This window comes from Strongylocentrotus purpuratus, unplaced genomic scaffold (genome assembly GCF_000002235.5).
Source record: "Strongylocentrotus purpuratus isolate Spur 01 unplaced genomic scaffold, Spur_5.0 spur5_scaffold_13, whole genome shotgun sequence".
Taxonomy (NCBI): Eukaryota; Metazoa; Echinodermata; class Echinoidea; order Camarodonta; family Strongylocentrotidae; genus Strongylocentrotus; species Strongylocentrotus purpuratus.
In genome coordinates, this window is record NW_022145598.1 from 18105521 (window position 1) to 18218778 (window position 113258).

A 113258-nucleotide genomic window follows, 5' to 3' on the forward strand; every position below is an offset into this window, starting at 1 on the left:
AAGTGACGATTTTCGAATTTCCCCCAAATTTGCCTTAACGCCCTTTTTTGGATCAAACGGGGATCCATACAATTCTGAGACACTTTGGGACATTCCAGATGAGGAAACAAAGAAGATTGAAAATATTCATTTTTTGGCAAAAATGATGAGCTAACCCCTTGCCATTTTTCTCAAAAAGTGACGATTTTCGAATTTCCCCCAAATTTGCCTTAACACCCTTTTTGGATCAAACGGGGATCCATACAATTCTGAGACACTTTGGGACATTCCAGATGAGGAAACAAAGAAGATTGAAAATATTCATTTTTTGGCAAAAATGATGAGCTAACCCCTTGCCATTTTTCTCAAAAAGTGACGATTTTCGAATTTCCCCCAAATTTGCCTTAACAACCTTTTTGGGATCAAACGGGGATCCATACAATTCTGAGACACTTTGGGACATTCCAGATGAGGAAACAAAGAAGATTGAAAATATTCATTTTTTGGCAAAAATGATGAGCCATTGCCATTTTTCTCAAAAAGTGACGATTTTCGAATTTCCCCCAAATTTGCCTTAACAACCTTTTCGGGATCAAACGGGGATCCATACAATTCTGAGACACTTTGGGACATTCCAGATGAGGAAACAAAGAAGATTGAAAATATTCATTTTTTGGCAAAAATGATGAGCTAACCCCTTGCCATTTTTCTCAAAAAGTGACGATTTTCGAATTTACCCCAAATTTGCCTTAACACCCTTTTTGGGATCAAACGGGTTCCATACGATTCTGAGACACTTTGGGACATTCACGATGAGGAAACAAAGAAGATTGAAAATATTCATTTTTTGGCAAAAATGATGAGCTAACCCCTTGCCATTTTTCTCAAAAAGTGACGATTTTCGAATTTCCCCCAAATTTGCCTTAACAACCTTTTCGGGATCAAACGGGGATCCATACAATTCTGAGACACTTTGGGACATTCCAGATGAGGAAACAAAGAAGATTGAAAATATTCATTTTTTGGCAAAAATGATGAGCTAACCCCTTGCCATTTTTCTCAAAAAGTGACGATTTTCGAATTTCCCCCAAATTTGCCTTAACAACCTTTTTTGGATCAAACGGAGATCAATACAATTCTGAGACACTTTGGGACATTCCAGATGAGGAAATAAAGAAGATTGAAAATATTCATTTTTTGGCAAAAACGATGAGCTAACCCCTTGCCATTTTTGTCAAAAAGTGACGATTTTCGAATTTACCCCAAATTTGCCTTAACACCCTTTTTGGGATCAAACGGGGTCCATACAATTCTGAGACACTTTGGGACATTCACGATGAGGAAACAAAGAAGATTGAAAATATTCATTTTTTGGCAAAAATGATGAGCTAACCCCTTGCCATTTTTCTCAAAAAGTGACGATTTTCGAATTTCCCCCAAATTTGCCTTAACAACCTTTTTGGGATCAAACGGGGATCCATACAATTCTGAGACACTTTGGGACATTCCAGATGAGGAAACAAAGAAGATTGAAAATATTCATTTTTTGGCAAAAATGATGAGCCCCTTGCCATTTTTGTCAAAAAGTGACGATTTTCGAATTTACCCCAAATTTGCCTTAACACCCTTTTTGGGATCAAACGGGGTTCCATACGATTCTGAGACACTTTGGGACATTCACGATGAGGAAACAAAGAAGATTGAAAATATTCATTTTTTGGCAAAAATGATGAACCATTGCCATTTTTCTCAAAAAGTGACGATTTTCGAATTTCCCCCAAATTTGCCTTAACAACCTTTTCGGGATCAAACGGGGATCCATACAATTCTGAGACACTTTGGGACATTCCAGATGAGGAAACAAAGAAGATTGAAAATATTCATTTTTTGGCAAAAATGATGAGCTAACCCCTTGCCATTTTTCTCAAAAAGTGACGATTTTCGAATTTCCCCCAAATTTGCCTTAACGCCCTTTTTGGATCAAATGGAGATTAATACAATTCTGAGACACTTTGGGACATTCCAGATGAGGAAATAAAGAAGATTGAAAATATTCATTTTTTGGCAAAAACGATGAGCTAACCCCTAGCCATTTTTGTCAAAAAGTGACGATTTTCGAATTTCCCCCAAATTTGCCTTAACGCCCTTTTTTGGATCAAATGGAGATCAATACAATTCTGAGACACTTTGGGACATTCCAGATGAGGAAATAAAGAAGATTGAAAATATTCATTTTTGGCAAAAATGATGAGCTAACCCCTTGCCATTTTTCTCAAAAAGTGACGATTTTCGAATTTCCCCAAATTTGCCTTAACACCCTTTTTGGGATCAAACGGGGTTCCATACGATTCTGAGACACTTTGGGACATTCACAATGAGGAAACAAAGAAGATTGAAAATATTCATTTTTTGGCAAAAATGATGAGCTAACCCCTTGCCATTTTTCTCAAAAAGTGACGATTTTCGAATTTACCCCAAATTTGCCTTACACCCTTTTTGGGATCAAACGGGGTTCCATACGATTCTGAGACACTTTGGGACATTCACGATGAGGAAACAAAGAAGATTGAAAATATTCATTTTTTGGCAAAAATGATGAGCTAACCCCTTGCCATTTTTCTCAAAAAGTGACGATTTTCGAATTTCCCCCAAATTTGCCTTAACAACCTTTTCGGGATCAAACGGGGATCCATACAATTCTGAGACACTTTGGGACATTCCAGATGAGGAAACAAAGAAGATTGAAAATATTCATTTTTTGGCAAAAATGATGAGCTAACCCCTTGCCATTTTTCTCAAAAAGTGACGATTTTCGAATTTCCCCCAAATTTGCCTTAACAACCTTTTTTGGATCAAACGGGGATCCATACAATTCTGAGACACTTTGGGACATTCCAGATGAGGAAACAAAGAAGATTGAAAATATTCATTTTTTGGCAAAAATGATGAGCTAACCCCTTGCCATTTTTGTCAAAAAGTGACGATTTTCGAATTTCCCCAAATTTGCCTTAACACCCTTTTTGGGATCAAACGGGGATCCATACAATTCTGAGACACTTTGGGACATTCACGATGAGGAAACAAAGAAGATTGAAAATATTCATTTTTTGGCAAAAATGATGAGCTAACCCCTTGCCATTTTTGTCAAAAAGTGACGATTTTCGAATTTCCCCCAAATTTGCCTTAACACCCTTTTTGGGATCAAACGGGGTTCCATACAATTCTGAGACACTTTGGGACATTCCAGATGAGGAAACAAAGAAGATTGAAAATATTCATTTTTTGGCAAAATGATGAGCTATTGCCATTTTTCTCAAAAAGTGACGATTTTCGAATTTCCCCCAAATTTGCCTTAACACCCTTTTTGGGATCAAACGGAGATCCATACAATTCTGAGACACTTTGGGACATTCCAGATGAGGAAACAAAGAAGATTGAAAATATTCATTTTTTGGCAAAAATGATGAGCTAACCCCTTGCCATTTTTCTCAAAAAGTGACGATTTTCGAATTTCCCCCAAATTTGCCTTAACACCCTTTTTGGATCAAACGGAGATCCATACAATTCTGAGACACTTTGGGACATTCCAGATGAGGAAACAAAGAAGATTGAAAATATTCATTTTTTGGCAAAAATGATGAGCTAACCCTTGCCATTTTTCTCAAAAAGTGACGATTTTCGAATTTCCCCCAAATTTGCCTTAACAACCTTTTTGGGATCAAACGGGATCCATACAATTCTGAGACACTTTGGGACATTCCAGATGAGGAAACAAAGAAGATTGAAAATATTCATTTTTTGGCAAAAATGATGAGCCCTTGCCATTTTTCTCAAAAAGTGACGATTTTCGAATTTCCCCCAAATTTGCCTTAACAACCTTTTCGGGATCAAACGGGGATCCATACAATTCTGAGACACTTTGGGACATTCCAGATGAGGAAACAAAGAAGATTGAAAATATTCATTTTTTGGCAAAAATGATGAGCTAACCCCTTGCCATTTTTCTCAAAAAGTGACGATTTTCGAATTTCCCCCAAATTTGCCTTAACGCCCTTTTTGGATCAAACGGGGATTAATACAATTCTGAGACACTTTGGGACATTCCAGATGAGGAAACAAAGAAGATTGAAAATATTCATTTTTTGGCAAAAATGATGAGCTAACCCCTTGCCATTTTTCTCAAAAAGTGACGATTTTCGAATTTCCCCCAATTTGCCTTAACGCCCTTTTTTGGATCAAATGGAGATCATACAATTCTGAGACACTTTGGGACATTCCGATGAGGAAACAAAGAAGATTGAAAATATTCATTTTTTGGCAAAAATGATGAGCTAACCCCTTGCCATTTTTGTCAAAAAGTGACGATTTTCGAATTTACCCCAAATTTGCCTTAACACCCTTTTTGGGATCAAACGGGGTTCCATACGATTCTGAGACACTTTGGGACATTCCAGATGAGGAAACAAAGAAGATTGAAAATATTCATTTTTTGGCAAAAATGATGAGCCCTTGCCATTTTTCTCAAAAAGTGACGATTTTCGAATTTCCCCCAAATTTGCCTTAACACCCTTTTTTGGATCAAACGGGGATCCATACAATTCTGAGACACTTTGGGACATTCCAGATGAGGAAACAAAGAAGATTGAAAATATTCATTTTTTGGCAAAAATGATGAGCTAACCCCTTGCCATTTTTCTCAAAAAGTGACGATTTTCGAATTTCCCCCAAATTTGCCTTAACACCCTTTTTGGATCAAATGGAGATCCATACAATTCTGAGACACTTTGGGACATTCCAGATGAGGAAACAAAGAAGATTGAAAATATTCATTTTTTGGCAAAAATGATGAGCTAACCCCTTGCCATTTTTCTCAAAAAGTGACGATTTTCGAATTTCCCCAAATTTGCCTTAACAACCTTTTTGGGATCAAACGGGGATCCATACAATTCTGAGACACTTTGGGACATTCCAGATGAGGAAACAAAGAAGATTGAAAATATTCATTTTTTGGCAAAAATGATGAGCTAACCCCTTGCCATTTTTCTCAAAAAGTGACGATTTTCGAATTTCCCCCAAATTTGCCTTAACAACCTTTTTGGGATCAAACGGGGATCCATACAATTCTGAGACACTTTGGGACATTCCAGATGAGGAAACAAAGAAGATTGAAAATATTCATTTTTTGGCAAAAATGATGAGCTAACCCCTTGCCATTTTTTCAAAAAGTGACGATTTTCGAATTTCCCCCAAATTTGCCTTAACGCCCTCTTTTGGATCAAATGGAGATCAATACAATTCTGAGACACTTTGGGACATTCCAGATGAGGAAATAAAGAAGATTGAAAATATTCATTTTTTGGCAAAAATGATGAGCTAACCCCTAGCCATTTTTCTCAAAAAGTGACGATTTTCGAATTTCCCCCAAATTTGCCTTAACGCCCTTTTTTGGATCAAATGGAGATCATACAATTCTGAGACACTTTGGGACATTCCAGATGAGGAATAAAGAAGATTGAAAATATTCATTTTTGGGCAAAACGATGAGCTAACCCCTTGCCATTTTTGTCAAAAAGTGACGATTTTCGAATTTACCCCAAATTTGCCTGAACACCCTTTTTGGGATCAAACGGGGTTCCATACGATTCTGAGACACTTTGGGACATTCACAATGAGGAAACAAAGAAGATTGAAAATATTCATTTTTTGGCAAAAATGATGAGCTAACCCCTTGCCATTTTTCTCAAAAAGTGACGATTTTCGAATTTACCCCAAATTTGCCTTACACCCTTTTTGGGATCAAACGGGGTTCCATACGATTCTGAGACACTTTGGGACATTCACGATGAGGAAACAAAGAAGATTGAAAATATTCATTTTTTGGCAAAAATGATGAGCTAACCCCTTGCCATTTTTCTCAAAAAGTGACGATTTTCGAATTTCCCCCAAATTTGCCTTAACAACCTTTTCGGGATCAAACGGGGATCCATACAATTCTGAGACACTTTGGGACATTCCAGATGAGGAAACAAAGAAGATTGAAAATATTCATTTTTTGGCAAAAATGATGAGCCCCTTGCCATTTTTGTCAAAAAGTGACGATTTTCGAATTTACCCCAAATTTGCCTTAACACCCTTTTTGGGATCAAACGGGGTTCCATACGATTCTGAGACACTTTGGGACATTCACGATGAGGAAACAAAGAAGATTGAAAATATTCATTTTTTGGCAAAAATGATGAGCTATTGCCATTTTTCTCAAAAAGTGACGATTTTCGAATTTCCCCCAAATTTGCCTTAACAACCTTTTCGGGATCAAACGGGGATCCATACAATTCTGAGACACTTTGGGACATTCCAGATGAGGAAACAAAGAAGATTGAAAATATTCATTTTTTGGCAAAAATGATGAGCTAACCCTTGCCATTTTTCTCAAAAAGTGACGATTTTCGAATTTCCCCCAAATTTGCCTTAACGCCCTTTTTTGGATCAAATGGAGATTAATACAATTCTGAGACACTTTGGGACATTCCAGATGAGGAAATAAAGAAGATTGAAAATATTCATTTTTTGGCAAAAACGATGAGCTAACCCCTTGCCATTTTTCTCAAAAAGTGACGATTTTCGAATTTCCCCCAAATTTGCCTTAACACCCTTTTTTGGATCAAACGGGGATCCATACAATTCTGAGACACTTTGGGACATTCCAGATGAGGAAACAAAGAAGATTGAAAATATTCATTTTTGGGCAAAAATGATGAGCTAACCCCCTGCCATTTTGTCAAAAAGTGACGATTTTCGAATTTCCCCCAAATTTGCCTTAACACCCTTTTTGGGATCAAACGGGGTTCCATACGATTCTGAGACACTTTGGGACATTCACAATGAGGAAACAAAGAAGATTGAAAATATTCATTTTTTGGCAAAAATGATGAGCTAACCCCTTGCCATTTTTCTCAAAAAGTGACGATTTTCGAATTTACCCCAAATTTGCCTTTAACACCCTTTTTGGGATCAAACGGGGTTCCATACGATTCTGAGACACTTTGGGACATTCACGATGAGGAAACAAAGAAGATTGAAAATATTCATTTTTTGGCAAAAATGATGAGCTAACCCCTTGCCATTTTTCTCAAAAAGTGACGATTTTCGAATTTCCCCCAAATTTGCCTTAACAACCTTTTCGGGATCAAACGGGGATCCATACAATTCTGAGACACTTTGGGACATTCCAGATGAGGAAACAAAGAAGATTGAAAATATTCATTTTTTGGCAAAAATGATGAGCTAACCCCTTGCCATTTTTCTCAAAAAGTGACGATTTTCGAATTTCCCCCAAATTTGCCTTAACAACCTTTTTTGGATCAAATGGAGATCAATACAATTCTGAGACACTTTGGGACATTCCAGATGAGGAAATAAAGAAGATTGAAAATATTCATTTTTTGGCAAAAACGATGAGCTAACCCCTAGCCATTTTTGTCAAAAAGTGACGATTTTCGAATTTCCCCCAAATTTGCCTTAACACCCTTTTGGGATCAAACGGGGATCCATACAATTCTGAGACACTTTGGGACATTCCGATGAGGAAACAAAGAAGATTGAAAATATTCATTTTTTGGCAAAAATGATGAGCTAACCCCTTGCCATTTTTCTCAAAAAGTGACGATTTTCGAATTTCCCCCAAATTTGCCTTAACACCCTTTTTGGGATCAACGGGGATCCATACAATTCTGAGACACTTTGGGACATTCCAGATGAGGAAACAAAGAAGATTGAAAATATTCATTTTTTGGCAAAAATGATGAGCCCCTTGCCATTTTTGTCAAAAAGTGACGATTTTCGAATTTACCCCAAATTTGCCTTAACACCCTTTTTGGGATCAAACGGGGTTCCATACGATTCTGAGACACTTTGGGACATTCACGATGAGGAAACAAAGAAGATTGAAAATATTCATTTTTTGGCAAAAATGATGAGCCATTGCCATTTTTCTCAAAAAGTGACGATTTTCGAATTTCCCCCAAATTTGCCTTAACAACCTTTTTGGGATCAAACGGGGATCCATACAATTCTGAGACACTTTGGGACATTCCAGATGAGGAAACAAAGAAGATTGAAAATATTCATTTTTTGGCAAAAATGATGAGCTAACCCCTTGCCATTTTCTCAAAAAGTGACGATTTTCGAATTTCCCCCAAATTTGCCTTAACGCCCTTTTTGGATCAAACGGAGATTAATACAATTCTGAGACACTTTGGGACATTCCAGATGAGGAAACAAAGAAGATTGAAAATATTCATTTTTTGGCAAAAATGATGAGCTAACCCCTTGCCATTTTTGTCAAAAAGTGACGATTTTCGAATTTCCCCCAAATTTGCCTTAACGCCCTTTTTTGGATCAAATGGAGATCAATACAATTCTGAGACACTTTGGGACATTCCAGATGAGGAAACAAAGAAGATTGAAAATATTCATTTTTTGGCAAAAACGATGAGCTAACCCCTTGCCATTTTTTGTCAAAAAGTGACGATTTTCGAATTTACCCCAAATTTGCCTGAACACCCTTTTTGGGATCAAACGGGGTTCCATACGATTCTGAGACACTTTGGGACATTCACAATGAGGAAACAAAGAAGATTGAAAATATTCATTTTTTGGCAAAAATGATGAGCTAACCCCTTGCCATTTTTCTCAAAAAGTGACGATTTTCGAATTTACCCCAAATTTGCCTTTACACCCTTTTTGGGATCAAACGGGGTTCCATACGATTCTGAGACACTTTGGGACATTCACGATGAGGAAACAAAGAAGATTGAAAATATTCATTTTTTGGCAAAAATGATGAGCTAACCCCTTGCCATTTTTCTCAAAAAGTGACGATTTTCGAATTTCCCCCAAATTTGCCTTAACAACCTTTTTGGGATCAAACGGGGATCCATACAATTCTGAGACACTTTGGGACATTCCAGATGAGGAAACAAAGAAGATTGAAAATATTCATTTTTTGGCAAAAATGATGAGCTAACCCCTTGCCATTTTTCTCAAAAAGTGACGATTTTCGAATTTCCCCCAAATTTGCCTTAACAACCTTTTTTGGATCAAACGGAGATCCATACAATTCTGAGACACTTTGGGACATTCCAGATGAGGAAATAAAGAAGATTGAAAATATTCATTTTTTGGCAAAAATGATGAGCTAACCCCTTGCCATTTTTGTCAAAAAGTGACGATTTTCGAATTTCCCCCAAATTTGCCTTAACACCCTTTTTGGGATCAAACGGGGATCCATACAATTCTGAGACACTTTGGGACATTCACGATGAGGAAACAAAGAAGATTGAAAATATTCATTTTTTGGCAAAAATGATGAGCCCCTTGCCATTTTTGTCAAAAAGTGACGATTTTCGAATTTCCCCCAAATTTGCCTTAACACCCTTTTTGGGATCAAACGGGGTTCCATACGATTCTGAGACACTTTGGGACATTCACGATGAGGAAACAAAGAAGATTGAAAATATTCATTTTTGGCAAAAATGATGAGCTATTGCCATTTTTTCTCAAAAAGTGACGATTTTCGAATTTCCCCCAAATTTGCCTTAACAACCTTTTCGGGATCAAACGGGGATCCATACAATTCTGAGACACTTTGGGACATTCCAGATGAGGAAACAAAGAAGATTGAAAATATTCATTTTTTGGCAAAAATGATGAGCTAACCCCTTGCCATTTTTCTCAAAAAGTGACGATTTTCGAATTTCCCCCAAATTTGCCTTAACAACCTTTTTTGGATCAAATGGAGATCAATACAATTCTGAGACACTTTGGGACATTCCAGATGAGGAAATAAAGAAGATTGAAAATATTCATTTTTTGGCAAAAACGATGAGCTAACCCCTAGCCATTTTTGTCAAAAAGTGACGATTTTCGAATTTACCCCAAATTTGCCTTAACACCCTTTTTGGGATCAAACGGGGTTCCATACGATTCTGAGACACTTTGGACATTCACGATGAGGAAACAAAGAAGATTGAAAATATTCATTTTTTGGCAAAAATGATGAGCTAACCCCTTGCCATTTTTCTCAAAAAGTGACGATTTTCGAATTTCCCCCAAATTTGCCTTAACAACCTTTTCGGGATCAAACGGGGATCCATACAATTCTGAGACACTTTGGGACATTCCAGATGAGGAAACAAAGAAGATTGAAAATATTCATTTTTTGGCAAAAATGATGAGCCCCTTGCCATTTTTGTCAAAAAGTGACGATTTTTCGAATTTACCCCCAAATTTGCCTTGAACACCCTTTTTGGGATCAAACGGGGTTCCATACGATTCTGAGACACTTCGGGACATTCACGATGAGGAAACAAAGAAGATTGAAAATATTCATTTTTTGGCAAAAATGATGACCCTTGCCATTTTTCTCAAAAAGTGACGATTTTCGAATTTCCCCCAAATTTGCCTTAACAACCTTTTCGGGATCAAACGGGGATCCATACAATTCTGAGACACTTTGGGACATTCCAGATGAGGAAACAAAGAAGATTGAAAATATTCATTTTTTGGCAAAAATGATGAGCTAACCCCTTGCCATTTTTCTCAAAAAGTGACGATTTTCGAATTTCCCCCAAATTTGCCTTAACACCCTTTTTGGATCAAATGGAGATTAATACAATTCTGAGACACTTTGGGACATTCCAGATGAGGAAACAAAGAAGATTGAAAATATTCATTTTTTGGCAAAAACGATGAGCTAACCCCTAGCCATTTTTCTCAAAAAGTGACGATTTTCGAATTTCCCCCAAATTTGCCTTAACGCCCTTTTTTGGATCAAATGGAGATCAATACAATTCTGAGACACTTTGGGACATTCCAGATGAGGAAATAAAGAAGATTGAAAATATTCATTTTTGGGCAAAAACGATGAGCTAACCCCTAGCCATTTTTGTCAAAAAGTGACGATTTTCGAATTTACCCCAAATTTGCCTGAACACCCTTTTTGGGATCAAACGGGGTTCCATACGATTCTGAGACACTTTGGGACATTCACAATGAGGAAACAAAGAAGATTGAAAATATTCATTTTTTGGCAAAAATGATGAGCTAACCCCTTGCCATTTTTCTCAAAAAGTGACGATTTTCGAATTTACCCCAAATTTGCCTTTACACCCTTTTTGGGATCAAACGGGGTTCCATACGATTCTGAGACACTTTGGGACATTCACGATGAGGAAACAAAGAAGATTGAAAATATCCATTTTTTGGCAAAAATGATGAGCTAACCCCTTGCCATTTTTCTCAAAAAGTGACGATTTTCGAATTTCCCCCAAATTTGCCTTAACAACCTTTTCGGGATCAAACGGGATCCATACAATTCTGAGACACTTTGGGACATTCCAGATGAGGAAACAAAGAAGATTGAAAATATTCATTTTTTGGCAAAAATGATGAGCCCCTTGCCATTTTTGTCAAAAAGTGACGATTTTTCGAATTTACCCCAAATTTGCCTGAACACCCTTTTTGGGATCAAACGGGGTTCCATACGATTCTGAGACACTTTGGGACATTCACGATGAGGAAACAAAGAAGATTGAAAATATTCATTTTTTGGCAAAAATGATGAGCCATTGCCATTTTTCTCAAAAAGTGACGATTTTCGAATTTCCCCCAAATTTGCCTTAACAACCTTTTCGGGATCAAACGGGGATCCATACAATTCTGAGACACTTTGGGACATTCCAGATGAGGAAACAAAGAAGATTGAAAATATTCATTTTTTGGCAAAAATGATGAGCTAACCCCTTGCCATTTTCTCAAAAAGTGACGATTTTCGAATTTCCCCCAAATTTGCCTTAACGCCCTTTTTGGATCAAATGGAGATCAATACAATTCTGAGACACTTTGGGACATTCCAGATGAGGAAATAAAGAAGATTGAAAATATTCATTTTTTGGCAAAAACGATGAGCTAACCCCTAGCCATTTTTGTCAAAAAGTGACGATTTTCGAATTTCCCCCAAATTTGCCTTAACGCCCTTTTTTGGATCAAATGGAGATCAATACAATTCTGAGACACTTTGGGACATTCCAGATGAGGAAATAAAGAAGATTGAAAATATTCATTTTTGGGCAAAAACGATGAGCTAACCCCTTGCCATTTTTGTCAAAAAGTGACGATTTTCGAATTTACCCCAAATTTGCCTTAACACCCTTTTTGGATCAAACGGGGTTCCATACGATTCTGAGACACTTTGGGACATTCCACGATGAGGAAACAAAGAAGATTGAAAATATTCATTTTTTGGCAAAAATGATGAGCTAACCCCTTGCCATTTTTCTCAAAAAGTGACGATTTTTCGAATTTACCCCAAATTTGCCTTAACACCCTTTTTGGGATCAAACGGGGTTCCATACGATTCTGAGACACTTTGGGACATTCACGATGAGGAAACAAAGAAGATTGAAAATATTCATTTTTTGGCAAAAATGATGAGCCATTGCCATTTTTCTCAAAAAGTGACGATTTTCGAATTTCCCCCAAATTTGCCTTAACAACCTTTTCGGGATCAAACGGGGATCCATACAATTCTGAGACACTTTGGGACATTCCAGATGAGGAAACAAAGAAGATTGAAAATATTCATTTTTGGCAAAAATGATGAGCTAACCCTTGCCATTTTTCTCAAAAAGTGACGATTTTCGAATTTCCCCCAAATTTGCCTTAACACCCTTTTTGGATCAAATGGGATTAATACAATTCTGACACTTTGGGACATTCCAGATGAGGAAATAAAGAAGATTGAAAATATTCATTTTTTGGCAAAAACGATGAGCTAACCCCTTGCCATTTTTGTCAAAAAGTGACGATTTTCGAATTTCCCCCAAATTGCCTTAACAACCCTTTTTTGGATCAAATGGAGATCATACAATTCTGAGACACTTTGGGACATTCCAGATGAGGAAATAAAGAAGATTGAAAATATTCATTTTTTGGCAAACGATGAGCTAACCCCTAGCCATTTTTGTCAAAAAGTGACGATTTTCGAATTTACCCCCAAATTTGCCTTAACACCCTTTTTGGATCAACGGGTTCCATACGATTCTGAGACACTTTGGGACATTCACAATGAGGAAACAAAGAAGATTGAAAATATTCATTTTTTGGCAAAAATGATGAGCTAACCCTTGCCATTTTTCTCAAAAAGTGACGATTTTTCGAATTTACCCCAAATTTGCCTTTACACCCTTTTTGGGATCAAACGGGGTCCATACATTCTGAGACACTTTGGGACATTCACGATGAGGAAACAAAGAAGATTGAAAATATTCATTTTTTGGCAAAAATGATGAGCTAACCCCTTGCCATTTTTCTCAAAAAGTGACGATTTTCGAATTTCCCCCAAATTTGCCTTAACAACCTTTTCGGGATCAAACGAGGATCCATACAATTCTGAGACACTTTGGGACATTCCAGATGAGGAAACAAAGAAGATTGAAAATATTCATTTTTTGGCAAAAATGATGAGCCCCTTGCCATTTTTGTCAAAAAGTGACGATTTTTCGAATTTACCCCCAATTTGCCTTAACACCCTTTTTGGGATCAAACGGGGTTCCATACGATTCTGAGACACTTTGGGACATTCACGATGAGGAAACAAAGAAGATTGAAAATATTCATTTTTTGGCAAAAATGATGAGCTATTGCCATTTTTCTCAAAAAGTGACGATTTTCGAATTTCCCCCAATTTGCCTTAACAACCTTTTCGGGATCAAACGGGGATCCATACAATTCTGAGACACTTTGGGACATTCCAGATGAGGAAACAAAGAAGATTGAAAATATTCATTTTTTGGCAAAAATGATGAGCTAACCCTTGCCATTTTCTCAAAAAGTGACGATTTTCGAATTTCCCCCCAATTTGCCTTAACGCCCTTTTTGGATCAAATGGAGATCAATACAATTCTGAGACACTTTGGGACATTCCAGATGAGGAAATAAAGAAGATTGAAAATATTCATTTTTTGGCAAAAACGATGAGCTAACCCCTAGCCATTTTTGTCAAAAAGTGACGATTTTCGAATTTCCCCAAATTTGCCTTAACGCCCTTTTTGGGATCAAATGGAGATCCATACAATTCTGAGACACTTTGGGACATTCCAGATGAGGAAATAAAGAAGATTGAAAATATTCATTTTTTGGCAAAAATGATGAGCTAACCCCTTGCCATTTTTGTCAAAAAGTGACGATTTTCGAATTTCCCCCAAATTTGCCTTAACACCCTTTTTGGGATCAACGGGATCCATACAATTCTGAGACACTTTGGGACATTCCAGATGAGGAAACAAAGAAGATTGAAAATATTCATTTTTTGGCAAAAATGATGAGCTAACCCCTTGCCATTTTTCTCAAAAAGTGACGATTTTCGAATTTACCCCAAATTTGCCTGAACACCCTTTTTGGGATCAAACGGGGTTCCATACGATTCTGAGACACTTTGGGACATTCACGATGAGGAAACAAAGAAGATTGAAAATATTCATTTTTTGGCAAAAATGATGAGCCATTGCCATTTTTCTCAAAAAGTGACGATTTTCGAATTTCCCCCAAATTTGCCTTAACAACCTTTTCGGATCAAACGGGGATCCATACAATTCTGAGACACTTTGGGACATTCCAGATGAGGAAACAAAGAAGATTGAAAATATTCATTTTTTGGCAAAAATGATGAGCTAACCCCTTGCCATTTTTCTCAAAAAGTGACGATTTTCGAATTTCCCCCAATTTGCCTTAACGCCCTCTTTTGGATCAAATGGAGATTAATACAATTCTGAGACACTTTGGGACATTCCAGATGAGGAAATAAAGAAGATTGAAAATATTCATTTTTTGGCAAAAACGATGAGCTAACCCCTAGCCATTTTTGTCAAAAAGTGACGATTTTCGAATTTCCCCCAATTTGCCTTAACGCCCTTTTTGGGATCAAATGGAGATCCATACAATTCTGAGACACTTTGGGACATTCCAGATGAGGAAATAAAGAAGATTGAAAATATTCATTTTTGGGCAAAAACGATGAGCTAACCCCTAGCCATTTTTGTCAAAAAGTGACGATTTTCGAATTTCCCCCAAATTTGCCTGAACACCCTTTTTGGGATCAAACGGGGTTCCATACGATTCTGAGACACTTTGGGACATTCACAATGAGGAAACAAAGAAGATTGAAAATATTCATTTTTTGGCAAAAATGATGAGCTAACCCCTTGCCATTTTTCTCAAAAAGTGACGATTTTCGAATTTACCCCCAAATTTGCCTTAACACCCTTTTTGGGATCAAACGGGGTTCCATACGATTCTGAGACACTTTGGGACATTCACGATGAGGAACAAAGAAGATTGAAAATATTCATTTTTTGGCAAAATGATGAGCTAACCCCTTGCCATTTTTCTCAAAAAGTGACGATTTTCGAATTTCCCCCAAATTTGCCTTAACAACCTTTTCGGGATCAAACGGGGATCCATACAATTCTGAGACACTTTGGGACATTCCAGATGAGGAAACAAAGAAGATTGAAAATATTCATTTTTTGGCAAAAATGATGAGCTAACCCTTGCCATTTTTCTCAAAAAGTGACGATTTTCGAATTTCCCCCAAATTTGCCTTAACAACCTTTTTTGGATCAAATGGAGATCATACAATTCTGAGACACTTTGGGACATTCCAGATGAGGAAATAAAGAAGATTGAAAATATTCATTTTTTGGCAAAAACGATGAGCTAACCCCTAGCCATTTTTGTCAAAAGTGACGATTTTCGAATTTACCCCAAATTTGCCTGAACACCCCTTTTGGGATCAAACGGGGATCCATACAATTCTGAGACACTTTGGGACATTCACGATGAGGAAACAAAGAAGATTGAAAATATTCATTTTTTGGCAAAAATGATGAGCTAACCCCTTGCCATTTTTGTCAAAAAGTGACGATTTTCGAATTTCCCCAAAATTTGCCTTAACACCCTTTTTGGGATCAAACGGGGTTCCATACGATTCTGAGACACTTTGGGACATTCCAGATGAGGAAACAAAGAAGATTGAAAATATTCATTTTTTGGCAAAAATGATGAGCCATTGCCATTTTTCTCAAAAAGTGACGATTTTCGAATTTCCCCCAAATTTGCCTTAACGCCCTTTTTTGGATCAAATGGAGATCAATACAATTCTGAGACACTTTGGGACATTCCAGATGAGGAAACAAAGAAGATTGAAAATATTCATTTTTTGGCAAAAATGATGAGCTAACCCCTTGCCATTTTTCTCAAAAAGTGACGATTTTCGAATTTCCCCCAAATTTGCCTTAACACCCTTTTTTGGATCAAATGGGATCCATACAATTCTGAGACACTTTGGGACATTCCAGATGAGGAATAAAGAAGATTGAAAATATTCATTTTTTGGCAAAAATGATGAGCTAACCCCTTGCCATTTTTCTCAAAAAGTGACGATTTTCGAATTTCCCCCAAATTTGCCTTAACAACCTTTTCGGGATCAAACGGGGTCCATACAATTCTGAGACACTTTGGGACATTCCAGATGAGGAAACAAAGAAGATTGAAAATATTCATTTTTTGGCAAAATGATGAGCTAACCCCTTGCCATTTTTTTCAAAAAGTGACGATTTTCGAATTTCCCCCAAATTTGCCTTAACGCCCTTTTTGGATCAATGGAGATCCATACAATTCTGAGACACTTTGGGACATTCCAGATGAGGAAACAAAGAAGATTGAAAATATTCATTTTTTGGCAAAAACGATGAGCTAACCCCTTGCCATTTTTGTCAAAAAGTGACGATTTTCGAATTTCCCCAAATTTGCCTTAACACCCTTTTTGGGATCAAACGGGGTTCCATACGATTCTGAGACACTTTGGGACATTCACGATGAGGAAACAAAGAAGATTGAAAATATTCATTTTTGGCAAAAATGATGAGCTAACCCCTTGCCATTTTTCTCAAAAAGTGACGATTTTCGAATTTTCCCCAAATTTGCCTTAACAACCTTTTCGGGATCAAACGGGGATCCATACAATTCTGAGACACTTTGGGACATTCCAGATGAGGAAACAAAGAAGATTGAAAATATTCATTTTTTGGCAAAAATGATGAGCTAACCCCTTGCCATTTTTCTCAAAAAGTGACGATTTTCGAATTTCCCCCAAATTTGCCTTAACACCCTTTTTGGATCAAATGGAGATCAATACAATTCTGAGACACTTTGGGACATTCCAGATGAGGAAATAAAGAAGATTGAAAATATTCATTTTTTGGCAAAAAACGATGAGCTAACCCCTAGCCATTTTTGTCAAAAAGTGACGATTTTCGAATTTCCCCCAATTTGCCTTAACACCCTTTTTGGGATCAAACGGGGTTCCATACGATTCTGAGACACTTTGGGACATTCCGATGAGGAAACAAAGAAGATTGAAAATATTCATTTTTTGGCAAAAATGATGAGCTAACCCCTTGCCATTTTTCTCAAAAAGTGACGATTTTCGAATTTCCCCCAAATTTGCCTTAACACCCCTTTTTGGGATCAAACGGGATCCATACAATTCTGAGACACTTTGGGACATTCCAGATGAGGAAACAAAGAAGATTGAAAATATTCATTTTTTGGCAAAAATGATGAGCTAACCCCTTGCCATTTTTCTCAAAAGTGACGATTTTCGAATTTCCCCCCCAATTTTGCCTTAACAACCTTTTTGGGATCAAACGGGGTTCCATACAATTCTGAGACACTTTGGGACATTCACGATGAGGAAACAAAGAAGATTGAAAATATTCATTTTTTGGCAAAAATGATGAGCTAACCCCTTGCCATTTTTCTCAAAAAGTGACGATTTTCGAATTTCCCCCCAAATTTGCCTTAACACCCTTTTTTGGATCAAACGGGATTCAATACATTCTGAGACACTTTGGGACATTCCAGATGAGGAAACAAAGAAGATTGAAAATATTCATTTTTTGGCAAAATGATGAGCTAACCCCTTGCCATTTTTCTCAAAAAGTGACGATTTTCGAATTTACCCCAAATTTGCCTTAACACCCTTTTTTGGATCAAACGGGGTTCCATACGATTCTGAGACACTTTGGGACATTCACGATGAGGAAACAAAGAAGATTGAAAATATTCATTTTTTGGCAAAAATGATGAGCTAACCCCTTGCCATTTTTCTCAAAAAGTGACGATTTTCGAATTTCCCCCAAATTGCCTTAACAACCCTTTTTGGATCAAACGGGATCCATACAATTCTGAGACACTTTGGGACATTCCAGATGAGGAAACAAAGAAGATTGAAAATATTCATTTTTTGGCAAAAATGATGAGCTAACCCTTGCCATTTTTCTCAAAAAGTGACGATTTTCGAATTTACCCCCAAATTTGCCTGAACACCCTTTTTGGGATCAAACGGGTTCCATACGATTCTGAGACACTTTGGGACATTCACGATGAGGAAACAAAGAAGATTGAAAATATTCATTTTTTGGCAAAAATGATGAGCTAACCCTTGCCATTTTTCTCAAAAAGTGACGATTTTCGAATTTCCCCCAAATTTGCCTTACGCCCTTTTTTGATCAAACGGAGATCATACAATTCTGAGACACTTTGGGACATTCCAGATGAGGAAACAAAGAAGATTGAAAATATTCATTTTTTGGCAAAAATGATGAGCTAACCCCTTGCCATTTTTCTCAAAAAGTGACGATTTTCGAATTTCCCCCAAATTTGCCTTAACACCCTTTTTGGATCAAACGGAGATCCATACAATTCTGAGACACTTTGGGACATTCCAGATGAGGAAATAAAGAAGATTGAAAATATTCATTTTTTGGCAAAAACGATGAGCTAACCCCTTGCCATTTTTCTCAAAAAGTGACGATTTTCGAATTTCCCCCAAATTTGCCTTAACAACCTTTTCGGGATCAAACGGGGATCCATACAATTCTGAGACACTTTGGGACATTCCAGATGAGGAAACAAAGAAGATTGAAAATATTCATTTTTTGGCAAAAATGATGAGCTAACCCCTTGCCATTTTTCCAAAAAGTGACGATTTTCGAATTTCCCCCAAATTTGCCTTAACACCCTTTTTGGATCAAACGGAGATCATACAATTCTGAGACACTTTGGGACATTCCAGATGAGGAAATAAAGAAGATTGAAAATATTCATTTTTTGGCAAAAATGATGAGCTAACCCCTTGCCATTTTTCTCAAAAAGTGACGATTTTCGAATTTCCCCCAAATTTGCCTTAACAACCTTTTTGGGATCAAACGGGGTTCCATACGATTCTGAGACACTTTGGGACATTCACGATGAGGAAACAAAGAAGATTGAAAATATTCATTTTTTGGCAAAAATGATGAGCTAACCCCTTGCCATTTTTCTCAAAAAGTGACGATTTTCGAATTTCCCCCAAATTTGCCTTAACGCCCTTTTTTGGATCAAATGGAGATCAATACAATTCTGAGACACTTTGGGACATTCCAGATGAGGAAACAAAGAAGATTGAAAATATTCATTTTTTGGCAAAAATGATGAGCTAACCCCTTGCCATTTTTCTCAAAAAGTGACGATTTTCGAATTTACCCCAAATTTGCCTTAACACCCTTTTTGGGATCAAACGGGGTTCCATACGATTCTGAGACACTTTGGGACATTCACGATGAGGAAACAAAGAAGATTGAAAATATTCATTTTTTGGCAAAAATGATGAGCTAACCCCTTGCCATTTTTCTCAAAAAGTGACGATTTTCGAATTTCCCCCAAATTTGCCTTAACAACCTTTTTGGGATCAAACGGGGATCCATACAATTCTGAGACACTTTGGGACATTCCAGATGAGGAAACAAAGAAGATTGAAAATATTCATTTTTTGGCAAAAATGATGAGCTAACCCCTTGCCATTTTTCTCAAAAAGTGACGATTTTCGAATTTACCCCAAATTTGCCTGAACACCCTTTTTGGGATCAAACGGGTTCCATACGATTCTGAGACACTTTGGGACATTCACGATGAGGAAACAAAGAAGATTGAAAATATTCATTTTTTGGCAAAAATGATGAGCTATTGCCATTTTTCTCAAAAAGTGACGATTTTCGAATTTCCCCCAAATTTGCCTTAACAACCTTTTGGGATCAAACGGGGATCCATACAATTCTGAGACACTTTGGGACATTCCAGATGAGGAAACAAAGAAGATTGAAAATATTCATTTTTTGGCAAAAATGATGAGCTAACCCCTTGCCATTTTTCTCAAAAAGTGACGATTTTCGAATTTCCCCCAAATTTGCCTTAACAACCTTTTTTGGATCAAACGGGATCCATACAATTCTGAGACACTTTGGGACATTCCAGATGAGGAAACAAAGAAGATTGAAAATATTCATTTTTTGGCAAAAATGATGAGCTAACCCCTAGCCATTTTTGTCAAAAAGTGACGATTTTCGAATTTCCCCCAAATTTGCCTTAACACGCCCTTTTTGGATCAAATGGAGATCAATACAATTCTGAGACACTTTGGGACATTCCAGATGAGGAAATAAAGAAGATTGAAAATATTCATTTTTTGGCAAAAACGATGAGCTAACCCCTTGCCATTTTTCTCAAAAAGTGACGATTTTCGAATTTCCCCCAAATTTGCCTTAACAACCTTTTCGGGATCAAACGGGGATCCATACAATTCTGAGACACTTTGGGACATTCCAGATGAGGAAACAAAGAAGATTGAAAATATTCATTTTTTGGCAAAAATGATGAGCTAACCCCTTGCCATTTTTTCAAAAAGTGACGATTTTCGAATTTCCCCCAAATTTGCCTTAACGCCCTTTTTGGATCAAATGGAGATCAATACAATTCTGAGACACTTTGGGACATTCCAGATGAGGAAATAAAGAAGATTGAAAATATTCATTTTTTGGCAAAAATGATGAGCTAACCCCTAGCCATTTTTGTCAAAAAGTGACGATTTTCGAATTTCCCCAAATTTGCCTGAACACCCTTTTTGGGATCAAACGGGGTTCCATACGATTCTGAGACACTTTGGGACATTCACGATGAGGAAACAAAGAAGATTGAAAATATTCATTTTTTGGCAAAAATGATGAGCTAACCCCTTGCCATTTTTCTCAAAAAGTGACGATTTTCGAATTTCCCCCAAATTTGCCTTAACAACCTTTTCGGGATCAAACGGGGATCCATACAATTCTGAGACACTTTGGGACATTCCAGATGAGGAAACAAAGAAGATTGAAAATATTCATTTTTTGGCAAAAATGATGAGCTAACCCCTTGCCATTTTTCTCAAAAAGTGACGATTTTCGAATTTCCCCCAAATTTGCCTTAACGCCCTTTTTTGGATCAAATGGGGATCATACAATTCTGAGACACTTTGGGACATTCCAGATGAGGAAATAAAGAAGATTGAAAATATTCATTTTTTGGCAAAAATGATGAGCTAACCCCTTGCCATTTTTTCAAAAAGTGACGATTTTCGAATTTCCCCCAAATTTGCCTTAACAACCTTTTTGGGATCAAACGGGGATCCATACAATTCTGAGACACTTTGGGACATTCCAGATGAGGAAACAAAGAAGATTGAAAATATTCATTTTTTGGCAAAAATGATGAGCTAACCCCTTGCCATTTTTCTCAAAAAGTGACGATTTTCGAATTTCCCCCAAATTTGCCTTAACGCCCTTTTTGGATCAAATGGAGATCAATACAATTCTGAGACACTTTGGGACATTCCAGATGAGGAAACAAAGAAGATTGAAAATATTCATTTTTTGGCAAAAATGATGAGCTAACCCCTTGCCATTTTTCTCAAAAAGTGACGATTTTCGAATTTACCCCAAATTTGCCTTAACACCCTTTTTGGGATCAAACGGGGTTCCATACGATTCTGAGACACTTTGGGACATTCACGATGAGGAAACAAAGAAGATTGAAAATATTTATTTTTGGCAAAAATGATGAGCTAACCCCTTGCCATTTTTCTCAAAAAGTGACGATTTTCGAATTTCCCCCAAATTTGCCTTAACAACCTTTTCGGGATCAAACGGGGATCCATACAATTCTGAGACACTTTGGGACATTCCAGATGAGGAAACAAAGAAGATTGAAAATATTCATTTTTTGGCAAAAATGATGAGCTAACCCCTTGCCATTTTTCTCAAAAAGTGACGATTTTTCGAATTTACCCCAAATTTGCCTGAACACCCTTTTTGGGATCAAACGGGTTCCATACGATTCTGAGACACTTTGGGACATTCACGATGAGGAAACAAAGAAGATTGAAAATATTCATTTTTTGGCAAAAATGATGAGCTATTGCCATTTTTCTCAAAAAGTGACGATTTTCGAATTTCCCCCAAATTTGCCTTAACAACCTTTTCGGGATCAAACGGGGATCCATACAATTCTGAGACACTTTGGGACATTCCAGATGAGGAAACAAAGAAGATTGAAAATATTCATTTTTTGGCAAAAATGATGAGCTAACCCCTTGCCATTTTTCTCAAAAAGTGACGATTTTCGAATTTCCCCAAATTTGCCTTAACAACCTTTTTTGGATCAAATGGGATCAATACAATTCTGAGACACTTTGGGACATTCCAGATGAGGAAACAAAGAAGATTGAAAATATTCATTTTTTGGCAAAAACGATGAGCTAACCCCTAGCCATTTTTGTCAAAAAGTGACGATTTTCGAATTTCCCCCAAATTTGCCTTAACGCCCTTTTTGGATCAAATGGGATCACATACAATTCTGAGACACTTTGGGACATTCCAGATGAGGAATAAAGAAGATTGAAAATATTCATTTTTTGCCATTTTTCTCAAAAAGTGACGATTTTCGAATTTCCCCCAAATTTGCCTTAACACCTTTTCGGGATCAAACGGGGATCCATACAATTCTGAGACACTTTGGGACATTCCAGATGAGGAAACAAAGAAGATTGAAAATATTCATTTTTTGGCAAAAATGATGAGCTAACCCCTTGCCATTTTTCCAAAAAGTGACGATTTTCGAATTTCCCCCAAATTTGCCTTAACGCCCTCTTTTGGATCAAAGGAGATCCATACAATTCTGAGACACTTTGGGACATTCCAGATGAGGAAATAGAAGATTGAAAATATTCATTTTTTGGCAAAAACGATGAGCTAACCCCTAGCCATTTTTGTCAAAAAGTGACGATTTTCGAATTTCCCCCAAATTTGCCTTAACACCCTTTTTGGATCAAACGGGGATTCCATACGATTCTGAGACACTTTGGGACATTCACGATGAGGAAACAAAGAAGATTGAAAATATTCATTTTTGGCAAAAATGATGAGCTAACCCCTTGCCATTTTTCTCAAAAAGTGACGATTTTCGAATTTCCCCCAAATTTGCCTTAACAACCTTTTCGGGATCAAACGGGGATCCATACAATTCTGAGACACTTTGGGACATTCCAGATGAGGAAACAAAGAAGATTGAAAATATTCATTTTTTGGCAAAAATGATGAGCTAACCCCTTGCCATTTTTCTCAAAAAGTGACGATTTTCGAATTTCCCCCAAATTTGCCTTAACGCCCTTTTTTGGATCAAATGGAGATCAATACAATTCTGAGACACTTTGGGACATTCCAGATGAGGAAATAAAGAAGATTGAAAATATTCATTTTTTGGCAAAAATGATGAGCTAACCCCTTGCCATTTTTTTCAAAAAGTGACGATTTTCGAATTTCCCCCAAATTTGCCTTAACACCTTTTGGGATCAAACGGGGATCCATACAATTCTGAGACACTTTGGGACATTCCAGATGAGGAAACAAAGAAGATTGAAAATATTCATTTTTTGGCAAAAATGATGAGCTAACCCCTTGCCATTTTTCAAAAAGTGACGATTTTCGAATTTCCCCCAAATTTGCCTTAACAACCTTTTTGGGATCAAACGGGGATCCATACAATTCTGAGACACTTTGGGACATTCCAGATGAGGAAACAAAGAAGATTGAAAATATTCATTTTTTGGCAAAAATGATGAGCTAACCCCTTGCCATTTTTCTCAAAAAGTGACGATTTTCGAATTTCCCCCATTTGCCTTAACGCCCTTTTTTGGATCAAATGGAGATCATACAATTCTGAGACACTTTGGGACATTCCAGATGAGGAAACAAAGAAGATTGAAAATATTCATTTTTTGGCAAAAATGATGAGCTAACCCCTGCCATTTTTCTCAAAAAGTGACGATTTTCGAATTTACCCCAAATTTGCCTTAACACCCTTTTGGGATCAAACAGGGTTCCATACGATTCTGAGACACTTTGGGACATTCACGAGAGAGGAAACAAAGAAGATTGAAAATATTCATTTTTTGGCAAAAATGATGAGCCATTTGCCATTTTTCTCAAAAAGTGACGATTTTCGAATTTCCCCCAAATTTGCCTTTACGCCCTTTTTGGATCAAATGGGATCAATACAATTCTGAGACACTTTGGGACATTCCAGATGAGGAAACAAAGAAGATTGAAAATATTCATTTTTTGGCAAAAATGATGAGCTAACCCTTGCCATTTTTCTCAAAAAGTGACGATTTTCGAATTTCCCCCAAATTTGCCTTAACGCCCTTTTTGGATCAAATGGAGATCAATACAATTCTGAGACACTTTGGGACATTCAGATGAGGAAATAAAGAAGATTGAAAATATTCATTTTTTGGCAAAAACGATGAGCTAACCCCTTGCCATTTTCTCAAAAAGTGACGATTTTCGAATTTCCCCCAAATTTGCCTTAACAACCTTTTCGGGATCAAACGGGATCCATACAATTCTGAGACACTTTGGGACATTCCAGATGAGGAAACAAAGAAGATTGAAAATATTCATTTTTTGGCAAAAATGATGAGCTAACCCCTTGCCATTTTTTTCAAAAAGTGACGATTTTCGAATTTCCCCAAATTTGCCTTAACGCCCTCTTTTGGATCAAATGGAGATCAATACAATTCTGAGACACTTTGGGACATTCCAGATGAGGAAAATAAAGAAGATTGAAAATATTCATTTTTTGGCAAAAACGATGAGCTAACCCCTAGCCATTTTTGTCAAAAAGTGACGATTTTCGAATTTACCCCAAATTTGCCTTTACACCCCTTTTTGGGATCAAACGGGGTTCCATACATTCTGAGACACTTTGGGACATTCACGATGAGGAAACAAAGAAGATTGAAAATATTCATTTTTTGGCAAAAATGATGAGCTAACCCCTTGCCATTTTTCTCAAAAAGTGACGATTTTCGAATTTCCCCCAAATTTGCCTTAACAACCTTTTCGGGATCAAACGGGGATCCATACAATTCTGAGACACTTTGGGACATTCCAGATGAGGAAACAAAGAAGATTGAAAATATTCATTTTTTGGCAAAAATGATGAGCTAACCCCTTGCCATTTTTCTCAAAAAGTGACGATTTTCGAATTTCCCCCAAATTTGCCTTAACGCCCTTTTTTTGATCAAATGGAGATCAATACAATTCTGAGACACTTTGGGACATTCCAGATGAGGAATAAAGAAGATTGAAAATATTCATTTTTTGGCAAAACGATGAGCTAACCCCTGCCATTTTTGTCAAAAAGTGACGATTTTCGAATTTACCCCAAATTTGCCTGAACACCCTTTTTGGGATCAAACGGGGATCCATACAATTCTGAGACACTTTGGGACATTCCAGATGAGGAAACAAAGAAGATTGAAAATATTCATTTTTTGGCAAAAATGATGAGCTAACCCCTTGCCATTTTTTCAAAAAGTGACGATTTTCGAATTTCCCCCAAATTTGCCTTAACAACCTTTTTGGGATCAAACGGGGATCCATACAATTCTGAGACACTTTGGGACATTCCAGATGAGGAAACAAAGAAGATTGAAAATATTCATTTTTTGGCAAAAATGATGAGCTAACCCCTTGCCATTTTTCTCAAAAGTGTGACGATTTTCGAATTTCCCCCAAATTTGCCTTAACAACCTTTTTGGGATCAAACGGGGATCCATACAATTCTGAGACACTTTGGGACATTCCAGATGAGGAAACAAAGAAGATTGAAAATATTCATTTTTTGGCAAAAATGATGAGCTAACCCCTTGCCATTTTTCTCAAAAGTGACGATTTTCGAATTTCCCCCAAATTTGCCTTAACGCCCTCTTTTGGATCAAATGGGATCAATACAATTCTGAGACACTTTGGGACATTCCAGATGAGGAAATAAAGAAGATTGAAAATATTCATTTTTTGGCAAAAACGATGAGCTAACCCCTAGCCATTTTGTCAAAAAGTGACGATTTTCGAATTTCCCCCAAATTTGCCTGAACACCCTTTTTGGGATCAAACGGGGTTCCATACGATTCTGAGACACTTTGGGACATTCACGATGAGGAAACAAAGAAGATTGAAAATATTCATTTTTTTGGCAAAAATGATGAGCTAACCCCTGCCATTTTTCTCAAAAAGTGACGATTTTCGAATTTCCCCCAAATTTGCCTTAACACCTTTTCGGGATCAAACGGGGATCCATACAATTCTGAGACACTTTGGGACATTCCAGATGAGGAAACAAAGAAGATTGAAAATATTCATTTTTTGGCAAAAATGATGAGCTAACCCCTTGCCATTTTTCTCAAAAAGTGACGATTTTCGAATTCCCCCAAATTTGCCTTAACGCCCTTTTTGGATCAAATGGAGATCAATACAATTCTGAGACACTTTGGGACATTCCAGATGAGGAAATAAAGAAGATTGAAAATATTCATTTTTTGGCAAAAATGATGAGCTAACCCCTTGCCATTTTTCTCAAAAAGTGACGATTTTCGAATTTCCCCCAAATTTGCCTTAACAACCTTTTCGGGATCAAACGGGGATCCATACAATTCTGAGACACTTTGGGACATTCCAGATGAGGAAACAAAGAAGATTGAAAATATTCATTTTTTGGCAAAAATGATGAGCTAACCCCTTGCCATTTTTCTCAAAAAGTGACGATTTTCGAATTTACCCCAAATTTGCCTGAACACCCTTTTTGGGATCAAACGGGGTTCCATACGATTCTGAGACACTTTGGGACATTCACGATGAGGAAACAAAGAAGATTGAAAATATTCATTTTTTGGCAAAAATGATGAGCTATTGCCATTTTTCTCAAAAAGTGACGATTTTCGAATTTCCCCCAAATTTGCCTTTACACCCTTTTTTGGATCAAATGGAGATCAATACAATTCTGAGACACTTTGGGACATTCCAGATGAGGAAACAAAGAAGATTGAAAATATTCATTTTTTGGCAAAATGATGAGCTAACCCCTTGCCATTTTTCTCAAAAAGTGACGATTTTCGAATTTCCCCCAAATTTGCCTTAACGCCCTTTTTGGATCAAATGGGATCAATACAATTCTGAGACACTTTGGGACATTCCAGATGAGGAAATAAAGAAGATTGAAAATATTCATTTTTTGGCAAAAATGATGAGCTAACCCTTGCCATTTTTCTCAAAAAGTGACGATTTTCGAATTCCCCCAAATTTGCCTTAACAACCTTTCGGGATCAAACGGGGATCCACAATTCTGAGACACTTTGGGACATTCCAGATGAGGAAACAAAGAAGATTGAAAATATTCATTTTTTGGCAAAAATGATGAGCTAACCCCTTGCCATTTTTTCAAAAAGTGACGATTTTCGAATTTCCCCAAATTTGCCTTAACGCCCTTTTTGGATCAAACGGAGATCAATACAATTCTGAGACACTTTGGGACATTCCAGATGAGGAAACAAAGAAGATTGAAAATATTCATTTTTTGGCAAAAATGATGAGCTAACCCCTGCCATTTTTGTCAAAAAGTGACGATTTTCGAATTTCCCCCAAATTTGCCTGAACACCTTTTTGGGATCAAACGGGGTTCCATACGATTCTGAGACACTTTGGGACATTCACGATGAGGAAACAAAGAAGATTGAAAATATTCATTTTTTGGCAAAAATGATGAGCTAACCCCTTGCCATTTTTCTCAAAAGTGACGATTTTCGAATTTCCCCCAAATTTGCCTTAACAACCTTTTCGGGATCAAACGGGATCCATACAATTCTGAGACACTTTGGGACATTCCAGATGAGGAAACAAAGAAGATTGAAAATATTCATTTTTTGGCAAAAATGATGAGCTAACCCCTTGCCATTTTTCTCAAAAGTGACGATTTTCGAATTTCCCCAAATTTGCCTTAACGCCCTTTTTTGGATCAAATGGAGATCAATACAATTCTGAGACACTTTGGGACATTCCAGATGAGGAAATAAAGAAGATTGAAAATATTCATTTTTTGGCAAAAATGATGAGCTAACCCCTTGCCATTTTTTTCAAAAAGACGATTTTCGAATTTCCCCCAAATTTGCCTTAACACCTTTTAGGGATCAAACGGGGATCCATACAATTCTGAGACACTTTGGGACATTCCAGATGAGGAAACAAAGAAGATTGAAAATATTCATTTTTTGGCAAAATGATGAGCTAACCCCTTGCCATTTTTCTCAAAAGTGACGATTTTCGAATTTCCCCCAAATTTGCCTTAACAACCTTTTTGGATCAAACGGGGATCCATACAATTCTGAGACACTTTGGGACATTCCAGATGAGGAAACAAAGAGATTGAAAATATTCATTTTTTGGCAAAAATGATGAGCTAACCCCTTGCCATTTTTCTCAAAAAGTGACGATTTTCGAATTTCCCCCAATTTGCCTTAACGCCCTCTTTTGGATCAAATGGAGATCAATACAATTCTGAGACACTTTGGGACATTCCAGATGAGGAAACAAAGAAGATTGAAAATATTCATTTTTTGGCAAAAATGATGAGCTAACCCCTTGCCATTTTTTCCAAAAGTGACGATTTTCGAATTTCCCCCAAATTTGCCTTAACGCCCTTTTTTGGATCAAATGGAGATCAATACAATTCTGAGACACTTTGGGACATTCCAGATGAGGAAATAAAGAAGATTGAAAATATTCATTTTTTGGCAAAAACGATGAGCTAACCCCTAGCCATTTTTGTCAAAAAGTGACGATTTTCGAATTTCCCCCAAATTTGCCTGAACCCCTTTTTGGGATCAAACGGGGTTCCATACGATTCTGAGACACTTTGGGACATTCACGATGAGGAAACAAAGAAGATTGAAAATATTCATTTTTTGGCAAAATGATGAGCTAACCCTTGCCATTTTTTCTCAAAGTGACGATTTTCGAATTTCCCCCAAATTTGCCTTAACAACCTTTTCGGGATCAAACGGGGATCCATACAATTCTGAGACACTTTGGGACATTCCAGATGAGGAAACAAAGAAGATTGAAAATATTCATTTTTTGGCAAAAATGATGAGCTAACCCCTTGCCATTTTTCTCAAAAAGTGACGATTTTCGAATTTCCCCCAAATTTGCCTTAACCCTTTTTTGGATCAAACGGGATCAATACAATTCTGAGACACTTTGGGACATTCCAGATGAGGAAATAAAGAAGATTGAAAATATTCATTTTTTGGCAAAAATGATGAGCTAACCCCTTGCCATTTTTCTCAAAAATGACGATTTTCGAATTCCCCCAAATTTGCCTTAACACCTTTTGGGATCAAACGGGGATCCATACAATTCTGAGACACTTTGGGACATTCCAGATGAGGAAACAAAGAAGATTGAAAATATTCATTTTTTGGCAAAAATGATGAGCTAACCCCTTGCCATTTTTTTCAAAAAGTGACGATTTTCGAATTTCCCCAAATTTGCCTTAACAACCTTTTAGGGATCAAACGGGGATCCATACAATTCTGAGACACTTTGGGACATTCCAGATGAGGAAACAAAGAAGATTGAAAATATTCATTTTTTGGCAAAAATGATGAGCTAACCCCTTGCCATTTTTCTCAAAAAGTGACGATTTTCGAATTTCCCCCAAATTTGCCTTAACGCCCTCTTTTTGGATCAAATGGAGATCAATACAATTCTGAGACACTTTGGGACATTCCAGATGAGGAAACAAAGAAGATTGAAAATATTCATTTTTTTGGCAAAAATGATGAGCTAACCCCTTGCCATTTTTCTCAAAAAGTGACGATTTTTCGAATTTACCCCAAATTTGCCTTAACACCCTTTTGGGATCAAACAGGGATCCATACAATTCTGAGACACTTTGGGACATTCCAGATGAGGAAACAAAGAGATTGAAAATATTCATTTTTTGGCAAAAATGATGAGCTAACCCCTTGCCATTTTTTCCAAAAGTGACGATTTTCGAATTTCCCCCAAATTTGCCTTAACGCCCTCTTTTGGATCAAATGGAGATCAATACATTCTGAGACACTTTGGGACATTCCAGATGAGGAAATAAGAAGATTGAAAATATTCATTTTTTGGCAAAAACGATGAGCTAACCCCTACCATTTTTGTCAAAAAGTGACGATTTTCGAATTTACCCCCAATTTGCCTTACACCCTTTTGGGATCAAACGGGTTCCATACGATTCTGAGACACTTTGGGACATTCACGATGAGGAAACAAAGAAGATTGAAAATATTCATTTTTTGGCAAAAATGATGAGCTAACCCCTTGCCATTTTTCTCAAAAAGTGACGATTTTCGAATTTCCCCCAAATTTGCCTTAACAACCTTTTCGGGATCAAACGGGGATCCATACAATTCTGAGACACTTTGGGACATTCCAGATGAGGAAACAAAGAAGATGAAAATATTCATTTTTTGGCAAAAATGATGAGCTAACCCCTTGCCATTTTTCTCAAAAAGTGACGATTTTCGAATTTCCCCCAAATTTGCCTTAACGCCCTTTTTGGATCAAATGGAGATCAATACAATTCTGAGACACTTTGGGACATTCCAGATGAGGAAATAAAGAAGATTGAAAATATTCATTTTTTGGCAAAAACGATGAGCTAACCCCTAGCCATTTTTGTCAAAAAGTGACGATTTTCGAATTTCCCCAAATTTGCCTGAACACCCTTTTCGGGATCAAACGGGGATCCATACAATTCTGAGACACTTTGGGACATTCCAGATGAGGAAACAAAGAAGATTGAAAAATTCATTTTTTGGCAAAAATGATGAGCTAACCCCTTGCCATTTTTCAAAAAGTGACGATTTTCGAATTTCCCCCAAATTTGCCTTAACACCTTTTTGGATCAAACGGGGATCCATACAATTCTGAGACACTTTGGGACATTCCAGATGAGGAAACAAAGAAGATTGAAAATATTCATTTTTGGCAAAAATGATGAGCTAACCCCTTGCCATTTTTCTCAAAAAGTGACGATTTTCGAATTTCCCCAAATTTGCCTTAACAACCTTTTTGGGATCAAACGGGGATCCATACATTCTGAGACACTTTGGGACATTCCAGATGAGGAAACAAAGAAGATTGAAAATATTCATTTTGGCAAAAATGATGAGCTAACCCCTTGCCATTTTTCTCAAAAAGTGACGATTTTCGAATTTCCCCCAAATTTGCCTTAACGCCCTCTTTGGATCAAATGGAGATCAATACAATTCTGAGACACTTTGGGACATTCCAGATGAGGAAATAAAGAAGATTGAAAATATTCATTTTTTGGCAAAAATGATGAGCTAACCCCTAGCCATTTTTGTCAAAAAGTGACGATTTTCGAATTTCCCCCAAATTTGCCTGAACACCCTTTTTGGATCAAACGGGGTTCCATACGATTCTGAGACACTTTGGGACATTCACGATGAGGAAACAAAGAAGATTGAAAATATTCATTTTTTGGCAAAAATGATGAGCTAACCCCTTGCCATTTTTCTCAAAAAGTGACGATTTTCGAATTTCCCCCAAATTTGCCTTAACACCTTTTCGGGATCAAACGGGGATCCATACAATTCTGAGACACTTTGGGACATTCCAGATGAGGAAACAAAGAAGATTGAAAATATTCATTTTTGGCAAAAATGATGAGCTAACCCCTTGCCATTTTTCTCAAAAAGTGACGATTTTCGAATTTCCCCCAAATTTGCCTTAACGACCCTTTTTTGGATCAAACGGAGATCAATACAATCTGAGACACTTTGGGACATTCCAGATGAGGAAATAAAGAAGATTGAAAATATTCATTTTTTGGCAAAAATGATGAGCTAACCCTTGCCATTTTTCTCAAAAAGTGACGATTTTCGAATTTCCCCCAAATTTGCCTGAACAACCTTTTCGGGATCAAACGGGATCCATACAATTCTGAGACACTTTGGGACATTCCAGATGAGGAAACAAAGAAGATTGAAAATATTCATTTTTTGGCAAAAATGATGAGCTAACCCCTTGCCATTTTTCTCAAAAAGTGACGATTTTTCGAATTTCCCCCAAATTTGCCTTAACACCCTTTTTGGATCAAACAGGGTTCCATACGATTCTGAGACACTTTGGGACATTCACGATGAGGAAACAAAGAAGATTGAAAATATTCATTTTTTGGCAAAAATGATGAGCCATTGCCATTTTTCTCAAAAAGTGACGATTTTCGAATTTCCCCCAAATTTGCCTTTACGCCCTTTTTTGGATCAAACGGAGATCAATACAATTCTGAGACACTTTGGGACATTCCAGATGAGGAAACAAAGAAGATTGAAAATATTCATTTTTTGGCAAAAATGATGAGCTAACCCCTTGCCATTTTTCTCAAAAAGTGACGATTTTCGAATTTCCCCAAATTTGCCTTAACGCCCTTTTTGGATCAAATGGAGATCAATACAATTCTGAGACACTTTGGGACATTCCAGATGAGGAAATAAAGAAGATTGAAAATATTCATTTTTTGGCAAAACGATGAGCTAACCCCTTGCCATTTTTCTCAAAAAGTGACGATTTTCGAATTTCCCCAAATTTGCCTTAACAACCTTTTCGGGATCAAACGGGGATCCATACAATTCTGAGACACTTTGGGACATTCCAGATGAGGAAACAAAGAAGATTGAAAATATTCATTTTTTGGCAAAAATGATGAGCTAACCCTTGCCATTTTTTTCAAAAAGTGACGATTTTCGAATTTCCCCCAAATTTGCCTTAACGCCCTTTTTGGATCAAATGGGATCCATACAATTCTGAGACACTTTGGGACATTCCAGATGAGGAAACAAAGAAGATTGAAAATATTCATTTTTTGGCAAAAATGATGAGCTAACCCTTGCCATTTTTCTCAAAAAGTGACGATTTTCGAATTTCCCCCAAATTTGCCTTAACAACCTTTTTGGGATCAAACGGGATCCATACAATTCTGAGACACTTTGGGACATTCCAGATGAGGAAAAAAGAAGATTGAAAATATTCATTTTTTGGCAAAAATGATGAGCTAACCCTTGCCATTTTTCCAAAAAGTGACGATTTTCGAATTTCCCCCAAATTTGCCTTAACGCCCCTTTTGGATCAAATGGAGATCAATACAATTCTGAGACACTTTGGGACATTCCAGATGAGGAAACAAAGAAGATTGAAAATATTCATTTTTTGGCAAAATGATGAGCTAACCCCTTGCCATTTTTCTCAAAAAGTGACGATTTTCGAATTTCCCCAAATTTGCCTTAACGCCCTCTTTTGGATCAAATGGAGATCAATACATTCTGAGACACTTTGGGACATTCAGATGAGGAAATAAAGAAGATTGAAAATATTCATTTTTTGGCAAAAAACGATGAGCTAACCCTTGCCATTTTTCTCAAAAAGTGACGATTTTCGAATTTCCCCCAAATTTGCCTTAACAACCTTTTCGGGATCAAACGGGGATCCATACAATTCTGAGACACTTTGGGACATTCCAGATGAGGAAACAAAGAAGATTGAAAATATTCATTTTTTGGCAAAAAATGATGAGCTAACCCCTTGCCATTTTTTCCAAAAGTGACGATTTTCGAATTTCCCCCAAATTTGCCTTAACACCCTTTTTGGATCAAATGGAGATCAATACAATTCTGAGACACTTTGGGACATTCCAGATGAGGAAATAAAGAAGATTGAAAATATTCATTTTTTGGCAAAAACGATGAGCTAACCCCTAGCCATTTTTGTCAAAAAGTGACGATTTTCGAATTTCCCCCAAATTTGCCTGAACACCCTTTTTGGGATCAAACGGGGTTCCATACGATTCTGAGACACTTTGGGACATTCACGATGAGGAAACAAAGAAGATTGAAAATATTCATTTTTTGGCAAAAATGATGAGCTAACCCCTTGCCATTTTTCTCAAAAAGTGACGATTTTCGAATTTCCCCCAATTTGCCTTAACAACCTTTCGGGATCAAACGGGGATCCATACAATTCTGAGACACTTTGGGACATTCCAGATGAGGAAACAAAGAAGATTGAAAATATTCATTTTTTGGCAAAATGATGAGCTAACCCCTTGCCATTTTTCTCAAAAAGTGACGATTTTCGAATTTCCCCCAAATTTGCCTTAACGCCCTTTTTTGGATCAAATGGAGATCAATACAATTCTGAGACACTTTGGGACATTCCAGATGAGGAAACAAAGAAGATTGAAAATATTCATTTTTTGGCAAAAATGATGAGCTAACCCCTTGCCATTTTTTCAAAATGACGATTTTCGAATTTCCCCCAAATTTGCCTTAACAACCTTTTAGGGATCAAACGGGGATCCATACAATTCTGAGACACTTTGGGACATTCCAGATGAGGAAACAAAGAAGATTGAAAATATTCATTTTTTGGCAAAAATGATGAGCTAACCCCTTGCCATTTTTTTCAAAAAGTGACGATTTTCGAATTTCCCCCAAATTTGCCTTAACAACCTTTTTGGGATCAAACGGGATCCATACAATTCTGAGACACTTTGGGACATTCCAGATGAGGAAACAAAGAAGATTGAAAATATTCATTTTTTGGCAAAAATGATGAGCTAACCCCTTGCCATTTTTCTCAAAAAGTGACGATTTTCGAATTTCCCCCAAATTTGCCTTAACGCCCTTTTTTGGATCAAATGGAGATCATACAATTCTGAGACACTTTGGGACATTCCAGATGAGGAAATAAAGAAGATTGAAAATATTCATTTTTTGGCAAAAACGATGAGCTAACCCCTAGCCATTTTTGTCAAAAAGTGACGATTTTCGAATTTCCCCAAATTTGCCTGAACAACCTTTTTGGGATCAAACGGGGTTCCATACATTCTGAGACACTTTGGGACATTCACGATGAGGAAACAAAGAAGATTGAAAATATTCATTTTTTGGCAAAAATGATGAGCTAACCCCTTGCCATTTTTCTCAAAAAGTGACGATTTTCGAATTTCCCCCAAATTTGCCTTAACAACCTTTTCGGGATCAAACGGGGATCCATACAATTCTGAGACACTTTGGGACATTCCAGATGAGGAAACAAAGAAGATTGAAAATATTCATTTTTTGGCAAAAATGATGAGCTAACCCTTGCCATTTTTCTCAAAAAGTGACGATTTTCGAATTTCCCCCAAATTTGCCTTAACGCCCTTTTTTGGATCAATGGAGATCAATACAATTCTGAGACACTTTGGGACATTCCAGATGAGGAAATAAAGAAGATTGAAAATATTCATTTTTTGGCAAAAACGATGAGCTAACCCCTAGCCATTTTTGTCAAAAAGTGACGATTTTCGAATTTACCCCCAAATTTGCCTGAACACCCTTTTCGGGATCAAACGGGATCCATACAATTCTGAGACACTTTGGGACATTCCAGATGAGGAAATAAAGAAGATTGAAAATATTCATTTTTTGGCAAAAATGATGAGCTAACCCTTGCCATTTTTCTCAAAAAGTGACGATTTTCGAATTTCCCCCAAATTTGCCTTTACGCCCTTTTTGGATCAAATGGAGATCAATACAATTCTGAGACACTTTGGGACATTCCAGATGAGGAAACAAAGAAGATTGAAAATATTCATTTTTTGGCAAAAATGATGAGCTAACCCCTTGCCATTTTTCTCAAAAGTGACGATTTTCGAATTTCCCCCAAATTTGCCTTTACGCCCTTTTTGGATCAAATGGAGATCATACAATTCTGAGACACTTTGGGACATTCCAGATGAGGAAACAAAGAAGATTGAAAATATTCATTTTTGGCAAAAATGATGAGCTAACCCCTTGCCATTTTTCTCAAAAAGTGACGATTTTCGAATTTACCCCAAATTTGCCTGAACACCCTTTTTGGGATCAAACGGGTTCCATACGATTCTGAGACACTTTGGGACATTCCAGATGAGGAAACAAAGAAGATTGAAAATATTCATTTTTTGGCAAAAATGATGAGCTAACCCCTTTTCATCAAAAAGTCGATTTTCCCAAGCTGAAAACCTTTTCAACAACGAGATCAATACAAACTTCTTTGGACATTCCAGATGAGGAAAAAAAGAAAATTTTTTTCAAAAAATGATACTAAATTCATTTTAAAAAAAAGTGACAACATCCCAAAATTAAACTTAATCCTTTTAACTCATTCTGAAGAACAAAATTTCCACTTAGGAACCAAGAAGAAAAAAAAATGAAAAAAACAAAAAGATTTAAAAATTGAACAAAAACCTTTTAACTTTTTTTACTTAAAAAAAACACTGAAACCCAAGAAACGAAAAAAAACATTTCAAAAATATGAGCTACCCTTGCCATTTTTCTCAAAAGTGACGATTTTCGAATTTCCCCCAAATTTGCCTTTACGCCCTTTTTTGGATCAAATGGAGATCAATACAATTCTGAGACACTTTGGGACATTCCAGATGAGGAAACAAAGAAGATTGAAAATATTCATTTTTGGCAAAAATGATGAGCTAACCCCTTGCCATTTTTCTCAAAAAGTGACGATTTTCGAATTTCCCCCAATTTGCCTTAACAACCTTTTCGGGATCAAACGGGGTTCCATACGATTCTGAGACACTTTGGACATTCACGATGAGGAAACAAAGAAGATTGAAAATATTCATTTTTGGCAAAAATGATGAGCTAACCCCTTGCCATTTTTCTCAAAAAGTGACGATTTTCGAATTTACCCCAAATTTGCCTGAACACCCTTTTTGGGATCAAACGGGGTTCCATACGATTCTGAGACACTTTGGGACATTCACAGATGAGGAAACAAAGAAGATTGAAAATATTTATTTTTTGGCAAAAGATGAGCTAACTCCTTGCCATTTTTTCAAAAAGTGACGATTTTCGAATTTACCCCAAATTTGCCTGAACAACCTTTTCGGGATCAAACGGGGATCCATACAATTCTGAGACACTTTGGGACATTCCAGATGAGGAAACAAAGAAGATTGAAAATATTCATTTTTTGGCAAAAATGATGAGCTAACCCCTTGCCATTTTTCTCAAAAAGTGACGATTTTTCGAATTTACCCCAAATTTGCCTGAACACCCTTTTTGGGATCAAACAGGGTTCCATACGATTCTGAGACACTTTGGGACATTCACGATGAGGAAACAAAGAAGATTGAAAATATTCATTTTTTGGCAAAAATGATGAGCTAACCCCTGCCATTTTTCTCAAAAAGTGACGATTTTCGAATTTCCCCCAAATTTGCCTTACGCCCTTTTTTGGATCAAATGGAGATCAATACAATTCTGAGACACTTTGGGACATTCCAGATGAGGAAAAAAGAAGATTTAAAATATTCATTTTTTGGCAAAAATGATGAGCTAACCCTTGCCATTTTTCTCAAAAAGTGACGATTTTCGAATTTCCCCAATTTTGCCTTAACGCCCTTTTTTTGGATCAAATGGAGATCAATACAATTCTGAGACACTTTGGGACATTCCAGATGAGGAAATAAAGAAGATTGAAAATATTCATTTTTGGCAAAAATGATGCCATTTTTGTCAAAAAGTGACGATTTTTGAATTTCCCCCATATTTGCCTTAACATCCCTTTTTTTGGGGTACAGAGCACAATTTTTTTTTTTTTTTTGCTCCTGACAATTTGAAAATCGCGCCTGCCGAAAATTCGCTCAGTGGGGGGGGGGGGGGGGGGGGGGTAGTGAGCACATTTTTTTTTTGATCCTCAAAAAATTTCAATTTGCACCCCCCCCCCCCCCTTTTGAGCGCCAGGGGGGCCCAACCCCCCAAAAAGGTAAAAACCACGTGATTTTACATGATTTTTTTTTCTCAAGGGGGGGCCGGGCCCCCCGGCCCCCCCCCCCCCCCCCTCCCTGGATCCGCCACTGGTCCAAAGACAGTCCTGAGTCAGGACTAATATTTAGCATGTTATTAATTTTATACCACTCTTATATTCTCTGAAATGTTTCTTTATTGAGGGTGACTTGAAAAAGTTAATAGCTTGGAAGGGAGGGGGTGCACCTGCCCACACGCGTCTACCTCTTGGTTGCTTTGATCCATTGCCCCCCCCCCCCCCCTTGCACGGATACAAATCGACACCCTGGTCCTGACTGTTTGCTAGAATCATCCAAATATGTTTCCCTTTCATTTGAATATCAAGTTGAACGCTAAGCTTAATTGCACAGTTAAAAAACAAAGAGAAAAGGCTAATAAATAATTATACACAAATAAAAAAAGATGAAAGATATAGTCGGGAAGATAGTACGCGGTCGTCCCTGCATGACGGTAAATTTATGACCAGTCGATTAGGTAGGCCTACAGTTTACATACTGTGGTCTATACAGTGAAGGAGAAGGAGAAATATGGACGAGGAGAGTAAGAGACCGAGGAGGAGGGTAGAAGCTAGATAAGAAGAAAATTAAGTGGCAGAAAAAGAAGAATACCAGCTTACATTCACTTTACAAATCGTCTTGTATCATTATTATTTTTATAAATATTTCTTCAGATTCCCAATGTGCAAGAGCGAATTGATGAGGAGGCCGCAGAGTAAATAAAAGACAGGAGGCTTAGACGTTATGTATAAACAAAAAAGAAAAGAAATTAAAGTGGAGTCGAAGAACTGAGACCAGGGATCGGATGACGGGTGCTACTATAAAAGAGGATCATTCATTCATGCAGGCATTCACAGTGTTATATCGAAGGGCATGTCGTGGCAGCTTTGCTCTCTTGGACTTTGAAGTATGGCATCACTGAATCCCCGGTCATAATCATAAGCTCATCAGTCTGCACAAAAGAACGGATTTATGAATGTTATTGGGTACATGCAGTTTCTAAAGGTTGTTTTCCAAAATGAAAGAAGGTTAATAATTCCGAAAATGATTAGGTAGTAATGTAATTCCCCAAAATGATAAGGATTAGATGCTGCTTGTAAGTGAAGGGGGGGGGGGGGGGGGGGGGGGGTAGGGGGGGGGGGGGGGGGGGGGTGGTAAGAGGACACTTTTTTTTTTTTTTGGTCTCGAAATTTGAAAAATTGACATTTGGCTCCGTTGGGGGAGGGGGGTAAGGTCACCTTTTTAGGTCAGCCATGGGAATAATCCCTGTCTGTGCACAATATTGTTTTCAAGAATATAGAATTTGTGTATTAATTTTAGAATTTTTATTTATTCATTCATGTTATCTATGTCGGCCTAGTTTTTATTCATTATAAATTCTTTATTAGTTCATTCACTCAAAATATTTGTATTTAATTACCCAATCATACTATAAGATCGCAGTGCGAAAAATTACATTTTATTTTTAAAAAGGGCAAACAAATCCTGATTGGTTTTAAGCACAATCTAATTATGCAAGACTGTAAAGACCTTTGATATGAAAAAATCAACTATAAATGCGAATGAGCAATAAGGTGGTGGGGGGGGTTAAGAAAAATTTGCTCTAAAGCGCTTTAAATTAGGGGTGCATGGGCACTTCTCTCACCTGAAAAAGAGTTACTCACCAGAATCAGTTTCTTACTTTCTGTTGCATGAAAATGGGCACTCACCAGAAACAGTTTCTGGTGAGTGCCCCTTTTCAGGTAAGAGAAGTGCCCCAGAGATTTGAAAAGGCATTTATGAGATTGGAAAGGGGCATTTTGTCGAAATTAAAGGGGCACCCATATCAGCTTTAAATATCGGCCTTTATCATTGGTGAAAAAGGGGCAGTTATGAGAAGGGAAGGGGTTTTTAATGGAAAGGGAATTGAGCACTTATCAGAAAGAAAAGGGCACTTATTAGAAGGGGAAGGGGGCAATTATTACAAAGGAAAAGGGGAACCTCTCATATTTGAACAGGGGAACTTACCAAAGACGAAAAAGGGTACGTATGAAATTGGAAAGAGGACACATTGCAAAGGAAAAGGGGCACCTGTCAGAGTTTAACAGGAGAATTTATCAAGAGGTGAAAAGGGTCATTTATAAAAAGGGGGAGGGGCTCTTATTTAAAAAAAAATCTTATCACATGAAAAAGGGGGCATTTATTAGAAAAGATAAAGGGGATGTGCCAAATTATAAGGGGCACTTATCTGAGGTGAAAAGGGACAATTATTTATAAGAATGGGGAGGGAAACGTGTCAAACTAAAAGTGGGCACTTTTCCTATGAACGAGGAGCACTTTGAGGTGCCGTATCTGCTTGTCGTGAAATTTTTTCGACAACCTTCATGGCAGATCGGGGGTAAGGGGAGGGGGAAGGGCATGGACGACTCTCCCAGTAAGAAGATTAAAGCCCCACTGTACTACTTATAGCTACATGCGCTTTGCGCCCTATATCATGAAAGCAAAAATCGCGGGTGACCATTGGTCCCCCCATGATCCCCTTTTCTTATGATAATTGAGAGCTAATTTAATGAGATAACCACCTGTCCGAGTGACCATGGATGGAGGTCTAATCCCTCCTGGCCAAACTAGTTCAATGGGGCTTTAAAAGAAAAAATAGGCCCTTAAACCCCATTAGTCAGATTTTCGCGGACTATTATCTCGCTTGTTCCTCTAGGCCTAAACCCATCACAGATCCATGAACCCGCCCTAGCTAGATTGGTGCTAGAATAATATAATTACATCAGACCAAAAAAAAAAAAAAAACTGTTGTGCGCACTATCTGGAAAATGATTTAGAATTTAGATTGTAGAGGATAAGTTACCTCTTAAATCCGTCTCTTAATCCCCTTCTCCCAATTCCCCCCCCCCCCCCCGACAGTATAGAGTTTATTGAAATTGAATCAACAACTTTTGATTATTTCCAATAAAAGACATACAGAAACAACAACCTGTCTTTAGAAATACATGTACAATCATGAATGTAGTTTACAAAGTAATCACTACATATGGAGTTGGAATCATTCCACTAGTATTCTCATGTAGCTCTATAATCTCTCCATGGTATTATTTATACCCAATAATCATGCATAGTATACACGCGACTATGGCGCAATGCCTTTTAGTCTACAAACACAGACCCTGTAAGTACATGTTTGTATCTGACTGTGCAGTAGATCATCCCATTTACGTAGTGTACGTTACAATGGTTTGCGTGTCCCCTCCATATCAATCCCTAGAAATTCAATGTGCAAAATAATCATAGTGTTGAATTATAATAATAATGAACAAGAGTGATTGTGTGGCACCTCTTGGAAAAAAAGCAATTAAACAGACAAACCAATATTGAAATAAGTAAAACACAACTAAATAATGAAAACAGACCTGTTTGGAGCCAGAAGGACTTTAAATCATATCCGGGATCATATTATATAACAACGAGTCAACGTCCATTTCACTCAAAACAACTTTAAATTGGTGCATGCTCACAATCTTTGTGCTAATCTAATTTTATTTAATTAAAAACGCATAGTCGAAGACTAGTTTAGTACGCGCGGTGTGGATGCATGTGTTGTGAAATTTTACCGGCTGTTATCGGATAAAGGTCATATTTCTCAAATTTAGCGCTGACATAATTTTTCAAAATGGTAAAGTATGATATTTTGTTTTATATAGGATCGTATACGTGAATTTCTAATGAGGTATTTGATAATCTTGTGAATAAAAGGAGTTATAAAATAGTCGAAATGAGACAGAGAGTGCGTGACACAGAGTTGGATATATGGGCATGATGGGGTCGGCGGTGGGATGAATCTGACTAAACAGTGCACAGTGCAGTGTGTAGACTGTGGTGCACTGCATGTAACTTTTGTTATACATGTATCTAGACTCTATCGATATGCTCCTACTTTACTAGTGCCTAGGAGTGGTTGAATGATGGAAGATTGATGTTGACTAACGAGCCGTGTGATCAGATGAATATAAGAATCAAGATAAAGAAAAAAAACGCAAGATCAGAAGGCGGCGTGAATTAGGATCGTCAGCATTAACGAGGCCGGATATCCTTGTAAATGCGGACATTCTCGTAAAGACGGACTTATTGCGTCCTTAAAAAAATAAGTATCATCCGCATTTTAATGGGGATTTAAAAAGTAACAATAATTATCAGCAAGACTTTGTTGCCCCGACGGAGAACTAAAAACAATAATTATCTGCAAGACTTTGTTGCCCCGACGGAGATCTAATAACAATAATTATCGGCAAGACTTTGTTGCCCCGACAGAGAACTAAAAACAATAATTATCGGCAACACTTTATTGACCTACGAACATCTAAAACCAATAATTATTGGCAAGACTTTGTTGTCCGTATCGGCAATGAAGTCTTGTCAATAATTATTAATCTAGGAGTTCCGTAACGGCAATGAAGTGTAAAAAAAACCAAAAAAAACACATGTTACAAATTGCACCAAAATAATGGTTAAACGGAGCGAGAAATGCCAAAAGGTTTTGATGAATGCGGTCGTTTAACCGTCTGTTAAATGTTTTGACTCGGGCTTAAGATGAAACCATGTAATCGGTCACTTAATACGAAGTCACAAAATAATCTTCTTCTTCCTACTTTTTTGTCCTTCTGTGTTTTCCTTCAGAAACCTATTGCTCTCTTTGGACACGAGAGGTCTGTCACTCAGATCAAGTACAACCGTGAAGGTGACCTTCTGTTCTCCACAGCTAAAGACACAACGCCTAATATCTGGTACTCAGTCAATGGAGAGAGGTTGGGAACGTTTGAAGGCCACAGTGGAGCCGTATGGTGCATCGATGTTGACTGTATCCTTTTACTATTGACTTTCTACCCAGCTCTTCAAGGGATTGGGTATTTTTGTCTCAGATTCTGAAACAAAATCCTGGATTTAACTCATGCTGCAATCATAATTATAAACCTTTAGGTCAGTCAGGAACCTTATGTCTTTTACAAGCTGATTATCAAGATATTTATAATTGAACATTGAAATTTCAAAAACGTTTTCTCAACAGTTTTTTATAACACTACAGTCTTTTGGGTAAAATGAGCATGGTAAAACCGGTCCCTCAAAGATTTTTACTTTTCAAAGGCACTTCATGATCATTTTTAAGCGACATTTCTTTTAGGGCTTCAATAAAACACAATATCATAGACACTGATAACACGTAGGGCCATGCATCTCAGATTTAACATTGTTAAACGATGCCTTTAAGATTATAGTCAAATTGCTATTAAAATAACACAAAATTAACCACCAGAAAAATTACACTATGGGCAGCAAGACACTGCTGTGATAGAGGAAGCCACTTGTGTAGGGGTGAAATTGTCTTCAGCGCTCTGAAAAGCATTTTGTTTTTCTTGTGATGGGGGAAGAGGGGGGGGGGGGGGAGAGCATGCAAAGTATCAATCTGCAATATACACAGTTAATTGCAAAATGATTGTGACCAATCCTGTTTAAAAAAAAATTGGAGGGGGGTGGGGGTGGGGAGATGGGTTGTACTTTTGTAAAAGCACCCTGGGGCCAGTTTCTTGAATCTGTCATAAGTTGAAAATTTGTAGACATCCCATGTTCATCTTATAACACACGTTTCAATGGGATGTCTAATGGGATGTCCAAGAAGAAGACTTACGACAGTTTCGTGAAACGGGCCCCAGTTGTCTACATGTACAGATTGTATACATGCCATTAGACAACCTTAACTATGTTAATCATCAGGGGAATCGCAGAAAGCAATTACAGGGAGTGCAGATAACACATGAGGATGTGGGATATCAAAACTGGTAAGAATCTGAATGACTTTCTAGTCCTACCTCAAACTATCTTCTCCTTTTTTTTTTCTTGTGGAGTAAATTTTCTACTTACCGTATTTAACAAAAAAAAATGAAAGAAGGAAGGAACTAGACCGAGAGGGAGACCCAGAATCAACTGGGAAGAGAATGTCAAGAACTGGAGTGGACTAAAACTGCACCAGAATGGCAGAAGATAGAGTGGAGAGATGTTGCAATCAACCTCCAAACCTGGAGAAGATACTTAGATGGATAGATTTGCTAAGTGGGACCTATGGTTAGAGCTCATTCGTCTCTTTCTTCTCTTCTTACAGGTAAATGTACGACACAGCTGGAATACAAGTCCGCTGTTAGGACATGTGGATACAGCTATAGCAGTAACATCTTCTTCACAAGCACAGATCGTACTATGGGGCAGACCAGTGATTTATGTGTGTATGATCTTAGAGATCCTAGTCAAATAGGTAAGCCTATATTCTTCTTCTTCTTCTTTTTTTTTTAAAAAGTATTTTTTAAGACCATTCAAGGGTATAACAGGTGTCGGAATTATGAGAAAATACGACGTGATTCTATCCATCTTGGATTGTAGAGCTGTATTCAAGGTTTGATAGTTATTCACTTGAATTCACTGTTTCTCAAGTAAGTAGTAAAAGGAAAACATTACTGAGCACAGATCTTCTTCTTCTTCTTCTTTATGTGCCATGTCCCGAGATGTTTGCGACCATGGAATGGCACAACTCTCTGCCCCGTATTCTATGAAGTAATTCATTCTCCCCAAAATTAATTCCACTTTCAGAAATCCCACTCTTTAAGCTACTCATCCACAGAATCCTCCTTCTACCCCTACTCCTCCTCCCCTCGATTCTTTCAGTCAGTGCAAGATTTTCCAAACCATTCCGAATAACATGACCCAAGAAGCTCAGCTGGCGACCTCTTATATTATTCAAGGTTGCTGGTTACTAACAATTTTGTGCTGAACAATGGTGTAAACACTGAATTACCCCTGCTCTTGCCTGTTGCTTGAATGATTTTGCAGTGAACCTAATGCACAGGCTCTGTTGCAGTAACCTGGAAGACGAACGAAAATGACTTTAGCAATTGGTGGCACTCTATACTGTTAGTTAATTCATTCATTTTGTGTATGAAATATACACATTCACAAGAAACTTCAAATTTAATATTAATTACTTGTAGTTAAATTGATTACATTTAATGAAAATGGCATAAGAGAACTTCAGATAAAACCTAATTGGCTTTGTGAAGCTAATTTAACTTGGTACTTAGTGTTGAACTCTCAGTGTTACCAAGTGTACAATTATACACCATAACTAAAATTTCATTAGACTACTTTCTGGTCATGCTGCTTTGTGTGTTAATTGCCATTTTAATAAGAATTAAAGCTTCAGAGTTCACGAATAGCTTTTGACTTTCACAAAAAGTATTACTCCAAACATATATTACATACAATACTCGACCCAGGTGTGGTAAATGGGAACCTGGCAGGAATTAATTCCTTGAAATGCTGGAGCGCTTTAATGGCACCTTGGCTAAAGCTGGGGTAATTTCAGTGCGCCTCGGAATAGAATTTCTAGATAGACGGCGCTATAGAAATGCCTATTATTATTATTATTCATTATTGCAATAGTAACTTTGTGTCATTAAAAACCGCCCTTGGCAATGAAGGGTATTACTTACTACAAAATGTTTTTCCTGATTGATTTATTTCTAGAATCTAACAACCCGTTCATGAGGTTACCAATGGATACAGCTAAGATCACATCAGGTATATGGACCTTCCAAGACACAGCTATCCTGACTGGTCATGAGAATGGAGAACTAACACTTTGGGATATCAAGGTAATTATTATTTCCAAATTATTCGTTATCAGCCAAAGGAGAATTCTACACAAGTAATAATACTGGCACTATGAATATGTCGGACAAAAATTAAGAGGACAAAATATACAGTTCGTCATTCTACCCTCAACAATTGCTGTGGTAAACAAAGGAACATCCCTTCACTGCTATTATGTAAAAATGTATAGAACAGGTGAATATGCATGTGACATCTGTTCTACACATTTTTACATAATAGCAGTGAAGGGATGTTCCTTTGTCTACCACAGCAATTGTTGAGGGTAGAATGACGAACTGTATATTTTGTCCTCTTTCTTTGTCCGTCATGTTCATAGTGTGGATATCTTTATAGGGCTCATGTTCACCACGCTCATGTTCACGCACATGTTCATCAAGATGTTCATCTTGCACTTAGCCAATAACAAAGGCCAAGATAAATCTTTATCTCACACACTGGGCAAGTATCAGAATCACAGAAACGTAGAGCAGCAGAAGTGATAGCAAGACGCCCTCACACACAGCCTGGCGGAAATCATCGAAATCGATGGATAGCGCCAACAAACCCAGCAACAACAACAACAACAACGCAAGGTGCTGGAGGTGTTCCAGTATATTACTGCTCTAGCTAGACTACCAAGTTCATTGCTCACAGCTTTCAAGGAATTCTTTCCTATATGTCTCAATATATCTCCTGTGTGGAGAGTGGCACGTTTAGCTTAATGTCTTGCCATAATTGATTTTGATGCATGTATGGAATACTTAACTAAAGCAGCCAAATAATTAGTCTTTACAGAGGCAAGAGTTGAATTTTCATATTCATTTTCATTTTGTACTATATATGTGTAATTATGTGTATGCTCAATATTACAAATGCGTTTCCCTACATTTTTTTTTTAATAGAGAAATGCATCTTAGTATCTTATTTGGTGCTGAAATTGTTGTGAAATTAACCAAATTTATCTCTGAAGGTTTATCAGACAGGTGAAATTGATGAGATTAAATTAATTCTTATTTACTCAAAGAGATTTCTTCCAACCCTATTCTTTTTTCAAACCTTAGATGCAAGATTGCATAGGAAGCACACAAGATATTCATCAGAAGGCAATCAATGATATCCAGAAACACAGCAAGTATGACATGATAGTCACAGCATCTAAGGATTGCACAGCTAAGGTAAGATTTCAATTCATTCAATTCAAAATGGGTTATTTCAAATAAAGCTGTCATCGCGGCGTTTAGTCGAATTTAAAAAATTTACAAACAAAATTAATAACACATAATGTATTTATAACGTAGCATAACATGATATATTGAATTTGGAAAATAAATCAGTCTAAATACAAGAAATATAGCTTATTGCAACATATGGAAAGATAAATTAGAAAGAAATCTGAATTAAATAGCATAAAGTAACATAGTTCTACTGAAATCATGTGAAAGAAGAAGGACTGAAGTAAGCAATAAACGGTAAACGGAGCAAGTGTATGTGGTGGAAATATCGAGAGTAAAACTGAAAAGTGAGGAGTAACGTTTGCAAATACACTGTAACTGATGAAAATAAGATGAAAATGAAAGGAAATTTGAATTAACCATAGGGCACTGTACTGCAGTGACTGAATAAAATGTTGTTTGTGTATTATTTTCATCTGTTGTATTCTGTTTCTATGGAAACAAACACCTGCATTCTTCAAGAAATATGTGAAAATTAGGTTGTGAATTTTTACCCATTTGCTGCATTGTAATTAAAATGCTTATTTGAATTCTTTAAATGTGTTTAAGTTGTTGTTGTTGATGTTGTTTTTGAAAGCAAGGTTTTGGGGTCTCCTAGAGCAAGTTTTATTGTAAATTTACATAGACATACTAATATTAAACTTGTCTGCTTAAATGAAAAGAGAAATCAATGCCCCAAACTTGTCAGCAGGGCTTAAATTAATCCAAGGCCGTGGCCGTGGATGCCCTTTTGATTGGCCTCAATGCCCCTCTCATTGGCCTTGGAGATTTTTTGTGCCCATTCCAATTCTTCCTGTTTGTGCTGTAATATAGGGTTGTGACCTACATAAAAGTGGCCTTGCCCTAAAAATGTTGAAATTTAAGGCCTGTGTCAGTATTCATACTTTATGAATTGGTTGAATATCGTTTGACTGTAGATTTTATCAACTCATTGTAATCTTTGATTATTTCTTGTTTTTGTTTTGATCAGCTCATTGAGTTCTTTAATTATTTCTTGTTTTTTTGTTTTGATGAGCTTGTTGAGTGCTTGGATTATTTCTTGTCTTCGTTTTTGATCAGCTCATTGAGTTCTTGGATTTATTTCTTTTTTTCGTTTTGATCAGCTCATTGAGTTCTTTAATTATTTCTTGTTTTTGTTTTGATAAGCTTGTTGAGTTGCCAGACCTGGTACACATGAAGACATTCAAGACAGAGAGACCCGTTAATTCAGCAGCTATATCACCCATTAAAAATCATGTAAGTAATTTCGCTTCTACATCATTCAACATGGTCTACTGTTTTACTCTGGATTACCATTATCTCTCTCTTTCTGTCTCTCTTTCTGTATGTGTATGTGTGCATGTGTCTCTCTCTCTCCCCCTCTCCCGCTCTCCCCCTCTCCCTCTCTCCCTATCTCCCCCTCTCCCTTTCCTCCCCTCCCCCTCTCCCCCTCTCCCTTTCTCCCCCTCTCCCTTTCTCCCCTCTCTCTCTCTGTCTCATTTTCTCTCACTCTCTCTCTCTCTCTCTCTTGTCTCCTTATCTCCCCTGTCTGTCTGTCAGTCTGTCAGTTTGTCTCCAGATTGGAGATTCAAATTGAATTGAATTTAATTGAATTTATTCCTGACTTTCATAACAAAATTATACAAAGTGTAAGAATACAAGAAAAGATTCTTACAAATAAGGATTAAACAATAAAATGGAAAATACACTTAAAGAAATTACAAAGTGGTTGGATCATCAAAAAGTTACATTAACTTAAAGGTAGATGACCCTATGCAAAAAACAAAACCTAACACAAAAAAAAGAGACAAAGAAATAATACAATGGTTATTACAAACATAAAAAGAACGGTTGTCATATTCAAAGCCTTTGCATTAGGCAAAGTTTTAGTTTATGTTTAAAACTTTTTAGTGATGCAAAACCTTTCAGTTTCAGAGGTAGTGAAAGCTGTTGCAGCTCTGGTTGCTTACTTACAAGCATACACATGCTTTCTTAGCAGTCAGGTAAAACAAACCATCCAACCAATGATGACCATTCATGTATGTGACCTTCGTAGTACACAAGACACATTTATGTAGCAAATACCCCCATATAAAACCAAAGTAACCCTTGGAGACCGTCATTTCTTTGTGCTACCCCTAGATTATGGAATAGATTACCACTAGAAATAAGGAAAGCCCCATCACTAGAATTTTTTTAATCAAGACTGAAAACCCACTTGTTCATGTAGTATGTATAGCACAGCATTTATGAGCTCTTGCAGCTCAGTAGAATATATCCACATAGTTATTGCACTTTATAAATGGATATATTATTATATTATTTTTGTAATATTTTGGCAGGTCTTGTTAGGTGGTGGTCAGGAGGCCATGGATGTCACAACAACTTCAGGAAGGATTGGTAAATTTGACGCCCGCTTCTACCATGCGATCTTTGAGGAGGAGTTTGGCAGGGTCAAAGGTCATTTTGGTCCGATCAACAGCGTGGCTTTCCATCCCGATGGAATGGGGTAAGTTGACAATTAATTGCAACAGAGATTTTGTTGAATCAGACATTCATGAAACGTGTAACTTTCGCAAGCCTGAACTGCTCCAAAAATTCTGGTTTTACAGTATGGTAAACAAATGTATCTTTTGGGTGACCTGGAAATCATTTCCCGAAACCGTCATAAGTACAAGTCCACCTACATGCCAATTTATGGCGTTAAATTTGTATAATTGTTTCGTAAAAGACTGACCTGTTGTATAGTGTCCTCTAGTTGGTTATAGTAGAAATGGGAACTGTGGTTTGTGCCAACCAGCAAGAGTTTGTCGTAATGAATCAGAACCATATAGATGATTTGAACTCTCTTCTCTTGTTTTAAAAATATTCCAACCTCATTATTATCAAATTTTATCCATACACAATAGATTTTATGTGCAAGAAAACTCTAAAAGTAGGTTTATTAAGGCATCATTTGCTGTATTTCACATTGAGATCATACTGTACTTAATTTGTGGGGGAGTTTTTTTATATTCTATTTCTGTATCTGTAGTTAATTCCATTCAACTGAATTGTATTGTATTAGTAATATTCTATTTTATTTTGTTGCTTTTAAGCTATTGAACATGTTAATAATTATACTGAGTTAGGCAGCACCACCTGTGGGCTTAGAACCTGTATGAAGCGCCCTATATATGTAATTATTAATATTATCATTCAAATAGTGATGATTTTTAATAATTTAACAATTCCCCCCCCCCTGTTTTTCTCACTCACAGATACAGCAGTGGAGGAGAAGATGGCTACGTCAGGGTGCATTCTTTTGACCCTAATTATTTTGAGTTTGAATTTGAATATTAGTTCTAGTGAAATGTCTCCCTTCATTTCGGTGTATTTTATGTTTTTTCTGTACAGACCCCAAACCCACCATACTTCCATTCTACAAAACCATTGCCTACCGGGATAGGATATACGAATATTGACTGCTTTGAGAGGCACGGTCATAGCTATTGCCAGAACTGGTCTTAAAGCTGGGCCCAATTTCACAAAACTTGTCATCAGTGACAAATGACAGTTTTTGTTATAAGCTAGAGAAATCCTTGCTTCTGATTGGTTATCAGCAGATTTGTCACTGAATTTTGTCATTTGTCATTGAAAAAAGGCATTGTGAAACGGGTCCCTGTACTGCATAGTGCAGTCTTGAGATCAAGAGGCGCTATAGTTTTAACCTTGACCTCCAAATAAGCAGTCAATATTTGTTTTATATACTGCATCCCCATTATCGATTCTCAAAAAGAGATATTTCAACGACTATGCCTATTAAAATGTATTTATTTGTTGACCGAAATGAACTTTTCTTGTCTAAGAGCATTGTGCTTATCCATTATCAAGTTTACATTGTACTTGCGTGTAGAATTATGCCCGGTCACTATTTTTCACTATATACTGCCCATCAGTCAATAGCGAAATTTCATGTCGGTAGCTTTGACCAATCAAAGGCCTGGATCTTCATATGCGGTATATAAATAGAACTATTAGAATCTATGTAGGAAAGTTAATTTACAGTAATGGTCAGTCAAGGAGGTCAAGTAAACTGAATATATGCTAAAGTTCTGATACATACATAACAATATGTATATAGAACATAGAGTCAGTTTGGAGCCAGATGGGTGTTAACTCATATATTTTATACATATTGTTATGCCATTCTGGCTCTGAATAGACCATGCTTTTATCAAAGCAATTATCAAAAGTCAATGTCTGATCCTGATACAAGGAAATCCCATTTCTTACCTGAACCAAAAGACTTTGAACGACTCTGTCATCCTGGGGGGTGTTTCACAAAGATCCTAAGTTGAACTTATCTCTAAGTTAGACTTAAAATTTATGGAAAGCTGTTAGCATCTTTGAAAATATTTTGTAAAAGTTATTTCAAAAGGCGCAAAATGTTAATTCATTCAATCATATTTTCTGCTATCAAGGAGATTTCATGTTCTCGATGTGGAATTTATTTCATTTTAAGGCTACAAATGGCTCTCCATAAAATTTAAATCCAACTTCAAGTTAAGTTCAACTTAAGATCTTTGAGAAACACCCCCCTTATTTATTATTTTTTTAATCAAAATACACCCCACATCAATTTTGTTTTCCTATTGAGGCCAACACACATGCCACAGTAAAGCACTTCACTGTGGCAAAATTTAATGATGTGTATTTTACTCTGATAAAACTAGATTCTCTGCATGAAAGATTTTCTCCCAAATGAAGTCTGCTATCCACCACCATACATTTATGTCTAGTTTAAGGGTAGATATATATTCTAAACAGAGGACATTTTTGTTTTCCTTCTGTTTTTATTGATTAAAAGACAACAATCAAATAACATCAAAAATCAAGATAGAATGAGAGAAACAAAATTGAACATAACTAAATTTGAAAGTTTATATAATACAGTGTAAACTGAAAAAGCTCTGATATAACACAGTAATTTCCATGGTTACAGTGTCCTTATACGAGTCTCCTCTTTAATGCAAAAAGGAAAACATGGACAAATTTAAAGGTGATAAACAGAATCTGGTGATTTTGTCCTGGATTCGTGGTGATGTCATGTATGTAAGACCAGGGCCCCCATTTCAATAAAAAGTGTCAACATTCAATAAAATTCTCTCACAGCCAATGTCGTGTAATGCAGTTATTTCAGTAGCTTTTAAACAATTACTTCAACTTTTGCTATTGATAACAAGTTTCATGACACAGGGCTCATGGCCCTGTTTCACAAAGCTTAGCCATGGATTGTGCGATTGATTTTTGCGATTGATTGCACATAATGATCATTGCCATCAATCGCAAAAGTCAGTCATATGATCAACTGCTAGGGTTTGCGTTACGTCGCCCAGAACAGTCAGGTCTGACAAAGTCAATGGAAATGATCATGAATGCCATATTTGTTCATTGAAATGAATGTTGAAAACAAGGTAAATGTCAAGCGTTTGCATTTTAGCATGAAACTAATTCAAATTATGTTTGATAATTTTGTTAATTCTTTTTAGTGATTTGCTAGGGACATCTATTATATGCATCTTTTCCTTATACAGATATAAACCCTTGCTCTCTGATTTATCATTCCATATATTATGCAGATACCCGGTGGGGTCACTCCCCTGCAAAGAGTGACACGTATGACCGTTACCACCAATGCATATAACCCCCTTTTGCGGTCAATTTCAAGGACATTTTGTGAAATTTAACCCCCTTTTTTTACATCAAAACAAGGACAAAATCGTACTTTGGAATACCCCTATTTTTAAGATTGTAAGGACACTTTCGCAAATTTACCCCTATTTTACCATATTTCAAGGACAAGACTCGGCTCCGAGAATTTTTCTTCCCGGTTTTCTCTTTTTCCTTCCCGGTTTCTCTTTTCCCTTTTCCTGACCCCTATTTATCAATTTCGGGGACACCTGTGCACCCCTATTTTCTTTATTTCGAGGAATATTTTGTCCGCGGACATTGCTTGAAATTGACCCCTTTTTCCGCGATTTTGGTAACGGTCATGCGGTCCGGAAGTCACATTGAGTGACCCCACCGGGTGCAGATACAACAAGTCAATACTACTTTTATCCTGTATCATTCATGTAGAAATGCATATCGGATAATCAAATAATTTATCCCGTTTCAATCTTTGGCCTCATAATTTCTGTTAATACCCCCATAATGTATTAAAGAGAATAAACCGGAGTATACATCAAATTTGCGAAGTTGTCATTCATTGTGTGAATTCTTTTTTAAATTTCCTGGTGGTGTAATAAATGTTTCACATTTTATCTCTCAAACTTTTCCTGTAAAGTCCTAGAAAATGTTTCTTTAGGAAAGATGCTTGCACAAATGTTTTTGCTTTTTGAAGTTACCCTTCGCAAATAAGCAATGGAGAAAAAAAAATCAAGACAGTTTGCTTTTGTAACATCTGTCTGTTCCCCTTTTTTTGTTCTTGTTTGGATTGTTGTATTCTCCCATATGTACGAGAGAATCTCATTATCTTGACCTTGTTAGGATCTTGGAAATTTATCTCGTTATGATGAAGTGCATGTGTTTGTTCAAAGAGTCCTCTGTACGGGAAATGAAAGGAAAAGTTATATATCATGGTGATTTCAAAGAGATAAGAGAAGCTTGAAGAGGAAGCTGGAAATGAGGGCAAGGAGGAAAGTGAAGAGATATAAAGAGGGAGGGGGGAAACGGAGAAAAAGAGAGAGAAGTGGAAATGACCGTTATGGAGAAAGAAAATGAAATTGAAACGCAAAAGCATGTTAAATGAGCAATTGGACGGATGACGATGGTCTTGATGTTGAAGATGCATGATGAAGATATAGGATAAAATATTGATTATAATAGGCCCCTATTTATTTCATCATTCCAAAATTGTCCATCAAACAGCATAATTAAATTCATGGTGAAGGATAAGACCCGCCCCCCCCCCCCCCCCCCCACTCAGTGTTATGCATATGCTTGTTCCCTCTTTTTGAAAGCACCCCCTATCTGAGGACTGCCAACATTTCCAAACCCCTTTCGCGGGCTTCTCCTGCCTTGGAGACCCCCCTAAATTATGAAAAATGCTCAATGTACCCCCCTAAATCTGGAATAATTTCTTAGGAGTCCAAAGAGATGAAAGAAAAAACAAAAAAAACACCCACTTTTTAAAGAAATCTCCGGGTGAATAGTTGATACACCCCTTTTTTTACAATTCTCAGGCCGGACTTTGTCGCACGAAAAGTAACCCTTTAACACGCACGGGGTCCGTTCGTTCTTGGAGTGGGGGGGGGGGGGGGGCGGGGATAAGACCCTCATTTTATCTAGTCCAAAATCAATTGTGTGTGGACCTCATTGGTTTGTCCAGGGAGTCACCTATCCCAGCTCTAAGCTTGCGCATTGCCTTTTCTCTGGTGACATTGAACTTTGATTTTGAAGCGATTAAGCAAGATGGCAGCTCCGCCGAAACCGTGGGAAAGAAATCGACAAGGCTCACTAAACACTTCTTTAGGCCTTCCCGTTGATGAAACAACAGTGTAAGTTGTGTTTTATTGTAATGTTTACGTTATAAATATTTTATAAAAGCTAATAATTGTCAATTATGAGAGGTGATGATGTGCATTTGCATAGTCGTATTTAATTGCGGTCCTATGTATTGCTATTTATGTAAGTTGTCGAGGTCAACTCCGGGGAACCGCGGCGCGGCGTAAGCCTACACTACAGTACACGTACACTCCCCCAATATTTGACTATCAAAGGGGGCCAGCGCCGAGGGATGGCCAATATATGTAATCATTCCCCCCCCCCCCCCCCAATGAAATGCATATGTTTCATTCTACATTTTGGGCCAAATAAATGATACTGATCATCATTTTTTGGCAATACTGGACCTAGACCCCTAGTCTACACCCGAGTGACTTTCGTATCCATTAACTCCGGTGTGGAGATACAGAATACAGATAGCTAGTACTAAAACACACCAAAAATCAACTAAATCTTCATCAATTGTCCAAATAATGGTCATGATTTAAAAGTCGTTATTTTTCTCACCTGTTTCGTGTAAATTTTCTTATCTTTTTTGGAGCATTTTTCTTAAAAACGAAGTCAATAAAATATACACTTTCTCACAGGTTTCACGACAAACCGGTACACAATTACAATATCGTAGTTCGTACCGACGAAGGTGCGGGCATGCGAGCGTGTGTGAAGTTATCGACTGTAAGCTCAGATCTTTACATTAATTCAATGGGGATTCAATGGGGATTTTACTTACACTTTTGATGACATCTGCTCGCAAAATAAACATTTCTAGACCTATGTTAATTCTAAATTTTCGGAACAGATGCAAAAGACTGAAAATCTTGCAGATCTTTTGATTCCATAGAAAATTTCATTTCTGGGTAACTTTAGGTTCCTCTTTCCATTGGTGAGATAAAATATGTGAAAAATTACCTTTTTTGAGAGAGCGAACTAGGGTCACGCGCGAATTAAGGTCACACCACCAATTAAGGTCACACCACCATACATTTTAACAAATAGTTTACTAATAAGATTTTACATTCATAAAGAATTTATATAGAAATTATGATATCTACAGTGAGATATGATGCCCTAGTTTATGTTGGTTTAGTTTCTAGACTGGGGTTTGTGAGTTAATTGGTATAGACATTTCAAGTTCCATTCTAATGTAAGGCCTAAAATAAAAGATGTTGTATTGCCCTTTGGGTGCCAAAACATGGGTCGGTCAGTTGGAATCTTTTTTATATTGTTTTTACTCCCTCTTTGGGCTGATAATTAAGCCGACTGTAGAATTCCAGATTTTGGGGTCGGTCGCAAAGCGCAAAACAACATCTTTTTTTTTTATAGGCCTGATACACTTGTTTTTTTTTATCCCTTCTCATTCTCAGTAACCAGCATGTCAACCAGAGATCAACCACTGGCTTACCACCAAACACCCACAGGAACTACCACTCTACAGCACCTACGCGGGGGCCAGCCCCACCACTCCCCACCCGACCCAGTCAACAAAGCTCCCTCATGTCAGGCAGCATGGTGAATCGCTACGGAGGGTCGTACGGAGGGTCGTACGGAGGGATGGGGATGGGCTCGTACGGCGGAGGGATGGGGATGGGATCGTACGGTGGAGGAATGGGAATGGGATCGTACGGCGGAGGGATGTATGGTGGATACGGAGGAGGCATGGGGGGCGGGATGGGGTACGGACGAGGGATGGGCGCGGAGCCGTTCAGTCGGTTCGTTCAGCAAGCCGAAGAGAGCAGCAGACCTGCGTTCCAATCGATTGAGAGTATCGTCCAAGCCTTCGCATCGGTCAGCATGATGCTCGAATCCACCTTCCATACCGTCTACAATAGCTTCAGAGCTGTCTTGGGCGTCGCCGAACACTTCTCCCGTCTGAAGATCCATCTTGCCAAGATCTTCTCTGCCATAGCCCTCTTCAGGTTCCTCAGGTACATCTACAGGAAGTTATTGGTTCTGGTAGGGTTAAGGACTCAGGAGTTTGCAGAGGAGATTTGGTTGGAAGCAGAGAGCCAAGCAGCGGAAGGGGCGCTGTCGTTGATGCCGTCGGGAGGGAAGCAGCAGAAGAAAGCGCCATCGTGGCCCATCTTCATGTTCTTTGCTGTCGTAGTCGGAGGTCCTTACATCATCTGGAAACTGCTGTCTTCAAGTGAAGAAGAAGAGCCAGAGAGTATGTTCTTGAATCCATTTTATTGCTTTATCCATCTTCAGATGATGGTACCTGTATTTAGAAAAGTCTTACTGATATCAAATTCATTGTTGTTATTTTACAAGGTTATCTTTGTCAAATCTATTCTCCTTTTGATGACTAGTTCCATCATCTTGAAACTACTGTCTTCAAGTGAAGAAGAAGAGCCAGAGAGTATGTTCTTGAATCAATTGTTATTGTTTTATCCATCTTCAGATGATGGTATCTAGAAGTTTATTGTTGTTATTTTACAAGGATATCTTTGTCAAATCTATTCTCCTTTTGATGACTACTGTACACAGTAATATGCACAGATGCTTATTTATTTGGCGATTGAGATTATGGAATGTACTACCTGGGGTGTTTAGTCTACATGTACATTGCGAGATTCGTGGGTACAAAGTTTAAAAAATAGTGAAATTTCGTTGAATGTTATAGTTTCAGCACAGCTTCGTGCTCTAAGTACATGTATATCTTCTCTTTTTAAAGAATTACATCATAAATGCCAAAATGGATCTTGTATAAATTTTTTAATTCTATTCAAGTCGCACTGGGAATTAAAGGAATTATTTTAATATGATAAATCTGGGGGGTGTTTCACAAAGATCCTAAGTTGGACTTAACAGTTATGGAAAACCGTTAGCATCTATGAAAATATTTTGTAAAGTTATTTTGAAAGGCATAAAATGTTGATTCAAATCAAATTTTCTATTATCAAGGAGATTTCATGTTCTTGATGTGGAATTTATAAAAAGTCTAAAATACTTCAATTTTCGCTTTTGAATATATTTAATTTTAAGATTACAAATGGCTGTCCAAAATTTTTAAGTCCAACTTAGAGTTAAGTTTGACTCTTTGTGAAACATCCCCCTGTACTACTTTTATAAATAGATATCATAACAAATGCTGCTTCCCCCCCCCCCCCCCCCCCCCCCTTTCAGGTTCCCCTGAGTGGGCCACTGGAGAAGAAGATCATGTGGTGGCTAGAGCAGAGTATGACTTTGATGGTGATGCAGAGAAAGAGCTCTCCTTCCACAGTGGGGACATTCTCAATCTGGCTCCTAAAGGTACAGTACATGTATGCTCTTCACTAAACCTTGTGTTTCTGATGCATGTGTTAAAAAGCTCAGTCACATTTGTATTCACTCTTGATAATGTTTGCATGCTCTACCATGATCAATTCACTGTGAAAGGGATTGGGTAACAACCGGTCACTCAAAGATTTTACTTTTTTGATGCACTTCATGATCATTTTGAAGCGCAATTTTTAAGGCTTCAATATTACACGATATCACAGACACTGATGACACGTAGGGCCATGCATCTCAGATTTAATGTTGTTAAACGATGCCTTTAAAGTAAAAAAGCCAAAAAGTGAAAATCTTTGAGTGACCGGTTTTACCATACTCGTTTTCCCCAATAGACTGTAGTGACCGGTTGTACCATACTCGTTTTCCCCAATAGATTGTAGTGTTATGAAAACCGTTAGGAAAACGCAAAATTTGATTTCGATTCCAATCATAAATATCTTGATAATCAGACAGGCGTTCGGCTTGTAAAAGTTACGGGGTTCCTGACTGACCTAAAGGTTTATAATTATCATTAATCATCATTTCATTTCAGAATCTAAGACAAAGTTACCCAATCCCTTTAAACCTTTCTTATTTCGTATGTCAACCATAGCTTTTTAAAACTGAATTTTTTTAGATATGACACCACTTGTGGGTTGTCCAGATCAGGGATTATATCACATATATATATATATATATATATTTTGTTTGTTTGGTTTTTTTTTTTTTTTTTTTGGGGGGGGGGGGGGTCCTTTCCTGAAAGTCTGAAACACTTATCTGTTACATTTGGTGTGAACACCACAGGGCAGAGTTCATTATACTGAAGGTCCACTACCAGACTGATAGATATGATATCACAAACCTCTATTTGTCTCGTGATTCTTCTGATAACATGTACTGTAGTTGTCTCAATTTCAATGAACCCAAACTGGTTTAACCTGTAAACAAGCTTAAAGGGCAATCCAGCCCTTCTAATAAGTTAATTTGAATGAAAGCATAAAAATTAGAGAAACAGAATGGGGGAAAGTTTGAAATGTAAGGAAGTTATGAATGTGTGAAATAAGAGATCACTAAGTCTATGCGAATCTCACATTGGTAGTTTGGTCAGTGGATTCTGACGTAGGACGTGGATAACTCTCCCACAGTTGCCGTGTACAAATTTTCATTAATTTCCTTCTCCCTTGGGGCCACTACTCAAGATATATTATAGATAACATATTATATTATAGGTCCTATAAAAAAAATAGACCCTCCTGAGCCATGATTTAAAAAAGATTTTAATCATTTTATATGTTGGAACAGATTGAAAAGTAGTCCGGCACTACACCATATTGACATTACCGCTTCAGCCAATTTAAAGTGCCCATACGTATCGTGATTACCGGTACAACTTTTACAAATTCATAACTCTCTTATATTTAGTCAGATTAGATTGAAACTTTCATCAGTTTGCTTCTCTGATATTTCTGCTTTCTTTTAGAGTAGTTGTCTTTTTGGGTTGGCTTTCCCTTTAAGAACATTCATGAAGTTGATTTTGTTGACCCTTCTTTTCTAGAATTTAGCAGCTCTAATGCAAATACCAACATAATAATATTGCATTGTATAGTACTGAATTGTGGTTATATAAATTGTATTTCATTGATAACTGAGATGAATGTAGTTCATCGCAAATATATTCTTATTTCATTTGACTGGCCTATCAGATGAGTGTCATCTGATAATGAATTTTGTCCATTTGCAAGTTAAGTCCTTTGTTCAATAAATACGTACATGATTGAATACACTGTGTGTATACGTATATGATTGAATATTCTGTTCATTGTTTATAATCTAGACCAGCAACCCAGGGTTCGCGGCTGGTTATTGGCCAGCAAAGGTGGGGAGAAGATTGGACTTGTCCCCGCCAACTATGTCAAGATCTTGGGAAAGCGCAGAGGACAGAAGTACGCCCCCAACGAACAGCAGGGAAATCCCCTAACATCGAACCAGTCGATGCCCCTCTTACCAGCATCTGACCCACCATCCGTCCCAGCCTCAGCCTCAGGTTCGACTAAAGCGATGACTGCGAGTGGCCTTCGGGATAACCAAAGTGCCACTGACTTTGGACAAGCCTTCGGTGCATCTGCAACTCCTGGTGATGTAGAGAGCGGTTTTCTGCCAGGAGGGGGCAGAGCTCCGAGCTGGGGGAAGATTTTGTGTTCAGGTCGGACAATGCGAACAATTCAAACTCTTCATTCGCAGATGGTCGTCAGGAGGACTTTACCGGGTTTGACAATACTTTCATGTCTGAGACAGAGGCTAGGGTACCTGGAGCAGCAGAAAAACAGTGATAGTTAATGTAATGTGACAACTTCAATACCATGGGCAAAGCATTGTGCCACACACATGTATCAGGGATGCCAGTTTTCAGGCAATTGCCTGAATTCAGGCCCTGGCGAGTTATTTCCAGACCATATTTTAGGCTTTTTTGTGTACAAATAGCTCATTCTAGGTGATTTTCAGCCCTCTGATCAATTCTACCTGGTATCACTGATATATTCATTTCTGTCATTGTCATGTCATATGTCCTCATAGCATTGGTAGCTTGTTTGGTCGCAATCATGTTTTGTCCTTGTATATGATGGAATGATCTGCTGGGAGTTAGAAGGCACGGCTTGACAATGACCGACACCCGCATCGCGTCTTATTTTTTCGTACCAGAGCGAGCCCAGATTGCGCACATGGCAGCCGTTAAGAGTTAGTAATAGGGTTATAATAATCATGCAAACCCACCTTTCATCAACCCATCGTTAGCTCAATCAGAAAGGACAGCGTGATAGAACATTGGAGTCGTGGGTTCGAATCCCAGTATTTTTTCAGTTTTATTTTTTGCCTTTAGAAATAGTGGGCAAAGCAATAAATAAATAATCAGAGTCTAAATATTTGTGACCTCTTTCAAAGCTTTTGTAGCTTGTTATGTATGGAAAATAATTTCATACTGGATTCTGGGCTCACTTGGGTAGTAAAGAATAAGATGCGTCCGGCACACATGGACGTCCATATTATTAGTCCTGACCCCACAAATTTTGAAATTTTCACAAAGTTTTAGGGCTCACTTTATATTTTCACAAGTGTTAGCATAAATGCTGAATATTTAGACAGGATACCGGTATTCATATACATGTACTGGAAGCCTGAAAACGTATTACCTGGCATACATTGTATCTACCTTGGGACTTAACTTTTCCCCAAATATTGCAACTCTAATTTGTGCTCAAGTGTCTTTGGTTCTTGGTTTTAATTATTGATTTGAAATAGTGATTTTAATGTCTAACTATTAAATGGCAGTCATGGTGTTATAATGCATGATGATTTTGTGACATTTCTTTCCATACAGCAGGAAAAACATTCTAGGTGCTAAATCCCAGTCACTAAAATACCTGTAAGAGTCATTTGACATACTTTCAACATGGGTTCTTAAAGGCATTGTTTTTAACAATGTTTCCAGTTTTACAAATCTGTGATGCAGGGCCTTATGTGTTATCAGTGTCTGATATGGTGTATTATAAAATGGCTCTAGTATTTTAAGCATCGTGATTGGTCAATACGCGTCACATGACATTGACAAATTTTTGATGCAAGCACGCTTTTGCAGAAATGAGTGCAGAAAAAGCGCAACAAAAAGTTATATTGCACGGCGCGTACGTGACCATGGAGATCCAGTGCGCGCGCGTACGCGTGGTACTAGTACGCTCCCCCGAGTGCATTGTAGGCTATAGGCTACGCGTAGCTAATATTGTACGCTCCACCATGATCCCCAGCGCAGCGTACGCGTAGCTAGCTTAGCTCTAGCTAGAGCGGGGTATATTATTAGAAAGCAAATTTTTATTTTACTTTTGCCTTGGATTTAGACCCGTTTTGACTTTTGGATTTTATAATGAAGCCAAGAATTTCAGCTGTCTGATGTAGACTCGTCTCTAGACACCCTATGCATTTTATTTTTAATCAAACAATGAATCCCGTGGACTTTTCGGTAAGCCTGCAAGGTTTTACTTTTAGACCCTCATTTTAGTCTAAGTTAGATCTAGGCCTAGTAGAATCTACTACTAGATCTAGTAGAACCAACATAACTCGAACTCTCGTATACTTAAGATCTAAACTTTTGTTTGTTGCTGTTTGTGTCGCTATTTTATAAAACAAATAACGCACTTGACCCTGTTGTGCGAAACGTAAATGCAGTGTTCGCTCGGTTTCTTCAGATGGTTCGCACTGTCAACTCGCCGCAAGCGGCTCGTTGCACAGAGCGGCACCAATCTAAAGAAACCTCGCGCGTACTGCATTCACCGCTATTGCACTCTGGGCCGTGCGTTATTTGTATAATATTGAAGCCCTAAGAGCAATGCGCTTCAAAATGATCATGAAGTGCCTCAAAAAAGTAAAAATCTTTGAGTGACCGGTTTTACCATAGTCACTGTAGTGTTATAAAAACGGTTTTTAAAATTTCAAATTCCAATCATAAATATCTTGATAACCAGACAGGCGAACGGCTTGTAAATGTCTTGGGATTCGTGACTGACCTAAAGGTTTATAATTATGATTACAGCACGAGCTAAATCTAGGATTTTGTTTAGAATGTGAAACACTTTGTTGCATTGAAGCTAATGTCTGATGCACAATTCATGCATGTTACGACCAATCAATGGATACATATGTACACTGTGAAGGATCAAAAGGTTCAAAGTTCACTGTTTTATGTAATGGTCTTGATAGGGCCTGTTAAATCCAGGGGGTGTTTCACAAAGATCCCAAGTTGAACTTAATATCTCTAAGTTGGACTTCACAATTATGGAAAGCCTTTAGCATCTTTAAAAATATTTTGTAAAATTTATTTTAAAAGGCGTAAAGTGTTGATTCAAATCATTCATATTTTCTATTATATTATCATGGGTGATTTTATGTTCTTTTATGAAAATTATGAATTTATGAAAAGTCTTTTTGCTTTTGAATATATTTCATTATAAGGCCACAAATGGCTCTCTATAACTTTTAAGTCCAACTTAGAGTTAAGTTTGACTTAGGATCTTTGTGAAACACCCCCTGGTATCTTCTCATATTTGTATTCTTGTATTTTCTCATTGTTGTAAAATAGATGCATGATAATTACATGGATTCAGTGTAATTTAAGATAAAATCTTTCTGAAATTGAAATGCATGCATAACAGGCATGATTTTTTACTGTGCTGGACAAATGATTCAATGAATTAATTCATACAAACAATGCTTATAGTTATATGAAGTATGAACTGGGTAACCGCATCATTTTATCAAAACTCTCGTTAAATACAGAAATTTCAAGAAGACTCACAAATAGCACAACAGCTTTTGCCTTAATCTTTCATTTTTATGTATATTTTATACAATACATTTTTAGTTCACTTACATCAATACATGTTCATGTAGTAATATATTTCATTCTTTCAAAGTCAAACATAGTTATTTAAACTAAGTATAGTGTTAGAATATACAATTCCACAGATATAATTCCATCTCCTTTCTAAAAGTCACGCTTTTTGAATACTTTAGAATGGAAACAAATTAACAAGTACCTGTAGACATGGATATGGGGAAAACATATACTATTTACACGACACAAGTTACTGCATGTATTATCTTTGCCCTAAAAAGAAGATGTTTATTCAAATCTATTCCAGTACTTGTATTCTAACTGGACTATGGACACGTTTCATTAATGAGCTATTGATTTCGTTCTTCTGTGGTCAATTCCATGCTATACATTGACGGTTTCAAAGATGTAAGTTGATTTGTGTACATAAAAATATATATATGGCAATAAATTATGAAATTCAAAATGACAAGATTATTTTTCTGTATATCTTTATTCTATTGTCCGCTTCCAATTTTCGTAACGTTGGGATATACATATTTATTATTTGAAAACTGTACCTACAGCTGTGTGTTCATTTTTGGGCAAAGACATCAAAAGAGGTTTTAGACATTGAAAAAACAAATAAAAACACCTCTTTCATATTCAAGTTGCATCTATGAATAAATATTGCACTGATCATTAAAGAAAATGACAAGAGAAGTAACCCACATGATTGGGGAAAAAAATGGAAAAAGAATTGATCAAATACAGTGTTGCACTCTGAAGAACCAATTGGGTTTAAACTTCATTCATAACCTACAGGAATGTCCCATCATAACAAGAAATACATGAACAACAATAATAAAACTATTCAATATATATGCGTCGTCTATGCTAGTAACTTTGATAAAGGATATTATTCAATATTTTAATGCCCTTCTTGCTCTTAACCTTTGGATGATAAAACTCATTTTTATCAAAACATATAATACCATCACTTCTCTTGCTGGCTTTGCAACTTTTTGGTAGTTACGAGCTGACAGGTCTCAAATGCTTTTTTACATTTTTCAATTTGATACATTTATTGAACTCTAGTTCCTAGTGCCATGAATGTTCTTTAAGAACTAGGCACTAGGAACTAGAGTTCAATAAATGTATCAAATTGAAAAATGTAAAAAAGATAGTCGTATAAACACAACACGCAATGTAAGTTCCCCCTGAGTAACTCCTCCTAATTTCTGAACGGTAAAATTTTAAACAAATTTTCTCAGAAAGGACTATGCCTGTGGTTCTTCTGGAACCTTCTGGAGCATGATTCAAAGACAAAATGACCCCATTTCAAAATTCACAAGATCTGTACTGAGATACACTCAAATTCATGAATAGGGCCATTTACATGCAACCGCGATGTTTCAGTGATGTTTCCAAGGCAACTACGCTTTACCGGCAAAAAAAAAAAAAGATTCTGTTTCTTCACGGAGCTCTTAGACTCCTCCAGTTCGTAGAGGGTGCAGAGATTAAAGATGAGGGACTTGTCTAAGAACTCACTGCTGTCCTTTTAAAAAGAAAAGAGATAACAGATGAGAAGCTAGGGCATCTTAAGACAACTGACATGAAAACCATCTCCTTTGTGTTTACCGACTAGTCCAAGAAGATTCTGTTTCTTGACTGTGCTCTTAGACGACTCCATTTCGTAGAGGGTGCAGAGATTAAAGATGAAAGAACTCGCTGCTGTCCTCATTGACAAAAAAAAGAGATTACAGATGAGAAACTAGGGCATCTTAAGACAACTGACATTGAATCCATCTCCTTTGTGCTTACTGACAAGTCCAAGAAGATTCTGTTTCTTGACGGTGCTCTTAGACGACTCCAGTTCGTAGAGGGTGCAGAGATTAAAGATGAGGGACTCGTCTAAGAACTCGCTGCTCTCCTCATCGACAAGAAAAGAGATTACAGATGAGAAACTAGGGCATCTTAAGACAACTGACATTAAAACCATCTCCTTTGTGTTTACTGACAAGTCCAAGAAGATTCTGTTTCTTGACGGTGCTCTTAGACGACTCCAGTTCGTAGAGGGTGCAGAGATTAAAGATGAGAGACTCGTCTAAGAACTCGCTGCTCTCCTCATTAACAAGAAAAGAGATTACAGATGAGAAGCTAGGGCATCTTAAGACAACTGACATTAAAACCATCTCCTTTGTGTTTACTGACAAGTCCAAGAAGATTCTGTTTCTTGACGGTGCTCTTAGACGACTCCAGTTCGTAGAGGGTGCAGAGATTAAAGATGAGGGACTCGTCTAAGAACTCACTACTGTCCTTGTTAACTAGGTTCTCTAGGAGTGAGAGCGACTCCTTCAGTTTGCCGAGGTACAGGCAGCAGACTGAGACATTGTTGATTGCCTACAAAATAGTAACAAAGGAAAGACACAACGTGTAACGCATTCAACCATTTGAACATTTCCAATGTGAAATTAATTTAAACAGAAATGGCAACTATCAAGTGACCAAGTCTAAGTTCATGAACTTAAAATAAAAATAAAAAATAAATACTTTGGGAAAGTTGCTCCTATCATTATAATTGTTGAAATAATGGTTTTGAAGGGTTTAGACTAGGATTACTTTAATTTCAATAACATAAACTGCATGATGGGGATAAAGGGAGGAAAAAACAGAATACTGTGAGGGAAAACTGATGATAAAAGAGTAATATATATATATAAATATATATATATATATATATATATATACAGTCAAACCTGTCTACAGCGACCCGCCCAAGGGAAACACATAAAGTGGTCTTTGTAGACAGGTGGTCTTTGTAGACGGGTTCCTTTAGTACATGTTTCAATGAGAAACCATTTTCAAGGGAAACTAAAAATGTGCTTGTTGTAGACAGGTGGTCTTTGTAGACAGGTGGTCACTAAAGCAGGTTCGACAGTATATATATAGAGAGAGAGAAAGAATTTGATTAAGATGACAGGACTTACAAACTGAGGATGCTGAAAGTAAAAATTGGTACTAACCATGAAGTTCGTCGGTTCTATTTTGAGTCCTTCATTGAAATGCTTATAGGCTTCTGCGTACTGATTCTGTGCTACTTTCAGGAACCCTCTGTGAATGAAATAAGAAATTCACAGTTGCTAATTCATTGAATCACCCAAGGGTGCGTTTAAGCGACACTTTTTCAAAGACGTTTAGTTTAAAACACAGTTGCGTTCACGCCATTGAGATCTCCGATTGAGAACTCATGATTGAGATCTCCGTTGCATTCAAGCGATTTTTTTTAGGTCGTAAAAATAAACATGTTTTAAAACGCAAACATGAAACGCTGAAAAAGTTGCGTTTTGTAACCACGGTCGCTAAAAATCGCTTGAACGCAACGGAGATCTCAATCATGATTCTATGACATCGTTATGTATCATATATAGTATCGTTATGTATCATATATAGTATCGTTATGTATCATATATATAGTATCGTTATGTATCATATATAGTATTGCTATCTATATCTATTCTTCCTGGGCGTTTTAATTTGTGATTCATGTTTGTGATTCTAGCTTGAAAAAAAATTGCTTTAACGCACCCCAATTGACCCAAACTAAAAATATAAGTGTGTTCCAAAGGCTCCATTCTATTCTTGTTATACACCATCATCATTTGTTTAAGTATTCCGTTGTCATATCAAATAGTTGTTCTTGTCATACTCTGTCATTATTTAAGTCACTAATCAGCCTATGTAATTATACCATATAAGTTTGTTCTATTGCTATTTGTTAAGAGCAGAGAGATGGCAACATATATAGGCCTCATCATCATCAGTATCATTATTATTATTATTATTATTATCATTACTATTATCATTATCAGTATCATTATTATTATTACTATTAGCATTATTATTATTACTATTAGCATTATTATTATTACTAATTATCATAATTATTATTTTTATTATTATTAAAATCATCATCATCATCGTCATCATTATCATCATTATTATTATCATTATTATCATTATCATCATCATCATCGTCGACTTCGTCGTCATCATTATTATTATCATTATTATCATTATCATCATCATCATCATCCTCATCATCATCATCATCATCGTCATCACCATCATCATCATCATCATCATCATCATCATCATCATCATCATCGTCATCACCATTATTATTATCATTATCATCATCATCATCATCATCATCATCATCATCATCATCATCATCATCATCATCATCATCATTATCGTTATTTGAACTCGCCATGCCAGTAAAACTTAAAACATAATCTCAAACATTTCTCAATTGTGGCTTCACAAAGTATGCTTTGCCTGACCTGTTAATATGTATTCTAGCCTGTTTGCCTGGAGACGATCCACCGGCTGGAATCTTCTTCTCTATCTCACTGTACACATCCTGGGCAGACTTCAGATCACCAAGCTACACAGTGCCCAAGAAAAACAAGAGACAGAAGGGAGACGTATAAACATAACACAAAGTCATTTTTAATTGCATCCCAAGAAAAGGTATTTTATTAATATACAGTCAAACCTGTCTATAGCGGCCGCCCCAGGGAAAACACAAAAAGTGGTCTTTGTAGACAGGTTCCTATAGTACATATTTCAATGAGAAACTATTTTCAAGGGAAACACAAAATGCGGTCTTTGTAGACAGGTTCCTTTAGTACATGTTTCAATGAGAAACCATTTTCAAGGGAAATTTTAAAAATGTGGTCTTTGTAGACAGGTGGTCACTTAAAGCAGGTTTGACTGTTTATTCATCTGTATCACACTGGACCAAAATGAAGGACTCCGAAGCCAGAATATTTTTAAATTTATTGAATGGTTTAGATCTATGAGAGTTTTCATGCTGCATTATAATCAAATATTATTTAACACCACATTGTACTTTAATCTGATTTGAAAAAAGTTCCTTTTGCTTTTAAGGCCAGATTACAATCTGCTGAATTTTTAGATGTAATAAATGGGTTACCGGTACTTGTGTGAAAGAATTTAAAGAAACTTGGAAGTACTGTAATGGGTTCTACGCTAAAACTGTGAGACAGAAATGGTCTGTATCAGTATCATAATCATTATCACTGCTTCAATAATCTATAATCATTGTTTTGTTTGTACCTGCTAAGCACATCTCTGAGAATAATCATCTTTAACATTGGAATTTAAATCAAGACTTACTTGAAGGTACACCCTGGCAATACCACACAATATGTTGATTTCATTCTCAGGCTCTTTCACTACCAATGATTTGAAGACATTCACAGCTTGCATGTACTCCTGAAAAAACAAATCATATCAACAATGAAGGGCGATTACTGTCCTATTTAACCTTTCACAATTCCAGTCAGTGAATATGCACGACCAATGTCTTCCAAGAACGTCTGTTACCAAGACAGGTATATTATTAAGCAATAAGACAAATCATACACATTTGACGAAATGAAAATGTAATTGATTATGATAATGATGGCTTTTAATGTAGCACACTCCAACAGCGCTCTAGCATATTGGGTACTACTTCAGAGATGCCAACCCTATGGGATGGTTGTCAGTAACATTTACCACATTTTTCCTTAACAAATGGGGGTCTTTCCGGAACGGAAGTCAACGCAGCATATGTTTCGCGCAAAACGTACACAAACACATAATCACTCTTATTACTGCCCCACTGCACTACTTGTAGCTACTTGCTCCCTCTATATAGAAACAATGCCTAAGCGGTGCCCGTTGGTCCCCCATGATCGTCTTTTTCTTATATTAATTGAGAGCTGAGTTGATGAGATAACCACCCGTTAGTGACCCCCCTGGGTGGTCTAATCCCTCCTGGCCAAACCAGTGCAGACAGGCTTTAAGTACTCTACAGCATGACACTTTTTCTTATGTTAATTGAGAGCCGAGTTGATGAGATAACCACCCGTTAGTGACCCCCCTGTGTGGTCTAATCCTTCCTGGCCAAACAGTGCAGACGGGCTTTAAGTACTCTATAGCATGAGAAGCCTTTGTATCTGCTGTCTGTCTGTACATACCTTCATGCTGACTAAGCAGTTTCCCACAGAGTGAAGAACTCGGATTTGTCTACTCTCCCACAGATCTAAAGATGCTAGGAACACAAACAAGAAATTTCAAAATGATGACCATTTGAAACATCATATCTTAAGCTATGGTCACAAATCAGAGCAGCGACCGACCGATCAGTAGCCTGCTCGGTCGCTGCTGGAATTAGGCATCGCCCAGCGATTAGGTCGGTGCCCGGGCGGCGACCGCCCAGGCGGCGACCGCCCAGGCACCGAGCGTATTTTGGGCGGCAAGTGAAAAGTGAGCAGGCGCCGCCCAAATTTTAACTCCGCGCTTAAACTTCAGCGGCGACCGAGCGATGCCCTAAAAACGAGCGGTGCCTGGGCGGCCGCCGCTCGGTGGCCGGCCAGCCGCCGGGCAGAATTAGTTAAAAACTCGCCGCTCGGCCGCCGAGCAGGCTACTTTTGGGCAATGTGACTATAGCATTAAAGAGATCGTTTAACAATCTTAAATCTGAGATGCATGGCCCTACGTGTTATCAGTGTCTGTGATATTGTGTAATATTGAAGCCCTAAAAAAATTGCGCCTTAAAATAATAAAGAAGTGCCTCAAAAAAGTAAAAACCTTTGAGTGACCGGTTTTACCATACTCGTTTTTCCCAATAGACTGTAGTGTTATGAAAAACGTTTGGCAAACGCAAAATTTGATTTCAATTTTCAATCAAAAATATCTTTATAATCAGACAGGTGATCGGCTTGTAAAAGTCATGGGATTCCTAAATGCAAGTTAATCAATTCCTTGAGCGTTCATCAATCCTCTTACCTTTCCTGTTCTCTTCTGAGAGCTCCACAGACTGACCATACTCGGACTTTCCATCTTGTAGATTCTTCACTATCTACCCAGGACAACAGAACACAGAGATGACAGAAAGATTCAAATAAAGAGCTTTGAATTTCAATGATCAAAATATGTCATTTACAAATATGCATGAAGACAGCTATCAAAATTATGTGATTTAAGGAAGCGAAACAAGCCACAACCAAACAAAAGTCAATATTATGTATGGTTCATATTTGTCGTCTTCAGAATGTATCCATATTTTGTATCCTATTCATGTTCTTTGTAAATGACGTCTGTGCCTTTATTTTTTACAGGTGGGAGAAACAAATATCAATTTTGAACTTACATTGGACAAATAAATGCATTGGATGGAATTGAATTGAATTGTAGAATCATTTTGCATGCATTCAAATGGTTAGTGGAGTGAAAATCCAAGAAAAAAAGTGTGTGCAACTCACTGATCTGCGTGTTAGAGATACAGAAACATGAACTGATTTTGCTTACATGTTTGTCATTTACTTCATTTTGCAGTAGAGTGATGTTTTTTTTTATTTTCTGCAAAATACTAGTCTTAGGGGTAATAGTGAGCACTAATAAAAAAAAATTAAAAGTTTTTTTTCCCCCTCAACCACAAAGATCTTAAGTCAAACTTAACTTTGAGTTGGACTTAAACATTATGGAGAGCAATTTGTAGCCTTAGAATAAAATATATTAAAAAGCTAAAAATTCAAGTATTTTAGACTTTTCATCAATTCTACATCCAGAATCTCCTTGATAATATAAATGACTTTAATCAACATTTTATGCCTTTTGAATTACTTTAACAAAATATTTTCAAAGATGCTAATGGCTTGCCATAATTGTTAAGTCCAACTTAGAGATAAGTTCACCTTAGGATCTGTGTGAAACTACCCCCTAATCTATTATTTTCATTTGACGATAAGTTGCATCATATGTGAGCCAGGTTTGACTCATTTCACACAAAAGGCCCGTTTTCATTATCTCGAGATTGCCAAATAGCCCGCTATTTCTGATTTGAGAAATAATCCCTAGGTTACAAATCGCGTCTTCATCAGCTCGAGATTTTATCCTCGACCTTGAGAAATTAGCTCAAGATATTTTGCTCAGCGTTAGCGCATAGTGCGAGTCTTCGGTCTGGTGAAGACGCACAGGACAAATAGTGGGATATTTTGCAAACTATCTCAAGATATCTCGGGATGACAATCCCGACCAAATATCTCTCTAATTGCTAATTGATGAAGACGCAAATTAGCTGGATAGTTTGCGATCCGGATAGTTCAAATAGCTGGATATTTGGCAATCTCGAGATAGTGAAGACAGGCCTACAGATTCCTACCTTGTGACAAACAGACAGAATGGCAGAAAGTCTGTCCAGACAAAGCTGATGCTTGCCTACATACATAGCTAACTCAGCATGGATCAAACGAAATGAGAAGGGTACCATAGAACCTGACAAGAAAAGATAGAGATGGAATTTAATTAACACATTAATACATTCAAAATTCAAAATAGGAGCCAAAGGCTGAAACAAAATGAATTTACAAAAGATTAAAAATTACATTTAAATACAATACATTGAAATTGGTTAAATTGGTTATATTTTTATGCTCTTTTCCCTTCTCTAGCTCATTAGCTCTTTCTCTCTCTATTTAGTTTCCTATGGCATGGGTCAGCGCATGCGCCCCATCAGCGACTAGGGCATAACAGTTGGATTAGTGCGAAAATCACCTTGGTTGTTCGGGTGAGGATCTGTGTACCATAAGAGAAGGAGGGTGTGGGAAGGGGGGGGGGGGGTACTGTCATCTACTCCTTATGTTCTTTTCCCTTACCCCCCCCCCCTCCCCCACACACCACTGGTGACTGGTCATCTGCAGACACAGACACTTATTCAAGGCCTAACAAAAATTCCATAAAGTTTGGAACCGAGCCCAACTTTGTCTGTCTTTGGCTATGCAGGGTCTATGGACTGGAGTCTCTGTATACTCTCCTACTTGTAGATTAGACCTGCTGTTATGCATACAAGGGTTTGCGCCTGGGAGCTGAATACTAGGTAGGGATGTACCCCCTTTTCACACAGGGGTAAAACTATTTAAAGCTGATTAGTTTAAACAGCTTTAAACTAATCAGCTTTACATACAACATCATTCACAAACAGACAATTTTGGTGCGGTCGTTCAAGATTCACACGCTCAGTTGGGCTATTGCGTATTTATGAGCAGTGACATTGCGCATTTATGAGCAGTGACTCACTGCTCGTAAATGCCCAATGGCCCTACTGAGCGTTTAAAGAGCAGTGCCCGGTCTAGTTAAGGACGTATATCCGTTCACACACAAAATGTCTTGCTCTCTAGATACGATGAATTTTACCCCTGTGTGAAAAGACTGATCGAGGTTTTGTGAAAATCACCTTGTCTGCCTGGGTAGAGATCTGGGTAGTAGCCAAAGAAGAGATCAGGTTTATCCATGTTACCAAAAGCATCCAACTCTTGCTCTGCGGCGGTGAACTGCTGCAACTTCATCAATACAGATATCCTAGTGAACCATACCTAGAGGAGAGAACGACAGAGAGAGAGAGAGAGAGAGAGAGAGAGAGAGAGAGAGAGAGAGGGAGAGAGAGAGAGAGAGAGAGGGAGAGAGAGAGATAGAGAGAGAGAGAGAGAAAGAGAGGGAGAGAGTGAGAGAGAGACAGTGGGAGGGGAAAAGGATAGAGAAACTCAGAGAGGGAGAGACAGAAACAGAGAGAGAGACACAGACAGACACAGACAGTGACAGACTCACACAGAGAGTGTGTGTGAGAGAGAGAGAGAGAGAGAGAGAGAGACAGGGAGGGGAGAGACAGATAGAGAGACTCAGAGAGAGGGAGAAACAGAAACAGGCGGAGAGAGAGAGGGGGGGGGAGAGAGAGGAGGGGGAAGTACAAGATGTTAGAAGACATACCTATTCAAAGATTATAATAGACTTACAAATTCCTCACATTAATATGTTTGCATCAAACAGCACTATAATCTACCATGAAATATAATGTATAAAGGAGCAACCTCATTTGTTGAGTCTTATACATGTATCATTGGAAAGTTAAAAACTATAGCTATTCTTTAAAACATGAATGTAATATGGGTGGCACAAGAACAGTTAATAAAAAAGTTAGAAGATGAACAAGCACTACAAGAGGCATTCTGTCTCACCTGCATGAGATGAGGGGTGTGTCTTGATGGCATTCCAGCTTGACCTTTGCCCTGAGCTCCAGAGGTCAATAGAAGACCTGTCAGGTCAACAGCAGCACGAAGACAACCTGCATCCTGATACACATCATCAAAACAACATGTTTATAGTACTGGATTGTCTGTTTAAAGCCACAAGTGTGCTAACTCTGTGAGAAGTCCATCAATTAACGCCCTTCTGGCTTTTACCAGATGATATTATGCATGTACAAACTATTTACCCAGATTCTACCATACATGTATATGCTCTCGCGATGGCTGGTCCAAGTCAAAATACTATGGAACCAATACTATACCAAACCCTATAACCCAATTGCAACCCTTAAAGGTAAAGACCAGTTATGGTCATGCGATTGCATTGTGAAAGAAACGTTGTGGAATCGATCAGAAAAGATTGATCATCTTGCATATATTACAGTACTAGTGTGTACTGCACAGTTTTGGAATCATCAAAATGATAAGAAATTTGGCCCAGTCTTGGTAAAGTTACAAGCACTGTACACAGAAAGATGTATATGGGACTACACAGAAATCGGTCCTGATTTTTATGCTGTTACATGCCATATTTAGAATATTAAGGCATTTGAAGAGCCATGCTTTGCAGGGAACATTTTTTATCTGATGTCTTCCACACTTGCATAATACAATGATAATGCTCACAAATTATTTTTCACCTCTTCTCAGAACTCAACCTTCTCTTTAAGGCCACAAGTGTGCTAACTCTGTGAGAAGTCATATCAATTAACGCCCTTCTGGATCTTACCAGATGATATTATGCATGTACAAACTATTTACCCAGATTCTACCATACATGTATATGCTCTCGTGATGGCTGGTCCAAGTCAATATACTAATACTATACCAAACCCTAACCCCAAACCCAACCCTATAACCCAATCCCACTTCCTTAAACTTAACCTCATATCTTTGACAAAATAAAGTCCAGAGCAAATGTTGCCAGTTTGATCACTATTCCCCGAAATTGATAGTTCTGATCTCCATTGGATGTGTGCACTTTCCGAACTACAATTGTCATTTTCTTGTCGAGCTGATAGAAGTTCTAGTACAGTCAAACCTGCCTTAGTGACCACCTGTCCATAACGACCACTAATAATTCCCCTGCAGAAAAGACACGTACCGTGAGATCAGGAGAGTGTTTCACCGAGCCTTTTTTCAATGACAAATGACAAAAGTCAGTGACAAATATGCTGATAACCAACCAGAAGCAAGGATTTCAGTAGCTTATAACAAAAACTGTCATTTGTCACTGATGACAAGTTTTGTGAAACGCCCCCCTGAACATTACTGTAGTATATGAATACTTTGTGGGAGTTTGTTCCATAGAAATGGATCAGCACAGAAATGATCAGGGATCCATTTCACACAGCCTTTTTCAATGACAAATGACAAAAATCAGTGACAAATCTGCAGATAACCAATCAGAAGCAAGGATTTCAGTAGCTTATAACACACAAATTGTCATTTGTCACTGATGACAAGTCCTGTGAAAAGCCCCCCTGATTGTGACTACTACAGTACTTACCAATAACCTTTTAAGGCCATGCTCATCTCTTGTGACTTGGTTTACGGTGAGAACAGATCGTTTAGCGGATTCCTGCTCACCCATGTACCTCTGAACTAGCTCTTTGATTGGATCACCCTGTTACACAAAATTAATCGTCATGGGGGTGTTTCACAAAGATCCTAAGTCAAACTTATCTCTAAGTTAGACTTCAAAATTATGGAAATATTTGAAAATATTTTGTAAAAGTTATTTTGAAGGCATAAAATGTTGATTCAAATCATTCATATTTTTTTTATCATCTAGGAGATTTCATGTTCTTGTTGTGGAATTTGTACAAAGTCTAAAATACTTCAATTTCTGCTTTTGAATATATTTCATTTTAAGGCTACATATGGCTCTTCATAATTTTTAAGTCCAACTTAGTGTTAAGTTCTGCCTAGGATCTTTGTGAAACACCCCATGGTCATAAAACAAGTATTATCATTATCATGATCATTATGATGATATTACTATTGCAATTCTGATTACACACGCCATTTCCATTCATGTTTTCATCTCCATGATCAGTTGAATTTGAAAGGTCCGTAGATTTCTAGGGTCACAGTTTGTGTATATTTGAGCATTAAAAAGCATGTTGGAAAGTTTCAGGGAAGAAAAAAAATTGAATTTTACTTTTTCGTGAATGCCTTTTATAAATTCTGATAACTTTCCTTCTCATTTAATGCCTTAATATTTGATAAATAATCGTTATAGCCCCCCCCCCCCCCAAAAAAAAATAAAAATTAAGTTTGGTTCCCTTAATCAAAGGAAGAAATACTGGGTACAGTTATTGATTCTCATTAAGTACTACTAATTGCTAGATGGATGATAATAGCTTCCTACCTGTGGTTCTTCGGCAATGATACCAGGCATGGTGAGTTGATCCCTGATCACGTACTCTGATCCCTGCAGGGCAATACTACGGTTTACTAAAATCTTCTGAGTGGCCTCCGAGGGTACCCATGCATCGTGCCGACGATCGCTCTCACTGGTACGGAGCGCTTCTACGAACGGGTCATCATCATCTTCTTGCGATGCGATGGACTGAAACGGCACATGGGGCCTGACCGGGTTGGGATTGGTGAGACCTGATGGAGCGCTGAAGGACGACATGAGGGCAGGCGGAACACCCAAAGAGTCGGAGGAGTCGGTGACCGTGTCTTCTTGGGAAGTGACTGATAGAGGCGGTGAGGATGGCCCTTGTGATTCAATGGTGGTTGATTTATTCGGAGTCGTCACCTGCGTATCAGGAACAGCGACCTTATCCTTGACATCCAAGCTCGTGTCAGCATCATCCTTTGGTAGATCAGGAACAGTCTCTGGTGGCTTTACCTCAGCAGAAGCAATTGCTACAGGTTCATCTTTGTCACCTTTGTTTGATTCAGTTGCAGCATCGTTTATTCCCTCTTCAATCACCGTTGTCTCCGCCTCTGGACTTTCCAGTGAGATAGTTGTCTCAAGCGCCCCCTTCGCAGCTTCCATTTCTCCATCCTCCTCCACCAGATCATTCTTTGCTTCAAAGCTCTCATTTCCCTGATCAACGCTTTGATCATCCTTGTCCTCCTCTGATAAAAGGTTTGTAGAATCCATGCTCATGGTGTCCATGTTACTTCCGCTCCCCATCTTAGCATCTTCTTCAGTGAGCAGATTAGTGGAATCAATGCTCACTGTCTCACTGTTAACTCCTGCTACTTCTTCTGCAGCATTCATCGAAACTTCAGCTGATATCCCCAGAGGATCCTCCATGAATCCTCCACGGCCTTCTGGCGAGACTGGCGTTGCTCCAACGGATGAGGGTGGTGTTGAGAACAAGTCGTTCTCGTCTCCAACGGCACTGGCAAATGAATCAAAGAAGCTCCCAGAACTCTGGATCAAGCTCTGGTCTTTAGTAAAGAAGCTGGTTACTGAAGGCTGCGTGTCCTTTACAAGTGGACCAGATTGGTCATTTTCTCTTGCTTCCTCTCCACTTCCTCCTGTCTTATCACTGGACTGTTCCATTGTACTTTGGAGTGTATCACTAGGTTTTTCCATGAAGGGACTCTCAGAAGGAAAACTTGGTGAGGAGGGCTTCTCTGCTTCACTTTGAAAGAAGAGGCTTGCATCAAATGGTTTCGGATCTGAATACAAATACAAACAAATGATTTTAAAACTTTGTAATAAAAAATGAAGAAAAAAAAATTAAATAAGCACAAAAGTGCAATCTAAACCTGTAAGAATGAGGTGCTTTGCTGTTTTGTTTTCTTTAGTTTCTTTTCCTTATGAATTACCGTATATATTTGTTTTAAATCAAGAATACTAATTTAGTATTCTTAATTCAACAAAAAAAATTCAAATACATACGTCTTTTGTAAATCAATGAAAGAGAGTACCGGTACAAGATTTATAACCACTTGAAAGGAAACACACCCGACATAGTTATCAGTTTTTACTACCTCAGCAATTTAGGATTTTTAGTTTGATAGGCGACTATTAATTGCATGTAAATGAAAAGACCGGGAAGCCAGGCTGGGAAGAATAAAAATGAAGCAGATGCATGCCAGAATTGAACCCAGAACCTTGATGATACTTTCCCTTAAGCAGCTTCTCCAAGCTAAAATGGGATAAATAAATGCCTCTTTATATGAAATACATACTTATTTACATATTATAGGACAGATGCGCTTCAGCTAGATGCCATTTTGTTTTGCTGCAGCTATATTTTTGTTGGGGGGGGGGGGTGGGGAGTTTATTGCAGATTTTAACAAGGTTGCGTCAGAAGGAATGTTCTACTCTGGCCACGTACCTGCATTCGAAGCATCACCTTCTGGAGTAGTTTTCTCAGTCCCAGCCATTCTATACCAAGTATGTAACACAAACCAAGCACTTTGTTCTGTAAATATGAAAAGAAACAAACAAAAATGCATCTAAAGTCATGTACTACGTAGATCTAGGGCCAGATCTACTCTGAGTTTGACTAAAAATGATGAAGAGAAAACTGTTTATCAATGTTCGAAATTGCTACCTGTCCTGCACGTTCTATTTTCCTGTGGGTAAAATGATTAAAATGCATTAGAAATTGTGATTTTAAGGGTCAAAAGATGTAAACAAATTAATGTAATGTCTCAGATCCTCATTACGGTTGATAACTTTACACAGGCGCGCGCTCACCCGCAACATACCACCATCAGTATGCACTTGTATTGGTTTGCCGTGAAACCTGTGAAAAAGTATATACTAATATCAACGTTTTTTCCGAAAATTACTTCAAAAATATCAAGAAAATTGACAAGAAACAGTTAAGAAAACAAAACGACTTTTAACTCGAGTCATGATCTTAAAACATTTGATGAATATTTACTTCATTTCGGGTATGTTTTAGTGGGGTATCTCCACGCCGGAGTTACGGGTCAAATTTTGGATAGGCTTCTGAACTAGCAGTTGTGTTTGAATTGTTGAGAATCAATAAAACAGCTTTTAATACACAGCCAGGATAGTAATGTAGCTGTGTGTACGTGTGGCCCCGCCCAGCCACTGAGCTGAGCTGAGCTGCGGCTCGTGCATTAGAGGATCAGGATGGGAGAACAACAACGCCGCCCTAGCTGCGGCAGGGAGGCAGCGGCTCGGCTGGTCGTATTCGTACGTGCTGCACAATCTCCGAATACAAACTACAACTACAGGTAACAAAATTAACAATAACACTTACAACAAATATTTACTGTAACTGTCACGAGTATGCCAACTATTGTACATGTGAAGTGACGTTATTTCGAAGGAAATAATTACCCAAACAGAAAATTGGAGTTACAATCGAGAAATCAGCCAACAAACAACAGCCGGTTCAGATGGGCGCATGCGCACATCGCATACGTGATATTTAGTGCTATGTTTATTACTGGTGTTGAAACATGACAGATATTGAGTGATTTCAATTAAGTTTGGTGTTGGTGTTGTGCACCAAGACCAGCTTTCGACATACACGCCCACCCCACACTTTTTCAAATATCCTACATAATTATGCAGTGCCCCTTCTACTTCTCATGATAAACTATAAATGCCCCTTTTTCTTTAATTAGAGGTTCCAATTTCTTATAAGTGCCTCTAGTGTCACCTCTGATAAGTGCCAGCCCCATTAATTCACCTATATTAATTGCCCCTTTTCAAGTCTGAGAGATGCCTTTTTTACTTTGACAAATGCCCTTTTCTTTTAAAATAAGTGCAAGTGCCCCTAATTCCCCTTGTGATAATAGGGCCCCTTTTCATCTGGACCTAGTTCTCACCTCTAATAGTTACCCCTTTTATATCATTGCCGCTCATTTCTTTGTAAAACGTGCCATTTTTAATTCTGATAAATGCCCCTTTTCTTTTTTAATGAAGAGTCGACTTCCCGTTTCTCATAAATGCCCCTTAATTCTCACACCTATAAATGCCTCTATTATAATCTCAATGAAGCCCCTTTCCATTCTCACAATTGCCCCTATTCATCTCAGTTGATGTAAGTATGTTTCTTATTAAGGATCTTTTCAGTCTTTTCAGTCTGATTAGAATGTGCTTTAAAAAAACCATCAGGGTTTTTTTGTCCATCTTTATAGTAATAATTTGATGAAACGTCAAAGCTTCGCACGGGAGGGGGGAGACTGAATTCAGACAATGACTAAGAGTAAAAAAAACAGTACAACAAATCGTCTTCTTTCTCTAATGATTTCATGAAAAGCTTCCGCGCTTCGCGCTGGAGGGACAACTGAATTTAGACTAGTATTAAGAGTCGAGAACGGTACAACGAATTGTCTTCTTTCTCTAAAAATTTAATGAAACGTCAAAGCTTCCGCGCTTCGCGCGGGATCGGCGAAAATGAATTCAGTCAAGGATTAAGAGTAATAATTAAATGAAACGACAAAGTTTCAGCGCTTCGCGCGGGAGGGGGGGGGGAGACTGAATTAAGACAATGATCAAGAGTTGAAAACGGTACAACGAATCGTCTTCTTTCTCTAATAATTTAATTAAGTGTCAAAGCTTCCGCCTCTTCACCCCCCCCCCCCCACTGAAAAGGGTCTAGCGACGCCCCTGATAACAACTCAGTTTATACACTCGAGATAATTGTTGCACTACTGGTGAAGACCAGACCACCGTCGTTGCGCATTGTGCAGCAACGAAGCATATACAACGTCTCGCGACGTGACAGATCACTTTTCTCTAACTTCTAACCAATCAGAAGGCCTCAATTTTTTCTCCAGGAAGTGCCGGTGGACATTAATGCGCCAAATGTGGTTCTCAAATTGCAAAAGATCCCTTCTGTTGGAGGGGGTAGGAGAAAGCAATTTTATGTCATATTACTCCAGGGAGTGCCTAAAATTGCTAAGAGGGGGTTCTGAAACACCTCCGCTTGGTCGCTTCGCTCCATCGTTTTTCATTATTTCACCCCATGCGATTTTGTGCCCCCCCCCCCCCCCTGACGGTAAGAAATTCCTGGATCCGCCACTGGAAACCAGGGCTTTGTTTCACAAAGCCGTCGCGTTTCAATGGATGACGATGTCTGGTTCCTGCCCAGGACCAAAATCCAATTGAAACCAGTTGAAATCTCCAACTGGTTTCAATTGGTTTCAACTGGTTTCAATTGGTTTCAATTGGTTTCAATTGGAATAGAACATTTCCAGTTGAAACCAATCGCCGAACTGGAAAATATTGTTATGGGTACTCATTTCCAGTTCAAACCAAAAAGAAGTGCAACTGGAACCAGTAAGGTAATTTTTCCAGTTACCCAACTGGTTCCAGTTAGAAGTTCAACTGGAAACAGTAAGATGATTTTCCTGTTACTCAATTGGTTCCAGTTAGAATTCACTTCCAGTTACCCAACTGGTTCCAGTTAGCATTCGTTTCCAGTTAGAAGTCATTTCCAGTTACCCAACTGGTTCCAGTTAGAATTCATTTCCAATTACCCAATTGGTTCCAGTTAGAAGTCATTTCCAGTTACCCAACTGGTTCCAGTTAGCATTCATTTCCAGTTAGAAGTCATTTCCAGTTACCCAACTGGTTCCAGTTAGAATTCATTTCCAGTTACCCAACTGGTTCCAGTTAGAAGTCATTTCCAGTTACCCAACTGGTTCCAGTTAGCATTCATTTCCAGTTAGAAGTCATTTCCAGTTACCCAACTGGTTCCAGTTAGAAGTCATTTCCAGTTACCCAACTGGTTCCAGTTAGAATTTATTTCCAGTTACCCAACTGGTTCCAGTTAGAAGTCATTTCCAGTTACCCAATTGGTTCCAGTTAGAATTTATTTCCAGTTACCCAACTGGTTCCAGTTAGAATTAATTTCCAGTTACCCAACTGGTTCTAGTTAGCATTCATTTCCAGTTAGACGTCATTTCCAGTTACCCAACTGGTTCCAGTTAGAATTCATTTCTAGTTACCCAATTGGTTCCAGTTAGCATTCATTTCCAGTTAGAAGTAATTTCCAGTTACCCAACTGGTTCCAGTTAGAATTCATTTCCAGTTACCCAATTGGTTCCAATTGGAAATATTTCCAGTTACCCAACTGGATCCAATTGAAACCAGTTAATTATTATTATGTGCTTGCAGGGGCGTAGACAACGGGGGGATGAGGGGGATGCATCCCCCCCACCTCACAAGGTGGGGGGGGGGGGGGGGATGGCATGTACAATCATCCCCCCCCCCCCCCCAGGTTTGGGGGAATGGTATTTGCTTACTTAATAAGTCATAATGATGATAATAATAGTAATAATAATAATGATAACAATTATAATATTAATAATAATAATAATTATGATGATGATAATAATAATAATCCTCATCATTATTGTAATTGTGTTTATTGTTATTAGCCGCATTCACACGGTGAAAGCCAATTCAGACGGTAAAAAAAAGAAAATCTTACAAGTATTTTGTGGTTATCTTGTGGTTTGGAAACCACAAGATAACCACAAGTTTAAACAGGCGCGGATCTACGGGAGGGGGGGGGGTTAGGGGGTTTAAACCCCCCCCCCCCCTTGGGCGGCCAAAAAAACAAACAAAGAAAAAAGAACGCACGCTGGAGAGAAACCCTTTCAAGTGCAAATATTGTGAGAAGATATTCAACTCATCTGGTAACTTAACCAAACACATGATAACTCTGGATATAACTGTGTATTTAACTGTTACTTGATTTAAAAAGACGTTATCATGCACTGCTTTTTATGGTCTCCATTGTGTTAATAGATGCCAGGAAAACATCACTTACGGGGTTCAAATAAACACCCAAAAAAAAAATCGGCTCGCCGCTTCGCGGCTCGTGGACGATGCTCTGCATCGTCATTATTTTGGTCACCCCCCCCCCTTAGCAAAAGGCTAGATCCGCCCCTGAGTCATCCCCCCCCCCCCCCCAGGTGTACGAACCTGTCTACGCCACTGTGTGCTTGTGTGCAGATCAATGTTTTATGTAATTTATTTTGATTTACAATGTACTTATTAATTAATTTTCATTTGCAAGTAATGCATTTGTTTCTAGATAAATATAAAGATTAATTAGCAATGATAAGCATGTTCATTAGTAACATATTTTTGTAATTACACAGATTAAAAGTAGATTAGTAAAACACTAACCATGTACAAAATACATCAAATACAAACATATATAATGGCAATGCCTTCCTTGTTAAGGATATTATATGGTCTGCATATTATAATGCCCTTTACATTGTACTTAGACACATATAACAATGTTTCTGTGTTGACATGATCGATAATTAGTGCAAGAGCTAATTAACTTATAACTAATTAAGTTTATGCCAACTGTAAGTTTCAATTGAAACCAGTTGAAACCAGTTGCAGTTAGGCAACTGGAACCAGTTAGCAATTGGTTTCAACTGGTTTCAATTGGAACCAGTTGTTCCAATTTCCTTATTGAAACCAGTTGGCAACTGGTTTCAATTGGTTTTGCTCCAATTGGTTTCAACTGGATTTTGGTCCTGGGTGTAATATGACGGTTCCGTACATAATGCCCAAATGCCCAGTGCTGTACCCTCTCCTTGCAGCACGTACAGTTGACTATCACAGCTAAATGGTAATCCCATACTGTATTGTAAAACACGGTCGGCATGCATGTGTTATTAGGGACTTTCAGATTTGCGTGGACTGATCGTGTGACGTCTATTCAAGGCAGTGCATTAAAAGGACGTCGATCGTAGCATAGACCTATTGCCTTCATGCGAATCTAAAAGTCCCTATTTACCGTTCTAGCTGTACTCGGCCTTCATTATTATTATTCTTTATTGTTGAGATCTGGCGATTTTCCTGACGTGCCTCTCTCCAGCATGGACATGTTGATTGGATGCAGCTAGCTGGGAAGTACGTATATAAACAATTCTTGCTTTTCTCGAGAAAGGGGCGTGGTTTGTTGCATTATGACTGAGAGGTACATGATATATTGTGAAGGTGTAGGCCTATATTATCCTATAGGCCTAATTACGTACAGCTGAGATACACAGTTGAGAATAATGTGTAGACTGATTATTATATATATATGTTTACAAATTATACCTATGCTATATGATGTATTCGTGGATGTGGATTAGAAGCCCTGCAATGTGGCAAAATATATCAACAGCTGCAAATATAAGAAAGATGTGCATTATTTGCATTTTATTTGGATTACGAGTAATATAGTCCACTAAATCTTATATCATACGATTATAAATGTGTCTGTTTGTCACGGTGGCCATGTGGGAGGGTGTAGGATGTGTATATAATTATATATATATATATATATATATATATATATATATATATATGTTTATTATGTCGGATGTCCGTGTATACGCCCCGATGAAATGAAATGTGAATGAAGTACGGGAGATACAAGCAATGGTGTTTGCTGTTAATTAGCCTTTATAATAATATAATAATAGTAATAGTAAAAATTAGTCTGAGAGGTATTTTACAATGCCTGCATGTTTGTAAAGAGGAATAATGTGATTGCATTCTAAATTGGCAGGCTCGTTTCCAGAGAAGAATATGATCTTTTTATGACGATATGTCCGAATCTGATGAGGAAGACTTCGCCGTGGTGGTGGTCGACAACGGCTCGGGGTCGATCAAAGCAGGCTTCGCAGGCGACGATGCACTGCCACGATGTGTGTTCCCGTCGATGATTGGACGCCCAAAGTATCAGGTAAACCACTTGCCTATTTCAAGGGGGAGAGGCGACAAACTGTTCCCCCCCCCCCCCCCCCTCTGACAAATTTCACACCACGAAAAAACGAATTATGCTTGACTTTTTCAGTTTAGCGAAGAAATGGCTGCAAGTTAAATAACCTTCAATTTGCAGTTAAAACCTCATAAACTATAACACATTTTCTCAAAGATTTTATGCATTTTTATCCGACCACATCAACCCCCCCCCCCCCCCCCTCTCCCGTCGCCTTTATACAAGAAAGGTGAGAATTTTCCAACAAATTCTCCTAAGGGTTGAGAAGAAGATAAGGAAAGAGAAATGCGCGTTAGAAAGGAAATAAGCATGAGAAGGCACAATATAATATATCAAATTGGATTTTGAGTTAGCGAGTGGAGAATGATCTTGTATTAAACAAAAGCAACAACGGCATATAATTCAATGAGGTTACACAATGAGGTTACACTCGACCACATTAATGATCCTCAACCCCTCATAGAAAATGAGTCAATATTAGTAGTTTATGTTAGAGGTTTCACACCCCTCCGGCAATGTCCCTGATCTTTTTTTTATCCCTTCATTTTTCAAATCTTTAAAACAAATTTCGCTTAGAATTCCGGACTGGGCATTATCTTTCATAATAACATCGAATATCGCAAAACAAAAATATTCATGGCCATCGTTTTCACCAAAAAACAAACCCCCTAACAAATCAATAAAGTACATACTGATCACCATGACTTAAAAATCAACCCCGGAATCGACCTAAAGCAATGTCAAATATTCTTGTTCGTAACCTAATGAAATTTTGAACACGGCAATAATAATAATAATAATAACAATATTTATAAAGCGCAACATATTATCTATCTCTAGAGATGCTCAAGGCGCATACAAATAATTTAAATTGATATTCAACATACTTAAGATTAAAGAAATATTAAATTAACAACTTGCATTAGATCATACAACTTCATGGTGCCAAGGTACATACAATGTGGCATAGTGTCATTGTTTGTTTTGCATGCATTGTATAAAAAGAACATTGAAATTTAACAATATGCATTGAGCATCAGGTGAGTTTTAAGCCCAGTTTTGAAAGTAGAAAGAGTGTTGGCCGTCTGAATAGAGAAAGGTAACTTATTCCACAAAGAAGGAGCTGCTGATGCAAATGCTCTATACCGGTAGCAGGCGCGTACGCAGGGGGGTGTTTGAGGGGTTAAACCCCCCCCCCCCTTTGGTATTTTGATGTGTATAAACCCCCCTAAAAAATCCCTAAACCCCCCCCCCCCCTTTGGATTTTTTTTTTTTTTTTTTTTAATTATTAAAAAAAAAAAAAAAAAAAAAAATTAACCCCATGGCTGACCTAAGAAAGGTGACCTTACCCCCCCCCCCCCCCCCAACGGAGCAAAATGTCAAATTTTGAAATTTCGAGACCAAAAAAAAAAAAGAAAAGTTTCCTCTTCCCCCCCCCCCCCCCCCCCCCCCCCCCCCCCCCCCCCCCCACTGTGCGACTTTTCGGCTGGCTGAGTCGTTGCGATTTTTTTTGGACTCCCCCCAAAAAAAAAAGTGTCCGTTACCCCCCCCACTGAGCGACTTTTCGGCTGGCTGAGTCGTTGCGATTTTTTTTGGACTCCCAAAAAAAAAAAAGTGTCCGTTACCCCCCCCCACTGAGCGACTTTTCGGCTGGCTGAGTCGTTGCGATTTTTTTTGGACTCCCAAAAAAAAAAAAGTGTCCGCTTACCCCCCCCCCCCCCCCCCCCCCCCCCCCCCCCCCCCCCCCCCCCCCCCCCCACTGAGCGACTTTTTGGCCGGCGCGATTTTCAAATTTTTCTGAGTCGTTGCGAAATTTTGGACCCGATTTTAAAAACCCCCCCCCCCCCTTGAAAAAATCCTTCGTACGCCACTGACCGGTAGCAATGTAACTGGGTTATGACAGTAACATTAAGCGAGGTATTCTCAGCATCAAATACCCCATCGAACGCGGAATCGTCACTAACTGGGAGGATATGGAGACGATCTGGCATCACACCTTCTACCACGAGCTCCGTGTCGACCCCGAAGAACTGCCTGTCTTTTTCACCGACGTCCCGAAGAGCACGAAAGCTAGTCGAGAAAAGACTACCCAGGTAAGTTTTCCTCACTCTGAAATTTACCCATGGCAGTGGTGACTTATTTTAAAACTATCTTTAGATTCAGATTGCTCGGAATTACAATACTATACATGAGCAGAAAAAGCAACAATTCACAAAATGGAACCTATTTCTAATGCAGTTCGTGGTACCGTTCTCGAATAAAAGCGATTAATGTGTAACTAATCATTACCGTTTCTAATTCGGCAACGCGATGTAAAATATGAAATCAATATTTTCATGTACAAATTAGCAGTTTTTCAGTTACACGTTGGTTCATATAATAAACTTTTTAATTTTTCGACTTGTGGAGTAGTGAAAAAAAGGATTAATTTGAGTAGGGAAAACTCGAGTTAACACGGTAATGAAAACTCTCTAAAATTATACCTCATGCAGTTTCAAAAGCCTTGTATTGTTATCATCGTTTGAAACGTACAGACTTTACAAAGACGAATTGCGTAATCCGAATGTGATTTCATGGGATATACAATTGAAAATAATTTTTCGAATGTATTTGCGATCGTAGTTATATTTTGTATGGTCAAAAGCACCTTTGTTAGCCCCCCCCCCCCCCCCTATTTTGTCATTGTAGTGTTGTAGTAATAAGGAATATAGTGACGTTAACACAATCAACTTTCCCCTCCACGTTTATTCTAAAACTCACCCATAGATGGAAAGACAATATGGAGAATGAAACTCTTTTCTTGAAAGTTTAGCGATTGTAAGGTCTACCATTAACGTGAACCGCGCTCTGTCTATAAATAATGTCAAAACTGAGTACTCACACTCGTGCACACACGTCCACCCCCCCCCCACACACACACACACCGTTTCAATAACTATCTCTTAAACCGATTTTTATTTAAGATCTCTTTTATAATGCTGTTCACATCGTCTCCTTTATCACCAGATTATGTTCGAGAAATTTGGCGCCAAAGCTTTCCATGTCTGCACACAGGGCGTCTTGTCCCACTGTGCGGCAGGTCGCACCATGTCCGTCATGCTGGACATCGGCGACGGGGTCATCAGTGTCGTACCGGTATTCGAGTGCTACATTATCACCCCCGCCGTTAAGCAAGTCAACTTTGGTGGCCGGGATCTCACCCAACACATGATGAAGATGCTGAATGATCGGGGGTATTCGTTTGTTACAACTGGTAAGGGGTGTCTTCCATTGATGGTTCAACATCAAACAGAGTGAATGACTGATTAATATTCATCGTCATCATTATCATAATAATCACCATTGACAGCATCACCGTCATCTTTATCATTATCATGAGGCCTATCATCACCATCATAATCATGGTCGTCGTCACTATCATCAATACCGTCACCACCATTATCCTCCTTCCCCTCTTTCATCATCATTAATATTATTTCTATGATTTATCATTGCCGATTTCGTAATCATTATTATAGTTTTTCGTGATCATCACCACCATCATTATCATCATTATCATCAATATCATCGTTATCATAATCATCATCATCACCATCGTTATCATCATCACCATGACCATCATCAACATCATTATCATCATCACCATCATTATCATCATCGTCATGATATCATCATCATCGTTATCATCATCATCATCACTGTCATGATTTTTGGCATCATTATTGTCGTCATCATCGTAATCGTCATCATTGTCGTTGTCACTGTTATCTTTGTCATCGGTATTACCGTACTGGCTCCCTCTTTAATTAGTGTTACTGAAGTTTTATTTTGTGAAAATTGTCCGAAACTCCTGACAGACTTGGTGATGCTACTGAAGGTGCCAAAGTTATTTCAAGTTGATCAGACTATTGAATATATTATATATTAAGTTGTTTAGCTGCTTTTTCATTTCACTTCATAGATTTGAAAAGAGAGGGGGCATTTCAAAGTTTCATTAACGTGTTTCCAAATTTGTAAGACATGCATGTTTTTTTCCTTTTGATACTCCACAAAATGTACAGCCGAGAGAGAAGTTGTTCGGGAGATTAAAGAAGAAGTTTGCTACATCGCTCAGGACTTTGAGAAAGAGATGCTCGGCTCATCTGCATTGACCAAAACCTATACACTCCCGGATCTCCACGATATCACTCTTGGCAACGAGATCTTCCGCGTCCCCGAAATCCTCTTCCAACCCTCTCTGGCTGATCGCGATCACGCCAGCGTTCACCAACTCGTCTACGACGCCATCATGAAATGCGACATCGATCTCCGAGTGCATCTTTACTGCAATGTCTTTCTCGTCGGGGATCCACGATGTTCCCAGGATTCCAAGAAAGACTCCAAAAAGAACTGTCCGCCATGTTTCCTCAAAAGGCAAAGGTCAGGGTCAATGCTCCGCCCGAAAGGAAGTATACGGTGTGGATCGGTGGGTCCATCCTTGCCTCTCTTTCAAATTTCAAGGAGAGTTGGATTACGAAGAAGGAGTATGACGAACATGGACCAAGTGTTGTATATACAAAATGTACGAACTAGCAGAAGTGTTTACAAGCTGATAAAATGTTTAGGTGATACGACATATTTTGGTCTTGCGGTATGTACTTTGGACTGCATTTTGTCAGAGATGTAGGGTTAGAGCCAACGTTGCAATTCGGTTTGAGATTATTCCTAAGGTAAGGGGTAAGTGTTAGGGTTAGTGTCAGGGTTAGTATTTATTAATAATAATAATAGCCTAATAGTCCACTCCAAATTTTATTAAACCGAAACGGAAAATCTTTTTGCCCAATTGATCGTGAGCCCGGCAGCCACTGAGCAGCGCCAGATCGACGTTGCTCTATCCCTTATTGTTGAACGCCAAACAAGGTAGCAACAACTCCCATCTTTTAACGTCTTTTGGTATGACGCGGCCGGGGTTCGAACCCACGACCTCCCGGTTGTGAGGCGGACGCTCTACTGACTGAGCCAACACTCCGGTGTTTATGGTAAATGTTAGGGTTAGTATTATGGTTAGTGTTAGGGTTTGTGTTATGGTTAGTGTTAGGGTAAGTGTTAGGTTGAGAGATAAGTGTTAGGATTGGTGTTAAGGTTAGTGTTAGGGTAAGGGTTAGGGTTATTGTTGGGATTGGTGTTAGTGTTATTGTTAGGGTCAGTGTTAGGGTGAGGGCAATGTGCAGTGTTTGGTACACGGTAAATTTCAGGGAGGGGGGAGGTAATTGTCCTAGGGGGGAATTGTCCTGCTGGTAATTGGCTGGGGGTGATTGTCCTAGAACCAGGTAGTCCTCTGCCTGGGCTTTTTCTGTGTCGCACGCCTAAGTAGCTGAGAAAATAACACACACTCAACGGTAAAACGGAGACAGTCCTTTCATTCTTAAACCCCTTTCACACCGGTTGTGCGTAGAGTTGCGTAGTGTGGCGTACTGATTACGCCAAAATTCGGCTTCGTATTCATGAAAAAAATGTTGCTTCGGCGTAGTCCCTGCGTAGGTTATGCGTAGGCTCGCGAATGATGGCGTATGTTTATGTACCCTGTGCATAGGCAACGCGTACCTACGTCGTATACAATTGGCGTTCCTACGCGTACTATCACGTATTACACGCGTAGTGTTGCGTAAGTTTACGCCTGGCGTACAGGTTTGCGTACGTTGCGTACGGTTGCTTACTGTGTGCGCCAGCTTTTACTGCTTCGTCGGACTGGCGTAGGGTAGCGTACTGTTGCGTAGACTTGCGTACAAACATGCGTACTTTCTGCGTCTCGTGTCTACGCCGAAAGTACGCCAACAAAATTAAACACGTTTATTTTTTGCGCCCATCATGCGTACCCCTTGCGTCCCTCAGCGTATAGTTACGTAGGCCTGCGTAGGGCAGCGTACGTAGTCGGTAGCAACTCTACGCATGGCCCGGTGCGAAAGGACTTTGCGTAACACGCTGTTTGTGGGACGTAAGGGGAAAATGATGAATGAACTCAGTTGTAAAAAAAAAGAAGATAAAACAAACGAAATCTGGTCCAGGGCTTCGGTTGTGATTTCGATTCTCACTTTTGGTCAGAGTTGAGATTAGGTTTAGGTGTAGTGTTAGGTCCAGAATTAAAGTTAGCAATTTGGTTCGTGTTACCATAGTTACCAATTGGACGAGGAGAATGTATCTTACTATAAATTTGTACATATCTGCTGAGCACTTCGCTAAGCTCTGTCTTTCAATATCATTTTCTACTAATGTATTCTACAGTCCCGAATTATATATATATATATATATATATATATATACAACATATACTTACTTTTCTTTTTTGCTTCACTTAGACAGATGCCAGTGACACCTGAGATAACATATTGCAATTTATCAAGCTTAAGTTTATCATTGTCATCAATTAGTTTTGTTTTTTTGTTTTTTTAAATCTGATTATGTATGATATTTTAGGCATCCCCTGATGCATTTTCTGGAGTCGGAAAAAATGACTTACGGGTTAGAGGTGCAGCAGGGGAAGCCAATTTTTTTCTTTCATACTTTGTATTCTATGTGCCATTCTATTGTACCTTCTATTGTATGTTTGAAATGCCAAATAAATAATAATAGTTAAAATATGTATATGGAGATTTATGTATATGCAGTATAATACATTTTGATACAAATTATTTTGTACACGAGTGTGGTAATGTTTAACATAATATCAATGGCTATTCCCAAAAACAAAAAATAAGGAAATTTGGTATACAACTAGTTCCAGAGGAGGGGCATGTGCTCTCGAACAGGCTAAAGCCCACTATGGCATACATACAGAAATATGCCTCTAAATATGGCCCTGGCAGCAACATTACTGTGGACGGTAGACGGGGAATGAAGAGTGGGGGAGAGTGGGGAATATAGCTTGTGGATAGAGAGAGAGAGAGAGAGGGGGAGGGAGAGAGAGAGAGAGAGAGAGAGAGGGAGAGAGGGTGAGATATAGAGAGAGGGGGTGAAGAGTGGGAGGATAGTGGGAAATATAGCTTGTGGATAGAGACAGAGACAGAAAGAGATATATATATATATATATATATATATATATATATATATATAGGGAGAGAGAGAGAGAAAGAGAGTGAGAGGAATGGAGAGTGGGGGAGAGTGGTAAATATAGCTTGTAGATATAATATAGAGAGAGAAGGGTTCACGCTCGGAAATGTAAAATTTAACTGGTGATTTGTTTGTTTAAAGGTATTTTGGCCGATACAGTACTACATCGAAGAGAGATGTAAATATGATTTTAATGTTCTTTATGAAATAGGACTATCAGTTTCTTACCCTGATTGACGTACGCTTTGAAAACCACAATATTTTTAAAACAGAAAAAATAATTATTAACAAGAAATAAACTTCATGAATAAGTACACGTTCATACGTTCCAATCAAACAGGAATACACAGAATGATGACATTGATAATAGAGCAAAATTGAAATTTAAGGAATGGTTTCGTGTTTTGGAAGGGTTCATCCGTTTGACGTTTTAGATTATTTATTTATTTCCTTTTCGTATAGGTATGGATTAATAGTATTTATCAAAATGATAATGAGACATCATCCATTTGTATTAATTAGTTTTACTTATGTTAAATGCAAATCTATCTAGTCTCCCAATGATTGGGGGGGGGGCACCACGGTATATTGGTGATGTCTTTTGACTCTCATAATTATGAAAGGTCCTCGGTTCGAACTTTGCCGGTTGCTTACATCCTTGAATATTCTATTCTGCCCACATTATTTTCTCCCTCTTGACCCGATGTACAAGATGGGTTCATAATATTTATAAGTGGTGGGGGTGGGGGGGGGGGTAATTACAGGGCCCTTTGGAAGAGCATTATTAGCACTAACGTGGCTACCCTATGTAAATAAAGCCTTATGATCATTTACCATTATTTACTTATTCATTACCTTTTTCAATACATACACAGACATATAAAAAGAAGGATAGCACTCTTTTTTCTACAAACTTATAGGTTCATAATTCCTAAAAAAAAAAAAAAACATGGGTATTTTGGAATCGTGAACCTTCGGGCCAACGACATGTACCTTTAAAAATAAACAGAATAAAACTTGCAAGTCAAGTATCTATATAAACCATGTCACATAAGACATTCTAAAAACTTTCTGTGAAGATTGTTTTCTTCTTCACGATAAAACGTCTCCCATATATTATGCAAAACATATTAAATGGTAGACAAACAAGGCATTTTCAAAGTAATCTGCTTAAAGTCAGTAACGTCAGTATAAATCTATTTTCGGAAAACCCGACCCCGACTGAATTGTGTCATCGTAATAAGCCTAGGTTGTTTTGAAACATAATTATTAGGTGAGCATGATATACACATTCAAATTCAGATTGCCGCGAAAATAGCCAGGGTTTGTAGATATAGAACACAGATCGCGGAGTAGCATCCGCGGATACAACCTATAGGTACTTCCGATGGACCACATCGGGTCCGATCTCCTCATACTCCTGTTTCTTAATCCAATGCGTTTCAATATAGTCAGGATTTCTTGAAGCAAAGATGGAACCTCCGATCCAGACGGAATATTTCCTGTCAGGGGTTGCAACGATAGAGACCTTCATGGAGGGAGGAGCTAAGGCAGTCAGCTCCCGCTTCATTCTCTCCTTAAATCCCGGAAACAGCGTAGAACCTCCTACTAGGTAGACCAACCTAAGAAGGTCCTCGCGGACATCGGTCTGAAGGCCACTGATGCTGTTGTAGGCCATCTCGTGAATACCAAAGAAGTCTTTCTTGATGATGCTTGGATTGAAGAGAGCTTCAGGGATTCCATAGCGCTCTGCGGGGTCGACGGTGATCGTCTCGCCACTGGGGAGCTCGTAGGTGTTCTGATCGGAAGAGTACATCGGTGGTGTACGGGCCTGGCTTTCGTTGTCAGGATCGAGCGCGACGTAACAAAGCTTTTCCTTGACGACACGGAGGTCCGTTAGTCTACCTGTGGAGAAACAAAGTTATCGTGTCAACATAAAGAGGGGGGCTAAGCTTCGGTCCGTATTCTATACACGTTGTCTACTAATTCAGTTAAACCTGTGACCTTGGGTCTTAGATCACGTTTAACAAATGAAAAACTAGACCTGAGACTTTCTTCTTTTGTTAATTTCTTGTGAAGGGACGTTAGATTCGGACCCTCAACCCTTGTATTGAGAGTCAAGTGAGTGAACCACTAAACATGAACCATGACACCATCAACTTTTTCCTCATATTTTGTGTTTATGATTGTATCACGCAAACACAACCATCAAGAACATACGAATCTGAATTACCGTTGTATTTATGTTCGTCAACAAGATGAGAGAACAAAGCTTCGTCCAAGTCCCCGCCAGCAAGGTCCATTTGAAGAGTAGTAGGAGGGAGGGGGTTCTCTGGATGGATCGGCACTACATGGGTGACGCCATGTCCAGAATCCACGATGAGTCCGCACGTCTTACCCAAAGAAAAGAGGGCAAGAGCAGCCTGATTCGCTAGACAGATCCCAGGGCTTTGGAACTTCTCAAAAAATATCTACATAATTGGACAAAAAGGGTTGCATGTTCACCGAGTTAGCTTCCTGAGTTTCACTATACATCTTAAGCATTCTAAAAATTAAAGTGTTTAAACAACTGTTAAAATGGACGAGCAGTGGCGGAGTTTTCAAAATGATGTATGGTTGCTATCTACAATTTTTAAAACCTTGTCACTCGTACTTTGAAGTTATTTATCATTTCAATTTGAAGTGTAGCTTATACTAAATATATTAAAGTTGTATAAATTTGGTGTAACACCAAATACATCTTCCACACGGACTCTTGCATTTGAGGGGTAGACTGGGATGGTGCAGGGGGGGGGGGTGGCGCCACTTTCGCCAGTGTCTTTAATTAATACTACGTTGATGGGGGGGGGGTATTGGCTTTGTTGTTTTCTGTCATGCAGCACACAGTGGTGACATTACACTCACACACAACGGAAATGATTGTATGGCAATAATCATGACCCCTCAATCGAAAAACAAAAGAGGAAGAAGTTATATAATACTTAACAGGCTTGACATTGAAATCCGGTTGTTTAGAAATCTACCTTTTGAACCAAGGTTCTTGTCTTTTTGTAAATATTATGTTATATAATTCTTTATCTCTTATTTAGTGTAAATACCAAAGCTTTGTATTTAATCACAGAACATTTTTACCCTAGATGTAGAATATTTTCTGGTCCCATTTATCCTTTCGATGTTAACCATTCACATTTGATTGTTATATTGATGTACTTTTTGTTTGGATAATAAACTTCAAATTCAAACTCGAACTCAAACTCAAACTCACTCTAAGACCAGTCGAACTGTCCCTGCCCAGCTCCCATCACCCACACTCTATAATTAGATCCGTATTTTCCTACTTACCTCAGCCATTTTCTCCTTGTTTGGCTTTGGATTGTTGGGTATTTGTGACAGCACAGCTCCCTCGTCCTGTGGGTTGAACTTTATTTCAGAAAATGTATGACTCCAAACGGCTTCCATATCATCCCATTTGGCGATAATACCTCGTTCGATCGGGTAGGTAAGGGTAAGCACTCCCCGCCTGTTCTGTGCCTCCTCCCCGACATAGCTATCCCGAAAGTTGAGCTTAGTAGTCTAAGCGAAAAGAATCATTTATTTACTTATTAATGTATTAATATATTCATTCATTCATTTATTTACTTACTTACTTATCTGATATATACTTATCTTTATGGATGTCTACTTATTGAAATGATGACCAGCAGTGAAGGCTGAGAGTATTAGTTTACAATGAAATAAAATTATTTACAATACAAGCCATTTTTATATAATCATTACAAAATATTGAGAAACATACTACTTGGGGAATTTTCTTATAGCAGGCTGACGGCAAATCAGTCACTTTAAAAACTGAAATGTTAAATCACCATTTAAAAGGGCTGAGGAGTGACCACTCTTTCAAAATGGTAGATTAACACTTTGAACATGCTGGATCCAATACTATAAAGGTTGAATCTAGCAGGTTAAAAGAAACAATCTGACATTTTTAAAGAGTGGTCACTCCTCGGCCCTTTTAAATTGACATTTAACATTTCAGTTTTTAGAGATATGAGTAACCTTTTCTCTCTTTCTATTTGTCCTATTTTTTTTTAAATCGCTTGCTTACTGGAAAATGTAAGCCATATCCTGTCCGCCTATTTTGTGAAGGCACCCTACCTCCCCCGCCCCCTCATTCAAATCAGTTTAAATATACAAATAATACACAGCAGTGAGGGCATTAGTAAGAATTACCCACACAAGGTACCTTTGGAACAGTCTAACACGCCAGAGGCGGTAGCCGAGGGTGTTTGGTCTGTTTTGAAGATACCTAGTGGCGGTAATTTTACTATTGCCAGAACAAAATGCTGTGTATTACTTGGTTTATAAGATTATGACTTGTTTTATTTGTTATATAAAATGATGTTTTATAACATGATTTTACTAATGACCGGTCATTAGAATTGAATCATGACCGTCATTATCCAAATTATGCGTGAGGCAAAATAAATGCTTGGTCACGTGTACGCTTTCAACCAATCATTAGATTCGGATCCACGTTTTCATCTTATAAAATTGTTTACCAGATCATCTAACACCTCTTGGTGCCGGGGTCTTCCGACGATGGATTGGAAGACGGTCCGAGGACAGTCTTCTTCGGCGAACCCCGCTTGTATTTCAAACGATCCGTGATCAATGACCATGGGTTCCTTATCATGCGCATATTCGTCGACTGAAGCCATGTCGGTGTCGAAGGTGTCTCTGTAATGATGTATCCTGCAGAAAGTGTATGTAGTTCTTTACGTTTCAATAAAATGTCAATGAATGTTGAATCAAACCTACGGTAGAAAATAATGTGAATAACTGCTTTTAGTGTACGATTCAGCAAATGAGAGAATTATGTGAGTTAACAAAATTAACGGAAGTTTGACGAATTTTACAAAAATAAATGGTAGCTAGGCCTACAATAGTAAACACAATACTAGTTTTTGGGTGAATATTAAGGTGCACTTGGAGAAAATAATTAACATTAAAAGATAATATGAAGAAGAAGATGATGAAGAAGAATAAAATGAATACTAGGAAGAAGAGAAGAGGAAGAAGAAAAGGAAAATTAAATAGGAAAAGACTCAGAGAAGGAGAAGGGGATGAAAGGGAGAGGGAAGGTGAGGAGAAGGAGGGGCTAGAATAAGAGAATGAAGAAAGAATATCAGAAATGGTAATGCAAATATTGTTTCCCACAACGATTAATTATGGTTACAATAGTATTAGAAACAATATCAATCGAGGACTGCCACGTAATATTGGTATTTTATTAACATTTATTTCCTTCTCATTAACAATATGAAACACAATGTTTAACAATTATTTCAACATAGAGTATACAGTAAATAATTCAGATTCGCACTGTTACCAGATTTAAACATCTTTCTGATAATATAACCCACTCCTCCCCCCCCCCCCCCCCCCCCCCCCCGATCTGACGGAACGCACACGCCACGAAGAGTGATCAACAATAAATTTCCCCCTCAGTCTGATAACTAGGCTAAAGTGGGCGTTTCGCAAACATGCACTTTCCCTACTGTATGTAAACAATCGCAGCGGCATGTATTCGTGATGACGAAGATATATGATTCCGGAAATCAACCATGTTCTCACCTTTCTGGTAGAATCCAAAGCGTTTATTGAACTCGAATCCACAGATAACTCTGGTGCATTCCAAAATAAAGTAAGAATTCCTCGTAGCGTTCAGCTTTTAGCATCGTTTGTCATAGGTTGCGTTGTCATAGACGAGTACACGGTACGTGAATACTGTTTTATTTAATTGACGGCATTCGATCTTTCGGGTGTAGTATTTTTCCAGACCTACCATTTTAAAGATGGTGTGATAGTTGGAAAAAAAATATTGAAAAAATGCAGGAATTTACACCTCCCCCACCCATTCTCTCTCTCTCTCTCTCTCTCTTTCTTTCTCCTCTCTCTCTCTCTCTCTCTCTCTTTCTTTCTCCCCCCCTCTCTCTCTCTCTTTTCCTCCCTCATTCCCCGTCCATCTCTAGGCACTATGAACATGACAGACAATAAAAGCGGACAAAATATACAGTTCCTCAGGTAGACAAAGGGACAGCCCTTCACTGCTATTATGTAAAAATGTGTAGAACAGGTGTCACATGCATATTCACCTGTTCTACACATTTTTACATAATAGCAGTGAAGGGATGTTCCTTTGTTTTCCTGAGGAACTGTATATTTTGTCCGCTTTCATTGTCTGTCATGTTCATAGTGAGGTCTCTCCCCTCTCGCTCCCTGTCTCAACCTTGATCCCTAATTCCTCTCATATTTCATGTATTCATTTCCTCTTTTACATCAATTTCGTATTGAGTGTATCTTTTCCTCTTACCTGGAAAGGTATCTGCCTTATAAAAAACAATATCTCTCGCTAATATATACACCTCCCTCCCACACGCTCTCTGTTATCTATCTAGGCTTTTTCAATCTCTCTCTCCCTCTCTCTCTCTGTCTCTCTGTCTTTCTATCTCTCTGTCTTTCTATCTCTCTCTCTCTCTGTCTCTCTGTCGTTCTATCTCTCTTTCTCTGTATCTTTGTCTTTCTTCTCTCTGTCTCTTTCTGTCTCTCCACTCCATATAATGTTGATTCCATGAGTTATAACAAGTAACTCACTTGTGAAGTATTTTTCATATTAGAATACTTAGACTCTTGATTATGTATTATTGTTCATAAAAAGGGAGATTTATTCATTACAAAATATGAGGCGAAGTCAAAATGTACATGTGATAAGAAAGTAGTACATACATTTTAAATACTTTAAATAAATAAATACACAAATATCATATCGTGCTTGCATAAATAGTTTTTCAAGGTTTTGTTTTCTTACAGAATACATTCTCTTTATAGGCTCGAGCGTTGAGTACACCAAAGCCGTGCAGAGAAAACAGCATCTGAGCAAGGTCTTTGACATTGTGACGTCATATGATTGGAATGTTTAAACAGCTCGCCACTCGCAATTTGAAGTGACTTTTCCCTTGACCTTTGTCCATAACTATATCAAATTAGATCGAAGAATTTCATATTTCACAGTTTTGTTCTTTCACGCTGTTGACATAGGACTGCAAGGTTTGTATAGAAACTGCATTGAACTAAAATATATTGTAGTAAATATATGGAGATGTGATATCCAGCCGTACGTCTGTATCGTTGTAATATTTCTTCTTCTTCTTCTTCTTCTTCGTCTTCTTCTTCTTCTTCTTCTTCTTCTGCTTCTTCTCCCCCCCCCCCCCCCCACAATTTTTTTTTTTTTTTTTTTTTTTTTTTTTTTTTTTGGAAATAATACTCGACGCGGTATTACTATCAGCATTACGTGTTGGCAAAGAAGTGTTATTGATATCAGAATACAATATGCTAACAAATAAAGTTATACAGGAATATGTCACATCACCTGTATAATAAATATCATTAAAGAAATATTATCCGTGCTCTTCTTTCAAACTTAAACATAAAAACCGAGACCTCATGACGTGTTAACTACTTCATTGATATAATATATATACATTTGAAAACATAATACTTGTAATATTGCACATTGAAAGACAAACTCAACGTTGTCTTTAAAAATCAGTGGAAAATAAGAACTTATAATCTCAATTTGTAACAAGCGACGAAACATGTATGCCTCTCCTTCCAAGCTTCTCGATGGGTTTGTGGTCGGTGACATAATGTTGCAGCGAGTTGCCGGCCATGGACATGATGTTGTAGCCATATTTCTGAGTCTAATTCTCAAATCTCACAACTCAACTTTTGTCTTTAAATTCAGTGGAAAATAAGAACTTATAAACTCAATTTGTAACAAGCGACGAAACATGTACGCCTCTTCTTCCAATTAGCTTCTCGATGGGTTTGTGGTCGGTGACATAATGTTGCAGCGAGTTGCCGGCCATGGACATGATGTTGTAGCCATATTTCTGAGTCTGGTTCTCAAATCTCACAACTCAACTTTTGTCTTTAAAATCAGTTGGAAATAAGATGATAAACTCAATTTGTAACAAGCGACGAAACATGCACGCCTCTCCTTCCAAGCTTCTCGATGGGTTTGTGGTCGGTGACATAATGTTGCAGCGAGTTGCCGGCCATGGACATGATGTTGTAGCCATGTTTCTGAGTCTGGTTTTCGAATCCGATGTCTTCGTACCACTGCTTTGCCCGATCATTCTCGATATCGACGTAGCCGCTGATGTACTTGCAGCCGTCCAGATAACCCATCTAAAAATTGAAAGAGAGATGATACAGGATTATCATGATGGCTTCATGAGAAGATTAGGTGATAGATGGTGATTTTTTTGTTAATGACTTCAATTTTCACACATTAGTTCTCTGTTATTGTGGAAATGAAAACATTTAGTTTCTTAAGTGTGATTTGAATTTTATTTGGTACAATTTGAAAATGATCTTCACTTACATAACATGATAACAATTTTGTTGTTTTCCTTTAGAAGAATATAGTAGGCCTAGTTTATATACAACCTCAAACAAAATATGTAAGAACTGATCAGCACTGGTGCTCTATAGATCTACCATGATTTGTTCTTCTCAAATTGTATTTGCAAGACCCAAACATCATGAAACTCACCTTACATACTTCATGGAGTAGTACAGCCCCAAGTCCTTTTGCTGCAAAGAAAAAATTAAAATCAGAATATTAGTGATATGCGACCAAAACAATAGGCCGATAACAATCTTGAGAATTAGAATAAAACTAAAATTAACATTTGTAGTAGTCTTGGCCCAAAGATAAATTTAAATCTATTGACAGGATTGATATAAAACCTACATTGACTCGGAAGATCAAAGGAAAGTTGTCAATAAAAGCTCATAGATTCAAAAGCAATATTTCATTGCCATGTTTCCATCTTCTCTATTCGATGTTTGTCTTCCCTTTTGTGATATAGTTGGGTTTTGATAAACTGATATGAAATTTTTCCTTTTCCATCAAGATGTATTCTGTCCAATCAAATTTTCAAGTACATTTTTAAGAGAGTTATTATCATTAAAATTATATTACCTTGCTTATTTTTATTATCATTTTGTTGTTGTTGTTGGTGGTGGTGGTGGTGGTGGTGATGGTGGTGGGGTGGTGGTAGTCGTGCTGCTGAGGATGACGATATTTTATTATCTTCTTTCATTTTTTTCTCCTGGTATTTGTTTGATTTGATATATATAAGTGTTAGTTTTGTTGGTTAGGGATATAACTCACCTCTATAATCATGATGAATGAAAAGGTCTTCCCACGTGATGGTGCGCCCCTTCCATGCGCAGTAGCCCCCACTAAACATGGCATAGCCTATGACACTGTGGTCACCATCATCTTCAAAAGCCTCGAGCAAGACACACTGGTAGCAAGGGTTCGATCCGAAGCCGTCTTTTTTCAGATCTACAAAGAGGATCATTAAAGTATGAGGATTATATGCCTATTCTCCAGAGAGGTCACACTTGTGAGGTATCTGTCATAAACCAATATATTGTATAAATGCGAGAAAACACGCCATACTTTAAACTTGTCAATGCTATTGATCCATAAAGACTATCGCTGTTTGAAATCAGATATATAGATTCGCATAGAGAAAGATCTAGGGGCATGTCTTGTATTTAAATAAAAACAGAAAGAAAACAAAAGTAGGGATACAATCATAAAATGTCAAAACAATCAACAGCAAAGAGTGATATTGAAGATAATTTACAACTTGTTATCGGATGGTTCCGGGAACAAAAGTGATTAAAAAAAAAAATAATTTTAAAGTGATTTTTTTTTAAAGCGATTGTATCTACCTTCCTCGGTGATTTCGACCTGGTCAATGGTCCCCTCCCACTCCGCGAGCCCTCGTACCAGCTTCAGGATGTCGCCGCAGTCGTCGATCTCCGACGGCCGGACAACGTACCTTGTAACGAGTTCGGGGTCAACTTCATAGTCGTCTGTTCAAGAAATGAGAAAATAAAATGGTTGGTCAAGATCCTTTCGTCATTTTTGTTTTTTCTTAAAGTCAGTTAATTTTACTTCACGGTTAATTTGTGACCGTAAATGTTTAGTTGCCTAGTAAATGCAGGCAGAAGGTGAAGTTTATTATATAGGCTATGTTATCATAATAATATACATTTACAGTATCATGTATTTTATATGGGGTTAATAAACACCAAGACATTCAAGCAAGGTACATTACCTTGTCACAACACATGTAAAGAAGATGGAATCATTCCCCCCCCCCCCCTCCATTGTTATTAATCAACGTTTCAAGATGCCCCATATTGTACATTATTGAATAGAACAAAACACGACGACTGGAGTCTATAATACACACTGTATATATATATATATATCTTGAAGTATCTTCGTAAAAGTAGGCTATTATCCTTGCGGAGATAAACGTCTATCCCATAAGAAGGTACCCTCGAATTTATGATTTTACCATTACTACTTTAGATTTTCCTTATTCGTTTAAGCTTTTCACCTGCTGAGACTTGAAGCTGAGGAACAACCGGTGTTGTCTTCATCGCAGACGTTCCCAAATATCTCTTCTGTATACTCATGTTGTCGAAGCAGCTAAGCAGATCGTCTTCTGGGAAATTCCTCAACAGCGATTTCCTCAAACACCTGCCGATGCGGCCCGTGGTGGTCATCGACGTCGCCTCCGATGACGCGACTCCGAGAAGGTTTGCCGAACTCCTGGCCGAAACGGAGAATGCGCGCTGTGCTAACCTAGCGAACATGGTGATGGTTTATTTTCACAGTTGCTGATAATATAAAGTAAATATTATTCCTTGCTTGAACGCGATGGGAATAGCGATCTGTTCTGAAGCGAATCCAAAAGTGATCTGGCAGCCGAGTGAATCCAAATCTCTGACGCTCACTTTCACTACTAAGCAGGTATTACAAGAAAATCTTTCAGGGACCGATGCGCTCTTAGAATAGACAAATCAAGCACCTTTCGTAGATAATCATCCAAGTGTTACAAGGCGGTTTTTTCTTTTTTTTTGTCCACCAGCTTTTGATAAAAGATTGCCTCCAAACGTCAGACCATGTCTTTGCTTCACAATGGACGGTAACAATTTTGAGTCCCTTTCGACAAATTCCTGGCTTTTATGCGTCCTCAGGTCCGGTTACCGTGGTGAGTCCCCGAAACAGTTCCGCTCTGCTGTTTCCGACTAAACAGCGTAGAAGTTTATTTTCTTGGAGTGAGCGCAGGTGTGTCTAGTAGTCTTGAGTGGCGGATCCCGGCGGGGGCAGGAAAGATGGCTGATGATCTTCTATTTCTGTCGTTATTTCTTTCTTTCTTCCTTCTTCGCCTTCTTCGTTTTCATAATCTTCTTCTCCTTTTTTCTTCTTCTCCTCTTCCTCCTCCTCCTCCTTCTCCTTCTTCTACTTCTTCTTTTTGTCTTGTCAAAGATCACCGAATTTTCGGACTGATATAGATCCAGAATGCCCACCCTTAAGGTTCAAATTTATATCTGACTTGGCTGTAGATGTCGTGGATGTTCATTAAATTTCGTTATTCTTGCACAATACAAATAATGTGTGTGAACATTTTGGGGGATATGATCGACATTTAAAGTGGGTTTTTGCTTCCGATTATTCGTTTTCATGTTGAGTAGTAAGAAATCTCTTTAATCTGCTGTACGAATAACCTTATTAGGTATATTATCATAGCTATCAATTTTGAGGAAAATGATCGACTTTTATAGAGAGGGTTTTGCTTCCTCTTGTTACATTTCATGTTGAGTACTAAGAAATATCTTTAAACTGCTGTATGAATAACCTTATTGGGTATATTATCATAACTATACACTGTGAAAAAAATGAGTAAAGTTACGTTGGTAATTCTTTTGTTGCATGGGCAATAAACTCTTCAACTGCCCGACGACGGTAGCCCACTTGTTGGGAAAATCTTGACTAGCTATGTTGGGCATAATACAAGACAACTATGCACGTGTGGAGTTGGGTACTGACGTTTACCAATACCACTGGGCAAAATATTGCCCAATAAATGGTTGGGTTGACTATTTGCACAACGTTGGGCAAAGTGTGGGAAAAATATTGCCGAATCTTTTCACAGTGTAGAGGCATAGTTTCACATGAACTTTATTTACATTGTCACAAAAACAAAAGTCTGTCTACAATCATCTTGCTAGGCTGATTTTTCATTATCTTTTCATAATGTTAAATAGTCCGTTTAAGTTTATTTGAAATAAAAACGAAAATGAAATCGTGAATTCATGAATCAAATATTTCATGTGGGCTGAATTACGTATGTACCACATGCATTCCTAAAGAAAACCGATGTGTTTGAAGAATATGTTTACATATTGCTGCCGTTATTGACTTTGTAATTATTTTGATATCGCTAAAAAGGTAGGTCAATGTAGCACTTAAACTGGGAATCCCATTTTGTGTTCATGTTGGTTCAACGTGTGCCCCACTATTTTCTCTATTCTAATATTCAAACGCCGCACCGGGAAGATGAAGAAAAAAAAACTACGGGGGCGGGCTGTTTTATCTTCGAGACTATACATCATTCCCCCAAATTGATCAAAGAGTGTCGCATAGAATGGAGAGAATGATTCGGAATGCACGTGGTGTAGCAGCGAGGGCATCCTCCCCATTCCATCGAATGATGAAGGGGGAGCGGTAGGAAGAAAGAGAGGGGAGTGATAAAGAGAGAGAAAGTGAGAGCGAGAAACTGAGGGAGAATCGAGAGAAAGAGAGAGAATATATATATAAATAAATAAAGAGAGAGAGAGAGTTAAAGACCGTAAGGCGACGCAAAAACAAGATGATACGGACCCCTCGATCCCAAACCACCTTCTTCTCGATCGTTCTACATCCATTTCATCCATAAAACTGCCGGCGGCGCCCCCCCCCCCCCCCCATCCGATACTGTTATAGCCTCTTGTCGATGGCCCTCGCGTTGTTGGAGTCCGTGAATTCTGGCGAGCGAAGCGAGACAGAGAAACCGAGCGCGAGCGAGGGCCTCTTGACAAGTGATCTGAATTATATATTCATGAGACCGATTTCCTACTGAATTATGCATGTCTAGACCGCAGCGATTGCGCTCGGTTTCTCTGGCTCGCTTCGCTCGCCATAATTTACGGACTCCAACAACGCGAGGGCCATCGACAAGAGGCTAATACTGCCACTGACTTGACTGAAGCTTCACAACTCCAAAAAAAAGTGCAGGATAGACACTTTCCGCTTCCGACTAAAGTCCATTTTTCGAATCCCTTCTCCCGTCCGCCCCACCCCCCCCCCCCCCCGTATAACACCCAAGATACGTGACTGCTAAAGGTTACTGATCAATACTATCCGTTTCCGACTAACGTCCTATTTTCAAGTCGTGTTTTCTCTCCATGTCCCGCACCCCCCCCCCCCCCACAAACTAAATGCAACAGTGCCCCCTCAATACTGGTGGTCCCACACGCTACGCCATTACCAAAAGGTGTAATATAAACACTATCCGCTTCCGAACTAAAATCCTATTTTCGGGTCTTATTTCCGCCAACATTCAAGGTCGCATGACCAAATATGGGCAAATCTCTGCTACCATACTTTTCGTCACCTTATACATTGTAAGCATTAAATATTGACTATATTTTGTAGCAGTGTGACGTCACAATAAACTGGATCGGACGTATCAAAATTGTAGCCTGGTCCAGACTTTGATTTAATCAGAATGTCTTAGATTGTATGGTTGCAGAGAGTTCATCAGTTCAAGTTTAGCTTCAGTTTAGTTAAAACAATACATCAAAGGTACTATGTCCCATTTGCAGGCCAAACAAATTGTAAAATTCCAACGGCATTCGAAAGATAATACTAATTTAGAACTTCCCGCAAAACGAAAGGGCTTGAAAATGTCTTGAAGTGGGAAAATAACGACCATTTATAGTTGTCAATTCGACTTACTTGATCGCAATCTCTTAAGTAATAGTCTGATTTTCAGACCCTTGTACCGAATGGTCGTACGTTTTTTACTGCGCGAAAAAAGTCACTCATTCACTCAATAGTGTCTGGCGGTGAAGTCTAGAAAGTAAACGGGTTTGAATAAAAGGACACTGCTAACGTTTACATTTCACAGATCGGACATACGTGACATGTTCATAGTTCCTGCGAAGTTCTACATAACTTGATGTTGGCTGCAAATGGGACATCCCTTCAACAAACCATAATTATATCATATAGAAAGATTATATTCATGAACAATAAAGACATCTACACGGCATAAGTTTATATTGCATTTACACTAGATAATTTCGAAACTACATGTGAAAAAAGGAACTGAATAAAAAGCATAGCTTATAGGGTTCAAGTTCCTCAAAATCACAGCCACATCCCACATCACTGGTCTAGACATATTAATCCTTTAGCGGGTGAACCGGGGGGGGGGGTCATTTTGTGGTCCATTTTTCTGTCAAATTGTATGACTGAATCATAATTAGAGACAACAAAATAGTAACGCGTCTTCAAATTAAGAGCTTGAGGTTTTTTCTTTTTTAAATGAAAGCAATTAAACCCTAAATGGTATACAAAACTACTAAATATTCCATAAAAGAACCTTGTAATTCCTTTTCATGCCCTTTTTGTTTTTGTGTTTTTGAAAATAGGTAGCTTTCCAATGTTTCATCATTCACTCCTATAAACGAATTGACCTGAAATAAAATCTCTTTGAAACAACACATTTAGTGCTAATAATGAGAGCGCTCATACTAGGACAATTTTCTTGTATATTTATGTTTATGCTTTTGTGTCCTGTCTAGTCATGTAATTCGTCGTTGTAATTCTCTGTTGGCATTTGCATGTTCACCCTAATTTATGATATGCATATTGTTATAAATATTCTTTTTATCATCAAATTTATATGTATTTATTACGTAAGTTTATGATTATCATTATTTGAGGGATCCACATTCTACGAGCCTCGCTTTTCATTGGATCCCTCCATTTCCAGAGTTTTTACTTTGAAAAAAAAAAGCATAACTTAAAGCAAATTAATGTGTGCATTCTCTTTTAATTGATGATACCGTAATTGTTCTGTTGGAAATGAAAATAAAAACTGGAATTGAAACTGAAATTGAAACAGCAGTAAAAGTAAAATGGTTCTAGAAATAGCAAGGGGGTTCTATATATTTCACTTCTCATTTTGCAAACTCCTCTTTAAGAGAAATATCCAAAAAGATCACAACGTAAATATTGACGGTATTTTGTTATTCTTTTAAAAGGGGGATTGATAATTACGCTACTTACGTAATTGTTTCAGCCCAAACTAAACAAAATGATCGCAAGAATAAATCTGAAATTCTGTTTGATTGCTACTTAATCAGAAATACACGTCAGTTTCTAAATGCTTCTTTACCATTGATTTCACTTCAAAAGGAAACTTTTCGATAACAACCGTTTATCAACATACCAAGGGAAACGTTGTGAGAACATATTAATACTGCTCCCACATGTGGTTTGCTTGTATAAAATGAGAGAGAGATTGTGAGAGATGGAGAGAGAGGAAAATGGAGAGAGAGAAAAAAAGAGAGAGAGAGAGTGTGTGTGTGTGTGTGGGTGTGTTGATAAAGAGAGAAAGAGAGAGAGAGAGAAAGAGAGAGAGAGAGAAAGAGAGAGATAGAGATAGAGAGAAGTAGAAGGACAAAAGAAGTTCAACACTGCAAGGAAAGGTTGCTCCTTTAAACTGTTAAGCACCTTTTTACATGTTAAAGGTGCCTAACTATATATTAACAAATGAGCTACATGTTATTAAAGAAGTTTGCTAACATCTTTTAACACTTTTGTGCCCCCCCCCCTCCTTCAACAAAAACCTGGAACCACCCCTGTATAAGTAAGAGAGAGAAAGAGAGAGAGAGAGAGAGAGAGAGAGAGAGAGAGAAGAAGAAGAAGAAAGTGAATGATTCGGGGTTTTTACCCTCTAAATCCCGACGAGACTGCTTCATCATCACTTCGCGTTATGAATCATATCTGGCCTGATCTAAAATAAACATTTAAGATGGTGTTTTCTCAAACCACTCCAGTCTAAAAATCTGGCAACCAAAACATTATACAAATTAAAACGTAGCTATTAAAGCAAAGCAAAGAATGCCCCATAAATCCATTTTGTTGGTCTTCCTCCTGCGATCCTTCCTGTATTACCCATAAAGTCCCTGGTTGTTGTAGTAACAAGAACACAATATACAATATAAAAGCCTTATCATTGTCTAGACAAGTTAATATTGTTTTTTTAATGCTTATTTGACTTGGTGATTATATCATAATCTTTATAAATATGATCAGGGGAGTATTTCACAAAGATCCTAAGTTGAACTTATCTCTAAGTTGGACTTAATTAACAATAATTATGGAAAGCTGTTGGCATCTATGAAAATATTTTATAAAAGTTATTTTGAAAGGCATAACAAGTTGATTCAAATCATTCATATTTTCTGTTATCAAGGATATTTCATATTTCATAAATTGAATTCCGGATAGATTATCCGTGCATTCCGTTTAACATATTTGAATAAATATATCTTTGAACAAACACGAGTTTACGGAAGCAGTGACCTAATTAAGGAAAAATTCAGGAAATTCACTGCGCTTGTCCTTCCTTTCCTAACATGTTTAAATAAATATATCCCTGAACAAACAGAAGTTTACGTTTAAGTGACCTAATTCAGGAAAAATCGTAACCCACCTTTTTCCGGGGAGTCGGCCTGAGTATAGAAACAATGGAAAGAAGAAACTCCGTCCGTTTTTTTTGCACTCTGTTGATATCAAATGTATTTTCTTTTTGTTTAACCTTGCAGAAGTGAAACCTCAAACTTTTTGTAATTATAATGATAGGTTAAGAGTACTTTTTTAAAACTGACGAATTCGGCGTTTTAATGGCAAAATAGATTTATGATTAGTTTGATATGATATAAATGCTTTGCTATGAGTTATCCTGTCTTTGTTATGCTTTCTTATATTTTATTCTATCCCATCATCACCGTAATTATCATCATCACAATCACCACCACCACCACCATCATCATCACAATCATCACCACCATCATCTTCATTATCATCATCACCATCATTACCATCATCATCATTATCATCACCATCATCGTCATCATCACATACACCATCGTCACCATCATCATCATCATCATCATCATTCTCATCACCACCATCATCATCACAGTCATCACCACCTCCATCATCATCATCACCATCATCACCATCATCATCATTATCATCATTATCATCACCATCATCGTCATGAACACCATCATCATCATCATCACAAACACCATCATCATCATCATCATCACAAACACCATCATCATCATCATTATCATCACCACCATCACCATCATCATCATCATCATCACAATGATCACCACCACCATCATCATCAACACCATCATCGTCATCATCACATACACCATCATAACCATCATCATCATCGTTATCATTAAAATCATCGCCATCAACACCATCATCATCATTCTCATCACTACCATCACCACTACCACCACCACCATCATCATTATCATCATGATCATCACCATCATCAACACCATCATGAACATCATCACAAACACCATCATCACCATCACCATTGTCATCACCACCATCATCATTCTCATCATCACCATCACCATCATCATCATCATCAGTCATCACAATCATCACCATCACCATCATCATCACCATCATCGTCATCATCACAAACACCATCATCATCATCATCATCATCATCATCATCATCGTCATCACAATCGCAATCATCATCATCATCATTTTTATCATCATTGCCACAATGTATGATGCATTGCGGTATAAAGCCCCTCCTTACAACCCATCCTCTCCAACCGGCGCTTTAGAACTATAAGCTAAAAGAAAGATTACCAACAGTCCTTTTTAGGACTACACACACACTCAAGAAAGAAAAATTACCGATAGTCCTTTTCAGGACTCCCCAATCCTCCCCCCCCCCCTCTCTCTCTCTCTCTCACTCTCACATGGTGCAACCGCGAGTCTACTGTATAGCGTTCAATATATTCTGAAGATTAACAGACTAACTGGCTCGTCAAAGTAATCATTCAATAATTAATCATTCAATAAGGCCAAGGAAAATGTTAAATACACTTGTGTTGGTTAAAAGCATAGTTAGAATTGGTTACAATGATCTCACTATGAACCTTTTACGTTTATATAAAATTGAATATATGATTTTTATTTTTTATTGTTTTTAATCCTACTAACATCCCTCTCAAATGAAGTGAAATCAATATCTAAATTAAAGGTATTACAAAGTTTTGGTATGGGGTCATGAATTTGGTTTAAATTAACATATTGGAAGCATATGCGTTCCTACAATATTCATCGATCGTTGTCGCGGTTGAAATCGAGTCTAAAGTTATGAAATTATAAATAATAAACTCTTTATGTTGTATACCTCCCTCTCAAGGTCAAGATATTAATTTAGTTATGAAAAAATGTTTATTGACTAAAATCGACCACTGACCTATTCCCGTTTGGAAATTATATATCACAACTACATTATGCTGAGATTATCATGGTCGCAGCTACCATTGTACGGCCATAGGCGCTATTTGAAATTTATCAAAATTTACCGGGAGCACCGGTAAATTTTTATATTCAATTTTTCTCGAAAACAAAGGTGTTTTAGGGGCTAATATTTTTAGTGCTTATAATACATCCACAGGGGCATCCAAATATATCAAATTTGTAATTTTCAAATTTCCCAAAACTTTGTATTACCTTTAAGAATATATGAATATCATATTCTAGCCATATAAAGACATGTCGGAAATTAGTATATAAACAGTGGTTATTCATTGGTCAGAGAGGTTGCGAAATGTTGCCAAAATCTGTCGGTAAATAATGATACCCAAAGAATATCCGTTATGTGCGATAATCCACGACGTTCTAACCGGAATATCACCACATGATAACATAACCTCGAGCCTTTGATTATTCTCCACATGAGGAAAACTTGCTATAAATTTTGAGGGGAATTCCCATTCATTCGATTCAGTTACAAACTTGATATTTTTATCCACTTTCAACATAACTTTACGAGACTGTGTAATATATTAATTTGATAGTGAAAGTCATTCCTAATTAAGGAACCACGCTATAGAGGTGTTGTGGTCTAGTGGATAAGTCACCCGACTGCAGAGAACAAGGTACGGGGTTCAAATCCCAGCCCAACACGAACGTCATTTGACAAGACGTTAATCTACATCTGCCACTCTCCACCCAGGTGTTCAATGGGTACCCGGAAGGATGCGAAAGTTCAATTAAATGTAGTTTGCTCAGCATTTTGATCGTTTGTAAAAGGACGCCTTGCCTGGAATGTTCCCCAGGGAGTGGAGAATGTGTATACATTGTGTGTAGGCAAGCCTGAATCCGATGACCTATATATGTAGCATTGTGTGTAACCCTTTGAAGTACGTGAATAGACCAGTTCACGGTTAGCACATTACTGCAATGACCCCGAATATCCACAGATCTTCAAAACATGAAGAGGTCCCACTTTTTACATTTTGGAATAATCACTCCTACAGCGATGGAGGTGCTAGTCTTTGTTTCCCCTTTTCAAAGAATACTTCCACCTGTGTATCATGGATTGCACTGAATGTGCAAGAATGAATAACGATTACATAACTTTCATGAGCACGTATCCAGTATTCCGTCTCCGTGTATTTCAAAATTTGTTCTGCAATGACCTTGATCTGCTCATGCTCAGACTGCAATCGTGAACTGGCTTATAGTAGTGACATATTGCATGATTCAAACACGATATGCATAGAGTACTGATATTAATGATAATGTTGTACTGAAATAGGCCATTTTCGTAATGTAAACCAAATTTATGCATACGTCTTCGTGAAGCGCTTCGATACGAATTATTTCATTCACCTTTTACGAATAATTGTGTTTCATTAGTCAGAATGCAAATTACATACATTAGTTGTTGCTAGGTAGGACAAACATTATGGCTCGCCCTACCTAACAACACGCAATATATTCAATCTGCATTCTGACTATTGAAATACATTTATTGGTAACATACAGGTGAATGAAATAATTCGTATCGTATCGTATAAATGTTGTTACATTACGAAAATGGCCTGTTGTGCTTGAACCGATTCCTTTAAAAAAAAATGCAATCGTGTAACAGCACTTCTGAACAAATAATTTGTATAATAAAATGAACATAATGGCCCGAATTCACAAAGGAGGTTTGTCGACAAACCTTGGTTTTCGTACGTCATATGACGCGTTTTACGCGTTTTTTACAAACCTGGTTTGTAAAGAACAAAAGGAGGTTTGGCGAAACAAAAGGAGGTTTGAGCTCAAACCTTGGTCTGAGCTCAAACCTTGCTTTGTGAATTCGGGCCTAGGAGTATGCGAGTTCAAGGCCATGCATTGGATGGGCTTCTTCGTGCATTTAGTTGAAATAAAATAAATCCCCCAAAATATGCAAAAGTAGTTTCCCTAAAAATAATTGTATTTATCAGTTGGTTAGCATTCCTGGACATTTATGTTTGTAAACCGGTCAAAGAGATCCCAGAAGGGTAATAAAAAGAACAAAACTAAACGGTATATTGCAACAGCTATTGACGTGATATCTCTTCAAAATGTATCATTATTTTCCTTTATGATTAAGGAAATAATACTTGATGATGTCAAAGAAGATTTATCAACTTACAGCTTACATCATCTTCGCAGTTTTCATCAAAATACCAACGCACTCTCACCAACTGCAGTTTGTTGTAAATTTTGACACTACAAATTAAAAGATTTTTTTTTTTATCGCTCAGTTAATTAGCTTTTATGATAGTGATTCACTAATGCCCATTTAAAGAAAATAATTCGTTCTCCTTTACTGGACAAAATAATTTGCTATGTCTCATCAGAATGTAGAAATATTTCAAGAAACATTTCAAGGATTTATATAGTAACTCAGTGCTATGGCATTAAAGGTGTATAAATAAAAACAAAGGAGGTCTCATTCTTTTTGTTTAAAGGGGCCGAGGCAGTACATGCAATAGTAAGAGAGAGAGATAGAGAGAGAGAGAGAGAGAGAGAGAGAGAGAGAGAGAGAGAGAGAGAGAGAGAGAGAGGGCAAAAGGGAACAGCAATTCTGACATTTTAGTTCAGTAACGGTTCAGCTCTTGGCGGTCGGAAATTCGAAAGGGGCACATTTTCTTTTGTGTATATGTTATGCTAAATTCGCGTACCGAATGGTTGTGCCCCACCCCTTAATTGGTCGTTAAGAACAAGGGTCATATTGTTCAGTCATACGTCATCTACTTATTGACTCGTTATCTTTCTTATAACATCATTAAATCTGCATGTGATTGGTTTTAAAGTAACTTTATATATCCGGGCGGGGCTACTCGTGAGGTAGCTATAAGTATATATACACGCCTTTGTTGAAGTTGGGCAAGGCAGTATTTGATCATCATAATGTCAGAGTGCACGCATTAAAGGTCAATTATGTTGGTCAAAATTGCAGGGAGGAGCATAGCGCCGGAAGCATAGTACTAATTTCATCAGACATAAAACACACTTCAGATATTAGAAGCAAATTAGGTTGGGCAACCACTAGTTTTTTACACATTGTACACATTTTAAAGTTATTTTTAACCACTTCAGCTCAAGATTGCTACTCTAATTTGTGAAAATAATCTTCACCTCTTTATAAGTCATAATTATTTACCAATATTACTTGAAGTAAGGGTTGGGGGAAAAGGTTGCCAAATATTTCCAATACTTTGATCACGTTGGGTAAACTAGAGTTTGTTGGGCAAGTATTAGGTTGGTTTTTGGTGCACAAAATTACAATAGGTGAAGGGGAAATTTTACTCAATCATGTGCTGGAACGCTCCCCAGGGAGTGGGGAATGTGAAGGGGGTAATACTAATAGTGCAAGAGCTTTGATCATTTACTGGTAAGGCGCTAAAAGTAAAAAACAAGTATTAAAAAGTTTTTTTTTTTTTATTCTGGCAGTTC

The 113258-nt window shown here is 37.9% G+C and overlaps 5 protein-coding genes and 1 pseudogene across 7 annotated transcripts; 3 read left to right on the forward strand and 3 right to left on the reverse strand.

Moving 5' to 3' along the window:
• The first annotated feature begins 41743 nt into the window (after nt 1-41743).
• On the forward strand, nt 41744-50689 carry LOC589571 (eukaryotic translation initiation factor 3 subunit I). The gene is given in 10 exon segments (XM_030983070.1): nt 41744-41869; nt 42871-43051; nt 43963-43998; nt 44001-44027; nt 44348-44497; nt 45763-45890; nt 46950-47063; nt 48267-48356; nt 49442-49608; nt 50360-50689. Coding segments are annotated over 10 exon segments (978 nt in total). The 5' UTR covers nt 41744-41866; the 3' UTR covers nt 50442-50689.
• A 3838-nt stretch (nt 50690-54527) lies between these two features.
• On the forward strand, nt 54528-61439 carry LOC100891192 (peroxisomal membrane protein PEX13). The gene is made up of 4 exons (XM_011683247.2): nt 54528-54640; nt 56012-56811; nt 57771-57896; nt 59734-61439. The coding sequence occupies exons 1-4, from the start codon at nt 54555-54557 to the stop codon at nt 60234-60236; spliced, it is 1515 nt and encodes a 504-aa protein (XP_011681549.2). The 5' UTR covers nt 54528-54554; the 3' UTR covers nt 60237-61439.
• A 2241-nt stretch (nt 61440-63680) lies between these two features.
• LOC592852 (trafficking protein particle complex subunit 12) lies at nt 63681-78755 on the reverse strand. Its single transcript, XM_030983071.1, has 13 exons — nt 78712-78755; nt 77732-77818; nt 75793-77066; nt 74929-75045; nt 73350-73463; nt 72572-72710; nt 71501-71613; nt 70126-70198; nt 69315-69388; nt 68467-68565; nt 67608-67711; nt 66288-66375; nt 63681-65664 (listed from the first exon to the last, which is right to left on the reverse strand). The coding sequence occupies exons 2-13, from the start codon at nt 77778-77780 to the stop codon at nt 65422-65424; spliced, it is 2487 nt and encodes an 828-aa protein (XP_030838931.1). The 5' UTR covers nt 77781-77818; nt 78712-78755; the 3' UTR covers nt 63681-65421.
• Nucleotides 78756-83836: 5081 nt separating this feature from the next.
• On the forward strand, nt 83837-88794 carry LOC115923030 (annotated as a pseudogene).
• Nucleotides 88795-91495: 2701 nt separating this feature from the next.
• On the reverse strand, nt 91496-97167 carry LOC593521 (actin-15B). Its single transcript, XM_011683245.2, has 5 exons — nt 96845-97167; nt 95770-95962; nt 94553-94783; nt 93444-93681; nt 91496-93115 (listed from the first exon to the last, which is right to left on the reverse strand). The coding sequence occupies exons 2-5, from the start codon at nt 95926-95928 to the stop codon at nt 92583-92585; spliced, it is 1161 nt and encodes a 386-aa protein (XP_011681547.2). The 5' UTR covers nt 95929-95962; nt 96845-97167; the 3' UTR covers nt 91496-92582.
• A 1357-nt stretch (nt 97168-98524) lies between these two features.
• On the reverse strand, nt 98525-102241 carry LOC115923031 (diamine acetyltransferase 2-like). 3 transcript variants are annotated; one of them, XM_030983074.1, is made up of 7 exons: nt 101701-102241; nt 101024-101167; nt 100452-100628; nt 99828-99868; nt 99265-99460; nt 99011-99068; nt 98525-98814 (listed from the first exon to the last, which is right to left on the reverse strand). In XM_030983074.1, exons 1-6 carry the CDS (start codon nt 101957-101959, stop codon nt 99037-99039), a joined length of 849 nt encoding a protein of 282 aa, XP_030838934.1. In that variant the 5' UTR covers nt 101960-102241; the 3' UTR covers nt 98525-98814; nt 99011-99036. The 3 variants fall into 3 exon arrangements, with proteins under 3 accessions (XP_030838934.1, XP_030838933.1, XP_030838932.1); XM_030983073.1 differs by having other exon boundaries at nt 98525-99068; XM_030983072.1 differs by lacking the exons at nt 98525-98814; nt 99011-99068 and having other exon boundaries at nt 99075-99460; nt 101701-102239.
• Between the last annotated feature and the right edge of the window lie 11017 nt (nt 102242-113258).

Bases quoted from the DNA above. Each gene is read 5' to 3' on its own strand.
- LOC115923031 (XM_030983074.1), bottom strand. From the start codon at position 101,959: ATGTTCGCTAGGTTAGCACAGCGCGCATTCTCCGTTTCGGCCAGGAGT. The intron at 99,461-99,827 runs GTGAGTTTCATG...TTCAATTTTTAG, and splicing joins TACTCCATGAAGTATGTAAG to ATGGGTTATCTGGACGGCTG. The intron at 99,069-99,264 runs GCGTGCATGTTT...TTGGAAGAAGAG, and splicing joins CGAGAAGCTTGGAAGGAGAG to GCGTACATGTTTCGTCGCTT.
- LOC100891192 (XM_011683247.2), top strand. From the start codon at position 54,555: ATGGCAGCTCCGCCGAAACCGTGGGAAAGAAATCGACAAGGCTCACTA. The intron at 54,641-56,011 runs GTAAGTTGTGTT...TCTCATTCTCAG, and splicing joins CCCGTTGATGAAACAACAGT to TAACCAGCATGTCAACCAGA. The intron at 57,897-59,733 runs GTACAGTACATG...TTTATAATCTAG, and splicing joins TCTCAATCTGGCTCCTAAAG to ACCAGCAACCCAGGGTTCGC.
- LOC592852 (XM_030983071.1), bottom strand. From the start codon at position 77,780: ATGGCTGGGACTGAGAAAACTACTCCAGAAGGTGATGCTTCGAATGCA. The intron at 67,712-68,466 runs GTAAGTCTTGAT...GGCACTGTGTAG, and splicing joins TTGCCAGGGTGTACCTTCAA to CTTGGTGATCTGAAGTCTGC. The intron at 66,376-67,607 runs GTCAGGCAAAGC...TTTCATTCACAG, and splicing joins GCTAGAATACATATTAACAG to AGGGTTCCTGAAAGTAGCAC.
- LOC593521 (XM_011683245.2), bottom strand. From the start codon at position 95,928: ATGGCTTCAGTCGACGAATATGCGCATGATAAGGAACCCATGGTCATT. The intron at 94,784-95,769 runs GTAAACAATTTT...CTTTTCGCTTAG, and splicing joins AAGAGGTGTTAGATGATCTG to ACTACTAAGCTCAACTTTCG. The intron at 93,682-94,552 runs GTAAGTAGGAAA...CCAATTATGTAG, and splicing joins ACAAGGAGAAAATGGCTGAG to ATATTTTTTGAGAAGTTCCA.